The sequence below is a fragment of the Emydura macquarii genome, unplaced genomic scaffold, assembly GCF_026122565.2.
Source record: "Emydura macquarii macquarii isolate MOO-44397 ecotype Brisbane River unplaced genomic scaffold, CSIRO-AGI_Emac_v2 contig_1043, whole genome shotgun sequence".
Lineage (NCBI taxonomy): Eukaryota > Metazoa > Chordata > Testudines > Chelidae > Emydura > Emydura macquarii.
In genome coordinates this window covers 2,447,783-2,591,961 of record NW_027131180.1, presented here as the reverse complement: position 1 = coordinate 2,591,961, position 144,179 = coordinate 2,447,783, and the positions used below count along the sequence as shown (strand labels likewise).

The 144,179-nt window shown below is 39.9% G+C and overlaps 2 long non-coding RNA genes across 4 annotated transcripts; one reads left to right on the top strand and one right to left on the bottom strand.

The window, feature by feature from the left end:
• Positions 1–45,837: 45,837 nt before the first annotated feature.
• Positions 45,838–55,871, bottom strand: LOC137151058 (uncharacterized). Of its 2 annotated transcripts, none has more exons than XR_010919147.1 (4): positions 55,836–55,871; positions 51,956–52,036; positions 48,528–48,640; positions 45,838–46,171 (listed from the first exon to the last, which is right to left on the bottom strand). It is a non-coding gene; the product is annotated as an uncharacterized lncRNA (long non-coding RNA). The 2 variants fall into 2 exon arrangements; XR_010919148.1 differs by lacking the exon at positions 55,836–55,871 and adding an exon at positions 53,363–53,478.
• Positions 55,872–58,254: 2,383 nt separating this feature from the next.
• On the top strand, positions 58,255–107,595 carry LOC137151060 (uncharacterized). Of its 2 annotated transcripts, none has more exons than XR_010919149.1 (3): positions 58,255–58,436; positions 64,166–64,220; positions 107,383–107,595. It is a non-coding gene; the product is annotated as an uncharacterized lncRNA (long non-coding RNA). The 2 variants fall into 2 exon arrangements; XR_010919150.1 differs by lacking the exon at positions 107,383–107,595 and adding an exon at positions 64,504–65,259.
• The last annotated feature ends 36,584 nt before the right edge of the window (positions 107,596–144,179 follow it).

Genomic DNA, 144,179 nt, shown 5'->3' with positions numbered 1-144,179 from the left:
AGATATGTTTTTCAAGTGATTGTAATCTAAGGTTCAGTTAGAGAGCAACCCCACATTATGGCAAAGGAATGTGTGTGTCAATGGAGGGTTCAGTGTGCACTGAACTCTTTTAATCACCTTCTTTTATATATTTCACCCCTCTATTTTGCTATAGCAATGGCAGTGAATGTTGGTGACACATAGCATGATTCATCCACAGGCTGGCATTTATAGGGTTAGGTAATAAGTAGATTATTACTTGTGATTATTTTTATAGCCTGCTCAATTAGCTGCATCATGTGTATATTCATATGCACCCATCTCTAATCTTTAAAAGCGATTGTTCAGATGTCCTCTTATTTAATGTTGCTGGTGCAACGGATCACATAGGAATGACCTGGAATATGTCATGTGCAGCTAAGAAAATGATGCCACATCTCAGGTTCTGTGTAGGGAGGGTATCAAGTATTGTTTTCTGAGACAATCATTGTAGTCAGAGCCTCCTGTTTCTGTTCAATCTATCATTTATTTTATTTCTTTATTAAAGAGATGCATTTGCCTAATAAATGGCACCTTATGTGATTTACATCACTGATTTGACATGTGTCACAGAGAACTGGCTTACCTCAAATGAGTGGATGTTACTGAAATATTGTTTCCCCAAATTTTGACTCATCATCAGGCTGATGATACAGCAGATCACCCAGGAGTCACTGCAGTTGCCTTTCAGTCTTCTCTCAGCTGTCCATTAGTACATTACTATGTTTTATCAAATGAAACATTGAACTAACAAGGTGCTTTATAGCTTCGCTGTTGATGATGTAACTGAAGTACCTAGTTTGTGACACAGGACCTTAAATCAGAGCCCACTGTGTTCATAGTGCAGAATGACAAAGGATACTTGGTTGCCCTAAAAGTGATTCCCACAACTGGAGCTAGCAAGAAAACAGATCTTGTATAGCTTCATACTAAATACTAAATACTAAAGCTTAGCTCTTATATAGTGCTTTGCATTTATGGATTTCAAAGCTGTTGTGTGCAGCAGTTTGTGTCTCACATCAAGGTATCCTTGTCTGTTTATGTGATTTTTTTTTTTTCATTTTGCAAAGCAATATATTTTCTTTAGCCTGGACGGTATGCAACCAAATGATTTATTCTTTTTTTTTCCTACAAAAATTTTATCTTACGGAAATGTGATTTTATTATCCTTATAGTTATAGTATAATTAAAAAGAAAATTCCACTTAACTTTATAATAAAGATGGCAATAGCTGCTGGGTATGGTTTTCTAGCTCCGTCACTTGGAGCTGGATTGATTTTGTCCATGTTGTTGTCTGCTAACTGTCCTTGGGCCTCATTCTGTGAGCTGCTGAGCACCTGCAGCTTCCACTGACTTTAGCTGGACTTGTGGGTGTTCAACACATTTGAAAATCAAAGCTATTATGGCTTCTTTGTCTGTGTCCCGCTCACAGGGCACAAAGGAGTCAAGTTGAGAAATTTTATATATATAATCTTAATTCTTATGTTTACTTGGACCCTGCCAAGAAAGTTGCCTGGCTATCAAAGCTTCATCTCCCATTTGGTCCTGCGGCAATGGTCTGTCAAATCACTGTCCAATCTCCTTTCAGGCCTGGGTACTATGGTATGGAGATTAGTCATCCGTGCTTATTTTTTTCAGGTTTATCAGTTGGTGTGGATATAATTGATTACAATAATTTGCTGACTAAATTTTGACCCTAGGTAGGAGGTGTAGATACATTTTTCATTTTTGAGAGATCCCAGAAAATGGTGTTGTATAATTAAAGCATTCTAGGGTTGTGTATGGATTGGGTTCTAGGTACCTGAGAGTGCTTTTCCCCCATGCACCTCCGCAACAGTTGTGGGCATCTGATCTGATCCCACTTCGGGTCTCCAGATTTGAAAACTGGGGAGCTGCTGGCAAAGCCTTTTCAGTGCAGGGCCACTCATTCTCACGAGAACTCTCCTCCGCTGCTGGTTTGACAAAGCTGGGATTTTTTTAATCTTCAGGACAAAGCTTATCTATTCACTCAAGTTTTTGCCTGAGGTGTAGACTTGTTAATGCTTTAGATTGTCAGGAAGGAAGTATATTTTTCTATTTAATGTTGTATTTGTAATGTGTAAATACATACAGAGAACTGATGGATATATGTTAAAAGTGGAAAAATAAACAAAATTAAATTATCAAGAGGGCCAGCGGAGGGGAAGGATGGTCCAGTGGCTTGGGCACTAGTCTGGGACTTGGAAGACTTGGGTTAAATTCCCTGTGTGACCCTCGGCAAGTCACTAATCCTCTCTGTGACTCAGTTCCCCATCTGTAAAATGGGAATAAAAGCATTTCCCTATCTCAGAGGAATGTTGTGTGGATCAACGCATTAAAGATTGTGAGGCACTCAGATACTACACTAACAAGGGCCATATAAGTACCATAGAGAGATTGTTGTGCTGGAGATATTCACATTTATTGAGTGAATTGGTGTAGATGCTCTCATGCAGACATAGCTACTGCTGCTCATTGAGCTGGTTTTATTATATCAATGGGAAAGCTCTCTCCTGTCGGCATAATGTGGCTGCATGAGCGCTTATGCCAGCAAAACTTATGTCGCTTACAAGCTTACAGTGGCACAGCTGTATCAGTGGCTTTAGACATGGCTTTAAACTAAGGATGTAGGTTATGTCCACACTGCAGCACTTCAGAGAGATATGCTTGTTCACAGCATCGGCAAATGGCAAAACAAGGATGAAGGCTGAAACAAAACAACTCCCTCCAATAAGAGTAAACATTAGAAATATGCAGGATCTTTAGTGTGAAACCATGTGAAACTTGAAGCATTTTGGTGTTTGGTCCCAAAACAAAACTCAAAGTTCTATTGATGGACTGGCCTGTAGGCCTGCTTCCCCAAACCCATAGTATCCTGGGGCAGAGGGGAGGCTGGAAAGATGACCTGTTCTTCCCCACTCCTATAGCAGTAGTGGCCTAAATACTGGTGCTGTAGCTGAATTTGTCCACTATCTGTAAGTAATAAGCTATACTTGCTCTTTGGTCTGTGCCCTTTCTGAGCCCCAGCTAAACCCCAAACTGAATCCTAAAGGAGCCTGGATCCTTTATCGTTAAGAGAACAATCCTATTCAACCCAGTTAAAGCAAACAAAGGATGTGTTAAAGAACAGAAAAGGAAATATACGGATGGTTATGAGGAACCTATAGTAATATGAAATATCTTACTTAGGATCCTGCAGAAGTCTAATAAAGCTGATACTAAAACTTAGGGTCTGTGGATAAATTGTACAATAAATTGCATGACCACATTCTGCAATATATTCAAGAGGCTAATTAGCCGGTGTCAGGTTTATTGCTCTAAGCTAATAATAATTTACTACAAGAAAAATGATCTATATGATATCAGTCTCTGGGAATCTGTCTTTTACAGCGATGTTACGTACACCTTATGCAGAAGGTGTGCTCTCAAAGTTATACACTTCAGCTGGTATTATTTATATGAATATTTTACAAGTTACACATCTCTTTACATATCACAGAAATCCAACCCATCAGTTTATCCTAGTTCCCTAACTTCTTGTTCTGTTCCTTCCTTACCTTTGTTTTGGATACTAGCATTCCAGATAGTGGTCTGTGAAGGTACTGTAAAGGACCAGGGTATAGGTGGTCTGGCTTAGCAGTCACAGTTGGGCTGAGGTCTGCCAACCACTGGACAGGAGTTGGAGGAATCACAAGACCAGGTCCTGTAGACAAGAATCAGGGACAGGGTCAGGCTGGAGATCAGAGCCAGTACTGGGCTAGAATCGAGAGGTAGAAATTGAGGTTGAAGTCAGGTAGGAGTCAGAGATCAGGAGACAAGGCAAAGTCTGGCATTGTAGCAGTTCAAGGTCTGTGAAGTTGTCCAGACAACTTCCTGGGGTTTAGTAGGGGCACTTGGCCAATCAGAGGGCTTCAGGGTATTGTCAGTCTGGGTCTCGTGGGCAGTACTTCCTGTGGCTCCTACTCTCGAGAGTGCTGCCTGGCTGTATCTCTGCAGGGCCTTCCAGTGGCACTGTGGGATTATCAGTTGCCCCAGGCTCTGCAGACCTGCATTGTAGTCCCCAGGTTTAGTCCCCCTTCCGTAGCTTGTTCTAAGCCATCAAATGAACGTATTTTGGTTTTGACAAGTTTCCTATCAGCTCATGCCAGATGCTTACTTCAGCAAATGCAAGCAGTTAGCATAAATCTACAGGATTATGGAATTGGCCATTTTAGGCTATATTACTGTTACAATATTAATTAACGCATACTCATATATATATATATATATATAGAGAGAGAGAGAGAGAGAGAGAGAGAGAGAGAGAGAGGGGGGGGGTGGGTGGGTGGGTGGATAAATAATATAAATGCTAGCCAGCATATATTAGTCAACAAGGCAACTTGTTGCCTTGTTAATTGTTATAATTAAGGTGACACCTTGGATAAATTAATATATGGCACAGTGGTGAAGGCCTTTATAGGTGATTTAAAGAGTCTTACCAAAATGTGTAAGTAGCAATACATAATTAATACATCTAAAATTAATACACCTTGTAACAAAAGCAAAGTTTTAAATGCAACTTCTATCCAAGTGTGGGAAATCAATTTTTCAAGAGCCCCGTCATGGATAAAGTCATTCAAGGCTTGTTTTGCCTTGTGCATGTCATTGAATAATGTGTCTTTGTCTAGTAATGTTTTTAAATTTAAAGTGAATGGATCTAATATGTATGTTAAAATTGGTACTGTAGTACCTTTCAACCCCTGATATAGGGGTTCACTTTGGATAATAGATTTTGATAAACTGGGATAGTCATTATTATAGTGTGTCCCACAGTGCTACATATATGAGGAATAATACAGAAAATTGGAGTGCTGGCATTCCAAGTGAGGCCTCCATATATAAATTCCTTCTAATTAGTTACTACACAGTACTGTCCAGTTATATTATAGGTTACTCTTACTGCTGGCTTCTACCATCTTGTAAGTATCACCTGGCAGGAGACAGGAGCATGGTACTGTCCCATGGTACTGGTCTAAGTTGTGGTGGCAACATGCTGAAGTTGTGATGTTAAAAACATTCCTGGAACGACAAGCTGAGTGCAGTACTCTTCAGGCTTGTATTGATACACCAGTAGTTAAGGTAGATCCAGTTGTTCCTTGTAGAGGCTGTCTACCCGATACCCTACTGAATGGACAATAGCTAATTTGTCAAGTAGTACTGTGTCAGGATCCAATATTGGTAGTGATAACGTAAAAGAAATATACATGGAATTAGACACTGATCAAGATTGTTTTGAATAAGATGTGCCTCAATTAGGGTGTGGTGTCACTGACCCCAAATTGTGAATGGTACTAAAAAGGAATTGGTCTACATGATTCAACACACTGCCAGTCAGCCATAGTTTTTTGTTATATATTGAGGGCGATATCAGTTAGCTAACCGTTCATTTTAATAAATTCAGGCAATGTTCCTTTTTCAGTGTTGCCTAATGAGTTGGTTATGGTAGCTAACACAATTCCAATAAGCAATACAAATTATTTCTTTACCTTCCTGATTTTCCTTTACCTTTTTATAAAACACAAGCAAACTTAATAAATTAAACCACTTAGCAATATCAGGCATATTATAAACTGTGTACTGTTCCTCAGTAACTAGGCCTAAATGCTATGAATTATGGATTTTGACACTATTTCTGCTGCCTAGTGCTCAAAACAGTGAGTGGATTTTTAAAATTTATTTTTGTCATATATTTTCATGTGATCCCTGTTCCAAAGAGACATTCCAGATTCAAATAATCCTGAAATGTAACCAGTAATTCCATTTAGACATTGGAATTTCCTATTTTGAAAGATACCAGACTGCAGAATATATTTTTTTTCCCAGCCATTGAGTATTGTGCATGTTCCTTGTAAGATTTTTAGTCTAGTAATTAACAAAGACGTATACGGTAATGAGATATTTGCTTCTACACAGTAACCAAATTCCTCCATATTGCAACGAGAAAGGTTTTAAACCACAAGTCTATGCATGAACTCACTTTGCTTAATAATATACAATTTAAATAACTCTTAGATCTGGACTGCTAGTGTTTTTTATAATTTTTCTATAGTGAATTGCATACTCAGTTTTCCATATATGGTAGACTAAAATGTAGCTTACCAGTTTATTATTATTTATAAAACACTTTATCTTCCCTCTCCCCCCCGTCCCCGATGCCCAAGAGTTTCTTCACTGTGCACAGATATCTTCAGATATCTTTGGTCTGAGGGATGCACCCTGAAAGAGATCAAGTTGGTCAACATGGTAAAAAAAATTTGTTCTGTTTCTCTTGTTTTTAGTAACCCTAATTTATAAACAGATGATCTCCATTTGTAAAAATAATGTAAATGTAAATAAGGGCCAAATAATTGATAACACAAGCCATGCTTTTGTTTTGATTTTCCCAATTCTTTAGCACAAATATACATGTTTTAGATGCTTTTGCAGTTTTTACATAGACATTTCTTCATTTTGACTTCTTTAGCTTCTGCAGTGCTAGTTTTCTATAATAAATATAGTGCTTGACTGCTAAAATAGATGCTCACAATCTTCTGTGATAAACACTGTTTTTTCACTGAGCACTGTCTTAGCGTAGGAGTTAGCAACAAACAGACGTTTCATCCAAGCTTTTTAAAGTTACTTTGCTTGTGATAGCAATTAAACTTTTGGTAAATATTTGAAAGCACAAACTTTAATAACCATTACTTTTTGTAACATATCACCAAAAAAAATAGCATAATTAAAGCAAAATGAAGTTTAAATGTAGACTTATGCAAGCACTGTGAGGCTACTCTACTTTCGTAAGACTGGTTGTGCTTGGGAGACAAAGATAGAAGCCTGTTGAAATTGTTGGGTTAACTTTAACATTTTCTATTGTTGTCTTTTTAGACGTTTTGGCTATAACACACATAACTATATTTTAATATTTAATAAAGGCACAAGCAAATTTATAAAACCCTTTAAAAACTTATGATTTTATTACTATTACCTTTCATTAATGTTGAGATATTTCCCCTACAATTTCTTTTTTCTTTGCATAAAAAACCTTTGATTAATAAAGAAAAAATCATTTGTTTGCAATTGCATTAGTTATTGAGGCAGAAATATATGTGTATATATATTTATAAGTGAGGCTTCATTAAGCTTTGCAAAACAAATTAAATTGGTATTATGATGGTTATGACCCAAACATAGTATTAAAATAGTATGGAACCACTTATATTAAAAAAGTATTTATTAAAATTGTGAGTTTAGAATTGGCTTCTATTGCAATGAAATAAAAACAAAAAGTAGTCACGACATACAGCATACAGCATAAGACCACATGCATGACACATATGACAAACTTACAATTGAAGAATGGTGACAAAATTGTATTTATAACTATACAAAGGAAGACATTAAGTGGTTAACATTATTAAGGCAATGAATTGTGGAAAACGAAAAAAGTGAACAAAAGAATTAAACATTTAATTAGGCAAGTCATTATTTAAAACTTTTAATAAGAATTGATTAAAAATCCCTATTAAATTGTTTACCCACCTTGTTGTATTAATTTAGTTAACTTAAAGCAGTTTCTATTACTTTATATTACTTTTATCTTAATATACAACTATGCAGAAATAAGGAAAACCCATGTTTCATATGTTAAGATTAGAAGCAAAGTTAGTATTTCTGTTGCTTAGCAACCACATCTTCAAGAAAGTTACAAGTTTCTTTTGTTGTTGCACTTCTGAATGGTTAAAATAATTAATTTTTCAGGACTTATTTAAAAGTTTTTATCTTAAGCATTTTGATTATTTGTTTTTTTCAGTTGCTCCGTCTTTTTCTATGACAGGGGTTTCTGTAATAACTATAACCAGGGCCGGCCCTAGACCAAATGGTGCCCAAGGCAAAGAGGATCTTCGGTACCCTCTCCCCCTCCCATCCCGCTCCAGTTGTTAAACTTTTCCAGAAAGTCTGGAAGGTTTTACAATGTTCTACAAAAGTCCAGAACATTGTAGGAGGTTAGTGAAAAATGAATCCACATATAGAATACCTAAAACATTTTACTTCAAACATTCTATTTTCCCTTTTGGCACTAACAACAAAAACAGCACCTGAGTCTGGTGCCCTTCCCCCCAAAGCCGGGTGCCCCAGGCAGTCGCCTGGATTGCTTGCTCCTAAATCCAGCCCTGACTATAATTTTTAACTTTTAAAACAAAGAGAGGGCAGAAGCAAGGAGAATGCAATGTAGGAAGGTAGGGAGACATGAGCCAAGAAAGATTAATTAACTTTGTGAGGGCATTTGTGAGGCAGCAGTGAGAAAGGACATAAAGAAAAACTTGACCTATACATAAAAATATTAGACAAAGAAGGTTATATTATTAACTCTGAAAAGGGAATGGGATTCTGTGGATCAGAGCAGGGGGGCTGGTATTTATCCTGACTCTAGAAGGAGAGTGGGGGTTGCTACCTGTTCCTGCAAAATCTGAATTTGTTCCCCCAGTGTCTGTTGCTTTTGTCTGCACTTCAAACTGATTACAGGAGTGCTCTTATTAAGATTTTTAGCCTGTCTTTGCCAGCCTAATATTTCTCCCTCTTGCTGGCTGTATCTAATATGACAATCTCCTAGTCTTCCCTTAATTTCTTGTAAACTGTAGGCCAGAGGAGTATTACAGTTGCTTATGCCTTTCACTTGCTATTTTAATTTCCTATTTTGATCTTGTTCTAGTTTTAAGTTCTTTGTCAGCTCTCTAATGTTATTGTTCTATGCTAAACAAGTGAGGCAATACATTTCAATACTTTTTGCGCCTTATCTTTCCCTTTTTTACTTTCTCCCCTCCCTCCCTTTTCCAGTTTAAACAAGTTACACACATGACCACAAGATTTACAATATCAAGCCTGAACAACACACCAACTTGACTATTTGTAAATTGTACAATATAAGATTCTAATGTCTCCTGTCTCTCACTTTCATTTGTCATGGCTTTAAGTTTGTTATAACCTGTTTGCTGAGAGAATTCTTTTCCTCTCTTTTTTTATCCTATCTGGCACGTAACCAAGAAAAGCACTTTAATCATTAGACTTAAAATGTATTTTGTGTTTTTTTTTTGCCCAGGAATTCTTGAAGTATTGGCATTTTGCCTAAAGAGCTTTATCATGCATTATCTGTAAAAACCGGTTACTTTTGAAAAGCGCTTGACCTCAGTAGCGCTTATCATAAAATCCACCCCTTCACCTCTCCCCACCAGGGCTGGCCTGGCTGGCTCCACAAGTGTATGTAAGATAAACAAACACTAGTGTCGCACCCTTTTCTGACTATTATCCCCCCTCCAAACAGTTAGTTCATGACCCTGCACTCCTTGGTTTGATGGGTGTTTTGGCTAGATGGCTCCTGGCTAGGCTTGCCAATTTATTAAGGCTTGCAATATATAGGCTTGCCAATAAATTATTGCTTGACCACCCTTGGTTCATTAGGAGGTATATTCAACAGGTCAAATAACCAACCTTAGTCAGGTTTATTGCTCTAAGCCAATAATAACTTAGTACAGGATAAGATTCTATAAGATACCAGTCTCTGGGAAGCTGTCTCATGCAGCCATGTTACATTCACCTTATGCAGAAGGTGGCCTCCCAAAGTTACACATTTCTTCTGTGTCATTTATAGGATGATTTTACAAGTTACACATCACTTAACACGTGCCTAAAATCCAGCCCATCAGTTTGTCCCTGTTTCCTAACTTATTGTTCTGTTGCTTCCTGGTCTTTGTTTTGGATACTTGCATTCCAGGTAATGATCTGTGAAACTACTTCCCTAGCTTATACTAAGACATAGTATGAATGTACCTTGATTTTGATGAGTTTCCTATCTGTTTATGCTAATAACTTTAGCAAATGCAAATGTTTATGGGCTATTTAGTATAAGTGAACAGGATTATGGTACAGGCTCGTTTAGGCTATATCACAGTTACAATATTTGTGCTTAATGTTACTGGTGCTTAATTCATTCTAATGTATCTGCTCCATGCTGCGGCGTATGTACATATGCTATCCTGAATATAGTAGTCAACACACAGTTTAGTGCAACTGAAAATGTGGGCCCATGGGACCACTGCAGTTCTACTTTGAGAGGGAATTGCTACAGCCATTATGCTTCAGAGGGGTAGAGTGCTTTTCAAAGCTCCCAGCATATGGTGGGCAATGTGCTCAATGTGTAGCTTCTAAGTTGCAGAAGTTAGTAAAGAGTTTGGAGGTAGACCCTCTCCCCTTGCCTCTTGGTGTTGCTTATATCCCAGGTGAGTTAGCAAGGAGAAGTTACTGCAGTCAGAAGGTTTGACCTTTGTTTGGGGAACAAATGAGAGTGTGTGGGGAGGAGAGGATGGGGAACGCTTTTTGTGTCCTTCTTCCATCTACAGTTGGACATGTGTTAGTCAGTCTGGCTCTTATATCCAGTAGTAAAGGCGAAACATAAGCAAAACCATTTACCTCAACAGAACTTGTAAGAGAGGAGTCTTCATTTCTACAACTAGCATGATATGTGACACTATCCTGAGAGCCAACATGGATGAGGTAATATCTTTTATTGGACCAACTTCTGTTGGTGAGAGAGAAAAGCTTTCCAACTAAACAGAGCTCTTCTTCAGGTCTGGGAAAGGTACTGAGAGTGTCACAGCTGAATATAAGATCAAGCAGAGAGTTTAGCATAAGTAGTTAGTACATATTCTAAGGGACCATCAAGATGAAATGGTCTGTTAACACCCTAGTAGGCATAGGACAAAAAGGAGGGTTAGTAAGTTAGATTGTTGTAATAAGCCATAAATCCAATGTCTTTGTTCAGACCATGATTTTTAGTGTCTAGCAAAGTTATGAATTTAAGCTCCCAGGCTCATCTTTTGGAAGTGTAGTGCAGGTTTCCTTTGAAGATGAGGACTAAGGGGTCAGATACAGAATGATTACTTTGTGAAAAATATTAATAACATAAGATCGGCCATATTGGGTCAGACCAATAGTCCATCTAGCCCAGTATCCTGTCTTCCGACAGTGGCCAATGCCTAATGCTTCAGAGGGAAGGAATAGAATAGGTAATAATCTAGTGATCAATCACCTGTCGCCCATTCCCAGCTTCTGGTAAACAGAGGCTAGGGATACCTCAGAGAATGGTTTTACATCCTTGCCCATCCTCGCTAATAGTCATTGATGGGGACCTATCCTCTCTGAACTTATTTAGTTCTTATTTGAACCCTGTTATAGGCTTGGCCTTCACAACATCATCTGTTAAAGAGTTCCATAGGTAGACCATGTGTTGTGTGAAGAAATACTTCCTTTTGTTCATTTTAAACCTGCTGCCTATTAATTTCATTTGGTGATGCCTAATTCTTGTGTTATGAGAAGTAAATAAGACTTCCTTGTTTATTTTCTCCACAACAGCCATGATTTTATAGACCTCTATCATATCCCCCTTAGTCATTTCTTTTCCAAGCTGAAAACTTCTGGTTTTATTAATCTCTCCTCATATGGAAGCTGTTCCATACCCGCCGTCATTTTTGTTGCCTTTTTCTATACTTTTTCTAATTCCAATATATCTTTTTTGAGATGGGGCAGCTAGATCTGCAAGCAGTTTTCAAGATGTAGGCGTACCATGGATTTATAAAAAGACAATATATTTTCTGTCATAGTATCTATCCCTTTCCTAATGATTTCCAACATTCTGTTAGCTTTTTTGACTGCTGCTGCACATTGAGTGGGTGTTCTCAGATAATTATTCATAATAATCCAAGGTCTCTTTGAGTGGTAACAGCTAATTTAGACCCCATCATTTTTTATCTCTCCATCCATCTTATCCATTTTATCAACACTGGGATTATGTTTTCTAATGTGCATTACTTTGCATTTATCAATATTGAATTTCATCTGCCATTTTGTTGCCCAGTCACTCACTTTTGTGAGATCCCTTTGTAACTCTTAGCAATCTGCTTTGGACTTAACTACCTTGAGTAGTTTTTGTATCTGTACATATTGCCTCCTCACTGTTTACCCTTTTTGCCAGATCATTTATGAATACATTGAACAGTACTGGTCCCAGTACAGACCCCTGGGGGACACCGCTATTTACCTCTTTCCATTCTGAAGACTGACCTTTTATCCTATTCTTTGTTTCCTATCTTTTAACCAGTTTCTGATCCATGAGAGGACCTTCCCATATTCTTCCTGATAGCCCCTTTTGTTATACTTATAAGATAAACAGCAGGATCTTATTCAGGAAGACAAAGCAGTACAGCACGTTTATTGTGAATACAAAAATTTCAAAAAGCAATTGCCTACACACATAATTCTACAAAGATGGAGTATAGGTGCGCATTGACAGACCCCTGCTCCCTCCCTCGTGGCTTAGCCACCTGGCCAGTGTACTAACACAAGCAACTGAGGCTGGTAACTATACTCCATCTTTGTAGAACTTTGTGTATGTGTGTGTGTGTGTGTGTGTGTGTGTGTAATTGCTTTTTGAAATATTTGTATTCACAATAAATGTGGTGTACTGCCATGTCCTCCTGAATAAGATCCTGCTGTTTATTTTACAAGTATAACACTTTCCCAGTGTCCCAGCCATTCCATCCCCATCACCTGATTTTCTCCCCACCCCTTTCACCATACTCCTACCTGGTCTTCCTTCCATCCCTAGGAGTATTTGATTGGGTAGTTTATTTTCTTTTCAAAAATTAGTTTCTGCATCTTCTGAATAGTCTGCTGTACTTGGATTATGTTTTCCAAATATTAAAAAAATCCACCTTTTTGATAGAGTAGATTGGAGCAACATCCCAGTTTATTTTTTTTAACTTCAGGCTTCTACCTTAGAATGGATTGGACTTCTTAGCCCTGGTCTACACTTACCTGTAAATTCAGCGGCAGTCGACGGGAGTTACGCAAGCTACTCAGAGTAGCTTGCGTAACTCTTGTCGACTGCTGTGCGTCCCTTCTGCGCTCCATCTTCAATGAGCTGTGCCACTTGAAGGGGTGTATTTATTGTGTCAACTTCCTGATCGATTGAACGGGTCTACCCTGACTGCTCAATCAATCCAGAAAGATTGATCTGACGGCGGTGACTTTGCCACTGTCAGTATAGACATACCCTTAGTGTCTGGGGTGAAGATCAGATTTAAAGATCAGCCCCCATGATAGTGAGGGGTATAACATAAGAGTTTTCCTGATAATTAGCCCATCTCTCTACACATACTCAGTGCATTAGATGCCTAAATAGGTGTGTGAGCCTTAACATGCCTAACTGGAGAAACAAACTTTCTCAAATAACATTTTGATTTGATTTCCCCAAAGGGCTAGTGGGTGCCATGCACTCTGTTGGGATTACCTTCGAGCACTTGAGACTCTGGTGCTGTTATTTGAGCCCTGGTTTGATCTCTATCTGTGAGCAAAAATAAATTGCCAGAATGTGTCAATGTTAAGAAAAACTGCCACCCTAGGGGTGGGGGCTATATCTCAAGAACTCCTCGATCAAATGGCCCTAGATTTGGGTCACTGGCTATACCCCTGTGAACCTAGGAGGCACAACAAATTTCAAAACAATCTTATTAACCAAATAGATTTTAGATCACTTAGAACAGTCAAGCTTTAAACTGAAAGCTGGTCTTAAGGTTAACCACAGCAAAAATGTTGCTTTGTTATAATAAACAGTAAGTGATATAAGAAATTGAGTGTATAAAGAAAATATGAAGTAAGAAGGTTAGGAAAGATTAAATAAAACAATTCCTCTGTAGCTCCTGTTTTGAACAGGTGTTTGTGAAAGAGAGAGAGAGAGAAGATGGGAGGTGGAAGAGAAGGACAGGATGCTGTGTCATTCTATTTTTTGGATATAACATCCATTTACTCATCCAGAGCTATAGAAACCTGACTTTGGCAAATTACATTAGTGTAAGGGAACAATTAAAAATGTGCAATAGAAAATATCACATTTACAAAGTAAACATTCTTCTCTGTTCACCCAGTACTGGCCTTCTCTCTGTGCCTTTATGTAAGTATCACTACTGTGGGTAAAATAGCCACCGCCTCTAACTCATAGCCCTCTAACACAGCCCTCCTGTGTCTTTTAGTCAGACTGAGTATGAGTCAAATTTTCAAAACTTGTAGCACCTAAATTGCAAGCTCAATTTTTTATGGATAGTGAGGTGTGCAAATGGACAATGAGGTGTATTCCTTTGCAATCCCAAATAAGACTTATGGAAGCAAAAGTGTTGTTTACATGTGTAATGCAGAAAACTGTATAATCTTCTTTCATAGACTTCGGAAATATAAACAGGCCACTCGTATTCTGTGTAGATTAACCAAAACTTCAAAATATTCTAAAATTTAATTTGTTGCGTGATAAGCACCCCTATGTTTGGATTCTTAACCAAATCTTTTGAAGCTTTCTCCTTCCAAAACACTTACTTAAATCCAATAATTTTCTTTCCCTCCTAACCCAACCAAATCCTTTTTCTTCACTCCAAGAGAATTCCTGGCCTCATTCACCAGGTTAAATCAGCACTTTCACCTGGACACGACTCCCATGCTCCATTACCTTCCAATTGTTGTTTTTCTTCCTTGAACCCATCTTTCTTCTCTTTGATTACAAGATTCAATTCCCTCTTCATATTTTCTGGAGTTCCTGTCATGGTATCACATGAATGATTCTGCTGAGTTTAAGTCAGATGTTGTCTCTAAATCTTATTTGCTTCCTCATGTCTCAGCCACCTACAGTACACTGGGGAAGCCCTAATATCTGATGACAGCAGCCAGGTCTAAAGAAACTGGGAGACTGATTAAGACCCCGTCATGGACCATCCTGGAGTAGTAGGGGTGAGACCTCAGATTGGGTCGCATGTGGGGCAGGAACATAGAACATATTCGCCTTTGAAGAAAGGGTCAGTTTATATTTGGACAATTAATATATTTTTACCAAACCTATTCACCCTTCCCTAATCTTAGACCCTACATTTAGTTTCATTTTTCGTTGTTTAATCCATTCCCTCTTGAAACTTCTGCTTATCACTGACATGTAGTTTTGTATCTCACCATATTTGAACAAAGGATCTCTGTCTGAATAGGTTATCTATTAATCTTATTCCACTTCTTGACTTCATGGTGTGACCTTGTTTTTGAAGCAGTTACCATCTCAACCCACAGACACACAGGTATCAATCTACAGAATCCTTCACTTTATTTCATCCTACCATGAGATGCCCTTTTAGCCTCAATTTACTTACGCTGCTGTATATATTGTAGCCTTTAGACTAGGTCTCTTCAATCTGTCTTTGTAATTCATAGCCCCACAGCTCTAAACATTTATATTGCTCTCCACAGTCTCTTCAATCTTAACAGTGCTTTCAGTAATAGAGCAAATGGAATGGCACAAAATAGTTAGAGCTGTGTGAAACTTGTATTACAATACCTGCCTGATAACAAGTTTCATTACAAACTGAGAATACTTCATAAGTTTGAATGCTTCCTCTTTTTTTGTATAATCCTCTAGCCTTTAATCAAGATGAACCCAATAGGTTTCAGTAGAAAGTAACCTAGAACTCTGTACAATTTAGTACAGAACTACATTCTTTTGACTGAATGTTTAATCTGTCCTATAATTTATTACAAAATTCTATCACTGCTATAGAATTCAGTTAGATTGTGTTTAAAAGGTATTATGTGACTTCTCCATAAGAATTGCAAACCTTCCAAGTGGATTTGGACCTATTTTGTGCATACTTTGGCTGTCTTCAGTTTTCATGAAATCATGTAAATTGCAGACTTGTATTTTTCAATATGAAACCACTTGCTTCCAACTGAATTTTGACTTGGAGCTGTTCTAACAGTCTTTCCATATGAAAAGTAGATTCACATCAATCTTCAAGCAAATCAGCACCACTGAGTTTACCCACAGTTCCAACAATAGCAGTTTGCTATAGGGACAGAAACTGGGAAAATGTCTTTCTTTATATATCTTGGAGCAAAATAAACAGCGATCGTTACACTTGGGACAGAAAATGTGTATACATGGCAAAATACTGCAGCTTGCACTGATTTGGCATTCAATGAGTATGCAACATGAGTGCAATTTACACTGATTTGGGTTCTGCGGGGATCCAGTTCAGCTCTCATTGAAGTCTTGGGGAAGTTCCATTTACTTACACCAGAATTACTTTGTCTCCAGGATTTTTTGGGGCGGAAAGAGTGCAATTTGTAGGGTTCAAGACAGCTTACCCACGTCTCCCTCACAATTTCATGCTTGGTCACAGTTCTAGCAACCACTTCGCAATAATGAGGGTTCGAAACTTACAGGACAGGATCTCAGTGAATGATTTAACCCTAATAAGCCTACATGTTGACCAGCTATCTTTTTTTTGTCCATCCACTTGTTATACCTTGCTTTTTAGGCATGTTTACGCTACAGAGTTAAGTTGACTTAAATTATATCGGTGATCATAAGTTGCTTTCATAACATCGATTGAGCACGTCCACACACTGCTCCTTTTGTCAGCGGAATGTGTCCACAATCATTGCTCTTGCATTGACAGAGAGGACTGAATCCTGGGTAGCTATCCCATTGTGCAACTCGTCACCCTCTGCCACTGGGAACTATGGGAATGGATCACAGTGCCTCATGGGGATGTACTCACCATCCCATGATGCAGTTCTTTGCATCCCATCATTCCATGGGCTTCCAAATTCATTTTGCACCATTTTTCAACAGCCCTAGTAAACTCTATCTGACAGCATGCATCCTGAGCTGCTGACATTATGGTGATGAGTGTTATGAACACAACAGGAATGGTCCTTCAGTATTTCATGAGCTGTGAGACAGAGTGAATTGGTGTTGTCCGCCATGGAAACAAATAACTCAAGTTTACTGCTGGCATTCATGCAACAGCTTGCTACGGTGGACCATCAGTACTGGGCTCGGAAAATAAGTGCTGAGTGTTGTATTGCATCATGATGCATGTATGGGATGATAAGCAGTGGCTGCAGAATTTTGAGATGCACAGATCCACCTTCCTGGAACCTTGTATGAATTTCGCCCTGCACTTCATCTCAAGGACTCCAAAATGAGAGCTGCCCTCACTGTGGAAAAGTGCTGTGTGGAAGTTGACTACTCCAGACTGCTACCTGTTAATTGCGAATCAATTTTGGATTTGGGATGTCCACCATGGGACTTGCCACGATGCAAATGTGCAGGGCCATTAATCACCTCCTGCTACAAAGGACTCTTGGTAATGTGCAGGAAATAACTGATGGCTTTGAGCCAGTGGATTCCCTAACTGCGGCGGGCCAATAGAATGAATCCATATTCCAATTTTGGCCCCCGACCATCTTGCAATGAAGTGCATGAACTGAAAGGGCTTCTTCTCCATGGCCTTGTAGGCACTGGTGAATCACCAGAGCTGTTTCAATAACATAAATATGGGGTGATCAGCGAAAGTGCACGATGCACGCATCTTTCAGAACATTGGACTGTATAGAAAGGTGCACGCTGAGACTTCTTCCAGACCAGAAAATTCCAATGGGGGGGATGTGAAATGCCCATAGTGATCCTTGGTTACCCTGCCATCCCTTTGCTCCGATGGCTTATGAAGTCTTACACTGGGAAGCTGGACATCAGCAAGGAGCACTTCAACAGGTTTAGCAGGTGCCAAATGACCATTGAATATGCCTTTGTCTGATTAAAAGGTTGCTGGTGCTACCTTTTTGGCCAGTTAGACCTCAATAAGGAAAATATTCCCATGGTCATAGCGGCCTGCTGCACTCTTCATAATATTTGCGAATTGAAGGGGGAAAAGTTTCCCCAGGTGGACTGCTGACGCTGATCAACTGGCTGCTGATTTTGAGCAGCCAGACACAAGGGCAATTAGAGGGGCACAGCAGGAGGCTATTCAAATCAGGGAGACTTTGAAGGACCATTTTGACAATGATTCCCAGTGTTGTCTTTATGTGGTGCATTGGGCCAGGCAATGTTTACTTGCTGCCTTGAATTGCCCATGTAGTGCTTGCTTCCTGAGAGTTAATTGCAAAGAGCAAATATTCCTACCTATAGGCACTGTTTCAATGTTAGCACTGAGTGATGTATGTATGTATTTCACAAATAAAGACACATTTTACTTTCAAAGACTCAAGTATAATAACAGGATCAAACACAAACTTTTGGTCAAACAGGAAACATGACAAGAAAGAACAGTCTTGTGGTTAGGGCTCACAACTGGGTGTAACTCCAGCTTTCACTGTGAAATCAGTCCCTAGGCGTGGAGTGCATGGGGTACTGTGAGGAACTGGTAAAACACTAGGAATGCAGTGGGGGAGTTTGAGGAAGCATTGGACTAGAGTTCCGTAGTGGCTGGAGCAAGAGTCTGGCACAGATGTGCTCAGATTGAAGGTTAATGAGGGACTTTAGCATCTCTGTCTGGCCCTCCAGAAGCTTTATCATTTGTTCCTGCCCTGTGTCCTTTCCTGGCTATCTAGACTGAGTCTCTCATTGATTATCTCACTCCATGTTCTTGTTTCACTGCATGCTGCATCTGTTGACCGCAGCATTTTGTGAAACATATCCTCCTTATTCCTCCTGGGTCTGCACCTTATCTCACAGAGGCGCTCCAGTGTGGAGGAGTGGTCCTCATGGGCACATCTGCAGGAGGCAAAGTAAAACAATGAACAGAGACAGTATTGTGAGTGTGCTCACAGCTGTGAATCACAAGTTACACCCACCTATTTCTCACTGTTCCTTGGCTAGCACACAGGCCAGCACAAGTCCCAAATATGATGAGTTTGCAGGGAGGGAGGGATATGCAAAAGGGGAATGGGCAAGAAGAGACAAAGGGTGGTTTACAAAGGGGGTTACCATAAGTTGCTAGGGAGCCTATTCTGAATATTGGTACCCTTTTCCATAGGCTAGCCTAATCTAAGCTGGTATCTCACTCCTAAGGGTAACCCAGGTTGCAAGGCTGCCTCTCTTGCATGTGTGTGGCTTCAGACTGGCTCTGTATGCCTCTTGCCAGTGTGTGCCGTTCTGGTCCCTGCAGAAATAATTGCTGGGTGGTGGCCAAAGTTTCCTACAGCATGGGGGAGAAAGAAGGCAGCTCTGCCAAGAAACCTTTAGTACAGGATTGAAGGAAATTTTCCTGTAGGTATTCTAGAGATCTCCTTGGAGGATTCCTGGGACATCCCAGTGTACGTTAACAAACTTTTCCGCCGTGGCCCCACTGTATATATAGACAGACTCAATTCTTAATTTCTGTCCCTTATCCCTCCTGCACCATATAACAAAGTACATGAGAGCTCAATGTCCTCTCACTGTGCAGCATCAAAGCAAAATGAGCACTTACCTGAGCTCCCCGCTCCTGCATCCTGCACGCCAGAGCCATAACGCCAAGACTGGCTAGACCCCTCCAGAGTGGAAAAGAGGTCCTGACTTGCCACACTACCAGATGACCCTGCTGTGTGCTCCACACCGTCCTCCAGATCCACTTCCTTGTCTGGGTTGAATCTGCTGGCTGCTGCTGCTGCCTCCAGTCTCCCTGAAGTATCCATAGGGTTCTTGGCGGTGGAGGTGGAGTCGCTGCCAAGGATGGTGAGCAGCTCCTTATAGAAGCAGCATGTCTTTAGTGCCACACCAGAGCGAGGGGTGGCCTCCCTTGCCTTCTGGTTCACTTGCCTCAGCTCCTTGATTTTTAGCACAACACTGCTGAGTCCTTGTGCATGCCACTTGTAATCAGCCTGTTGGCATTGAAATTCCTATGGCTGGAGCGAAGCTGTGACTGCGCAGCCTCCTCTCCCCATAGACTCAGCAGATCCAACAGCTCTGGCGTGCTCCACGTGAGAGAGCGTCTGCTGCAGAAAGCTGGCAATGTTGGCTGGGAAGATGCTGTGTGAACTGTGCATGCTGAGCAAACAGGAAGAGGAATTTAAAAAACTCATGGGCCTTTAAACAGGGGAGGGGCGCATACCTGTGTACCTTCAGGGCAGCAAAATTCAAACTGCTGACTGGAGCGGGCATGATGGGCATTATGGGACACCTCCTAGAGGCTGATTATGGCAACATAACCAAGCAAGGTGTCTACACTGATGCTGCGTCACTCTAATTACATCGCAAAAAGCTCTATGCTGCTCATTGAGGTCGTTCTATTATGTCAGCATAACAGGGGAGTTTACATCAGTGGAAGGAGCCTTTTGGTGTGTACCTCTCCACTGTTTTGTCGATGAAAGCTGACTTTTGTAGACAAAACTGTGTAGTATAGACATGGCCATAAACTGTACACTCTTTCAGGCAGTGTTCTATGTGTTTAGTACTTAACACAATGCGTCCAACCTAGCTGCAACTTCAGGCACTACTGCAATATAAATGTTGTTTATTATTATGTACTATGCCCTGTGGCCTGAACTTTACAGTAAAGAGCTTTCTGTTGTTACTTGTTGGTGAAATGGGAGACGAGCATTCCAGAACAGCCTAAGTATTGCAGATGAGCGAGGGCTCCTTTGAGATGGGAGCTCTCTGTTGGCTGCTGTTGGAGAGCAAAGGGAATTGACTGAATGGGCCAGGTCCATTTGCATTTTTAGTTGTGACAATTTGGGGCATTTTGGTAAAGGACAATTACATTTTGAGTTTGAGGGCAATAAAATGCTGTTGACCTGGCTGGGAAATACAAGAACAAGACATTGAATGTGCCTTGCATCATCCCGATCGTGACTTCTATCTCACACAGTTGGTTAAGGGAGCCTACCCAGAACTAGGAGAAGGAAAGAGAGGCTCCCACTTTTTTGCTGGGAGTGCCTTTCTGGTGGTGAGGACTTTGCCAAGGGTCATAGACGCCACTGATCCCTGTCCAAGGACTGAGTTCAGACTATTGCATAGCACTGGATCAGAGTGGCAGCATCTTTAAGGCAATGGATGGTACAGAGCTAGAAGACTCATGCTGAAGCTACAGAGAGAGCGGCCTACTTATGGGACTCCGGTGTGGTCTACCTTACCTTACCTAGCAACTACAGCTGAAATGCTGTAGCAGAGTTCTTGAAGCAACACAGGCAGCACTGACCTGCTGGAATCCTCAGACTTCTCCAACCCAGGACAGCTAACTGTGAGTAGGGAGGAAGGAAGCGTCCAGAACACATCAGCTATTCACAACTGCCAGAGGAGGACTGAAGTTGGGACTACCATTAAGGCTCCCTGGAGTGGGGGTGAGAATCTTGCCTCATAGAATTGGTTAATTGCTGGCTTTCCCAAATGTATTCTGTTGACACGCCTCCCCCTTCAGACACCCACCCCCTCATAAAGTTTTCTTTGTTTCAATCCATGGACTCAGGGCTAGTGAATGGAGAAGCATTGCCCATCAAGGTTGCAAAGGTGGTGTACATAGTTTACCAGGATTCTGGGTAGGGGATTGAACCTGTAACAGTTAAGTCTTTAGAAGGAACCCCTAGAAAAATGAACCTGGCCTTTTTTGCTACCAACAACAGCTGGCAAAACTTACAATCATAATGTTAACCCCCCCCCCCTCCTCCGTCCTGCCCCATCAGCATATATGTTACATTCATTTCACATGTCTACTGAATGCCAAATTGTTGACGTTTCATAACTTTGCCACTTGCACCTAGCTATGCAACCAACGGCAATGGGTGTGTAGTTTACATCACCTCTGTAGGAGCTGGCAGAGGCGCCCAGCTGCTGTAAATCAATGGAGCTAGTCTGTCTTACTCCAACAGGAGATCTAGCCCTTCAGTACTTGCATTTTCCAGATGCAACCTGACCATGGGCTCAGATCTCCCGCCCTCCCTTTCTAGGAGGGCAGGAAAACAAAAGCAAGCACAGCTCAAGTGTGATGTCTGGAAGATAAACAAGGGCTTGAGAGCATGCTCTTCCCTCTCAAAAGTTCATGTCCTGATCACTTCACAAGCTTGGCTTTGTGCAGAAATCTAGGGGATGAACCAGGGAGCTCTCCTCATTGTGACCACTCGGATATTCATGTGGATGTCTGCTTGAGTGGAAGTTATATTGCAAGAGGGAAGGGGACATAATATAGTATGGGTGGGACAGCCAATGGCTCTATCAGGAATACTTTAGCTGGAAAGTTCCTAGAGCTACGAAGTTGTCCTTTGGTTTCCCTGTGGATTTTGTGGCTTTAGGGGGTTGCAATTGTCTACACTGCAGCTAGGAGGTGTGATTCCCAGCCTGGATAGACAGACTAGTGCTTTGCTTGAGCTAGCTGCTAAAAGTAGCAGTGAGGACATTGCGGCATTGGTGGCAGCTCAGGCACCACCTGAATGCAAGCCTGCCTGACCTGCTAGATGCAAGTTCAGGTGACTAGCCTGAACCACCATGCCACAACATCCACTGCTGTCTTCAGCACACTAGCTCATGCAGAGCTGGCATGAATCTGTCTGCTCACGCTTGGAATTACAACTGCCTGCTGCAGTGTAGACATAACCTTAGAGAGAAGGAGGCAGTGCAAATTCTATGAAGACAACTTTACAGGGTTTCCAGCAAATCTTTTCCAATCCAGCAGGTTTTTCTAAGGATGGGAACATCTGGTCTTGTGTTAGCAATAGATTTTACAAAATATGCTCTCCTGCTATAAATATTCATATTGTTTTATTCATGACAATTGGTGTTAGAAATAATACCAACTGTTATCTTTGGATCAAGCCTTTAGACTGCAATGGACTTTGGATTTGGTCCTAGTTAAGTAAAATATTGGGAGAGTAGAGAAGGAACTGAGATTTTCTGTCTGTTTCTTTAAGTCTCTACGGGTATGTCTACACTGCAATGTAAGCCCAGGGTTAGTGGGACTCAAGTCAGCTGACCCTGGGTTAAAGAACCCAGGGCTTGAGTGTCTAATTGATTGATTATCAACCCTACATTAAAATTTTTCTAACAGGAGCTCAAACCTGGGATTCTGGCATTCATATTGCAGCACACAGACCTGAGTCAAACCAACCATATCCCAGACTCCCTTGTACCCTCCCAAAATGTGGTTGCTCTGGCTCTTTGGCCATAGGGCATCCTGAATGTAACCAGAAATTTGAACAGCCTGCCAATATATCTTGCCAAACAGTCATTTTAGTCTGTGTACTTCTGGCTATTAGCACCATCAACATGGAGGAGGTGGCTTTTGGAGAACTGCTCTTGCTTGCACTTTCACTTCTGTGTCTCGAAATGGGCAGACCTTCCGTGAGACACTGGTGGATATTTCGGTTAGATTTTCTGATCCTCTAGAGACTCTTGACAGTGCTTCTTATGTAGCAGGAGAGGAGGACACCAACATTGGCAGACTCAAACTGGCTGCTACTGCTCATGAAACCTATACTCAGTCACTGTTGTTTTTTATGTATACTTGTGCTTCTGGAGCAGGGTCACAAGTACATCATCATGCAGACCTGGGAGGAGCAGTAGTGGGTCCAGAACTATTGCATGAAGAAAGCTGCATTTCTGGAACTTTGAGTAGCTTGCCCCAAACCTACAGCATGAGGGGCGGCCTTACTGGTCCAGAAGCTGGTTGCTATAGCTGTCTGGAAGCTGCCTACCCCAGACTAATTCAAGTCCATTCCTAACCAATTTGGCATTGAAAACCAAACTGAGCAAAGTTGTGGCAGAGATTTGAGGCAATCAGGTTTGTGGTTTATCCCAAGGTGGCTGGAACAAAAGGGATTCCTCAAATAATTGTTAATTTTGGAAGATAATCTCATATCCTAGTCTCCATGGGGTGTGCATTGTCTTCCTCTATGAATTATACAATGCCATGTATTCTATCCTCCACTGTAATTTAGACCTGTCTTTCCCATCAGGCTGAGCCTCCTTTTGAATTGGAATAATTCATATAAGGGGGAAAAATCCATTTGGTGTGAATAAGAACATGATTCAGATTGTTCCCTATTGAAATAGTGCAATAAGAAAACAGCAAGACACCAACATTATATCATACTGTTTCCTTTGCATAGGCAAAACAACCCCTCGCTGGAAAGTGGGGCTCACTGTCCTGATGTATAAATTGCTGTAGCTGAGAACACAATAATATTCATTCTCTGCTGTACAGAGAAGAGACAAATCAGATTATGCAGCTAAAATATCCTTTCTGTAAGTGAAGGCCTGATAGGCAGAGGTAGAATTGGCATAGATTGTCTTGCTGACAATCCAACACAAGCCGGGATCTCCTAAAAAGATAGATATAATTGCATTTTGGTTTCATAAGTACGCAGACCTTCTTGAAAACAAAGAACATTAAACAAGGGGTTCACTACAATGGATAGTTTTAGCATCTGCAGATGTATTTGCTGATGCTTGCAACTTTTGATGCATAGCAGGAATTTCTTAGACTATGTATTATCTATCACACTTGATCATGAGCAGCTGTAAGCACAAAATAACAAATTAAATACGTATCACAATTTTTGCACCCTAGGGAAGTGCAGAACAAAGTCATGCAGTGATTACATTTCCATCAGCATGCTATTAACAACTCCAGATGGCAGCACTTTAGCGCAAAAATTGCCAGGTGTAGTGAGGCTAAAAATAACTAAACAGCAAGGCATGACCTGATGACAATCTAATTCACAAAATGAGTGAGTATGAATAGACAACAGGGCTATTTAGCTAGCTGGAAAATGGGGGTTGAGGAGAGACCCCATGAACAAGTGCATGTAAATGTAATATTTTTAAAGATGAACATGCACAAAGTTTCTGTTCTGTTTTCTGCATTATCCATATGGAAAATGTGACTTTCCCCCACTTCATATGCAAAACATATATACATTATGAATAACTATAAGGTAGCAACAGCTTTGCTCCTTTCAGAAATGACTGTGATCCTTACTGGCATCTTCAGCATTTTGACTAATTGCCAGCCTGATAGGGTAGCAACAGGTGTTTGCACCAGCCTTTTAGTAGACAGGATTGATTTTTTTTTTTTAAATGTGAGGTATTGAAATTTCACTACTTGCAACAAAAACAAAGGAAGGAAATATCTTTGTTTTATTGTCTACAAAATGCCAAAGGACGCTCAGCATAATTGTCCATGTAACAGAATTTTACAAACGATTTTTATTCATTTTGTAAATGCTAATAATCCTAGCATCTATAGGCCTGATCCAAATCCCATTGATTTCAGTGGGCCATGGGTCGGGTCGCTACGCTGTGTTTCAGAATCAGAAAAAATACAAGGCCTGGTTCTTGCTCCCATTGAAACACATTCAAGTTCTACCATTGACTTCAGAGGGAGAGGGATTAAGCCTATAATTTATGAAGTTTCCCATTGTTAATGCGAGTGAATACAAAACCAAACCACAATAACGTTAGCTGAATCTATATCCAGCACCACCTTGGTTCGTACTCTGAAAGGTCCCTGTGATATCGTGAGCTTACAAATGGGGGAGTGAGTTTCAACTGAAAAACCTTTAGCACTGATTCTGGAGAGTTCAACTAAATCAACTAGCGGCAATAGCTTCTCAACTGATCTTACTTGGCGTGAGTAGATATATAGTGTGAGGGAAATACATATATAAAGTAAATATGTATATAACAATTAAACTATTCACTACCTTAGAAACATTACTGTTTTCCAAAGTGATCTGGAAGTGTGTAATCTATTTTAGCACCAGAATACACCCCTACTGATTTATGTTGGCAGATATTTTTTTACTGTACCCACTAAAATGTGAGTTATTTTTATTTAACTTTATTTCTACTTATTTTCCGATAGGTGGCCACACTTATAAGTTCTAACAGAAATGCAGAATTGAAGAGTTATAGATAACTAAACCACAGCAAGAAGCTAATTAATACAGAACTGTAAATGTACATCATGATGTGATTTCAGTGTCTGTATATTATTTGAGAGAAGGATGAGTGTCTCAGGTATGTTAGTAAACAGGATTGTACTGGATTGACATTCTAAATAGGTATAAGAGAATTAATGTGGCTAAGTTACATGCAGTCATTACCCATCATTCAATTCAATGTTCAAAATGTTATGTTAACAATTAATTCTCATTTCATTTCTGTGCACCTCTAAAGTTCCAGAAGAGGGTAAAAGCAAAAATGCTAAAATACCGCAAAAAACCCTCTTCATGTGGTTTTTCAGCCTGAACATTTGAAGAAAGTACCAGAGGTCTCCAGAGAGAGAGATTGACTAGCAGTCTTGTAAACAGTTTAGTAAAGAGTCCAGCCTTGCAAAATGCTATGCAACTCCATCAACTCTAACTGCTTTCTCTGGGAGTTGAGGACTCTCCAGAGGTTTTCTGCACCTCAGATAATTATATGTGCCGCCAACTGTAAACATATACATCTAGGAACAATGAGTGAAGGCCATAATTACAAGATGGGGGACTCTATATGGAAAGCAATGACTCTGAAAACACTTGGTGGATAATCAGCTGAACATGAACTCCTAGTGTGGTGCTGTGGCCAAAAGGATGCAATTCTTGGATGTATAAACACGGGATCACTAATAGGATTAGAAAAGTTTATATTAACTCTGTATTTGGCACTGGTGCAACTACTGCTGGAACACTGTATGAAGTTCTGATGCCCACAGTTCCACAGAAGGATGTTGATTAAATTGGACAGGGTTCAGAGAAGAGCCTTGAGAACGATTAAAGGACTGGAAAACATGCTGATAGTGGTAGACTTAATCTATTTAGCTTGAAAAAGAGAAGGTTAAGGGCTGATTTGATCACAGTCTAGAAGTATCTGCATGAGGAGCAAATATTTGATAATGGGTTCTTCAGTCTAGCAGAAAAGGAATAAATAACAAGATCAAATGTCTGGAAGCTAAAACTAGATGAATTCAGTTTGGAAATGAGGAATACTTTTTTTTTTCAGTAGTGAGGGTAATTAACCATTGGACCAATTTGCCAAATGTTATGGTGGATTCTCTATTACTAGCAACTCTTAAATCAAGATGTTGGATGTTTTTTAAAAATATGCTGTAGGAATTATTTTGGGAAAGTTCTTTGGCCAGTTATTCAGGAGGCCAGACTAGATCAATCATCTTTTCAGGTCTTAGAATACATGCATCTTGCCTCACTTTTATTGCAAGCTCAAGAGGCTTAGGTAGGTCAAATAAGCAGCCACAGTTTGGCAGCTCAACCAGATTAACCTTCAGACCCTTTGAAATTCACTTACAGCTAATTCTAAATTACTGACATTCTCCTAAATGGAAGAGAATAAATGAAAAAATATTCTGCCTTTACTGCAACACTAATTTTGCTTCCATTTTGACATATAGATAATATACTTTTTAACATATAGTAGTTTGAACAAAAAAGGCACATTTTTATTTAAATATCCTCTGCCTTTTGAGTTTTTTAATTTGCCTGAACATCCCAAGACACAAACAAATGTGATATCTTTTAAAAAGCTCTATCTCTGAGTCAGTTTCCTAGAAAATTTAGGTTTTATTGGCACAAAGTACTCACAACTTCACTGGATATAGCATATATTCTTCACTACTACAGTGTACAAAGGCATTTTTAAGTTCTATCCACCCCTCCTTTGCATCTTCAGGCTTAGATCTGGGAAGATTTGTATTGTTTCTCTTTTTGGAAGTCAATGCATCTTTTCTTCTGCAGTGTATAGAACCATAGACTTTAATGTAGAAGGGACCATTGTGGTCATCTAGTCTGACCTCCTGCACATCATAGGCCACAGAACCTCACCTGCCCCCACACACTCCTTTAATAGACCCATAACCTCTGGCTGAGTCACTGAAGTCCGGAAATCATGATTTAAAGACTTCAAATTACGGAGAATCCACCATTTATTCTAATTTAAATCAACAAGTGACCTGTGCCTCATGCTGCAGAAGAAGGCCAACTCCACCCCCTAGGATCTGTGCCAATCTGACCTCAGGGAAAATTCTTTCCTGACACCTAAATATGGTGACAATTAGACCCTGAGCATACTGGGAAGACCCACCAGCCAGACACCTTGGAAATAATTCACTATAGTATCTCAAAGCTTTCCCCCTCTAGTGTCCCATCTCCAGCCATTGGGGATATTTGTTACTAGCAGTTGCAGATAGGCCACATGCCATTGTAGGCAGTCTCATCAGACTGTCCCCTCCATACATTTATCAAGATCAGCCTTGAAACAAATTAGGTTTTTTGCCCCCACTGCTCCCCTTGGAAGGCTGTTCCAGAACTTCACTCTTCTAATGGGTAGAAACCTTCGTCTAATTTTAAGCCTAAACTTATTGATATCCATTTGTTCTTTTGTCCACACTGGCACTTAAATAACTCCTCCCCCTTTCTGGTATTTATCTCTCTGATGTATAGAGAGCAATCATATCTCCCCTCAGCCTTCATCTGGTTAGGCTACAAAAGCCAAGCTCCTTAAGTCTTCTCTCATAAGGTAGGTTTTCCATTCCTTGGATCATCCTACGAGCTCTTTTCTGCACCTATTCCAGATTGAAATCATCTTTCTTAAACAGGGATGACCAGAATTGCACATAGTATTCCAGATGAGGTCTCACCAGGGTTTGTATAATGGCAATAATGTTTCCCTGTCTCTACTGGAAATACCTCCCCTGATTGTATCCTAGGATTGCATTAGCCTTTTTCACAGAAGCATCACTTTGGTGGCTCAGTGATCAACCAATACACCCAAGTGTTCATCCTCCTCTGTTGCTTCCAACTGATATGTCCCCAGTTTATTGCAAAAATTCTTGTTGTTAGTCCTTAAGTGCATGACTTTCCACTATTAAATTTCATCCCATTTTTATTACTTTAGTTTTCAAGGTCCTCAAGTTCTTCTTTGTCATCTGCAAATTTTATTAGCACACTCCCATTTTTTGTGCCAAGGCCATTAATAAAAATGTAAAATAAGATTGGTCCCAAGACTGATCTGTGAGGGACTCCACTAGTAACCTCCCTCCAGCCTGACAGTTCACATGTCAGTATGGCCCTTAGTAGTCTCTTATCCAGTTTCTTATGCACCTTTCAGTTTTCATATTAATCCCCATCTTCTCCAATTTAACTAATTTCCCATGTGAAACTGTATCAAACACCTTTTTGCAATCCAATAGATTACATCTACTTTATTTCCTTTGTCTAAAAAAATCTGTTATCTTCTCAAAGAAAGCTTCTCAAAGAAAGGTATGATTTATCTTTTATATTTTATCCCAATTACTGTTTACCTCTATGTCCTTAACTACTTACTCTTTCAAAATTTGTTCTATGACCTTGCATACAACTGAGGTCAAATTAATTTCCCAGATTGTGTTTTTTCCCTTTTCTTAAAAATAGGTCCTATATTAACAATTCTGTGGTCCCAAATTCACCATTCATTGAAAATCCTTGCTATTGGGCTTGCAATTTCATGTTCCTTTCATATTTTTGCATGGAGCTTATCTGGCTCCCTGATTTGGTCCCATTAAGTTGTCTGAATTTGATTTCCACCTCAGATGTGGTAACTTCTACTTGCATATCCTTATTTCCATTAGCCACCCCCCCATAGCTCCTCCTTACCTTTATTTAAAAACTGAAACAAAGTACTTTTTTAGGTGTTTGGCCTAGATCTTTAATCTCTATCCCATCTTCAGTGTTTACCAGTCCCACTTCCTTTTTCCTTATTTTCTTTTATGTGATGATAGAACCTTTCATTGTTGGTTTTAATTTTCTTTGCAAGATCCAACTCTGCTTGGCTTTTGGCAGTTCTCCCTTTATCCCTACACTTTCTGACCTCCAAGAGGTAGTTTCCTTGCTGATCCAGCCTATCTTCCATTCCTTGTAGGCTTTCTGCTTTCTTTTAATCACTTGTTTGAGATGATTGCTCATCAGTTTGGTCTGCAACCCTTCCCTGTGACTTTTTCCCCCCTTTGCTTGGGATGCAGGCTTCAGAGAACTTCTGTAACTTTGACTTCAAGTAATTCCAAGCCTCCTCTGCATTCAGATCCTTCAGTTCTTCAGTCCAGAGTACTTCCCTTTAATTTTTTTAAAGCTTGCCCTTTCAAAATCAAGGACCTAATTGCAGACCTATTTTTATGTATCCTTCCATTTAGTTTAAACTGAATTAGCTCATGACCACTTGAACCAAGGCTGTTTTCTACAACCATCTCTCCTATGAGGTCTTCATTACTTACCAATACTAAATCTAAAATGGCATTGCCTCTTATTGATTCAGTGACTATTTGGTGAAGAAATCTGTCCATTATTGCATCCAAGAAAATCTGGGTCCCACCATTATTAGTAGCACTTGTTCTCCAATCTTTATTTCCCAATCTGGGAAATTAAAGTCTCCCATAATCACTCAGTTCCCAGAAGTTTTGATTTCATTACAAATATTAAAGAGGTCTCTAGCCATATCCAGATCAGATCCTGGGGGTCTGTGGTTGGGGTATGCTACAATCACCATGGATCCTCTGTTACTTTTCATCCCCGAAATGATTTTGACCCAAACAGGTTGTTTTATCCATTCCATCACTTTAATTCCTTTACAGTCTACCTTGTTATTAATATGCAATACTACTCTACCACCTTTACTTTTATTTCTGTCTTTCCTGAACAACACACATCCTTCAATAGCTGTGCTCCAGTCATGACTACTGTTTCACCATGTTTCTGTTATCACTCTAATATCTGATTTCACTTCCTGGACCAGTAATTTTGGTTCCTCAGCTTTTGTTACTCAGGCTCCTTGCATTGGTGTACAGACATGGTTAGTTGTTTCTGCTTGGCTTTGCTGAGATTCCTCGCCCAATTAGGTATGGTCATTTTACTTCCAGTATTGCCCACCTGATTGTTAGTGCCAATACCCATGACACTTTCTTTCCTCTTGCTGTCCATTCTCCTACCCTCTCTTGTTCCTTTTTCCATTGCTGTGTCTTCTTACTTGATTTTTCCTCCCATTCAATGCACCATCCTCCATCCCTGAAGTCTATTTCCCTCCCTGTTCTTCCCATGCGAACAGTCTTCTGTTCATGAATGCCCTCCTCATAGTTCCACTGCCTGAGCCATCTGTTGATTATCATAATCTTATCTCAAACTCATTCTTCTGCTCTTGGGACAAGCAGAACCCCCCGGAAAATTACCTAAACCTCCATTTCTTTAATAGTCTTCCCCAGCCTAGCATAGTCTCCTTTGTGTTTCAGCAAGAATCTAGCTATATCATTTGTTCCTATGTGAAGGATGATCAGTGGATTTTTTTCTAGCTCCCGTTAGGATCCTCTTCAGCCTCAGGTTCACATCCCATATCTTTACTCCCGGCATACAGTACACCCTTCTGATCTCTGGATCAGCTCTGATGGCAGGCCCATTTGTTTTTCTTAGTAGAGATCCCTCAGTCTCATAGGCCTGCTGTTTCCTGGTGCTGATGTAATTCTCTAGCTTTCCCCCTTCCGTTCTTTGTGGCTGCAAGTCGTCTTGTCTTCTGTTTTCACCTGCAATCTTCTGCCAGTCATCCTCTATCCTCCTGGGGCTCTGAACTCTGGCTATCTCAATTCATTCTTCCCCTTTTCTTATAGGATTAGCTGCTCTTTTTCTTTCCTGTCCTTCCATCTTCTGTTACTGCCTGCTGTGCCCATTTTTCATTTTCCAGCTCAGCACAGTTATTTGAGCTTTTTCTTCTTCGCTAGCTGGTCTTTTCCTCTGCCTGGTTCATGTAGTCACAAGTTTCCATTGATCACTTTCCTCATCCAGCAATCTACTCTCACAGTTCTCCAGTCCAGCTTGCATCTGTGAATCCTGAGTTTTCCCTGTAGCTTCTTTTCGTATTCCCTCCATCATCTGCTTGAATCCCCTTTGAAAGTCAACCATAGTTTTTACCTGTGTCTCCAAACCTCGGATCTTCTCTTCCATCAGCTCTGTCAGGCGGCACTTCAAACAAATGAAGCACTTTTCAGGTATCTGCTTCAGGATAATGTACATGCTGCAGTTCCACATCTGGTCATCTTCATTCTCTCTTTCATTCCTTGGGTCACTACCACTGCTGCCTTTATCTGTCATCGCTTTCCCACCTAAGCGCCTGTTGAGAAAAGAGCTGTCTGCCTCTTTTCCTCCCCCAAATTCCTCTGTTTGCTGGCTCCCGTGATGTCACTCATTATGTCACCGTGCCACTAAACTAGTAATTATTGTATTATTGGAAGAACTTTTCTTAGGTTAGGTTTTAGGTGCACATGAACCAGTGTAGATAGCATCATGTTCCTCTGGTACATTCTAATTAGTACACAGCCATTATTAATGTATTTTCAATTAGAACAGTGTGGTCTCCATGGGATACTGTTCAGTTTGGCAGCATTTGGACACAAACCATCCCCTGCAGTGTTACCTGTCAGCTCTGTGTTCCTGGGGAAGCTTGGCACAGTACCGAGCCTGTCTGACTCATGAAGGATTCCCCCCCCCCCCCACCTCTGCCTGAACCAGAACTGATCAGAAGAAAGACTTACAAAAAGCAATGAAAATGCAGTAGGAGGCACTCCTAAACCCCTCTGCAGGAAGGTGACAGGATTAAAACAACTCCCCTAGTCTCATTTGCATCAAAGATGGGACAGGGAGTCACCTCCATTAGCATTCAGAGCAGAGAACAGAGATTCAAAGGCAAGGACGGCACTGAACTCTGGTACCAGAGAATCAGGGAAGCACTGCATGATGGGGGATCTCTGCTCCAGATGTTAATGAACCCACTCCGGCACACACTCAGATTTGCAGTTATCAGACCAATTCTAGTAATGAACCCTCTATTGGTATCCAAATACTGAATCTGCCTGATTGCATTGTGAGCTCCCTTGGAGTAACATCACCCATAGCCAGGACTGATCAGTTCCTACTGTCCAGCCTAAACAAAACAACTCTGGTATACTCCCTACAGTCATTATTTACCCATAAACAAACCTAGTGTTCTCCCTTGAACCATTGTTGCTTCCCTACAAAATTCCCTACCCAAGTTCAGAATTCTGTTCTGCTGCTTGGATCCAAATGCTGCACCAGTTCCACTGTGACTTTTTCTGACTGAAATACCTTCACTGATCATGTTGGGAGCTCTGCCTGTCTCAAGCACTATGGACCCTAAGCTGAACAGCCTGTCTCCTGGGAACCTTCTACCAGATCAAGCTGCATTGAGTGGTGAGACTCCAACTCTCTCTCTCTCTCTTTCTGGTTAAACCCACTTTTCCTCCTCAGCCCTCATTTGATTTCTCTCTCTTTCTCTCTCTCTTATTCCAGGTATAACTTTCTAAACCTGACTTTTGTAATCAAACTTGGGCTAGATTTCCACAATACCCTAATTGAAACCTTATAATATTGTAACTGTTTGGTTTGTTTGTCTCTCCTTGTATGGCTACTAGTAACATAAGTTTTATGTACCTGGCAATAAAATAACTTTTATGGTCAAGTTGGTTGCCAAACTCTCTCCTAAATTCATTTGCTCTTTCGTGGTCTTGGCTTCACTATTTGCTCTGCAACAACGCTCCTCTTACCTAAGCCAAAGATTCCTGTAACACCCAAAAATCCTGTGGGATCTGCTCATCAGAGGAGTTTCTACTAGGGCAAGTGTGACATAGGACTGGGGGAAGGGTGCTGAGTCTGGGACACATGAGAGTGTCAGCTTGGAAGTGCTGATGGACCCTGCCTGCTCAGCTGCTCTGTTAATCTGCGTGCATGTGTCAGACTGCATTTTATTGTTGTCCTGCCCTATTGAACTAAGCCCTTCAGGGTAGCTCCATTGGGAGGCAGAGACTTGCAGAGGGAGAAATAGAGCTCCATATAGAAACACAAGTGACACAAGCAGCACATTGATAAAATTACAGAGACCCCAGAATGTAACCCTAATAAATGAGCACACTCCAAGGGGACGGCAAATCTGGTAACAGTAGGTTTGTACACACTGAAACTTCCAAGAAACACACTACCTCTTCTCTTCAGCAGTGCCTTGCTGTGACTTAGGGCTCCCTGTTTTCTTTCTCTGTCTTTAGAAATGTAGAAACATCCACTTTCCCCCCCGCTCCTGTGGCCTCTTAAGTCTTGGCTGACTGTGAACATTCTTTGTGGACCTTGCAGGCAGGTCTGCAATCTCCTATATTTCCCAGTTCTGAGGATTTCCTAGGAGGGCTATCAGGAGTGAGGAAGGATGGCTAGAGAACTGGACTGGAGCTCAGGAGCCCTGGATCTGAATATACCTCTTGGGACCTCAATTACCCATCATTAGAATGAGGATACTAATACTTCTTCTCATGCCATTTGTCTGTCTTCTCTAGTTCGACTGTAACTTTGGGGCAGAGACTCTCTCTTACTTTGTTTGTACAATGGCTTGCATGATTTTTGGACAGGGCCCCTGTGTGCTACTTTTTAATAAATAACCAGAAACAGTGAAGCAACTTTCTGTATTGTGCAATCTGCCTGTCTCCAGGAAAAGTGAAAGTGGATTCAAGATTCACTCTGGTATTTTACAGAGTTCTAATAACAGCTTGTGCTATCCATCTTTTAATCTATTATCCTCATTGATGAAGTGCATACTAAGGTGCCCTTTTCCATGCTCATAGGTTACCTAGTTTACAGATGATCTGCATTACATTTAAATTAGAGGGAAGCTATCAAGTTAATGCTGATTGTGCCCTGAAAATGTTTTGAATTCTTATGCTAGTGCAGAAGACAGAGGTTCTCTTTCTCTACCGTAGCTTAGGCAGTCTTGGTTGGCAGATTTGTTTCAAGTGGAGGACAGCTTGGTTTATCTGAGCTGCCCTCCTTGGGTGGTGGCTTTGAGTTCATCCTGTTAGGAAACATCTGATTACTTGTTAATAAAGTCAGTCAGATATGGGCCAGAGTCTCTCTCATTTTCTATAGATACTTGCACAATGCTTTGAAGCCTGCTATCTGTGCACATTCCTGCTAGTAAAATAGTGGTGTAAGTGTTCATGGAGAGTGAAACACAAGGTGTGCTAGCATGGCTTGAGAAATTATTTTTGGAATACTGCTTTGCAGTATTCACCCAGCTCTTTAGTAATACAATCCTTTTCTTAAAATAACTCCATATACTGGCCTTCTAGGCTATGACTACGCTGCAATAAAATGAGCTTTAAAACAGGCTGTGGGGCTTTACAATTGCAGTGGCTTTAAAATGTTCAGAGAAGGATTGGGAGTAAGGATTGGGATGGTCCAGGTAGTACTTATTTTGTCCTCCTCATACCCAGCAGGAACTTTACCAAAAAACTAATGCAATCCCAAATATTTACTAGCCCCGCTTATCTTCTGCTATGGTATCTCCCTGAACTGTTCTCTATCTTATCCTTGAGAGATTCTGACACTACTGATTTCTTCAGACTTGTTCACAAAAGATTAGGTCATCCATCCAAGGAGCAGAACCTTTTGTGATGGGGGTAGCTGGTTGCAGAGTTGGAGTGCCTACATTAAAACAGTGGATGCTTGAAGGAGTACTCACTATGAACAGTTTGTGAAAAGCCCATAGCCTCAAATATGTTTGTTAAAACAATTTGCCAAACAGTTATAAGTAAGGAAACTTTAGGGAAACCATATTAGTATGCAGACACTTCAGACAGTAAAAAAGGGCAAATCTACTGAATAAACTGTTTGCAATGAATAATTTAGCCAATTCTAGGCAATATGCCACTGTGACCTTCTCTGATGAAGAGAGAGAAATCTTTCCTTTAATTTGAACAAGAATAGCGTATTTTTCATGTTTGACACTTTTTCTGTGTCTTTGCTATGTGAATTTATGACTAAACTTCCTGATGTGTTTTTCTCTTCCATATGGATATATAGATGTGTATCAGGTTGTAATATCAATTTATAATATTAACATAGGCTTTCAGACTCTTTGAAAATATTCTTTCCACTTTCTTTTTAAAACAGCTTTTTTCCCTCACCTACTAAGATGAAGAACAATTTATGAGATAGTCTAGTTCCATTTAGCATAGCAAATTGTTTTCATTTCTCATTATCGGTAGGCAATTTAAGAAGCCTTATTTTGCTGTGCCTCTCACCTCAGTATTAATTCATTTTATATGGAGGGGAGGGGGCAGTACCACCAGAATTATTTTCAGTCATAATAGATTGCTAAATCTACACCGCATCCAGAACATTGGATGGTCTCTAATTGCCATGTATTTTTATAAATTAAAGGTAGGAGATCAGATTCTTATTTTTTATTTTGTTACAAGCACAGTAAAATGCATCCACTTTTCCAGAAACGTTATCCTAATATTGGATTAATCCCTTCTAAATATAAGCAGTATTAACACCAATTTGTATTTATATGGCTCCTTGAAATCCTTCAAGATAAAAAATACTTCAGTAACTTTTACAGGTACAGAAATCACTGCAAGCACATGCGGGGTATAATAGGAAAGATTTCCCCAAACAAAGCAAAATGACAATTTATTGAAAAATACACATCATACTGCAACCAGAGAGAGAGAGAATTTAGGTTGGCAGAATGTGATTGCTCAAAGTGGGATTTCTTAGAACATTTCACAGTCATACTTTTCTTAAGTGTAAGGCTCTCCAAAATGACCAGGAGTGGTCAGGACCTCAGTTTTATGACTTAAGGTATGTTTTAACTTCAGAGTTAACTCAGCTGATCAGCATGCAAGTTGGCCTACCTCTGGTGAAAGCAGCATACTGCAAAATTTTCAAGTTAACAGCTCACGTGTAAGCAGCCATCTGGCTTTAACCTACTGCCTCAGATAAACCAGCTCGGACTGGCGTAAAGCCCTACCACATGTTTTTTTGTATGTGGACAGTAGTTGTGTTGGGGCAAGACTCAAGTTATAACCAAGTTGCCTTTGCAGTGAAGACAAGACCTAAATGAGAAAACTCTCTCCATAATACCATGCTGATGCACTGTGATGCTGCTCTCTGTTATACCACCAGCACCAATTCTTGTTATGCTCTGGATGTCCTTTATTATAATTATTACATAAACTCATGCTCTAGATAGTGGTGGGTTAGCACAAGTAGGCACAGTCCCCAGAACAGTGATGAAGCATAAGCAACACACAATAGAACAATATCTGTTTATTCGGTAACTATCCCCTCGCTCTGGTCCACTTCAGGAGTTCCCAGTTAAGTGTCAGATCTTCAGTTGTCACCTGTGCCTGGGCAGGGACCTTTGTCCTACTTCCATCTGACCAGGGAGTTTTAAGTCTGCACAGATCCCTGCCTTACACTGTGATATCCCCAGGAAGCAGGCTGTCTAACAGCCAGTGCCTATGCAGTGCTGTCTCTCCATAGACTATGAACAGTGTATTGCTAGTAGTTACCAATTCCCACACAGCTTCTTCTAAGCAAGCACATTGATTCTTAAGGGAAAAGCATTAGAGAAAACATAAAAAGAACAAACAGATTTTAACTCCCACTAAACATAGCAGGAATCACCCATCAATCTTATGAGGCCCTAGTAGGACAAATCTTTCCAAACCTTCCACAAGGTTAGGGCCCCCCTGAATGAAAAAGAAGGCCATGAGTCAGTTCAGGCTCATTCTTTAATACCAAAAGCTCTTCTTTGGTTCCTAGGCTCCAAAAAATCCAGCCTGAACCAGGATATGCAAGCCTCTCCAGGGGTGGTACCTCATTTTAGAGTTGTTTAATCTCAGAGGGTATGCCTGCACTTCAATAAAAGACCTGCAACACATCCATGACTGGCTCAGCTTGGTCAGCTGTAGACCTTTTGGGCTCAGGCTGGAACCTGGGCTTTGAAATCCTCCCCCCATGAGGGTCTCAAAGCCGACTCCTTCACGAGCCTGCACGTCTACACTGAAATTTTATAGCCCTGCAGTCCAAGCCCCACGTGCCTGAGTTAGATGACCTGAGCTCTGAAAACCACTGCTGTGGGTTTTTTATCTCAGTGTAGACATACTCAATGACTCATTTTAATCATCTCCCCTCCTCCTTTTAGTTCTTGGAGAAACTGTGGTAACTTTCCCTGTGGTGTAGAACACAATGATTCATAAACCATTCATAAATTTAATACAATGGTCCCCAAAGATACTGCATAGGATTGCAATATCTATCAGAGAGGCCATTCTCCTGCTGTTTCTTTTACCAAATGGTTTGGCTTTGTCTCAGAGGCATAAAGAAAAGATGTACCCAAGAACTTTCAGGGGTACTTCCTGAGACTGTGGTCCTTCCTGTGCAGGAGGAACTGTATGCTTTGAGGACTGTATGATGGGATGCCGAGAACTCCCCACTCATCTAGCCAGCACAGTAACTCCATTGTGGAAAAACCAGGAAATAAACTCAGACCTCCTGAATGCCAGTCATCCTTCCTTGGAGGCCTCGTAGCCACGTACTGACCAGTTCCATCTTTGCTTAGGTATAGTTCAGGGTTATCAAATTCAACCTTGTGAAAAGTTCCAAATTATGTGCAGGGAAGGAAGGGGGTAGATAAATATTTCAAATGGCCTGAGTCCATGTTGCTGGCCAAATATTTGTCCCTTGTGATGCAGCAAGAGAACTAATACATACTAATGCTAATACTAAGCTGCAGCATAGCTATAGCTTAAAGCTTACTCATGAGCTGTCTCCAGCTGTGGAATTGTAACCGCATTGTTAAGCAGTGGAATTTTTTAGAGGCTATTCTGTAAGCTACCAGTCTAGAGAGTACTTCAAATGATGAAGTGTGTAGGATCAGTAAAAACTTTCTACATGGAATTTGTCAGTCAACCAACAAGCAAAGCGTCACTGTGTGTGGCCCTTTCTGAATTGTTATATGCTTACCTACCATCAGTCATTTTCTTCAGTTGATTTTTCTACTTTTCACAAAGACTGCAAATTAATTCGCTCTGGGTTCCTGGGACTTAATGAGAACTTCAAGTTCAATATCACTGGCTTGCAGCAGTTTGCTCATTTTGTTAAATCTTTCTACCATCTAATTCCATATGTCAGCGAGTGGGGATTATGAGGTTTCCAGCAGATCCATATAGGAAGAATTCGCCCTGGTGTACACTTAGCTAGTGATTTGGCGGCAGTCGACAGGAGTTACACAAGCTACGCAGAGTAGCTTGTGTAACTCCCGTCGACTGCTGTGCTTTCCTTCTGCGCGGCGTCTTCACTGCACTGCGCTGATGGGAACCACGTTCCCGTTGACGCAGCGCTACGCCACTTAAGTGGGTGGTTTTACAGAGTCGACTTCCGGATTGATTGAGCATCTTCACTGACCGCTCAATTGATTCAGAAAAGTTGATCTGATAGCAGTGACTTTGCCACCATCAATGTAGACATACCTTTAGTCACAGTCTCAAAATTAACGTTATCTACCTTATCTGGATCCCTCGCAGGTAACTTGACTGTTCCCTTGTACACTATGTAGTCAGCTTGCAATACTGTGTTTCTATAGTAAAAAGCAGACAGCCTGGAATTGTCTAGTCTCACATTCAGGCATGCTGGAAGTATTTCAGAACTGTGTGTGTACACATATAGCACAATCGGCACCTCTCCAGGTAGGAATGAAAAATTATTATTAAGGGAGACTTTCCCTGGGTACATTTTTATGTAAGTGGTACACTTTCAGAAGTAAATTAAATACAGACCATTCATGGTATCCAGGGGAGACATAAGTTATTGGGCTATATTTGGGTATTAAGCCTCCTTTAAAATAAAACAATAGAATATGACTTTTCTGGGTGTGGGTTGTTTTTTTTACTTTTATTGTAATCTTTAATTTAGTGTGAAATGGAGAACTGGACAACAGGAGATTGGGACTAAAAGAGTTAATCTTTTACTGTTCGCTATACAGCCTGGGCCAAATATTGATTTGAACTGAGTGACTTGGTTTGAAGTGAAGTGATAAGTCATTCATTATTTCAGAGCCTGAATCAATTGTGGACCAAAGAAGGTGCCATTTAAGACTTAAAGGATGAGAAATTGCCAATAAATCTAATAAAACTGCACATGGATTGAGGAGTTGAAATCAGCTTACCCTTCTGATGTTAAAGTAGGTGAGGTAATTAAAGGCCACTTTCTTTGGCCGTTACTAGCTGAGACAAACACTAAGGTTTAGATTACAGCCTCTGAGAAAAGAAAACCCTTGTCATAATGCCAAGCCAAGTCAGCAGATTTTAATACCTGTTTTATTCCGGGGGGCTTACTGAAAGTTTCAGGCAGCATCCTAAGGAGTGTTAGACTGTTGTAGACTTTTTGGCACAAGGACCATTTGTATGTGTGCAGCACCTAGCATAAGGGTAGCCCTGACTGGTGCCTCCGAAGTGCTAGTGTTACTACTGCTACTAATTACTGAATGAACACTCTGCTGACCGCCTCCCAGAGAATTGCTCCTTGTTTTATTTTCTCTTGTTTAGCTGAATTAAAAACATCCAGACCAGCTGATTTTGGGGGGCTCTTTGTTTTAAGATTTGCTTTCAAGGTCATGGCAAACCTGGCATGGAAGGGAAAAGATTCTGAGGCTAGAAGGAGAAAAGCAACAAATCTAAGGCCCAATCATATCATCCACTTCCATAAGCAGAGGACACAGGGAACTAAGATTAAGCACATCTCAGAGCACAGAACGCTAGCTCTGAGGCAATGTTCCATCTTCTCTTGATAACCTGGAACCTTCTGCAGGAGTGCTCTAGGGGGAGTGCTGTTTGTGCATTGGGAAGTGGTTAAAGGGAATGGGGTTTGGAGGGTAACTGATCCCCACAATATCCCAATGCCTGGAAGCGCATGAGATTTCCCAGCATAAAGATAACATTGAAATCATTAGCATCATCAACTGAAGAACCTGCATATGATGAATGAATTTGATACTTATGCAGAAGCAGCTGGCAAGAAGGTATTGGCAGCATGACCATAGAGGTCAATGGGGTTTTCAAGCAGTGCAGCGATCCTGGCCCTCCAGGGTGAACCAAGACATTTGGGATCATGGGACATCTACAGGCTTAGGGAATCAAACCTGTTACCCATTCCACTGTCCTTTCCCCACCATTAGAAAGATGAGGCAACTCAGCAGCTTTTGTGTTCTAAGCAAGACGTTCTTGTCTAGCAAATGATATGGCCCATAGTTTATTTCTTAATAGTGCGTTATGAAAGGGCATGCAAGCCTAAATAAATCAGGAGGCCTGCAAAACCTTTGTAACAGCAGTTGTTCATATTTATTGTGAGTGGTTTATCTTAAGGAATTTTTCATTTTTCTTAAATTATTTTTGGATTGTTTTGCAGTATTCAATCAGATAGCTGAAAAACATTTGGTGACTAGCCTTTTGATTTTTTTTTTCAGTTGTTGAATAATAGATTTACAGAAAAAGTTCCTTTTTAGTTTGAGAAAGAGCTGGTTGATTAAACTTATCTGCAAAAGGTCATATTTGCTTTGTTGCACCATTTTCACAGCTAAGTTTATGTTCCGTTTTGGAAGAGCACAGTTTGTTTTAACAGTTGTGATGTTTCCTAATATGTGTGTGTGTACGCATGTTGAAATCACCTTGAATAATTCAAACCTATATGTATAGTACATTGCCTTCACACACATGCACAGCTTTCTTAAGCTCTCATGAACTACAAGAACACGGATAAGTAAATTCAATAAAATGAAGCTCTCAGCCTAGCCTTCTTCAGATAATGGAATCACTATCTAATGTCCCTGAGTGTGACACTTCCAATTTTTCAACACTCTGGTGAATCATACTGTACATTACAGAGCAACAAGAATCTGATATGAGTAAAATCCCATACCAGTTCCAAATTTCATGTGCACTTCTTAGGCTTATACACTATCAGACAGCTGGTATATTTTTAGTAACATTTTTAAGAAGAGCAGGAATTAAGTAATAGTAACAATGCCAAGAGAGCTGAAGGTACTGTAAATCCAAGATTTACTTATATAAATGTGGATAAGGCTATCTGCAGCTGCTTGGTTTTGCTTCTTCATGATAAAAACAGACATAGAGATCAGTCATTTTGGCTTTAATGTTGTAAGCTGGGAGGATGGGAGAAAAAGAGAGGCAAAGTGTTGTTGTATTCAATAGGTAGCTTAAAATTTGTGTATTGTATGTTATAAAATTCCTCTTCTTTAGAAGTCCTGTAATATTATAGATGCTTTTTATTATAGCATAAGGCTTTCATGTGTTCTTCTGTCATAATTTCCCCTTTGCTGTGACATACACGTGATGCTGGAGTTTCCTTTGATTCCATGCGTCATTGCCATTGTTTCCACACTACTGCAGCATTGATAAATTTGGAAGTGCAATTTCCCTTGTCAAGAGCATGTTTCTTGTGTTTTTGGGAGTTCATTGGGGAAGGAATGGATGAGCTAACAGCAACCAAAGCATTCTAAAGTCACTTAATAATTCTCCTTGTTTCAGTATAATAATGGGTCTTTAACCATTTACCAGTCTAAAAGTATATCCATTGTACAAACCCATTTTCTTTTAGCAAAAACAAAACCCCCAGTTCCTTCAAAAGCAAAATATAAATAATCCGCAAGACAACTGCTTTGATGTTTCTTGAGGCACCAAGGGCTTGAGTCACCTTTTTTGCCACCTGCCTCCAAAGTGACGGAGTCTTACCTGCACCCACTAGGTGTTAGCTTCCTACTACCACCAGCCTGTCAGCCCCTCAAGCATTCTCCTCTGGCTACCCCTAACTGTGTTTGCCTTGCAGGTTGCAACAGATGTACCCAGGTCCCTTCAAAGTGTCCCCCTGTGGTATCCAGTCCCAGATCACTGGATCCCCACAGAAATCCCAGATCTCCTGATCCCACAGGAGCATTGTTTTACAGTTTACCAGTTTTAACATAGATCACAGCTCCTGATTTACACACAGATCTTGAGTTCAATTATAAAACAAAAAAAAAATGTACTTAAAGAATAGAGATGAGAAGAAATGGTTACATATAAAAACATAATTACATGCTTTCTAGAGGCTGAAGATGACCTCATTGTTTACCTCTTCCTGTTAGTTTTCTCTTCAGCTCTTCATTATCATTGGACTTAGAATGCTAGTAGACTCCTGTTGTATTACCTACAGTACACAATAGTGCCCTCTAGAAACAAGTGTCTCCCATCCCTGGTCTAGACGAGTTTGTCTCAAGACACTCAATCTTTGAGTGACTTGTTCTTAACAACAGACCTTGAGAACACAATTTTCAGCCTCTATACATAACTCCTCGTATATGTTCCACACATGCCTCCCACAACGATTATGATAACTAGAGTAACACATGCTTTCATTAGAGACCTTACATGACATTCTTTCAGTGAACCCCAGGGATCCCTGTGGTCCTATATACCCGTTGCCCTCTAGCGGTTGACATCCAGAAGCTCTTGGTCACTGCTGTCATGGTATGGGACATCATGAATGCCAACCAAAAGAATGTAATTAAACACCAGACAAGCTGCAAAATAGACCTCCTATGGCATGCTAATTAGAAAATATCAATGTAGCTTTACCATGTCATTATTACATGTCTCTGCATAATTTTGTGTTTGCTGTTCATTTTCTAACATACAACGGCAGAGTACCTAGAGCCTGGTTCTCATTTACACTAAAGTAGCTTAACGGGACCTTAAAGTGAATGTATATGTAAATTACACCCCTTTATGTCCACTTTACACTGCCAGAACTGTGTTAAGGTGCCTTAGCGTAAATGAGCATAAGATTCCCAGTATCTTGATATGTTTAAAGATCTGAAAATACCTGTCTCATAGAAAGACACAACATAATAGGCATGTAATTACATACTTTTTAAAAAGATAAGTTATTTTTAAAGATTAGGTTTTTTCCTGGTCTAACTTGCGCTAAAAAGCAAATAAAAGTATTCTGATTACATGACAAATAATTATACCTACTCTTCCGTATAGGGATGAATTAAGGCTAACACAGTGATCCTGAATGGAACCCTGAATTTGTAGTCAGTCAGTGAATGATGAGATTACCAGCAGAAGGTGACAGTGCTGATCTGCTGCACTGGAGAGTACCCAAGAGCAACCATTTTGTTTTCTGACTTTGTCATTGTCTATGCATTAGTGATCTATTTGTGAATTCATAGAATCACTCCATACAAACATCAATGGTTTACATATGTAATTGTCTTCACTGGGAGCCAGATTGAGGCTGTCTTCCAGATTTAACAATTTTGGATTGTTCATTCCTTTAGAGAAGCAACTGGAAGGTAGTACACAGGAGTGAACAAAAATGACAAATGAATGGTAATTGTTCATGGTGGGTAGCAGTTGCTAAATACATTACAGCACCTGACAGGTGTATTCTGATATCAGTTGTGAGCCATTAAGTTTCAGGTGTCTTCTCACCTGCCCCACTCTCCCTGGCAAAGTTCTGACCCTCTAGTGTAGAAAAATATCCCCATCTTTGCTAGAACATAGGATATACGTCATTTATATTTGTATTGCAGTGGTGACTAAGAGCCCTGTCATGGACCAAGACCCATTGTGCTAGGTGCTGTACAAACGTAGAACAAAGATACAGTTGCTTGCAATCCAAGTAATAAACAAATGTAGGTGCCTAAAGTTAGGCATCTAAATCTATATTAAAGGGTCCAAATAAAAGCAGCCTTACTGTCTGAGGTGACCAAAAGGCATTGCCATCTGTAGCCCTTGAGCTGTTAGTAGCTTTTCCCCTCAACACGACTTCTTTACCTCCACCCAGCTTCATTGGCACTAATGGCAGATGCTTGTTGGCAGTCTTGGCTGAAGAGCTAAGAACAGGAGGGACATAAAAAATGAATTGTTCTTTCACCCCTAGAAATGGTCTCCACATGTGAGAGCTGAGGCACCTTGAGAAGTTTGCACTGCCTCTGCCACACTGTACCTGTTCTGTGGATGAAAAATTATAAATGGGGTGTTCTGTCTCCTGGGCTGGTGGCTTAGCAGCTTTCATCAACTTTAAGGCCTATCTTTTCATATCTGAGTGGCCAAAGTTAGGTATCCAGGTCTGAAGATGTTGACCTCAGACTCTCACTTGTACCTCACAAATACCCGCAATTAATCTAAAATTAGATCTTTATGAAGACTGGAATGATGCCCAGTTTACTCTGGACACACTATTTAAACTGAAGTGAAATATGAAGGGATTGAGACATAAAGGAAAAATAGAAAAGAGAGAAACAAAAGAAGGCTATTGGACACAGGCATTATATTGTTACTCATGTGGCAAGGGAAGTGTGTACATAAACATTAGTGTTTATACTAAAGAATATGCCTAAATGTTCTGTAGCAGTCTCCCAAACCTCTGTCTCACATACACATCAAACCTACTATATGAATTTCTATTAATATAATTGGGTTGAATCCCTTCGTTTTGCCTCATCTTATCTGTCAATGGTTCAGACCGTTATTATAGGAAAACCTTACTTCTGTTAAAGATGGGGCTTAAACTGAAGTCTAGCTTTAAAGCAATCTTTGTTTTTCACACCCACACTAATAACTAAAAATATCCCTGAAAGTCTTCTGCATGTGAATTTCGCACACTGGAGCTTTCGCAAACGCATTTAGTTTGGCTTTCAGATTGATAAATCAGTTTTTTTCCCACTCTGTGGCATATTCAGTTAATGACTATTTGCTTTAATTTTCCATTTGTGGAATGTGATAAAAACATATCCTTTCAATCACACAATTTAATAATCAATGTAACTTGCAGTAACCTTATATTTTAGTGGCATTTTAACAATACAGAACTGAAACATAAGTCCTGTGGAACACATGAGGAATCAATAAAAAGATGATAATACCTGACTTATCAGCATAGTTATTTAAACATGTTAAATAAATGGGTCACGATGGGGCAAATATTGATCAAAATAAACTCCAATAGTACTCTCAAAGATGCATTTTAATACAGTATTAGAGCTTTGTTATGATTAATGAATATATGACAATTTTTCTCCTCTCCATTTTATTCTGAATACACAGACCTTTTTTCACAGAATAAAAAAGTTCAATGAAAAAGATCTTTAAAAGAAACAAAAAGCTACAGATACGGTATCAGCACATTTTTATTAAAAAAAAATAAATCCACACTCCTCCGCCTTAGAATTCTTTAGTCCTAGAATACTATTCCTAAGTGATGTGTGTAATGAATTTTGAAAAAGATTCTTTAAATAACTTTTTTTTTCCAACTATCCCTTTTGTGCTTTCTCCCATGTTGCCCCTTATAAATATCTGCAAAGCCATTGATTATTTTTCTTCAAATCCCTCCTTAAAACTCAGTTGTGTTGTGGTACCTGAAAGAAAACAAAACAAAAACAGGATGAGGCTTGGGCAGCTGGTATGCTACGATCATTGCTTTTCATGTTAATCAGTATCATTTTATTGTTACCTTGTTCTTTCCCTGTCTGTAATATCTACCTATTGTCTTTCATCTTTGGGCTTATCTACACATAGTCACTAGCGTGGACACATTGGTATAAAGGTGGTTATATCAGTATAATTTATTTCTATTAGGTAAATAATGGTGCTAATCACCAACAAAATTCATCAATTTTTTTTTTAGTGTGGATTTTTAAAAGCAATTTTTATGTTCAAAGCTGTAAATTTTCCCTATTTATAAATATAATGTGGAGCCTGTATAAATTTCTTGCTTGCTGAATAGATGCTAGGACCAAAATCTTCAAATGTAGGTAAATAGTCTGTAATTAGTAAAGCTGGGTGGGAAACAGTTTTCCTATCCTATGAGAATTTTTTATATTTTAAAAGTTTGTTCTGTTCTGAATGTGGGTGAAAAGTCAAAATCTCAAACTTCCATGAACCAATAATCTGAAATATTTTTTGATAGGGTCAGTCTAAATGTTTAATTTCAATAATTTTGAAATGTATATTGATTTCAAACTTTTTTATTTTTTGAATATCAAACTAAGATTGAGAAAACGTTGCAATGCAATGTTTCACCAACTTCCAAACAGCATTATCTGATGAAAAAACATGTAGCTGGAAAATTCCCAACCACTCCTAGTTCGTAGCCACCCAGTAAGTTACTTTGTGATGTGAGAGACACCCACATTTTTCATTGACTTCAGCTGGAGCTGGATGCTCTCAGCACCTCTATTTTTAAAATTCTACAGTAAACATAATAATTGATGATAATATCACTAACTTATTACTGTTTGCCAAAAAGATACCTAGGACTGGCAATAATATGTCATTTGAATTAAATCCACAAAAGCTTTGCTTATGGAGCTTTTAGGTCTTTAATATATTAAGCAGCATAAGACCAACTAACATTCCTTTAAGCAGGGTAAAGAAAGGAATCTGCTGAGGATGACATGATATTTAAAAGCAAAGCAAATGTCTCCTGTCCTTAGGAAGTTTATTTGCAAAATTAGAAGAGCTTTTATATGCTGGATGGAATATGCGGATTATTCTTGTTCTAGTGTAATGAAAAAGGTTCAGCATGCTGCTCTGGACACTGTGGTTTGGAAGTACTTGCAGCTGTGAGACACAAATGCTGAATCACTTTTCCTTTGTTCGGTAGGAGTGATTTTCTCTTTGGCTGTTTTGCAGTGGGATTTGGGGGCCCAAAATCCCATCCTTAGACCTTTTAAAGAACTCTGTTTAACTCCTTACTGATTCAAGTCTCCTCTCCCTGTGACAGATGCTGGGAATGAGCAACTGAACCAACACACTGGTGGCTGTTTAACCAATTAGGCTCCCAGGTAGAGCCTGATTAAGGAGAAGAGTTCCCGATTACCAGATCAGACTGGGGGGGAACTAATCAGCCCATTAACAAGGAGACTGGAGAAAAGAGCACAGAAAAGAAGTGCAGGTGGGGAAAAAGCAGGAGAGGGTTGGGCCAAAGTTGATTCTCTGGAAGGAGACTCCACTTCTCCCCTTGCCTTTAGAGAAGGGAAAATTTAATTAAAAAAAAAAAAAAAAAAAAAAAAAAAAAAAAAAAAAGGAGGACTTTGTAAATGCTGTGACTGCAATAACATGTAAAAGGCAGTGGAGTGAAACACTGTCAGGTGGTATCTATACAGGAGAAGGTTTCTGAGCAGTCTGTGCAAAGCAAAGAGGATGAGGGCAGAGGGTGTCCTGTCATGCTCCCCCATGTCCCACAAATCTGGTTTCCTTTACTGGGGATGAAAAGAGCCAGGTTGTCACTCATCCAGATGTGCTATAAAGAGGTTCAGAGAGGAAACTGGTTTGGACTATGAATATAAATATAGCTGTAGAACAATACGGGTGGAGTTATCAAAGGAGCCCAAAGAAGTTAGATGCCCAGCTTCTATTGTCATTTGAGTGGGGGCTGGGCATCTAACTTCTTTCAAAGCGTCCTTTTGAAAATCCCAGACATAGAAGTTAGGCATGGAGAAGAAACTTTACTGAGTGATCTAATCCATACCCATGTCAGTGCAGGAATGCTCCCTGCAGTATATCTGAGTGCTGTATCCTGAGTAATATAGTTTTAAATGTCTCAAGAAATAAGTTTTCTCTCCTAATAGCTTTTTACAATGATCCAAATCCTAAAATCACTGGGAGTTTGCCTGTTTAAAGAGTGCATGAAAAAAGGAGTATAGACAAAGGTTTTGGTCCAAACTATTTACATATACATGAGCCCTATCCCAGATCTACCCCCATACCAACCCTGAGTAGCTGAGTTTGGTACAGAATGGTTCCACAGTGGACTGAGAGAGGAATCTTCTCCCACAGGCTGTAGAGTGGCCGTAACCGCGTCCCCATCTCCATCTCCATTTCTTCTGAAACAAAGGCAAAAATGTTTTGATTTTGTTTTTTCTTTTGCTTGTTTTAATAGTAAAGGGAGTTTCTTTGCTCCCTCTTTCATCAGCCACCTCTGCCTCCATAACTGTTCCCCTTGAGGCTGTTCTTTGGATTTAACATATTTAAACACATAAATAACTTATTAATTATTATTATTATGTATTATTTATATTGTAGAAGCCCTAGTCATGGATCAGAATCACCTTGTGCTAGACTCTGTTCAAACACATAACAAAAAGATGGTGTCTGCCCCATTCAGAATTTAAGTGGCTGTGTGCACAGTACACATCAACAGAGCCCTAGCCTCTACATTTTTTGCAAAGATGACAAAGCTTATCATAGCAATCTCTGTGATGTTTTATTGGTTGGTCAGTTTTGTAAATGATGTGATTCTTCCTGATAAAACATTTATCTTAACTCAACTGTTGAAAATTTACAAGGCTGCCATGAGTATTTGGATGTAAGGGGAAAGATATCGGGCTGTGAATAATTCCTTTCATCCTTTACTGAATTCCAGTTGTATAAGACAGAGAGAAATAAAAATAGCCCTTAGTTAAAAACAGGCTTGCCTACACCTGTGTCAAATCAGAGGTGTTTCTAAAACACTCTCAAAGCCCAGGGAAAACCTCAAAGATACTTGATGAAATTACAGCTATTCTTTCTGCTGTTCTGTGGCTAGTGTACTGCTGCCATGAATAACAACAGCCATGTCAACCAGCACACCTAAATTAAAAGTGAAAGTGGTTATTCATTCATTCCAAACATCCATTTTAATGTGGGGAAGAGGGTGTTTTGTGTTTAGGCCTATTCCATACTATCTTGGTCTTTTTAAAGTTGTAGGAGATCTGTTACTGGTGATGTCATGGGTCACTGAAGCTTTACATTGTTTTGCTTAACTCATTTTTCATGCTTTGTTTTATGCTTAACTATCACAAGAGCTACGGAGAATTTCCTGTGTTGCAATCTGTGTCATATGATTCTTGAAGAGAAGTGGTAATTCTTATACTTATATGTACGGTGGTCATCTTTTGCCAACAATTTACCACATTGTGGTATGAGATTCCACAACTTTCCTCTGTGCTTAGAATAGGAAATAACTTTGGCATCTTAGATCTCAGTAAAGCAACTATTGGCAAATATTGAGTTTTAAAGGGAAATACTGTAGATTTTTCCAAACAAAGCATTCATTTTAATGTGCTAGCTGCGTGGGGTGGAGGTGAGTGGTGAGTTTACATCAAAGGCTTATGGGGGTACTGTAAATCTCCTTATCTTTAAATGTATTCATTATGTAAGGGAACATTGGAAAGTACCCCTGTGCTTTTTGTCATGGCTGGCATAATATTCAGTAATGTGCTGCTGTTTTTGGAGTCACCTTGTCCTCATCAATGGAGGGCATTTTAGAAACTGCTCCTCAGTTGTCTACTATCAAAATGTTCTCCACAGTTCTGTGTGTAATGTGTAATCTGTGGCACTGAAGCAGCAACCCAACATGGATTCTTCATTGTCAAAAGAGATTAAATTAAGAACAAACAGTGAATAAGGTTAAATGAAGGTCAATTTATTAAATTCTGAATTTCTCTTTCTTTTCTGAGTAGTCTGTCACCCCAATAAAAGAGGAGGGGCTGGTCCAGTGGTTTGGGCACTAGACTAAGGCTATGTCTACGCTGCAGCACTAATTCGAATTAGCTTAATTCGAATTACAGAAAGTGATTTATAGAAAGTGCTGCAGACTGTCCACACTACAGTGTTTGTGCTGGTTTCTTGCGTCCACACTGGCCAGCCTTAATTAGAATTAGAAAGCAGTGCAATGTGGGAAGCTATCCCACAGTGCAACTAACCATAGAGGCTGTTGTGATGAGTGTCATCATCCCAGGATGCAGCGCTGCTTCCCCCACTCTCTTGCTGTTTTTTTACTTCCTGATCGCCATTGCTGCAGGTACATGGAGCCAGCTGACCTATGCTCTCATTTTGACTGTGACAAATACATCGCAGCTTATCCTGGATTACTTTAGAACTGTATGCTGTTTGCCTTTTACGCTCCCCCCACTACCCCTTCTATATTGCTTGTCTTTGATTTTTCCCTTCACCAAATGAACCCACCCACTTGTATGCTGTTGGCCTTTTATGCTTACCCTACCCCCGGTATATTGCTTGCCTTTGATTTTGATTCTACAAGTGTCTGTAGAATGTAAGATAAATAACAACCGAGTCAGTTAGTATATTAATACAGTGATACAAATGTTTCCATTTCACTGATGGAAAGCATGATATAATGTATCCACATGTAGCACTGCGAATAAACTCTTAAGAAAGTATCAATTTCCATGATTGGCCATTGAAACAATGTAGCAAAGAATTTCCTCTCACTGCTGGCATTTAAAAGGCATTAATTACGTGGGGAGGGGGCTGGGTGGTGACATCATTCAAAGGGACAAACTTTAAAGGGCTAAACTTTCATAGGGACAAATCTTAAAGGGACAAACTGCAAAGAGCTTGCTGGGCAGTTAAAACGCATTCACCACTTGGGGAGGGGAGTGAGGGGTGAAATCTTTCAAACCCTTAAAGGGACAAACTGCAAAGGACTTGTTGTGTGTGGGTGTGTGTGTGTGTGTGGGGGGGGGGGGGGGGAGGGGTGATTGCAGCTTGGATTTTAAACCCATTCACCACAGGAAATGAAGATTTAAATCTTCCTGGGGCTGCTTTGGGGGAGGGTACTGAAATGGGGCATCATGGGATACAGTCTGGAGGCCAATTAATTCAAATTAAGTCCCAATGCGTCCACACTCATGCTAATGTGAATTAACTGATGCGCTTCAGGCACTAATCCACTTTGCAGAGGTGGTTTTATTAATTTGATTTTAAAGGCTCCTTAATTCGAATTAACAATGTGCAAGTGTAGACGCGGGAGTAATTAATTCGAATTAAGCCACCAGTGTAGACCAGGCCTAAGACTTGGGAGACCTAGGTTAAACTCCCTGTGCTAACAGACTTCCTGAGTGACCTTGGACAAGTTTGTCTCCATTTCCCATCTGTAAAGTGTGGATAATAGCACTTTTCTACCTCACAGGGGTGTTGTGAGGAGAAATATATTAAATATTGTAAGGGACTCATATACTTTTTTAATGGGGGATACCAGAAGTGCCTTAGCACTATTTATTTATGGCCAGAAGTAGAAGGACCAAAGTAACACAGACTATTCTTACTGGAATTTCTGATGTGTAGGGACTGTGTGTGTAAGGCATATGGCTGACAACATAAGCTAACTAGTCATGCAGCTTTTTCAGATCAAACACCTTATCTTTGTTGGGATCATGCTTCTCTTGTCCTGGGTGGGTGGCTGGTGCTGCTCTTAGCATTTTCCATCCCATGCGTCTCTGTCAACAAAAAGTTTGCAAAATAAACCATTTGGGCATTTTGTTTAGTGATTTTATTGTACACCTAAGTCATTTAAGACATTTTAAACAGGAAGGAAGAGATAGGAACCTGAATTATTTGTGTCTCTCTTTTAGCTAAGTACTTGGAAGCCTATGTTTCTGGAGCTGAAGGTAATGATTTCCGTGTCACATGAACTTTAGCTGTCAGTTGTGTATGTGTTTACACATATATAGCCATGGATAGTAAAGCTGTCAGAGTAACACAATAATCCAGTGACAGCTAGATGTCTGGAAATAAGAGTTTGGAAGATGAAGCTTTTGATAACAATGACAGAAAGATGTCATAAGAAAATTCTGAGTGGTCCCATAAGACTTGTCATACCTGCCACTTTAAAATTACAACTTAGGAAAGGATACAATTTTAATGTACCTTCAGTGCACTGACCTAGATAAAGTTATTTTTTTATTCATAACTGTGGGCACAGAAGTTCAATCTGCATTATAAAGAGATTTTTTCCATTTCTTGGAAAGCAAGATTTGTGTTTTTTAAAAACTGAGAATTTGATACAGAAGTCCTTGTGGTGAGAAATATTGGCATCAAACCCGCTTGAACTGAGCATAGAGTTCAAGGTACAATATGTTCTTGAACCTCAGCCTGTGTGAAACCTAGTCGTTGGTCTCTTTTGACCAAATTTTAGCACTGGTGTTAGTGGGTGCAACTATTTAAAGGCCATTAAATTAATGGGATTCTAGCCTGCTTACACCAAGATTCAGTTTGCCCCACCCCACTCCCTCTTTCCTTTCACTGGTCTGTTCTACGCTACAAATATAATCTTATCAGGAGGTCCACTTATATGATTGTCCCCTGACCCAGTTAAAAGTGTTCCAATTATAGTGGAGACTGGAATGGTGTTGCAACTAATTCAGGGGTTCAGCCGTGTTATAACCAGCCTCCTTAATTCTGCTGCATTGATAGGGTAGATGGGTGCAGAGGATCCCTCACAATGATGGGTTAAATTAAAAAAATTCAGGGATTTGGTTAAGGCAGTCATTGAAAAGTTCAGATGTTCAGCCAAAGCTTATCCAAATGATCTGAAACAGTTCTGAACAGTCAGGGTGGATATCTTAAAATGTCAAGCTCTTCTGCAAGCTTGAATGTATGTATTATTTCCATTTCACCATATTTTTACTTTAGTTTTCACCTGACATCATATATTTGACATTGATTGTCTCACAACCAAACTACAGTGGGTACAATTAAGACGCATCCAACGTTTTCTCATAAATGTTTGTACTGTGGTAATATACCTTACAAGTATCACTCACATGGTGTAATCCTTGTGTATTTGCCTTGGCCTTTGCTCCAGGAGGAAACACAGGCTTCCTTGCAATTTCTGCTTCCAGCTATTAGGGGTTGCTGAACCAAATTCACCTCTCTTCCTTCCTCCATCTCACTGCTGCTCCTGCTTGTTCTCACTGAGCTGCTTAGTGTATCACCAGAAGGTTGTTAGTGAGGAGGAGAGGGCAAGCAGGAAAGAAGACCACCACCAGTAACCCCATCAGTACCAGCACATCTCTCACCTGAGAAAGAATGATGGGGGGAATGTGTATGAGGGTTGGAGAGTGTTTCTCCACAGGTTGTCAATATATGAAGAGGAGAAACTGCTACAGACTGTGTCTTTGACACCTGATGGTGTACCACACAAGAAAATGCAACAGGCTATATCCAGGCATAGTGCATGCAGAGTGATGTCTGAGTAAGGTGTAATTAAGGTTTCTTTGGCAGACCCTTCAGTGTTACTTGATTGGCAGCCTCCATGTCCAATACCAAACCAGGGACATTACAGAGACAAGACACATATGTATGTGTATTCCCACAGACAACAAAAAGAAATGTCACTTATATATGGATATATGTGACATGCTATGTTTTGTGTACTGTTACCCTAAGTGAAGTCATATGCTGGCTGGAACACGTACCATCCAGCTATAGCATTCCACTGAGTGCCAGAGTCGGACTGATAGAAAGGTGGTTAGCCGGGCTAAAGAACAAGACTAATGGGGTTGCAGTTGTTAGACACCGACAGGGTTACATTGCCTTCTAGTGACAGGCTGCCTACTAAGATAAGTTCAGTGCTAACGCGCTTTTCAGGATGACGATGCTACATTAATGGGAGCTATCAACATTCCAAACAGAGGGGCTAGGAAACTTGATCCAGGAAGCTTTTAAAATGTGAGTTTAACCCTGAAAAGTGACTGAAAGTGCTATCATGGGGGTCTCATGTTGGTCTTTTAATGACTTCCAGATACAAAATACAATAAAAAATGTTTGTTTTTTTTCTAACTGCCAATACCACAAATTGAACTTAGTCTCTGAGAAGTCATGCTGAGTTTTTTCTTTGCAGATTTCACCACTGTTAATTAATACTTATTACTGGAGATGATGTATGAGAAGGAAAGAACTCTGACTCTCAGAACATAGGCTGAGTTTGACATACTGGGAAAAACTAGCCTCTTGTTACTTGAAAACTGAGCACAACAGGTTAGGACAATCTTGACAGACCAGAAGCATAGAATACCATAATGACATTTGTACAGTAACATTTTAGGTGAAATTGGCTCTTTAAAGTTGCCCCTGAAGCTAAGTTTTTCCAGTATCCATTAGATTATATCAAATTTGAGACTTGTATATTTTTTTCCTTACTCTGCTTAAGTCTCTGAAGTAGGACTCTTTTGTGGTAAGTTCACCTCTGCCATTTTCTTCTACTGCCTGATGTTAAATGGAGAATACATATGTTGGCTCAGTCAATAATAAAGCTGGCTGGAGAATGACACTTCCATTTTGTGAAAATTTTCAAGGTTTAGAAACTTTTCATTTTGTGTTTGGGGAAAAAACCTAAAACCTTTCGAACATTTCACAAAACTGAATAGTGTTGAAACATCCATTTTCAGATCAAAAGGGTCAGGTTTTAGATTTTTCTCTCCTTCTCCTTCCCAGAGAATCCACCCTGGACCTTAGAAACCTTCTCCTCAAAAAGTTAGTTCAAATTGGTAGGTCTCTGTGAAACATAGCTTTGAAATAATGTATCCAAAATTTTCTGACCAGATCTAAGCAATAAGGATACTTTTCCATTTGAAAATCCTGTTAATGGAAAGGCTAATTGTAGGTGCTATATTTTTAAAATCAATGTGTACGTTTACCAATATATGGCTACTTTTCTCTGGCACTTATTTCACATTCCCACTTCTCAAGTATCAAAAGTTAATCCCTTAACAGTTTGCTGATAATACAAACACATGGTGAAATTGTAGCCCCACTGAAGTCAATGGCAAACTCCCATTGACTTCAATGAGGCTAGATTTTTTTCCAAAAGGTCCTCAAATCTTAGTCCTGTAACTTGCTTTTGTCCCCTCTCTCCTCTCAGATTTATCTTGTGTATTATTTTATTTTAGTTTCCCTTCCATCATAACAGTTGGATATCACAGCATTTGTTTTTTTGTATTTGCACCCATTGGTTGACTCCTGCCTCACTGCATGCTGTGCAGTAATATCTGGCTTTCAAAAAACATACCTGAGGGAAAAACTTGTAAATAATTGTTAAAAATCTTGGTTTCCCCTCCTTGCATTATTATATGCAGAAAGGAATTCCTCCACTTACTCAGCTTTGTTATTGAGTCAGAAAGGAATGAAGATGGCAAAACCCTTAAGCAACAAACAAACAAGCAATGATTGCTGCAATCTAGCAAAACAAGAGAGGAAAAGAAATAACAATATCAATATGCCACCCGTGCATCTTACCTCAGGCTGTGTCTGTCCTTTTTAGTTCTATTCACTGCACAAAGGACTCTGGTATGCAGGCAAAGGTGACACTCAGTTGTTTCATATTTAGGTTATAAGAAGTCATTTGGTTTTTTATTTTAATTATGAAGACCCATACAATTTTAAAGCCATTTATATTGCTTATGTATGTTTGCTCAGTCATGATCTTCTTAGCTTCACACTAGTAAATTTAAATGGATGGGGTACCTGTTCTGCAAGTACAGATGTATATGTGACATACTTTTATTTGTGTGAGAAACTATAAAGATAAATATAAGTGTAATGCTACTGAGGAAATTCCTCCAACCAGACTGCATTTCCATTAGATTCTACTTTGTCTCAGAAATCCTTTTGGACATTCAAAATATTTGATATATGTCTAAAATCGCACTATTTCAGTTCAATCTAAAATATTGTTTAAAAAGCATGATGTTGTTATTTCAAACATTAGAAAAAGCAACTTATTTTCTGTGTCTAACCTTACCTGCCTTAAAACCTTACCTGCCTTAATGCCTGGGCATTATTGCAAAACTGAGTGTCCTTGATTTCCTGACCACCAGCCCAGAAAAGTTATGGAGCCTATTGCTCAGAACAGGTTGTGGTAAATTCCTCCTTTAACACGGAATGAAAAATCTGTTAAAGATACACAGAGATATGCATAAATTTGAAACAAACTGACCCCTTTGCAACACTCTCAGAAGAGAAGACAATAGCTGAGTAACTTAAGTATCTTTTCACTGGCAGAAATGCTCCATCCTAGTCAGAGTTTAAAGACCTATGTAGGACGATGTGGGAAGAGGTGCAATGTGAGTATCTATGCTGTATCTGTTCTGTGCAGACCAAATCCTCAAGTCATTGCTTTGTTGTTGCTTAGTCTTCACTCAGGTCTCACAGTTTTGCCTGAGTGTGAGGGCTGAGTAAAAACAGATTAAGGTCCCCTGTATCTGTACCAGGAAGAACAGAGAATGTCAGGTCCCCTGATTTTTTCAACCCAACACTTTTTAGCAACACTAAAACTTAGTTTTAAAAAAAGTACTTCTTGCTGCAAAATATCAAAATGGTGAAATTTGTGAGATTCTCCACAATCACAGGTGGAGAAGTTTATAGTAAACACGGGTCATGGTTGGATTTCTCACTTTAGCCCTATGATGCTGAGTGATTGAAACACGACCATTTATATAATTAAGGGCTGGTCTACACTAGAGAGTTTTGTCAACAAAAGCTGACTTTTGTGGACAAAAAAGTGGAGATGTACAGACTGAAAGGCGCCTCCCACCGATGTAACTCCCTTGCGATGCTGACATAATAAAACCACCTCAATGAGAGGTGTAGGGCTTATGTTGGCATAGATAGGGTGACAAGGTCAATGTAGACACTGCGTTCCCCTTACATAGGTAACTAGCTGGGCACAGGGCGAAAACCCCTGGGGCAGCTACACTCCGGCTTCTGGCTGGGAGCAGGGCAAAAAGCCCCAGGGTGGCTGGACCCCCCCAGCGGGATGGGAGAAGCTGTGGGTGGCTAGACCCCGGCTTGCAGTCGGGAGCCTGGCAGCCATGGCTGAGCCATGAAATTGACAAGGCTGCCTGGCTGCTCCTGGAGGAGACCAGGAGGGTGGTGGGGTGAGAAGCCAGGGCAGCTGGACCCCACTCATTAGGGGCAAAAAGCCTTGGGGGAGAGGAAATCCCCTGGAGGCTTCCCCCAGCTTCCGATGGGAAACTGGGATGGGAGAGGCCCAGCGTTGGCTCTTGGCAGGGAACAGGGAGTGGGGGGGATGGCAGCCCACTGGAAGCCAGCCTGTGGGGCTTGTGACAGAGAGCTGAAAGCCTGGTCTCTCAGCTCCCCACACTACCCCTCTTAGGTTGGTGGAAGTGCTCCTGTAATTGTGCAGCTGTAAATTGACCTATGTTATGGCTGCTTATTTTTTGAGGGTAGACAAGGTCAAATATTGCCACAGTTAGACAATTGCAACACATTTTATACAAAGTATGCCACGTAAGGTATCAATGGAAAAGTTACAATTAATTAAATATGATTACCTGTTTGTATGCATGTATAATCTTTGTACCTAAAGTTATGAATATTGACTATGTACATTTCAAACCTATTTGTCCTGGTGTAACACCTGTAAGGTAGTTTACATCCAGTTTAGCCAGCTCATTGTGAATAGACCATTCAAGTTGATGACCATTAAAGAACACAATAGGCCATAGAAGAAGCTTGTCCCCACCCTGTGAGCCTTCCTGTGGATGTTTTAGCTAGAATATGGGTAATGGCTGCTCCTGTGAGTCATCAAAGCATTCAAAGGCATGTGACTTGCTCATGTGACCCTGGAGTTCATCTTGTGCCTTAATTTTCCATAAACTAAGACAGAGCATTCCTTCCACATGGGAGAAGGTATAAAGGACCCTGGAGGCATCTCCATTTTGCCTCTTTCCTACTCTGATCTCTGGATTTACACAAAAAGGGGCGTATTGACTATGGACTGAGGACCTTCCAATCTTTTCAGTTACCAGAGACTTTACAAGCCAGCAGTCTGTAACATCACTGCTGCAAACCTGATTCAAGAACTTTGCAATAATTGTATGTATATGACTTCCTTAACCATTTTAACTCTCTCCTCTTATAAATAAACCTTTAAATGTTAGATACTAAAGGATTAGCAACAGTGTGATTATTGGGTAAAATTTGAGTTATATATTGCCCTGGCTCTGTGGCTGATTGCTTGGGATTAGAAGGATCCTTTCTTTATTTGATGAAATTGGTTTTAAATAACTACTCATCATAGAGTCTAGTGTCTGAGTGATGGAACAAGAGCTAGAATGCTTAAAGAGATTGCAGTTTGGACTTCTTGTTAACCAGTGTGGTGAGACAGACGTTTACTTTTGTTTCTGACTTGGTATAGCTAATAGAATAACCATTAGTTTGAGGGTGAGGCTGCCCTATTTCTCATCAGGTTGTCTTAGCATCCTCAGCTGTGACCCACTGAGGCATGGTGACAGGCCCCGAATTATGTTCTTCTATAAAAAGAGAGGGAGACTTACAGGAAGCAACAGAAGTAAAATCAGTAGCATCTGCAGCGTTTATAGCAAGATCACTTTCCATATACTATTTGATGTCTAAGCAACAGCAGCAGCTACCATTAGGAAAGTAGGTCCATGTACACTTCTGTGGCTTCGGTTGAGGTTACCTACTAATTCAGTAAAATGTGTCAAGTTAACAATATTTCACCTACTTGTGGAAGAGTGAGGCATGAGACTGTATTTTGGAGCAAATGTGACTAGAATGAAGCTTGTATTACCATCTATGTGGTAGTGATGAAAAATTGAACTTTTCAGAGTTTGACACTGTAAAATAATAAAGCAAGCTCTGCAGATCTGAAAACCCAGCAGTACACTTTAAAATAATCCAGAGGATTTATTAGACCTCCCTGAATCTTAAAAGAAGGAGCATTCAGAAACCTATTGGAAATGTAGTAATAAGGGAATGTTAATTGGCTTGTTATGGGGCTGCTCAACAATTCAGCTGTTTGGGTCAGGTGTCTTCTCCAGACTGGAACAGAATTTTGTGAAACTTTTAATTATAAAACATGGCTTACCTGCATTCATTAAAAACTCAAAGCAGCTGAGGTCTGTCAAAAAATGTATCACTGGTAACAACTTTTCAGTGAGCCATAGCCAAGTTTATAGTTTCAGATCAGCTTTGACACAAAACCAGATATAATTTGACCATTTTGACTGTGTTTTTATTAAGCTCATTCCAAACCTGTAAGAACCTGAAACTCAAAATAAAATTTAGGGGTGTGGATCCAGTCAAATCACATCCAAATAAAAGTTTCATGCAGTCCCCAATGAGAGTAAATCACTGGATTTTATACAGCTGTACTGATAATCCAGAATTTAGGAAAAATTAATATTGGATATATGTGGTGGTACCTCCCAATTTATTTTCCTACAATTCTATAAAACGCTAAAATTCTTGAGATGCTAACTACCAAGTAAATGGCTTATTCAAGAGCTGGAGAAAGAGAGAGAAAACACTTTCTTTCAAATATTCACTTCAATTTTTAACAAACTGACTTTGCCCCTTTTGTGTTCCAGTTTAGTCAAAATTGAGTAGGGCAAGGTAACATGAACAGCTTTCTTTGATGGTGGCCTTTTGGATGTAGGTCCAGTTCAGGCTTAATGTTCCACTGAGAATGAATGGTCATGGCAAGTGAATTTCAAAGTATGAGTATTCACAAACTGAATTTTGAATCTGCACATGTGACTATTATTGCAGAAGTGCTTGTGCACTCAACCAATCAAGGAACAGAAATAATCATGTGACTCATCTGACCAATAGAGCAAAAATAACTATTGAATACTTGCCAGAAAACAGTTTTGTGGTTAATCCAGAGTTAATCTCCCCCTTAGAATGTGTTAGATAACTTGAGTAATGAATGAATTTGAAGAAACTGTGATCTTCTCTTAAATATTTAATTATCAGAAAAAGGGGCTAATTTATCTAATATTCTATTGTTTGTTGATTATTCATTCAGTTATAGTAGATGGAAGAAGCCCCAATTTCCCCATCCCCTATTTTTTCCCCCTCTCAATGAATTATTGTAGCAGAATTTGTTGGGAATAGTTAAGTATGAAAAAAAATTACATTTAGTACAGGATTGAACAACCATTTCTGTTCAATATATGCATGAGTAGACTTATAAGAACCTATCCTACCTGATTTTCAGCTACTTTTACTTTTAGTTTTGTGTGGATGTATTAAAAATGAAGTTTCGGTAGTATCTTATGGTGATCTCCTGGTCTTCTGCAGTAATAGCTCATTTGGAGCTGCATGTGCTCATTAGCGCTGATTATCAAGTTACATGTCATTCACATTTTGTCTTGTACCACCTATGTATGTGGTTATGGGTGTTGGTGTAATGATTGGTGTGTGTGTTGCCTTCCTGCTCCTTGTTCCTGTTTTGTTTTCTGGTTCCTGCTCCCTGAACTCAACATTTCTGTTGCTGTTTAAGGCTATGCATATGTGCATAGTATTGGGTGTGTGCAGATACTCAAGGTCCACTAGTACATAACTACTTTTTGGACTGTTATCATGTTTTGTTCAGACAGTTGCTGACCTAATTGGTTCATGGTTATTACATGTTTCGATAGACAACCTACCTGCATCTCTTGTTTCCTTTTTTTTATGTTTTTGAATTGCTGTTCTGGGGTGCCGCAGAGCTTATCAGTTGGGTTGTGTTTTTTATTTTTGCGCTGATTGTTTGAAATTAGGTTGTACTATGTAGAGAGTCTGCACAGACTTCAGAATTTTGGACCATTTTGTATTTTCTTTCCCCCCACAAGAGTCCAGCTACACGTTCTTTCTTTTTTTGTTTTCATGTCCTTTGTTGAGGGCGAGTGAGGAGGAGATTTAGTGCTGCTGCCCGTTGCTATGATAGTGGCATCTCAGGAACACGGAGGTGGGAAAAGAAAACTAAGATGTGTCCCACAGCAAGGGTTTCTAAGGTCCCAATAGTTTTTGCTTAGCCCCCCTTACTCATTCAAACTCCTATCAACGTCTGTGGAAGTTTTAACTGAAGGCTTGTCTTCACTCAGAGATTCAGCAGCAGTTGACTGGAGTTACACAAGCTACGCAAAAAACTTGCATAACTCCTGTCAACTTCTCTGCTTCTGTTCTGCGTGCCGCCTTCACTGCACTGCGCCACTTGAGAAGCTGGTCTTAATATGTTGATTTCTGGATCGACTGAGCAGGTCTTCACTAACTGCTCAATCAATTCAGAGAAATTGATCTGACGGCGGAAAATTTGCTGCTGTCAGTGAAGATGTAGCCTGAGTGAGGGCTGAGAAATAACTAAAGGCAGAAAAATCTTAGGTATACAGACCAATGGACTTCCCTTGTGAATAAGGTTACTCACACACACAAATCTTTTGCAGGATGCAATCCTGCATGAAAACTGAGTGAAGACCTCAGCCTCTGCATTTAATTTTCCTTGGCCATGCAGGGATCAGCAAAAATTTAGGCATAGCCAGCTCTGGGCATAAAAATCTGCCTCATGACTCTTTGAAACTGGCTTTGGCACTTATATGAAAATAAAGCACCCAGTGTAAATGTTTAAAGAACAAGTGAGAGGGCTAATTGACCTTGAAAATTCTGATCTAAACAAATAAATGCACACTGAATATTTCCAGTTAAGGAATGGTAAATGGTAGCTCAGTTATATTTGTTAAGACTATTTGTAATTTAAAGGGTGTTTTCCCTATTTTTTCCTAAATGTGATTCAGCAGAAAATCTCTGTATGTGTCTTTGGGATGATGCTATAAAATATAATATGAAAGCTGTTAAGCAGCAGTCACAAGTTTTCCACAGCTCCAAAAACAGAGGATACCCAATTCCCTTATTCACCAGTGACGGTGAGAACTCTCCATGGTACAGTGAATGATACTGATTTGTTTTTTGGCTTTACAAATTCTGAGCGATGCTGGGGTGGACTGTTTCAGTAGGTCAGCCTAATAAGTACTGTTTGCTCTTGTTCACTTACAATAAGAAAAAGCAGCACTAAGTTACACCAGAAATATAACCTGTATAATTCTTTTGGTCTGAAGCTTTTCTGTGATTCTTTGAGGAGGTGGCTTTAATAAAGAAGGGACAGAGAGTCTCCACACCAGTAACAGCACTGGAACCAGACTTCTTGCATTAGTGTTGATGCAGACTCAGCACCTCCAGGTGTGATTTGAACTCACACTGGAGTAGCAATTCTGCTACATCCTTTGAAAGGATGCAATATGCATCCTCTTTATCCCCCCAATTATCTCCTGGCAACAGTCTGTACAAAAAAGAAGAGCGGGTTAAGACCTGCCTAACTCTTTTGGGTGAGTCTAGCACCATTGGCACTACTGAGTCAGCCTTTCCTTTTGCACTCTGAGGGGTCATGAAAGGTATGACAATTTACACCACCTGAGGACCTTCCTTACAGAGTACAAGGGCTTGGACTTTAGCTGTCCCTTGCTCAAGAGTGTGAAAGGGGAAGAGCTCCTGGCACTGTCTCCTCAGTTTGTGCTCCCACTCAGGGTCTTCCACACTCTGTCTCTGAAAAGAATGAACCTGAAGGAGCTTGAATATCTGTTACTGCTCTAGTAAAATGTTTATACAATTTCCCCATTTCATAAAAAAAGAAACTCAGTGACCACCACAGTTTTATTGTGTGTGTTTTCATGCTTATATAAGCACATTGTAATCTAACAGTATACATGAAGTCTCCCATCCTTAAAAAACATAATGATATTCTGTTTGCCATCCTTAGGTTACACAGTTAATATCAGTTAACTGTGTACATTGGTAGCCAATGTACATTAAAGATCTCTATTGGCAAATATAAATAATAGATTTTTTTGGTGCTATAGTTAGGAAAATAAGAAAGGTCATTCTTATTAAATGTGGTTTCTTGCACCAAAAACACTGTAATATGTAGAATTAATTTACACACTTGGGCAGTGATGTGGGGAACAAAATTACAACTTCTGCATGTTTATTTGCCATTCTTTATGCTCTCTGAGCAGTATAAATGTTACCAGAAATACGGAGTTCCACACAAAGTGGTAATATAAGCACTATGAGATGCTATTTATTCTGCAATATTATTGAAAAGCTAAGCAGGTTTCAATTATTTAGTTTTTGTTAAATTGTAATTTATTGGTGGTATTGATTCTCTTTTGCATAGGGCATACATTATAATGTTGGTGTCTTTAAACCTATTGAATACAAGTTCAATTGTTAAATAAAATCAAATCTACATTAGTGATTGCAGAACTTTATAATTAGAAACCCAACTGTAGTGCCAGGGCACTTGAGTGAGGTATAGAAATGGAATGATGAGCACCAGCAGGTACTCTGAGAATTTACTCATAACCCTGTTCTATGTGTTGGCCAAATGCCATCTTTAATGGAGCTCCTCTGTGTCCTGGAAATGAAGTACAGCGGTGAAGCAATGGGTGCTTGTTATTGGGTTGTGCCTCAACAGAGAAGCCTAGAGTAGAGAAGGGCTGTCACATGGTGAGAATGAGATTCAAGAGACTGGTAGCTCCTCTAAGACAGGCTGAGAAAGCAACTAAAGGTCAAAAGATGCAACAGAGTTGGCACACAACAGTGATAGTGGAAGCAAGAATAGCTGTTCATCTGAGACTTATTTTAGAAAACCTAACATTTAAATCCCAAGTGTACTATGTCAAATAATAATAGGTAGTGGAATCCAATCCAAAGGATAGTGCTCTATAGAATATTTAATTATATCTTTTTATATATTTTCACAGGAGTCATCTGGCCAAAGACTCAGTTCTCCGTGTTCGAAGAATCAGGGAATTTCAGGTAAGCAGCAGCACCCAGCTGGTTTCTTTCACAACTTCCTCCTCTCTGATCTACAGGGAAAATTGGTATTGCTTGAGGCTGAGGCTGAATTTTTTTTGCAGTTTCCTCGTTTGTGCTGTAGATACTCAGGAAGGTTAGCTACTGCATGTTCTTTAAGAAGGTGCAGTAGATGGTTTCCTGGAAGAACGGTTCCTGTAGAATCTATTCTCTATAAGGACCTGGGAAAACTGCTGGAGCTGGGAGTTATAGAGGAATCAACACAGATACTTCTTGTATTCTGCAGATCTGAAAGGATCCTTTTGTCAAGTGTCCCAGCTTCTTCTGCTAAGAGTGGCAAATCACTTGAACCATGCAAAAAAGGACAGAAAACTTCATTAGATGTAACTTGTGGTGTTGACTCTCCCCTATGTGGGTTAATTCCATGTAGAAGAGTCTGAAGGCTTCAGCAAGATTTTGATAGACTGTAATAAAGCTAACTCAATTGTCATTAAAATGTTGAAAGCCCCCATTAGGATGATAAAAGTAGCTGTGAAAATGATGGTGACCAGATTTATAATGGAGCATGGGGAGCTGGTGTTGAGATTGCTTGTTCTTCATGCAAACAATATTGTCTTTATTTTACTTCTTAGCTGCTTAGTACAAATATATTTGTAGTGTTTGCATTGAAACGAGTGGGGGAGAAAAAAGAAAAGGCATTAAAAATGTGTTCATTATCAGAAAGCTAATGCTGTGTATGCAGCTGTGTCCATCTTCAATCATTTATTAGTGCCTCATCAAAAGGTATTATATTCCATTTAGCTTAATTTCAGCTGCTGTGTGTTGTGCTGCCTGCATTGTTCCAGCTCACTGTATGCTTAGATGACTGATGGTGCATGTAGACATTGTAGTATTTAACATAATACAACTTTTCCTTTCTCCACAGTCTACAATGTAAAGTGCTGTTCACAACTGGCATGTTAGCCTTATTAAATTCGGCATGAAGTGTATTCATGGAAACAGCAATCGGCTTTATTTTTCAGATTTGACTAAGCAAAATAAATTGTCGTCAGCAAATAGTGGGCATGGTATGATGTGAACTGATGTCCTTTAGCATCCATTAATATTTAAGTGTTGCTGGGATATACACTATTGGCTGCCAAAGAACTCGGTCTTAGCTCTTTACTCATCCTGTGTTTATGCCTGTTTCTTTGATCATACGCCAAGAAGCAGGGCCACTTGGAGAATGTTGTGGTGTTTGAAAATGGTCATAACCTGCTTTGTCAGGGAACCTAAAGGAGGCAGAATAGCCTGAAAGTTGCTGTCAGAGTAGGGAGCATGGCTAGGGTGGCTGGCATGTGAAAGAATTCAGTTATTTTACTACAACCTCTGACAGCTTGGCTCCTAAAGCTGTCCTTCCTTGGCACCCAAAAGGATGGCAGGGCTGGAAACACCATCTGTGCTCTCTTGGAGGTGAGGCAATGAGGGGACTGCTGGCAGCAGATATAGCTGTTTTGAACTGTGGAAGACTACTCTGGGGGAATAAAAAGATGAAGGGAAGAAAGGGGGCGCAGATGGAACAGAAAGAAAAATTAAGAGAAATGGAGATGATGGAGGGGAGACAAGTCTAGGAGGGGAGAGAACAAAAGAGTACGGGCTTGATACTGCACCCGCTGAAGTCAGTAGCAAAGCTCCCTTTCATTTCAGTGGTGTAGGAACATCTTCTAAGAGAGAGTGGCAGATGAGAGAGGAAGAAGAAAGCAGAAATGATGGTTCATGTGGGGCAAAAGCTGTTGTGAAGGTTGAAGTCTGATTTATATCCCCCTCCTTTATTTCCTCCTTCATTTGCTCATGACTAAAAATCAAACAAATTCCTGTTGGGCTGAAATTGTTCCATGCTTGGTCTCGAGATATTGGTTTCAGAAGGGACTGGAAGATTTAGCTGCAGCTACCTCCCTACTTTCCCCAAACCTGAATTATGACTAGGCTTTGCAGAGCTCTGTCTTAGCTGGGACAGGTCTTGATTTTAAGGATCTTTACAATATTATGATGAATTTGCTTTTTGGCCTATTCATTATAGCAGGCTAGCCAAATATCTGCAACCAAGTAAACATACTGAAATTCAGTTCATTTAAAAGACTAATTTGGAGCAAGAATTCAATACCAACAGCAACACTGGAGTTACCAAAACAGTTAATGTGGAATTAAAACCCTATGGTGATTCAGACATAGTAATTTGAAAATCATTTACAGAAGGCTAAAAAAGAGGGAGGGGGAATCAGTTCACTCAGAAATGGAACAATAAATTAAAATTGATGTCACTGCTTGAAAGAGTTGTACACTCTGGTGTGTGTTTGTTGCAGGGACAAACAGAATGTTTTAAATCCGCTTTGTACAGTTCCAAATCAAAACATGCCAGAGGTCAGAAGAACTTTAGGGTACACATTTCCTACATACACGTGCATGCATACACACATAGTATCTGATTTTACTGCTGGGTCCAGTAACTTCACATGTTACTAGTGGAAAGTATAAATGTTTGTTGATGATAACTGGTCTCTGGTAGCCAGTTGCTATCTCTAGTTCATGTGGTGAGGCTGTCAGGGATCTGAGTGAGGAGAGAGTCATTATCCCACAATGCAACAGCAGAACTATTCCATATGTCTCAGAAATCTGGGGTGGGGAGGAGACCAATGGAGCCACATTGCCACTGCAGATATACAGGCTCATATTCCTCTTCCACTAATGTTTGGGAAATCCCCTTCCCTCCCACAACAGAGCTTTTGGTCCCTGCATACAGAGTCTGCTATTTCTTTGTTGGCATTGCCTCCTGACCCCACCTGCTGCATAGCAGAAGATGACCAATTTCTTTGACCCAGAGCTTTGTGCGTTCGTTCTCAAGTTATTTTGGAATCCAAAACTTAAGTGTTGCCTCTTTTCACTTTTAAAGGCTGTCAAATAATTAAACTATCACTATGCTGAAAAACTGAAGAAATTATCCCCACTATGCTACAGAAGTCTAAGGCTTCAGAATAACACAGACCATGTAAAACACGAATGAAAAGGCTAAAATATAAATTGTAGTCCCTCAGCTCTGAGAGTGCATTCATTTGGGGTATTAATTTTCCAGAATTATTTGAACTGATGGTTGCACTGTGATTTGCAAAATAGCTTTGTTATTACAGTATTTCCAGGGGAGAGAGACAATAGTCTGTTTTATAATCTGCATACTGTGTGTGTGAGCACAACAGAGCATGTACTTGAATAGGAATACCATTGTTTTCCTTTTACTTCAAATAGAAATTAAACTAATGAAAAATTGTTGCTGCAGAATGTAAGAACTTTAGCCACAAAGATTGGTTGTCTGGTTCTGTCATACTGAGTTGGAACTACTTATAAAGTCTGAGTTTCCTACTCACATATCTCTCTCCCTCTTAAATGAGAGTTTCTAAGTGACCAAGAAATAAAGGGCAAGTGTTTTATACCATTCATCCTTACATTTTCAGGCTATCTGGATTTTTCCTATGGTTTGTGGAAAAAATGTGATCATTGAGAATTCTTGGGAACTAAAAAAACCTATAATCCATTCTCCCTCATTTTCTCAGTGATGAACTTATTTATCATCTGTATTTGATAGTATTCATGTCATTATGCTCTTCTGGTTTGTCTTATCAATTAATCAGTAATTAATGGCCTATTTTATAATCTGCAAGTGATCTGTTGGTGGGTGTTCTGCTGGGTCTATTTTATGTCCAATTCCTTTTTTTCTATATCACATCTTATCAATATTTTATATGCAGATGCTACACAGGTCAAAATATATTTTCTGAAGTTGTTCATCTCCATATCTCTTGTTGTATGAGTGACATCCCCAACCATCTTTATCTAACATTTTATTATTTAACATAGTTTAAACAGATATCCATTATTTTTTACCCATTGCTTGACTCATACCTAGAGTTATTTTTTTCCCCCAGATCAGATGTTCATGTGATACATAGCTGGGTGTAATTTTGGACTCTAAGTGATCATTACATCTCCATGCTGACTCAAAGTTAAGACCTGACTACATCCTTTATTAAATATTTTTAAATGTTCCTATTTTGCCTGTGTGACTGCCACAACCAAAATCTTGATGCATGCCCTGGTTCTTTCCATAATGCATTACTGTAATAGCATCGCCTCCTAACTAATAGCATCTGCGCTGTTCATATTAAAACTTATTTGTAGTCATGCAAATTGTTGCTCTTTCATTGCTCCCACACTCTATTTCTTAAATGCATTCACTAGCTTCCTGTTTTTTATCTGTTTCATCTGAGTTGTAACCTTGGCAATTAAGACCCTTCTTCACTTTGTGATGCTATCCTATCCGCTTAACATGTTTCCAACATGTCCAGTGTACAGTGATTCATAACTTACACTTAATTTCTGTCTTGCTTATAGCAGCTACACTTTTTACCATCTGCCACCTGTAAATATTGGGCTTTTGACTATATTGTTTTGTTGTGATGGAATTGTCTACCTTGCAAGACTCACAAGAGAGATTGGTTCCAAAACTCACAATGTATTATTTTTCTAGGGCCATATTCTGTCCTCATGCGTAATAATTCAAAATGACAATGAATAATTATTAGGCCAAGGAAAGAAATTGAGATTGACTTTATACTCTGATAGTTAGGGCACTAATTTATGATGTAGGAGACCTGAGTTCATATCGCTGCTCCAATTACTTTACTAAGTTATGAAAGATGGAACAGTTTCAACAGGAGAGATAGGGAGAGACCCACCTCAGAGTATCCCATAGTCCAGTGATTAGGGCACTGTCATGCAATCTGGGGAACCCAAGTTCAAATTTCTTCTCCACATCAGGTCGAGAGGGAGAAATGAGCCTAGCTCTTCCATATCCTATGTAAGTGCTCAAAGAACTAGCTGAAGGTACTAGGAAGGCCTCTGCCACCCATTTCAGATCAAACAAAACATATTTCATTCAACTGGAAATGTTACTTTTTATTTGCCAATTTTTTTTTTTTTTTTTTTTTTTGGAACTGCCTGTGGATCGAAAAATCATGTATTTACCCAGATCTACCTAATAAGGCCATCATCCTACCCCACCTCCAATTTCTATTCCTATTGCTAATTATTTCAGTAAAGGTTGAAAGGCATTTGCACTAAACTTATTGCCATTCAAATCTGAAGTCTCAGAAGTAGTCCTGTAAAGTTTGATTCCTTGCAGTACTTTTTAGAAAATTATGTATTTTTTTCCCTTCTTCCTTGGACTAAAAATGTGGCTTGTGTGAAACAGTGGAATTCGCAGTTCAGTAGAATTAAAGTGTTAATTGTTTGGGGATTCATAATTAGGTAGGCAAACTAAATACCCTTATTATAGGCCATTTAGATATCTAAGGTTTTGTTTAAATTCATCCTTACAAAATATCATCTATCAAAATGAAGTCACTTAATCTCCAAAGGCTATTTCCCACTGTTTTAAGAGTGAATGATCTTAGATTGATGCCTGAAAATGAATGTGCAAACTGAAATAAGAATATTTATCTTCAGCCTCTGCATCTCCTTTTAATACATACCTCTGGAGGTGTCCTCCTTCAAGCAGGCTGGAGAAAAAAGCTGTTTGCCTCTTTCTTCTTGTCATTAAGATCTACAGTTAGGTGATTTTTGCATGCAATATGGAAAGTGGAAACCATTGTTCCATTGGAAACAAAGGCAACCAGATAACTCCAGAGACGTTGCAATGACATGGCTAGGCAATCTTCTGACTGATAGGAAAATAATGATAGCTAAAGGACAGTTTGGTCTTCCAAGAAAATTGTGTTTACTTAGATAATGACTATATTCAGAAGCAGGAGCAATCAAAACCCTTTCAGTTTGAAAATTTATTATGAGAGGGATTTTTTATTGTTGTTCCATTGTACGTTTTGCTAAACAGTTGGTGCTTTTAATAAACAGTATCTTTTTTTTTGCTATCTTACTTTCATGCCTAAATATTTAATAATGGAAGTGCATTATACATTTTTTAAAAATCCTCACTTGTTCTGACACAGATCATATTTTACAGGAAAAAAATCCCAGTGACTTGACTGCAAAGAGCATGTTTTTCAGTATTGTGCTCAGAGCAAAATATTGAAAAATAACTGCCTTCTCTTCAACCTGCATCATGATAACCAGTTCCTGGAAAGATCTTTACTATTACTTCACAAGTTTTTGCTTATGTTCCTTCCACAGTTAAGTGGTTTATCAGTTCTGTGAGATGATCTAGTTTATCTAGTACTTCTTGCTTCACTGGGTGCCACTTACAGCATTCTGCCATTAGGAAAGATGAAATAGCTGTTTTTCTTCTGATTATAAGCACCATAGCTTTTCTCCTCCTACCCTCAGGGCACTATTCATCAGGCATCCTCTCTATAACAGTTCTCCAAAGAGCACTCCATGTTCACCTGCGTGTCTCAACACCCCATCAAGACTGTCAGCCTTTACTGACTAATCCATTAGAGTAATATAATTTAAAAACTTGGTATTATTCATCAGTTTTTACCAGGCTGTTTCATTGTTTATCCACATTTATTGCCAAAAGTTGATTTTGAAATGTGGAATGCAACACACTTTAAAAAGATTTACAAAATTATCATTCTTAACTTGGTTATTTTTTTTCTCACTTTTAATCTATAGGAAGACAAAGGAGCTGAAGATGCTCCAATAGAGGGCTTAGAGAGCAGTCTAGAGAAGAACAAGCATCCTGGGTCAGGATTTTGGAAATTTGACATTACTCGTTACATTGATCATAATACTGCTCTGGGACTTTGTTTGGCAAACAGGTAACAAGAAAGTATAGTTACAGATACAGTACTAAAGGGAGTAATTGAACTGCCTGTTACAGGCAGAAGCAAAGAAAGCATAATGTAAGGAAATAAATCAGAAAGCATATGGAAAATTAGAGATTTTTAACTTTCAAGGAAGTGTTATTCAAAAATGTTGTTCTTGGTTGCAGATGCTGTTAGGGCATCAACTAACCCATAATAATGAATGGCAAACACCACTTGTAAATTGTGTGCAAAGGGGTATGAATCCTCTTCTCAGACACTTCACAGACTTTCATTTCACTGTGTGCAAAAGTCAGGTTTTTAGAACTAAAAATGGAAAAACCTTGAATGACACTTTAATGAAGAACAGATGTCTGTTGTCAACTTTCTCCTGGGCAGACCAAGGACCTGATCCTACGAGAAGCTGAAAACACTCAATTACTACTTAAGTAACTTAAAGGGCATATTAACATGACAATCTTAAATCAACCTATGTTAGGTATTTAGGTAATTACTGCAGTGGCTGATGTCCACACTGCCCTCCTTTTGTCTGTAGTATGCATCCTCACCAGGGAACACTTCCAGCAGCTGAGGAGGGGCAGTATGGGAGGTTGAGAGCCAGGATTCTTAGGCTTCTCACCTCCGGTGGAGATTTGTGCCTGAAGTCCAGCTGCTGGGCTCCCAGCAGGGAACCAGGAGCCAATCTTTTTAACTAATCTAAGATGTATTAAAAAAGAAAAGAGGTACTGTGGTTAAAAGATGTGTACACATGCAGATATGAATAAAGTTCTTAGGTCAGTTTCATAGCAGAGATGGTGAGGCTGTTGATTTGTAAAAGTCCTTCTAGAATGAGTGCAATAGGCTATTGTCCAATAGGCAGTCCATGTGCAGAGTTTGTTCAAACTCTTCCATGAGAATTTGCAGGGATAATCCAGGGTACAGCTGGGGACCTCAGTCTTGTGACTTGAACTTACCCTGACAAAGTTTAAGCAGATCTGAGATAAAAAAGGATCAGGCCTGACTTCCTTTATAGCTGAAGCTCAGATGATTAGCCTTTTGTCAGCAAATGAGTGATGAAGAATAGGTAATGTACATTGTTGCTTTGAATTAAATCTCTATTTTCTAGACATACACTGGTAACTAGTTGCATTCATTAACAAGGCAATTAACCATTCAAATGATTTATAGGTAGTTTACTCCAAACTTCAAAGAGAAATAAAGATAATTATATTATTACACCACAAGTTTCATCTAAATGTTAAAATCCCCTTTTGATCCCTGAATCAATAGAATATAGTAATGAAACATTACACACAGGCACCAAAGTTTAGCAGCTAAAAGCTAATGAAATCACACTGTTAGACTTCTAACAAGATATAGGTAAACACAGACAAATATAATTAGTATCTATTCTCAATTCTCTAACAATACAGGCCTGTATTTTAAGAACTCTAGTTTATTTATTTAACATGGCTTTCGTAACTATCTACAAGGAATGGTGCTGCTTAGCATTTCAATGCTTTTCTAACATGTCCTTAAAGGTTGATTTTTGGGTTACCCAGCCTGCTGGCTGCTTAATCCTCACTGGCTCAGCATCACACATAGCCTTACTCCACCGTGTAGACAAGCCCTGAGTCACACAGGCACTACACAGCCTGAGGATAGCATTAAACAGGAGAGAGTTCGTGTTTTGCCCTCTGAGTTTTAATATGTTCATTTTCTAGGCTTCAATTTAGCAGGACACTCAAGCACATGCTTAACTTTAAGCATAAGTGTAGTCCCATTGAAATCAATGGGGCTACTCATATGTATAATTGCCTTGCTGAATCTGGGCCGTAATAGGGTAGCTTGCCCCTGGAGCTAAGCCAACCTTGCATGAAGGATCAGGCAGTTCCCTATAAAGAGCAGAAGGTGGCTGCAGTGAAAAGGGGGGGAAGCCCAGCAGGCTGCAACTAGGCCAGTGAACACTGCAGGGAGGAAAAAAGACTTCTAGGGGTGGGAAATTCTGACTGTGTTTGGGACTGGATGTCACTGTCCCAGCGAGGGAGAGCTGGGAGGACTGGTTGGGAGATCAGACCAGGATGGAAGAAAAGCCAGGGAGAAAACATTGGTGTTAAATATACACCATTCCTTTGTGGTGTTGGAATGGAGTTTAGTTTGGGACTCTGGGTTGTAAACTGCTTCTGCTATTAAACTAACCCCAGAAGGTGGGGGGAGGGGGAAGAGGCCGATTAACCAAAGAGAGACTGAGAGTTATTAAAGGACCCTGAAGAGAGGGAAAAGAAGGGGGGGGGGGGTGGCTACAAAGACACCCACAATCAGGAGGGGGTGCTCAATAAGCAGTAGCCCTGTTACAAGATCCTGAGACATTATGGTGATTGACTTGCTTAGAAATACAAAGATAGCTCTGATTTAACTATCTTATCTAACAGCTTTCCCATCCCTGGGTTGCAGCAAGTTGTCTGGTAGAGCTACACAAGAAGTCTGAAAACTGCTTTAGTCAAAAAGGAATGGAAAGGTTTTGTTTGTTTGTTTGTTTGTTTGTTTTTAAACAATAGGCTTTTATTTCATAGGTCAAACAAAACCAACATTTAATCTTCTAAAGGAGAAATTTGGCCATTCTTTTCAAAACCACATTGTCTGAGGGTGAAAATTAAGTTTAGGCCTAATTTGGAAAACTGCCATTTTTTACTAAAACTGAAATTCATCCCATTTTTATAGCAAAAGTCTGGTTCAGAAATGCTAATTTTGCCATTGATTAAATTATTCACGCTAATACATGTAAAAAAACTCACATTGCACACTTGAACATTTGTGAAGTTAAACTGGATAGTTTTGTACTCCTTCACTATGGCCTTGAGTCATAGAGTTTAAGGCTGCAAGGGACCACCATGTCATCTAGACTGATTTCCTGTATGTCATAAACAATCAACACCACCCAGCAGCTGCACATTAAACCAAAATTAGACCAAACTATTACAGCCCACAGGAGACTAGACTAGCATGTGCTACAGGCAGAAAATAGGAGGGACTGAAGTATACCAGTGTCTGAGACCCCCTCGATGGCAGGGAAATGATTAAGTGAGATATATGCAGATAATTCTTGCATTTGAGCCACACCCACGCACTGCGGAGGAAGGCAAAAAACCTCCAAGGTCACTACCAATCTGAACTGGGGCAAAATTCCTTCCCAACCCCACCTATGGGGACCAGTTAGATCCTGAGCATGTGAGCAAGAACCAGCCAGCCAAGCACCTGAGAGGGAGAATGCTTGGTGCCAACTCAGAGCACAGGCCTTACCTGTCCAATGTCCCATCTCCAGCTATGGCCATCCATCCCTGATGTTTCAGATGGAGATAAATCAATACCTCCAAAATACATTAGAGGAGGGGTGAAATCCCTTTCTGACCCCTGCAAGTAGCCGGCTGAAATCCTTAAACATGAGCTTCTAGAACGGTAAGACACAAACTAGAAGTAAGCTCCAGGGCTGTTGAGCCCTGGCCTCTACCGTCACAAGCAACTCTGTCATACAATCACTCATAAATTTGTCCATCACTCTCTTAAAACTAATTAAACTATTTGCTCCCACAGCTTCTATTGTGAGGCTCTTCCAGAACCTCACCCCTCTGATGGTTAGAAACCTAATTTTCAGCCTGAATTTGTTCATGGCCAGTTTATGTTGGCTTGTTCTTGTGCCAACATTGTCCTTAGCTTAAGTAGCTCTTCACCATCTCTGGTACTTACTCCACTACTGTATTTATAGAAAGCAATTATATCCTTTCTCAGCCTTCTTTTTGCTAGACTAAACAAGCCAAGCTCTTCCAGCCTCCTCTCATAGGATAGGCTCTTCGTTCCCCTGATCATCCTAGTAGCTCTTTTCTGCACCTGTTGCAGTTTAAATTCATCATTCTTGAACTTGGATGACCAGAATTGTACACAGTATTCCAAATGAGGTGTTACCTGTGCCTTATATAATAACATTAATACTTTTCTAACTCTACTGGAAATGAATAATCCAATACATCCTAGGATTGCATTTGCTTTTTTCACAGCCACATCAAATTGATGGCTTATATCATCTGTGATCAACCCAAGACTGCTTCTTCCTCTATTGCTTATAGCTGATGAACCCCCATCTTGTAGGAGAAATTTTCATTATTTGACCCTAAGTGCCAGACCTTGCCCTTTGTACTATTGAATTTCATCCCATTTCTGTCACTCCAATCTTCAAGGTCATCCAGATCTTCCTGTATAATACTCTGATCCTCCTCTGTATTGATGGTCCCTCTCAATTTTGTATCCTCAGCAAATTTCATTAGTACAAACTTCATTAATACTTTTTGTGCCAAGACCATTAATAAAAATATTGAATAAAATTGGTCCCAAGACCAATCCTTGAGGAACTCCACTAGTAACCTCCCTAATTCACCTTTCAGCGCAACTCATTGCCTTCTCCTCATTATTGGGTTCCTTATAATGCTTGTACAGATCCCCATCTTCCCTAATTTAACTAATTATTTTCCATGTGCTATCGCATCAAATGCTTTACTAAAGTCCAAATATATTAGATCTACTGCACTTCCCTTATCTAAAAAAACCCAGTTATTTTCTCAGGTTAGTCTGCTATGATCAACCTTTGGAAAACCCATGTTGAATTATACCCTTATATTATTTACCTCTATTAATCTAATTATTTTTTCATTCACAATTTGTTCTAAAGCCTTGCATACTACTGAGTTCAGACTAACAGGTCTGGATCCCTTTCTTAAATGTAGGTATGACATTAGCTATTCTCCAGTCATACGATACTACCCATAAATAGATAGATTTATTAAAAATCTTTGCTACTGGACAAGCAATTTTGCATTCAGTTCTTTTAAGTTATGTCTACACTGCCCAGGCTGCACAGATCGATGCAGTAGGATCGATTGAGTGGGCAGTGGAGACCCGCTCAATTGATCCTGGAAATGCTGTCTGGTTGACGCAGTAAATCCACGCCCCTTCCGAAAAGAGTAAGTCTGCATCAACCGGAGGGTGTCTCCAGTCAACGCAGCACAATGGAGACACTGTGGTAAGGGAACGCAAGTAAATCAATGGGAGATACATAAGCTATAGTACATAGCTTGTGTATCCTCCATCGACGGCTACCAGGCTTGAGACCGTTGCTCCTTGTTCTGTCATCTGCCATCACTGAGAACAGCCTAGCTCCATCCTCCTGGAACCCCCTTTCAGGTAGTTAAGGCTGCTATCAAATCCCCCCTCATTCTTCTCTTCTGCAGACTAAACAAGCCCAGTTTCCTTAGCCTCTCCTCATAAGTCCTGTGCTTCAGCCCCCTAATCATCCACTGGACTCTCTCCAACTTGTCTGCATCCTTTTTGTAGTGGGGGGCCCAAAACTGGACACAATATTCCAAATGCGGTCTCACCAATGCCGAATAGAGGGAAATAATCACCTCCCGCGATCTGCTGGCAATGCTTCTATTAATGCAGCCCAATATGCCATTAGCCTTCTTGGCAACCAGGGCACACTGCTGACTCATATCCAGCTTTTTATCCACTGTTACCCCCATGTCCTTTTCTGCAGAACTGCTGCCTAGCTCATCGGTCCCCAGTCTGTAACTGTGCATGGGATTCTTCCATCCTAAATGCAGGACTCTACACTTGTCCTTGTTGAAAGTGCAATATGATTGTATATGAAAATGCAATTTGCCAGTCATCTGTGCTTCTGAAATACGTTGTTTTTTCTTAACTGTGCTATCTCATCTTTGCATAAAGACTGGGTGGATGTACAAAGGGAGGAACAGAGGGAAGGACACATACTTGCACAGCTGCCTAGAGTTGTACAGTTTCTAGATGGCATCACAGTTTTCAGTAGTTGTATTGCTTTTGCACAGCTTAAAATGCATACTTGTCAATAGATGTTATACTGCTGTAGTTTCCAGTGCTGTGTATGCCAGACACAAACACCATTTGTGAGAGTTTGTTCTTTTGGGGAAATCTTCTCTGAAATAGAAATCTTAGTCTGCAGCACTGAAATCAGGGAGCCTGATTATTAGAGCAGCTGCAATTCTTGACCCGACTAGTATCTCTGGGAATTGAGCTACCATCCTCAATAGCAGTTGCTGGAAACACAGTCACAAATCATTTCAGCTAAGATCTCAGACCTCTTACCAAAAACTGTGTTCTGAGAAATAGTTTGACTTTTTTGGGGTATGCTTGTTAGAAATGTTTCTTCCCCTCCCCAACAGACTTCCCCTCCTCCCCTCAAAACAAAGACAACTTGCTTCACTGAAAGTGTAGGAGTTCCACTATTAGAATGCAGAAGTGTGTATGCTCTAGACAACACAGCTATTGGACAAAGGATAATGAAATATTTATCTTATGCTTGGGAGAAGGAATTATAAGGTTAGTAATAGAGTTGCTGGGGGAGTGGGTTGTATAAAGAGCAGTAATATTTTACGGTACTATTGTAAAACATCTGAAACTTTGGGGATTAAGTCCTCAGTCCATCAAAGCATGGAACTACTCACATGTTTCCAGTTAAGTGCATGCTTAAGTGTTTTGTTGAGTCTAGGCCTCAAAGCATATCTTAAAGTATGTATTGTAGGACTCACCCTTCCACTAACAGATAATCAGATTTAGGGTGATTTTGCAAAGGCATTCCTGGCTGCAAATTTGAGGAATTTGACCTTGTAAAGGGACATTCATGAATCTGTCTAATAAATTACAACGAGAGAGAACATTTTCTATAAATAATGCATTAGGTAGATATTTTATCAGTGAATTCACATTTTTAATATTGTATCTGATTAAATGTTCTCAGCAAAATAAATCCTATTCCCCCCTGTGTGGTTGTGGAGATCCCTCTGGCAGAGGAATTGGTGTACTGTTGAACAAATGGGGTCTGGTTATATATGTGCATTGGGAGAGGAATGGGCCAGGGGAGCAGGGTACCCTTTGGAGCTCCTACACTGTACTGGACAGAAGAAGTGAGAAAACAGGAGGCACTTGCACCTCACTAGTTTATATTTTTAAAAATAAAGAAATTTAACTAACAACTTCGGTACTTTAAGTTAAGGGTGCTGCTATATCTGTATATCAAGGAACATTACAGTTTAAAAATAACAACAGTAAACCCTAAAATCTGAATTGGGGCTAGAAGGCCAGAGATAAAGTTGTTTTGGGGATATGCAATGCAATATTGTACATGAGTATATTTAAGAACTCTTCGTGTATTTGAATATTTATCTCCCTCATCTTCACGATTCACTTCCATACTTTTACAATGGCTGTTTATACATCCAGTAGTAACAACCTTAAGTTAAAGATAATTAAGTTTTTAAAATGTGTTTTTAATGTTTCAAAGTGCTGTAAATCTTCCAAAAAAGCATAAGTGTAAAACATTGCAGAATTGGGGTTCAGGAGGTTTTTCTAGAGTTGTTTGTTGTTTTAATATCCTTTTAATAGGTTTACAGTTATTGTTTTGTGGTTTTAAATTTTGTGCATGTCTAGAGATTCATAGGTACAAGTAAAAATATTAGAACATCATACTAATTCATTTCTCTAGGTGCAGTTAGTGGGGCTATGCTAAAATTACCCACTATTGGAATACAAATATACAGTATGCAGGAAAGTCCTATTATTTTATTATAATTATTAATATATTATTCTTTGTTTGGGAATGATTTCACAATCTCCCTAATAACAATGGAGAACCATGTTTATTTTTCATGAGTACTTCTGACCCAAACTCGAGAGATTGATAGTGCTATTGACAATGTTCTGTGATTAACATTTCACTATGAAGCAAAAAAGTTGGAAATGTGTGTTCTTTTGATTGTAAAGCAATTTGGATCAATATTTTTAAGGTCTCAACTTTCCCAAAAGCATTTTACTTTCATATAGCTCCCCAGGCAAGCAGCATATGCCATTACCCTTTAAACAGCTAGTTTACTTGTGTGTATAATGTAAAAGACTTTGCATAAAGACCTACGTCAATAAATTGTGTAGTGTATTACAAATCCCTCCTTATATTCAGTGTTGTTGTGACTTGAAGAGCTGTGTGTAAGCTTGAAAGCTTTTCTCTCTCGCCAACAGAAGTATGTACAGTAAAAAATATTACTTCACCTGCCTTGTCTCTCTAAATCTCACCTTGTCATTCTCACCCATTTTTATCTCTGTCATATAGTGCTTTTAAATCAGAAGTAGATATCACTGCTGAGTGTGGCAGACAGTAAGTTAAAGCTTCAACATCTGATCCTGTGAACACTTGAAGCCAATGGGATTTAAATCTCTTATATTCTACCAAAATGTTTATTTTCTCTTCCAAGCTGCTAGTGATCCCATTCTTCATCCATCTGTCAAATTTCCCACTGTGCACCCTTACACTGTTTCCTATGTTGCACTATCACAAGGTCAAAATTCCTTGTGCCAAAGTATTAAAATCCTCTCTCTCTAGGTAAAGGATGCTACATAAACTTACTGCTGATTCTGAACCAGAGACTTGCATGAAATAGGGACTTGGGCTACAATCCTTCAATGTACACAGGCACACATCTGTGCCCATACGCCATTGAAGTCAATGGGGCTCTCTGCAGGCATAGGAGGTTACTTGTCCAGAGTCCATTGCCTGCAGAAACAGAATGGCCCAAATTCACCTTACTATAGTTCTAACATGACACACTGGATCAGAAAATTTGATAAATTACCTTTTAATATATAGATTGCATATACCAACAATAGGCTGACTTTTGTTAATGCTTCTGGCTTCTTCTGGAAGGAGATATTACCAAAGTTAACCATGACAGCTTGAAAACAATATCCTATGGGACAGCACAATATTATTATTACAGTTATGTAAACGTGTTTGTGAACTAGAATGAATTCATTGGTTAGCAGAACCGAACTTAAAATGCTGAATGAAATATACAAATAAAGAATTGCCGTATAGAAAAATTGTGTGTGTTCTGCCATAAACTGAGCAAACATTTCATGCTGAAATATTATTTACTGTATGTGGAAAGCTTGGAACTCTTTTCATGTACTATATTTTGGAGGATGACTCATAATTCATATTTGCAGGCCCACTCCAAGCTAAGGATCTCAAGAAAAAAAAAGTGTATTAATCAGAGTTTCAGTTGCAACTGCGATGATGTTTTCACAAACTAAAATCTCAGCTTTGTACAGGTCGATCTTTCTACCCAACATGGATCACCAGTAGTGCTCTGTGAAGGCACACAGGTCTGCCCATGCTGATCCAGTTATAAGAGTGGGGGCAATTACAGATTTGATAGTAATACTGAACTACTGTTTTAAAAATCCCATTCTTTTAGAGAATTAAAAAAAAAAGAAAGAAAAAAGCAATATTGTGTTTTGACAACATTGAGTCTCCCACATAATGATTTTAATGCTGCCACTAATGTTCTATGTGTTCACCTGTTTTCCTCCACCTTCTCTGTAAGTACAGACAACTCCAAACTTAAAGGAATATTGCATTCCCAAAATCGCAGCCCTTCCAGAAGGAAAGCCACTGAAATGTTTGAAATTCAGAATCTCTTCCACCTCTCCTGCAAGTGTGTAAAGGTTCAAAGGTTTTCCTCTTTGAAAAGTACAGAGGTACCTCCAGTTAGTATTGGTGTTAGTTAATGAACTCACATATGCAGAAAGAGGAGAGCATTTCCCCTCAACCTGCAATTCAGTCACATTAACTTAAAAGTGGAGATGTAGGAGATGGTATAGTAAGATGATAACTTAAACTCTTACTAATGGGTAGAAAACCATAGGTTAAAAGCTGTGCATTCTAAATATCTAGGTAATATTTTTACTACAAGAAAACCATTGTTTCCTTGTATTCCCCTGTCTGTCTGTATCCATCTGTTGTCTTTTGTCTTATACTTAGATTGTAAGCCTTTTGGTTCAGGGACTGTCTTTTTGTTCTGTGTTTGTACAGCACCTAGTGCAATGGTCCATGACTAGGGTTTCTGGATGCTCCAGTGATGCAAAATATTTTTCCTTCTTAGACAATATAATATTTAACCTTTTCCTTCCTGGGACCATTGTAATACCTGCACTAACACAAAGTAGTATCTTACTCCAGGTAGAGGCCCATTGAAGTCAGAGACCATTCACAAGGAAAGACACCCTTAATCACTTTTAATAGTATTCCAGTCTAGCTTTCATTTTTCCCAGTGTGCTGTAGCCCCTTTTCCTTTTTAACACAGATTCCAGCTTTTCATTCTGTGCGGTAAGGCTAATTATTCTCAATTTATTTGTGCAGCCCTGCATTTGCTATCTATTATTCCAGGGATATAAATTGATCTAAACCCTTCTACATCTGGGTGCACTACCTAATTATTCCTCATTTGTTTTTTATTCTCTTCCAATTTAATATCATCTGCAAAGTTGGAAATCATGTTTTCGTATCATAATTAGAGTTCTAAGAACCTGAGGAAACTGCTTGGTGAATAAGCATGTGTGTGTTCCTTCCCCTCTCTCCCCCTCTCCCCCCCTCGCCCGCCACACACACACACACACACACACACTCTCTCTCTCTCTCTCTCTCTCTCTCTCTCATTTGAAAGGAGATTTAAAGTGAGACAATAAATTAGAGCTGTGTGAAATAGTATGAGTAAGAAACAACAATCTACGTGAGAGAGGCATGATGCCACAGCAACCAGCATTGACGTGAAGAACAGGATATGTGAAGGGGCTTGGTTAGAAATGACATGTGGGGACATAGGGCATGTCAGCTCAGCTGTTAACTTCCAAGCAAACACACTATGTCAGATGTACATTTATTTGGACAATATTTCTGCTGCATTGGTGTCAGTAATGTAAAAATATTCTTTCCATTCTGCCCCTCCTACTTTAAGGCAATAATGAGAAGGATGGTCCAGTGGTTAGGGCACTAGCCTAGGTACTGGGAGACCTTTGTTCAAGTCCTTGTCTGTCTCAGACTTCCTGTGTGACTGTTGGTAAATTGCTTAGTCCCAGTCTAAAACTGGAGTAATACTATTTCTCGACCTCACAGGGGTGTTGTGAGGATAAATGTATAAAAGATTGTAAATCACTAAGATAATGGAGGCTTCCTTGTATTATCAAATACAATGCCTGGATTGGCTATAGAGCTGCTTTTGCTAAAACTACTATTACCCTGCCTCATTGATATTACAAAATAAGTAATTCAGGATCCCATACCTCATTCACTCATGGGTCTTTTACAGCAGGTGGTCTCCACAGAATAAGAATGACTTTTTGCTTTCCTTTGGCTTAAAGTGTTTAAAATATTTTTTAACGTTGTACAGTGTTCTCAAGCATCAGTGATTCTATTTATTCAGTTCCTCAAACTTGTAAAATATGATAGGCACCTATTTCATGTAGGCTTCATGTACTTGAGGGGCCTCAGAACTTAATTGGGAGTTTTACAGTTGAGAAGATCCTGGGAGACTACAACTCCCATGATGCCTTGGGGAAAAGGGAGAGAGACTCTTTTCTCTTCCAGGGAGCTCAGGGAAAATAAGCATGTGTGGATTCCATTTTTCTTGGTGTGGGTGGAGCGCGGCTGATGCTGGAAGCTGCTGCTGACTGCTGCTGAGCCTGCTGGAGTTTTAATGGAGCCGCCGGCTTCGGAGGTTGGTGGCATTGCCCAAGCTAGGGCAGGGACTGAGCCTGGAGCTGGCTGAGGTGGGCCTGCAGTGAAGGTGGTGTGAGTGCCCCCCCCTTTGTTTTGGGGCAGGGCTTGTAAAGGAAGGGGCACAGCAGAGACTTTTTGACTGGGCCTGAGAAGAGGCAGAGAGGTATTCTCCTCGAGCCAGGGCCAGGATTGCTGACATTTGGTTGGGCCAACTCCAAATCTTCAGCTTGATACCTTGACTGAAAGGATACACTGAACCAACAGAGCGCTGTCTCCATCTTCAGATCTTCAAGTGCACCCACGCAAGCGAGGGGTTAGGGCTCTAAACTCTAGGGGAGTGTACACTGCGGAGGTGGGGTAAATAGTGGCAGTGTAGATGCCAGTTAGACAAGTTTCATTTATGACTGTATACTGAATTTATTAATTGATTTATTCAACTGCCCCTGTGGATTTAAAATAGTAGTGATGTTTAATTTCAGTCTGTTATGCCATATTTCCTTAATTTGTTAAGTAAAGCTGTGTTAACCCTAATTGAAGTATATTGGATGTTTAGTTGCATAATTGGTATTTTTGAGTTAGACCCTTGCCACAGATTAGTATTATTATTAGAATAGGTTTAGTGCTGGAAGCTCCTAAGGCACGCTATTGAGCGTGTGCAGCGTCCAGGCAGGTGGAGGGACTGGGATACTCAGGATCTCCCTTGTTGGCAGCAAGCTTAGGCACCTGTGCACACAGGTGAGTGTTGCCTGCTCCCAAGTAACCCAGGAAAAAAAAGGGGTTACACTTTCAAACCAAAAATCACAAAGCAAATAAACAAAGGACTGCCCTTACATGTATCTGCTTCCGCCCTGGCCTTCCTCATCAGCTTTAAAGCTGGGCTCTGCAGCGCGTCCAAAAGGTTAACAAATCTGGGATCTAGTGGACCAACATCTCTGCCAATACACTTACTACAATCATCATTCTTAAAAATATCCTTCTCTATCCAATGGAGGCAATGTTCAAAATAGCGCACCTATGTTAAATTGCCGCCTCATACTGGTTTTACAGCATTGGCTCCACTGTCAAGTGATCATAAAACCGGAGGACAGACAGACCATGGGAGGTCAGCTATGCTTTGATGTTGGCTGCTTTGTTGTCTTTGTAAACCAGGCATGAAAAGTGAAGCTTGTTTTCAAAAGTCACTGCCAGGGCTGAGAGTGAGACAGCTACTTTTGGAATGAGACTCAGTGAGCTGTAATACTTATGAAATCAATCAAATGTTTGAACATATATATCAATCGTTATAAGACTCTGGACCTGATTTCATTTGCACAGGTGTAAATCTGGGGATGCTCCCCTGAGTCAATGAAGTTACACTAGTCTAAAACCTGCATATAGCAAGAGAAATCCGAATCAGGCCTGTTTCATATTCTGCATGAAAGAACAGAGTTTTAAATTGCAGCCTCTGTTTTTGTGCGCACATTTTGCAGGCACGTGTAATTACTGGTGAAAGTTAGATTATTTAGATGTCTACCTGACCTAGCACATACATCGATTTATGACCTGTGTTGTGTCTGAAAAATTATGCTCACAACTATTTGCAGCTTCAGCCTTAACTCTACCTTGTAGGGACGCCAGGAGGGAGGGAAAAAAAAGGTGGGGGAGTGATTTTTAAAAAGAAATTAATCGGATCCTACTAAAATATCTTAAGTTTAATTGTATAGTGATTGCATAGCATCACTATAGGGCAGAGTTAGGGTTGTTTGACTACTTTAACTGTGTTTTTTTTTTTTTAACCTTAACAGGTTTGGGTTGCTTTTAATTGTAGCCATAACTCTGAATTTCCAAGGTTTCTAATGCTTTATCTTTGATTTTCTACAACATCCCTATAATGCTTTTAACCCTTAAAGTAGTGATATGTACTCTCAACCTTAACCCCATCTTAATGTAGGTTTGGTTTTTTTGTTTTTGGCTCAGAATTTATAAATATTTGTGATAGATTCAGTTAATACTTTTAAGTCTACTATTTCTTTCTGAACAGATCACATTAAATATTTGTTAATTGTTCTATGTGTTGCATTTCTGGCTATGCGGTATTGTTTCTGCACCCAAATGGGAAGAATGAACATTTTATTAAACAGGAAAATAACTAATGACAAATCTGTTTTCAGACAGGTGAGCAAGCAGTCGTGCTAAATGTAAAACTTCTGAGATTCTGGAAAGAATGCTTTCGAGCATACCCAGCATTTGTCCAGGTACTTTGAACAATGAATAATAAAACTCCATGAATCACACCAAATTGAACTTGGATTTTTACTGGAAATTATTTATTAATCATCTTGTAAATATCCAGACAGCTTTCAGAATGAAGTCCAAAAGAAAACAAAAAGTGTTGAAGATATATGTGCACATGGTACTCGGTTCTCATTCACTTTAGAGCATTATTTCTCAACCTACTTTTTCAAACTTAGCACAGCCTGCATCATCCGGCATTTATGGCTGTATACAAGGCAAGTTTGAAATGTGTGTGTGTGTGTGTGTGTGTGTGTGTGTGTGTGTATATATATAAATTATCCAAGCACACAAAAGCGCCTACACTATTTTTAAAGCATAAACATGCCATTATTTCTTCCAAGCTCTCTTAACTTAGAAGAGGATAAGAGATGCTTTATGCTCTCTCTGCACCAAAAAATATTCATCTTTGGGATGAGAACACAGAAAGAAATCTCAGTTCAGACAGTGATCTTAGTCAATATCCGCTCAGTCAATGGGATCTGCTCTTAGTCAATGATCCACTCAGTGAATGGGAGAACACTCGCCCATCGACTGAATTAGTCCACATCCCCGAAAGGTGGAAGGCAGCATCAATGGGAGATGCTCTCCCATCGATGTAGCATCATGAAGATGCCACACTATGTAGACATAAGTACATCGACGTGAGATACGCTAGTTATATTCTGTAACTAGCATATCTCACATCGACCCACTGTGGCAGACCAGGCCTAAGAGAATGGAATAAAGCATCACCTTAACAGTAACTGCAGTATATCTTGGCTACTGTGATACTACAATATTGGCTTGATCTGACTCACTCCTATATGGTTAAATCCCTTCCCTTCACTTCTGCACAACACCAAAGTAAAAGGACTTTGCATGAGGAGCTGGGGTTATGAAATCCACATCCTCCAACTCACCATACAACTTCTGCAGGCAATATTTCAGTCTTTGGGCTGGCCTGGAATAATAGCCTCAGCCTTTCCATGCCTGCTATTAGCATGTCTCTCTCCTCCAGACCATCTCTGGCCATATTCAAACATTTTCCTGCACAATGGCATATGAAAGGCTAAAATGGAGACACTCTCTATGGCAGGCAGTGGAGTCCAGAAGCCACAACTTAGTGGGCTCTGCTTCTTCACCCCACCTTATAAAGCAAAATCATAGGGTTTAAAGGCTACAGAGAGCCTTGTGTCAGTCCTCTGCACTTGGATGAGTTTCTGTCAAAGATAACATACAACACAATCAGCTAAGGGGTATAGAATCGCCACATTACATTTGCCAAAGACTGTGGGATTCTTCCTATGCGGGACCGATGACCTTTGGGTGCAGCTTTTCATCTTAGACTGAGAGTATAAATGCAGTGTATGGTTATACTGTAAAGCCTAGAGGGGGCCCACCATAGGTCCAGGGATCTGTGCACAGGGGAGAGATGGAAAGGGAATTTTACCATCACTCTATGCTTCCAGAAGACAACACAGCCAGAGGCCATATTAATTTTCCTGTCACTACCTCTCTATTCTGGGGAACCCTTTGAAACAGGGCAATGAACGTGCATTCCTTTGCAGCATAACTTCAGTGAAGCAGGGTAGAGCTATAGAGGGTCCAGAGACTCGTTTTAACTATTTTATTGTAATAAATCTTTTATTGTTATCCCTCATTGTATCATTCAGACTCCTCCACTAAATTCAATGATCTGATCTACTCTACTCTAGAGGCTCAAACCTTAAATAATTTAGTTTGGTTTTATTCTGTATTTTTAAACCACTAATTCGGAGCACACAAATCAAAGGTTACAGTGTTAAGCCATAGAACTCATCCTCATTTGAAATTAAAAGTGAAATGGTTTTAACTTTGCTGTTCTCTGTGTACAGTTACACAGTACTCATCTGTGACAGGATTCAGATTATTTATACTGCGGTTGCAGTAAATGTGAGTTGTACCAAATTTATCACTATAAATGTCAGTTTCTTGATGTTCTCAAGACTAGTTTTCAACCTGTTATGGATATTACCTTTTCTCAGATACTAGAAGTCTTTAAAAAGGAACACTGTATGGCGAGCAGCAAAGCATTTGACAGTGCCATGGACTATGGCAGGCTATGTATTTTTCTTGTAAAACAAACAAAGTGACCTGCAATATATTTTAGGATTTGGAGGGAGTTCAGTTCTTTCATAGTTGCGTAGGAAATGTGCCTTTTATTAGTATTAATGGAAGTGACCTGTACACATCCATTGTACAGTACAGCCTGATGATAGTCTCTTTCCTTGGACTGAACTAATGCCAATAATTTCAGAAGATGATCAATTTACAGATTAGCAAAGAACAAACCTCAGAAGACTTGCAGATTCAGTTCATGTAACCACCTAAATGAAAACTCTGAACTTTTAGCATCTGAAAATTGTGCTGTGAAAGAGAGAAAATACTTTCTTGCAAGATGCCAAGTATTTTGGGCTTAAGGGTGGGGGAAAATATAATAAATTCTTTGTTTACAGTATTTCAGCCCTTCTATTCTTGGCTAGAAATCACAGGGTCCATATGAAAAAATAAAAGAGGGGATAGAGGGGAAAGTTCTTTTTAGAACTTCAGAAAATGTGGAACTGGTTCATTTTGAGTTTTTTGTATAGATCAGATCTGTTATATTCAAACAAATAAAGGCTTAATTACATTGTCATATGAGATGATTATATTTTGCTTTCTGTATCTTAGAGGAATGAATGAAAATTCCTATTGTGATATTATGCAATGGAACAAAATGTTATGAGAATTTTTAAATAGGTAGAGGTAGATGAGCCAAATTTAGTGAAGATGGGGTCCTGAGAAAGCAGCTTTTGAGTTAGTAAGTAATTCTTAGGCAAGGATGTTCAGTGCTCAAGCACTCTGTCTCTGAGCAACTGTGTCAGGATTGTAGCTGATAGAATTTTTGCAAAATCTAAAGAAAAACCCTAAGCCCTTAAATATAGGGTTTTGCAAAAGTGTCTTGTGACCCATAATAGCTGTGCTACTGTGACTTAGGAGTAGTGGTGCGACACTGTGCTACAACACAGAGATATCACAGCTTATCTCATGGAATTTCCATTGCACTCATTTTTTGTGGGGTGGAGGGGAACCTGGGAAGCCCCGTGGATCTCCTGGCACCCCAGGTGATTTCATGAATCTTTGGACTCGCTGTGGCTCTACCCTGCTTCACTGAAGTTAAGTTGCCAAGGAATGCACATTCATTGCCTTGTTTAAGAGGGTTCCCCAGAATAGAGAGGTTGTGACAGGAAAGTTAATGTAGCCTCTGACTGTGTTTAACTTGTCCCAGGTTGTGTTCTGGATGCATAGGTAAAATTCCCTCTCCATCTCACCCCTATGCACGGATCCCTGGACCCATGGTGGGCCCCCTCTAGGGTCCAGAGGATGGTGTACATGCTTCCTGGAAGTGCTTCCCTCCACCCCACCAAATGGGGTGGGGGACTAGAGGTCCACTCATGTAGTATGTCCTGTGGGTCATGCCCTATACGTCCATCTGTGACCTTACAGTGCAATGTTTTAGGTCATTCCAAAATGTTAGTTTCGTAGGGTGAAATCGTGGCCTCACTGAAGTTGACGACAAAGCTCCCATTGAGAATGGAAGCTCAACGGTGCCAGATTTTCCTCCATAATTTCTAAGGGCTAAACTATGACCTGTGGTACATTAGTATGAATCTGGAATAACTTCACTGTGGCCAATGAAGCTACAATGTCACTAGTGTAACCTAGAGCAGAATTTGTCCTTTGATTAGGCCTTTGATTAGGTGTGAAGCGCACACTGCTAGCTTAAAAAAATATAATTAAAAAGATACCAATTCCTCTTTCTTCTGAATTAGGTGCAGATGAACAAATGTAAATGTGTGGCTTTGCTGGGGCTTGGAGCAGTGGAGAAACAGGATTGGATCCAGGGGGATGGGAGATATTGTCTCCAAACAGCCAAGGCAGTGCTCCATATGCTCCTTCTGGTTTCCCCTCCCCCTTTTGCTTGCCTTCAGCATGCGTGAGGGGGCTGCTTCTATCTCTTCTCACTTCTCCCGCACCCCAGTGCTGCAGGGCGTGGAGGCTTGTGGGGTTGCATCACAAGCTGTATCTAGGCTGGGGCTCCAGAGTCCTGCCTCCCACTGCTACCACTGGGCAATGGGGGTGGTGCAGGGGCCTGGTGATTATCTCCCATCTGGAAGTGCTAAAAGAGGGGGTTTGTCACCAGTTTTGGGCTCTGGAGGGGATTTTTCCTAGATGGCAAAATTGGCAAAGTGGTGTGTAGGGTTTTTCACATTACATCTGGCATCCAGGTGGCCTGGGTTTTGGTGTTTGGAGTACAACTGTGGCAACTTTGGAGCATTTCAGTGTGACAGATGGTCACCTCACTGCACAGTGAGGAGATTGCCTCTGCATTTCTCATAGCTTCTGGGTCCCCTCATCTAATCTCTCCTATATAGAGGAGGGGAGCAGGCTGGGACTCTGGCTTCCAGTCAGGGTTCCTGGGCAAACCTGAGGCTGTCGATGGGGCATAACCTTCACCACCACCCTCACATTTGTAGTAACCAGGGCCACTGGTGTCAGCTGAAGCCTTCACTGGAACAATCGAGCTGGGTAGTTTGGGGTGGTTACCCCAGTTAGGGTAATAGTTTTAAATAAAGTTGTGTCCTCCACATCTAGCCACAATATGGCATCTGTTCAAATAACCTCTGTGAATAAGAACAAGCATCTCACATATACTACTCCTTAAAAAAATAATTATATTTGGAAACATGGTTTTCTTTGTACGTGCGAGAAATAGAACTCCATTTGATTTTTACAGCATACTTTGAGATTTCATTTGGGACTCTAGGAAGCCTGCTTGGGGACTCTCCAATACAGGCCTAATTTACCTGTGTGGTCTTTAATATTACTGTGCCGGGTGCCATAGAAAGCCCTGAAGTAGGCAGGATGGATAGATGAAAGTAATCGATTCAGCTAAGACTCTCAGAGCCAAATTAATAGAAAAACTGAAAGAATATGCCTAGCTGTTTGGAACGCTTGTATAGGCTAATTGGACCTCTTCAGAATTAGAATCACATGAGAGAGTGAGAAAATTTAGCACTGGTCTGTACATTTATGCCATAAATCATTATGCTTTTTGTTACTAATACGGCATTTTTGCTTTCAGTAAAGGATGTTTCAGATTCAGCTGTAGCTTCCTGCCTGAACTTGCAAATCATGTTATGGGTAAAAGAGATAAGTTCCATTGCTGTGGAAACATAGTTTAATTTCTTCATCTGCAGTGTGTGTCATGTAAAGTAGATTTCCCAAGCATATTTCCTAGATCTGGTTATTCTGTTACTAGACTTCAGATATTAAGCTTTCTATTTATAACTTAACATTATACGCCAAAAATAATCAAAAGTCATGCACAGATGGCAGTGGAAAAAAATCCAGTTTATGTGATGTTTCTGGGTCACACTTTTGCAAATTTCACTGTGGGAGCCTGTTCTGGAAGCTCAAATACCATTTTAACAACAAATCAAATGCACAATCAGAAGTAAGCAGACAAGGAAGCATTATTAGGACAGGATTAAGGCATTTAGACCTAAGTGGACCCACCCAGGATTCTAAAATATTGGATTCCTAAATCTCAGAAAGACTGACTCCCTTGATCTTGGGTCAGGCTTCCATAGGCACTCAGTCACTCCTGTTTTCTCCCTTCAGTCTTGACTGAACATATGATTATCCCAAGAAGCCTGAGTATCCACTAGCAATGAGTTCCATATGTATACTATGCATTGTATGAACAAGTGTTTCCTTGTGTTTGTTTTAAACCTGTTGCCTATGAATTTCATTGGGTGACCACTAGTTCTTGTGTTATATGAAGGGGTAAATAACACTTTTTCTCCACATCATTCATTATTTTAAAGACCTTTATCATATCCCCCCTTAGACCTCTCTTTTTTAAGATGAAAAGTCCCAATCTTTATAATCTCTCCTCATATGGAAATTGTTCATTTTTGTTGCCCTTTTCTGTATCTTTTCCAATTCCAATATATCTTTTTTGAGATGGGGTGAGCAGAATGGCATGCAGTATTCAAGGTGTGGGCATATCACCGATTTATATAATGGCATTATGATATTTTCTGGTTTTTTTTTTTAATCTATCCCTTTCCTATTGGTTCCTAACCTTTTCTTAGTTTTGTAGACTGCTATTGCATGTTCAACAGATGTTTTCAAAGCATTATCCACATGACTCCAAGATCTCTTTCTTGAGTGGTAACAGTTAATTTAGACCACATCACTCCGTATGTACAGTTGGGATTATGTTTTCCAATGTGCATTACTTTGGATTTATCAGCATTGAATTTCATCTGTCATCTTCTTGCCCAGCTACCCAGTTTTGTGAGATCCCTTTGTAATGCTTTGCAGTCTGCTTTGGATTTAATTATCTTGAGTAATTTTATATCATCTGCAAGCTTTGCCACCTTACTGTTTATCTCTTTTTCCCAGATTATTTATGAATATGTTGAACAGTACTGGTCCCAGAAAAATCCTTGTGGAACCCTTCTATTTACCTCTCTCCACCATGAAGATTTTATTCCATTTATTCCTATCCTTTGTTTTCTATCTTTTAACCAGGTAATGATCCATGAGAGGACCTTCCCTCTTACCCCATGACAGCTTACTTTGCTTAAGAGCAGTGAGGGACCCAGTCAAAGGCTTTCTGAAAATCCAAGTACATTATATCCACTGGATCCTCCTTGTCCAAATATTTGTTGACCCCCTCAAAGAATTCTAACAGATTAGTGATGCATGCTTTCTCTTTACAAAAGCCATGTTGATTCTTCCCCAACATATTGTGTTTGCCTGGTATCGAAGTTCAGCTTCTCGGCTTGTAATTGCCTGGATCACTTTTTGGAGCCTTTTAAAAAAAAATTGGCATTCCATTAACTATCACTCATCTGATACAAAAGCTGATTGAAAATATAAGGTACATACCACAATTAGTAGTTCTTCAGTTTCCTGTTGGAGTTCCTTCAACTCTCTTGGGTGAATACCATCTGATCCTGGTGACATATTACTGTTTTAATTCATCCATTTGTTCCAAAAATCTCCTCTATTGACACTCAATCTGGGACAGTTCTCAGATTTGTCATCTAGAAAGAATAGCTCAGGTGTGGGAATCTCCCTCACATCCACTGCCGTGAAGATCAATGAAAAGAACTCATTTAGCTTCTCCTTAATGGCCTTGTCTTTCTTGACTACCCCTTTAGCATTGGCCAATGTGCTGTTAGTTTTTGTGTCTCTTGCTAGTTGCTCTTCAAATTCTTTTTTTGGCTGCTTTTATACTTTATGCTCCTGTCTATTTTCCTCAGTAGGATTAGACTTCCAGTTTTTAAAGGATGTCATTTTGTTTCTAACTGCCTCTTTTACTCTATTGTTTAAGCATGGTGGCATATTTTTGGTGCTCTTACTGTTTCTTTTTATTGTTGTGCTATTTGGGGCATACGTATAGTTTGAGCCTCGATTATGTTTTTTTTTTTTTAAAGTTTCCATGCAGCTTATAGGCATTCCACTCTTGTGGCTGTTTTTTATTTTTTTGTTTATCTAGCCTTGTGTAGTTCCCCTTCTGTAAGTTAAATGATACTGTAGTGGGCTTCTTTCGTATTAGTCCCCTCAAGGATGTTAAATTTGATTACATTATGCTCATTATTACCGAATAGTTGAGCTATATATATTCACCTCTTGGACCAGATCCTGTGTGCCACTTAAGACTAATTCCTGAATTGCCTCTCCCTTTGTAGGTTCCAGGATCAGCTGGACCAAGAAGCAGTCATTAATGGTGTCTAGAAATTTTATCTCTGCATCCCATCCTGAGGTGACATGTTCCCAGTCAATATAAGTTAGCTAAAACCCTCCATTATTATTGGATTTTCAGTTTTTGTAGTCTCTCTAATTTACCTGAGCATTTCACAATCACTGTTACCACCCTGGTCAGGAGGTCAGTAGTATATTACTACTGGTATACTGTTGTTATTCAAGCATGGAGATTTTGTGGTACTGTTTGATTCATTGAATATTTTTACTTTATTTGACTCTATCCTTTCTTTTACATATAGTGCCACTCACCCATCAGCACAACCTATTCTGTCATTCCTATATATTTTGTACTTTTCGTTACTATCAACTTCCCCTTTCTTCCATTTGTTATATATTCATTTTACATGTCAGCAATCTGTTTCCATTTTCATCTAGGTGGAGCCCATCCTTCCTGTGTAGGTGTCTCCTTTCCCAGAAGGTTCCCCAGTTCCTAATAAACCTAAATCCCTCCCTTGAACACCATTATCTCATCCACACATGGAGAGCTTGCAGTTCTGCCTGTCTAACTGGCCCTGTGCATGGAACTGGAAGCATTACAGAGAATGCTACAATGGAGGTCCTGGACTTTTAATCTCTTTTTTAGATGCCTAAATTTGACTTCCAGGACCGCTGTCCTACCTTTCCCTATGTCATTGATACCTACATGCATCACAATCACTGTCTCCACCTCAGCACTGAATATAAGTCTGTGAAGATGTTTCAAGAGGTCTGCATCCTTTGCACCTGGTAGGCAATTCATCATGCAGTTCTCTAGGTCATCAGGAACACAACTATCTATATTTCTAATAAATGAATCCCCCATTACGATTAGCTGTCTCTTCCGAATAACGGGGGTTCTCTGCCCCAGAGGATACCATGACATCATCTGGAAAAACAGTCCCAGCTATGGGATAGTTTCCCCTCACTCCCACTTCCTGTTCTCCTTCCCCTAGACTTTCATCCTCCTCAACAGCACAGAGGCTATCAGACTCGAGTGGGACCATTCTACTGTGTGCCGGAAAGTCTCCTCTGTGTAACCCTCCTCCAGTTCAACTGCTCTGGTGTACTTGGTCTCTGAGAGCCTTGAGTTGCTTGCACTGAATGCACGTATGCCATCTGCTCACAAATATACATGCTGTATTCAGTGCAGTATACTGGATAGTCCACACCCTGTTGCTGGACTTCTGCCTGCATTATTTTTATTCTCCCTACATTTGTTTCTTTGTTTGTTCTTTGTGTGTGTGTGGGTTTTTTTTTGTGGCTGGGGAGTGGGGTGGATTTTTGGTCCAAGTTTAGAGAAGGTTTATTAGGTATATCTGGCTTTTATGCTCCTTCTCTAAACAAATTAACCGACAACAAACTCCCTTCACATGGAGAACTCCTTCGCAAAACTCCTGTTTGCTGCTCCTGTTTGCTAGCTCATTGAAGATGAAATGAGAAAATAATGAGAGAAAATTATTCCTACCAGAAGAGGAATTTTTAGCTTGTGCTGACTCTCAGATGATAAACTTCCTCTTAAAGGAACATGCAGCATTTTTGCTACAGTACAAATGTAATAACTATCCTAGTAAAGACTTATAGAAACTCTTAATGTTTCTGTTATATTTGTTGTGTTTTGAAAGTATGCTACACAGAGTTGGTTTTATTTATTTATGTATTGGCAGTCTGTGCAAGTTTCTGCCATGTATCACATCACACGCTATTTGTAGATCAAACAGCTTTTGCTAGTGGAAAAGGAAAATAATTTGAACACAGAACCGTGTTACAGATCTTTGAAATGCAGCCCTTCACTAAGCCTTTACATATACACCATGTGTATGACATGACATGTGTCATCAAGAAAATGAAATAATCTGTATATCAGAAAGGCAATCAGTAGCCAGCGCTCTAACCTTGCCATAGGAAGATGCAATGTCAGAAATGTGTTCTGCATGTCCTTTGTGTTGCCTGTACTTGAAAATTCCCCCACAATGTGTGATTTGACCCAAAGTGGAAGTTTATAAACCTCTTCCCCATTTATCAGTAGTTCCCCATCTTGAATTGACTCATGAATAAGCTGTGTTTTAAGTGTACACTTATCATTTACAGTATGGAATAACCCTGAGATGTCTAAGGGCCTGATCCAGAGCCCCCTGAAGTCCATCTTTCTTTTCCACGGACTATATGGCCTTTAGATCAAGCCCACCATCAAAAGGAAGATGTGTAACTAACTACTGCACGTAACACCACTTTTGCATCATCTGTAACTTCACTGACTTTAATGCGGTTTCTCCTAATTAACCCCCATATCAACAACAAGCCTTTTGGCTCTATGTACCAGACAATGGACTACATTCAATTATATATTTCATTAATTAGTTATCATATGGATATTTACTGAATTCTTTTCTAAAGTAATCCAAATATAATCAAAACAAATTACAAAGAGAAGTTAAAATGTTAATTTTGTTGATCTGCTTCAGAATTTTGTATATACAATATATATAAAAGGAAGAAATGAATAGGCACTAAACTGGGGATTTTGTTAATAAGTAATACATTTTAGTTATATATGATAGTATCGAGACATGTTAGGAGCTTCAGAAAAACACAGATAAGAATACTGGCCCCAGTTCAGCAAATTACTTAAGCACATGTGGAAACTTCAGCATGTAAGTACTAATTGATTTTAATTAAATTAATTCCATACCATAAAGTTATATATGTGCTTTCCCTTGTTGAATTGGGACCATTAGTGTGTGCGTTTGTGTATTTCTGCAATAATATTTAATTCAACCATTGCAGAACACTTAGAACCTGACTGTGCTTGCCTTATTCACGTCAGTGAGCACTTACTCATACAAGTAACTCACTAACATGCTCCCTTACATGACAAAGTTTGCAAAACCGGCTCTTTTTCAATATGATAGAACACAAGAGTAAGAGTTATTTCCTAAAATATTATCCTTCTATTAGATATTCAGTATATAATACAGTGTGTATCAATGAACAAGTCAATTGAGGCGCTTTTTGTAGCAAGGTTTAAAATCTTTCCTCTTGTTGTCATAGGAGTCAGAAAATGAACTTTGGGATCTGGGTTAAAAACCTGTATCTTGTGACTCAGTTTCATTTCTAATGATCCTGCTGCATTCCTGCCCTTTGAAAACCTGTGAAGTGCATGAATCCAAATATTCACAAAACCTGTTCCTATGGTGTTCTTTTGCTTTTTCAAGGAAGTAAATGGCCAGTTCATAAAATACCTACAAGAAAACTAGGTTTTAGGCATAGGAAGTGGTTGGTGAAAAATCTGGAAAGCAGGAGATGAAAGGTAATCAGGACATCTTGGTCTATCGTTAAAAAGAGTTATAGAAGCCAACATATAAATCAGTGGTTCTCAACCAGGGGTATGTGTACTTCGGGAGGTATGCAAAGGTCTTCCAGGGGGTATATCAATTCAGCTAGGTATTTGCCTAATTTTACAACAGGCTGCATAAAAAGCACTAGCGAAGTCAGTAAAAACTAAAATTTCATACAGACGGTGGCTTGTTTATATTGCTTTATATACTGTACACTGAAATGTAAGTACAGTATTTATATTCCACTTGATTTATTTTATAATTAAATGATAAAAATGAGAAAGTAAGCAATTGTTCAGCAATAGTATGCTGTGACACTTTTGTATTTTTATGTCTGAATTTGTAAGCAAGTCTTTTTAAGCGAGGTGAAATGTGGGGTACACAAGACAAATCAGACTCCTGAAAGGGGTACAGCAATCTGGAAAGTTTGAGAACCACTGATATAAATGGTGGAAGCTGTGGACTTGCAAAGCAGAAGCAGTGAGGTGCAAGAATGGCATTTAAAAAAAAAAAAAGGAGTTACAACACACAAGTAAGATGAAATGTGACAGGGAAGTGCTCTGGGAAAGGAAAGCCACAATAATGGTAAAAGGCAAATTAGGAATCTGACAGCGTAAAGCTATGTCAGAATGCTAACGAGATCAGTGTAAAAAGAAGCAGAAAAATCATTGGCATGGAACCACTGAATGGCAAAGATGGGGAAGTCAAGTGTGAGAAGGGAAGCATCAAATGTATATAGCAGCAGTGATTTCAAGTAATGTCAAGTCTTAACAGGGATTTGCTTTTGCTCATATAATGGCACACTAAATATGAAAGAAGCCAAGTAGCAAGAGTTACCTAGAAACTGGATTTTTTTAAAATACTGAAATATTAGTCTGTATTATGGTGTAAACTATTCCAAGCAAACAATGTGTTTTCCTGTGTGTTTGGACAATACCTGGCTTTTGGTTGCTAATGTGATTTCCCTAACTGCTATGCATGGCAATTTTTTTTGGTCTGAGTGCTGATAGCAGTGTTATAAAACTAGAGTTTATAATGTCAGCATTTGGTCTTGGCAATCTTGAAACCTTTAACCAGGACTTGTGTGCTTCATTTCTTTAGGCTTTCTCCATGTCCACACCGGCCATATAGCCAATATCCTAGCAGCAGATTTAAGCTTAGTATAATAGAGAATTGCATCATTGCTACTTGCACCAATGTCAGTTGTAACTGTGTAGTTCATCTTCGCTCGTCATCCTTTTTCTGGTGTTCTCCATTCATAACAGCAGTCCAGAGAAGAGCTGTGGGTCATGTAGATTGTTGTGTCTGTCCCTTGTGTGCAGAAGCATTTAATGTGCATCATGTTTATGGTAATGTATCTTTAGACCTGTTCATATTTTGGCTTGTTGTAATGGATGCTTCAAATGCTTCTGTCCTGTGCAAGGATCCACTTAACTGGTGGAGGCAAGAGCTATGCACTTCTCTGTCCTCATACTTGCAAATGCCAGATAGACTCCGGACTAGGTGAACCTAGTAAAATTTACTTTGATTTCAGTTTGACAACTTATGGAGTAAGATAGTGCTCAACTTGAGCAAATGTGGCTGGCTGAAGCTCCAAGAGAGGCTGAAGATGACGACAAACAGCCTGTAAGCAAAAATTAGTCCATAATGCCGATAAGAAATGTTAATTTATAAAATGAAAATGGGGAAAAAAGGCAGCCAGATGGTCTTAGCTTTGGATATTTTCTGTGCTTTTTAACAGACAAATACAGTTTTGAGGCCATTAAGAGACATGAATGAGAAGTGATAGTGAAGGAGTAATATTTCAGACAACCCAACATGTTCTCTCTTCCATCATATGGTACAATATTTGTGAAAAAAATCTGAAGGTCACATCCAGAAGACGAATATATTTTTTTCTGCAGAAGATAGTAAAAGCTTTACGATTATGCCATTGTTAGGTATATGGAACTATTAAAGTTTGACAAGGCACTTGATCTAGATGAATTACATTCCAAAATTCTAAAGGAAGCACCAAAGTAAAACAAGAAAAGCATTTGGAAGTGATTTTTTTTCATATCATGTTAAGGGCAAGAGAAATATCAAAGAACTTAGGGTAGTGGGTGAAGTTCCCATATATTTAGAGAAGAATCAAGAATGTAAGAATGTCTGTACTGGGTGAGACCAATGGTCCATTTAGCCCAGTATCCTTTCTTCCAACAGTGACCAGTGCCAGATGCTTCATAGGGAATGAACAGAACAGGGCAATTTTTGAATGATCCATCCATCCTTGTCACAGCTTTTGGCAGTCAGAGGTTTTGGGACATCCAGGGCATGGGATTGCATCCCTAACCATCTTGGCTAATAACTATTGATGGACCTATCCTCCATGAATTTAACTAATTCTTTTTTGAACTAGGTTATACTTTTGGCCTTCACAATATCCACTAGCAATGAGTTCCACAGGCTGACTGTGTGTTGTGTGAAGAACTTCCCTATGTTTGTTTTAAACCTACCTATTAATTTCATTGGGTGACCGCTGGTTCTTGAGTTATGTGAAGAGATAAATAACACTTGCTCACTTTTCCCACACCATTCATGATTTTATATATCTCTATCATATCACTCTTTAGTCATCTCTTTTCTAAGAGGAACATTCCCAGTTTTTTTTTAATCTCTCCTCATATGGAAGTTGTCCCATACCCCTAATCATTTTTGTTGTCCTTGTCTGTACTTTTTCTAATTCTAATACATTTGTTTTGAGATGAGATGACCAGAATTACACACTGTATTCAAGGTTTGGGCGTACCATGGATTTATATAGTGGCATTATGATATTTTATGTTGTCTTATCTGTCCCTTTCCTAGTGTTTCCTAGTATCCTGTTAGCTTTTTAGACTGCTGCTGCACATTCAGCAGATGTTTTCAGAGAACTATCCTAAATGGCGCCAAGATCTCTTGAGTGATAACAGCTAATTGACATAATTTTGTATGTATAGTTGGGATTATGTTTTCCAGTGTGCGTTACTTTGGGCATAGCAGCAGTGAATTTCATCTGTTGTTTCCTTGGCCAGTCACCCAGTTATGTGAAAATCCTTTGTAACTCTTCACAGTCAGCTTTGGACTTAACTCTTTTGAGTAATTTTATGTTGTCTGCAAACTTTACCATCTCACTGTTTTACCCCCTTATCCAGATCATTTATGAATATGTTAAACAGTATTGGTCCCAGCACAGATCCTTGTAGGACCTTGCTATATACCTCTCTTCACTCTGAAAACTGACCATTTATTCCTACCCTTTGTTTTCTATACTTTAACCAGTTACTGATCCTCGAGAGGATCTTCCCTCTTATCACTGTGGCGTTCCCCTAGTGCAATCTGGACTGGTGAATGGCTGAGTCACCCCAATTCTCCTCTCATGGAGCCCGCTTTACCCTGCTCTGCTGTGAGAACTCCCCACTCCTGGGTTGTTCACACACAGCTTCCAGCAAGCAAGCCGCCCTTAACTGAGTGAATGACTGCTTCTAGCCAGCCACCCTTTGGCTTATAGAACAGAGTGACTCCAGTCAAACCTTCTGTCTCCAATGGAGCCCTAGGAACTTTTGTTTTACAATGTTCAGTGGTGCCCACTGAACAATGTAAGCTCATATAAGTTTGTCAATTTAACGAAGAAATTGATATGCACCAGCTTTGTTATTCCCAGTGAAGTCTCCCACACACTTCAAACCAAATGTGCTACTTTAGGTAAAACAAACAAACACATTTATTAACTGTAGAAGGATATTAAGTGATTAGAAGTCAAAGGATAACAGGTCCGATTTGGTCAAGAGAAAACAAGATCAAAATACATTCTAAACTAAGCTTAACATTTTCAGCAACCTTAGAAACTTAGGTGTTTCTTACCACAGGCTGGCTGGTTTCCCTCCAGTCAGAATCTCCCTTTTGGTCAGCACTTCAGTTGCTTGCTGATGTTTGTAGATGGAGATGGAAGAGAGAGAGCATGGCAAATGTCTCCCTTTTTTATAATGTTCCTTCTCCCCTGTGGACTTTGCCCATCCCCCCAAAATCAGGTAACAAACAATGTCCTTACATGGACTCAAGCTGCCCCAGGTTTTAACTAGTTACTGATCCATGAGAGCACCTTCCCTCTTATCCCATGACTGTTTACTTTTCTTAAGAGCCTTTGGTGAAGGACTTAGTCATAGCCTTTCTGAAAATCCAAGTATATTGTATCCACTGGATCTCCCTTGTCCACAAGCTTCTTGACTCCCTCAAAGAATTGTAATAGATTGGTGAGGCATGATTTCCCTTTACAAAAGCTATGTTGACTCTTTCCAACATATCAGACACATAGGTGAACATGATAATTCTGTCCTTTACTATACTTTGAACCAAGAACATTCAGATTTCAGATCTGTACAGTTGACTTAAGTTGTGTGAAGATATTGGAGACACTGCTCAGGGAAAGGATTATGAAGCATTTAGAAATGTATAATATGGGAAAGAACAATTGTTACTGACTTATGAAAGGACAGTCCAACCTGAGAAATGTGCTTGATTTATATATGGACATTTCTGACTAGTTAGATAAAAATGTTATATTTTATCTGGACTTAGGAGCTTTTAGATACTGTATGTGTGTGGGCGTGCAGCCCCTTCCCCACCATAATAGCCAGTGTGGCATAAATATGTAGAGCTAATTAAATGACTTGAAAATGGGTGTTGGGAAAGGAAATAAAGCAGATAAGTTAAAGGGAATGCTTTAAGATGATGGATGAAACAAATGAGGCACTACCAGTGGTCAAAGCTATATGCAAACCTTTCCGCATATTCAAAAGGTCTGTGAGAGGGCATTATCAGAAAAACAGCTGAATTCTTTAAAAGAAAAAAGAAGTGGTCAAAAAATATGGCTGTGTGAAGTTAAAATAATTATTTTAATACTATTAAGAGCCTGGATGGCTCATGTAATTTAATGTAGTGAAGCAGAGCAACTAAAACCCCTGAAAAAGCACAGCACTGAATGCTAGTCATTAAGGAGACCTGGGTATGAATGTAGCTAGAATACAAAATCTATTTTTATAATATTTAGCAATGTTAATAGCAGAGACCATGTCATTTTGGTTTGTATATATTACACACACACATGTAGTAGGGTTTATATTTTTACTACTTATAACACAGAAGGGAGAGATGGAAAGAGAGCATACACAGTATTGTGCTATGATTATAAAGATTTTATTATCAATTTGGAATGTCTGTTTATAACTACCTGCTGCCCATCAAGATAGTATGAGGGCCTTCCAGGTAAATTCAGGAGCAGTGCTGAAATCCTAAGTGGACTTCACGGAGTCACTGGTACCTCTTCATGTTCAGGTCTAAATCTCTGCTTTGACTAGAGTTTTATATTTGTTAATTACTTTTACTGGGGTTTCTATGGTGGTTTTGTTCCAGCATTGGAGTGCTTTTTTATTTGGCTTTTGGTTGGTTTGTTGTGGGGTTTGGGGTGGAAGGGTGTGTCAGTGTTGCTTGTTGGATATATGCATAATTTATCAATAGTGAGCCCATGAATGAATTATGCAGGCATATGCAGCCAATTAAAGGCCAATACAAGCTTTAGACTAGATGCTGCCCTCATGTATAGGCCACATACATGATAGATAAGCTACATCACAAATGCATTAAAGAGTTTTAAAAGTATTTTACTTTTAAAAAATCTTTTTGCTTAAAAAACTATGCGTTGAGCACTACAAGTTCAACTCTGTGTGGCTCAGAGAGCCATAAAAACCCACTAAAAGTTTACTAAAAAGGACCTTTTCTCTCTGAAAAATGTCACAATTTTAAGGTCTGATATCTGCAAGGTTCTCAGTAGATGCTGAGTCTTACTGTGGAGATGGGAATCTCCTCTTTCCAAAACTACTGTATAAAGCTACTTTCTTCTAACCCTGCGTGAGCACTGCATATTGAACTTTAAAAGTGTAACATTTTTATGTATAGAAAAGCTCTTAGTGGTGCAGGACTGAATAGTTTCTCCCACTGGCCTTGAGCAGGGTTAATTCTTGGGGAAAGAAGGAAACATTTGTTGTGGCTTTTTTTCCTCCCTCCCCAGAATAGGATGTTTGAAGCTGCTCAGAGGTTTGGAATATTATAAGTCCTGGAGATGTCTGAGTGGGGAGAGGACGAGTGAGACAATCGCAGGTGTGGTGAGATATCAATTTATCACATGATTTCACAGTTTTTATAAGAGTAAATAACATACATGGGCACACACTCTCCATTGCATATGTGGTATTGATATCTGCCTGTCAAATTTCTCTCTGATGGACCTTTTTCATGTCTCAAACCTCAGCTCAAACAATCTTAAAAAAATAACCTTCCACAAAAATGTCTCTTCCTTGCCCTCTGTTGTGGAAATTTCCTTTCAAAATTATATCTGCCCAAGCCCAGAACATGCAATATTCAGTCCTGGACCAGTGAAAGTACTAAAGTTTGATATTTTTTAACTCCAAATGACTACATATGGGAAGATCATCTCATACTATAAACATCTATATAGCTGGTTTTTGTTGTTGGGTTTTTTGGTGGGGTTTCTGTGTGTTTAAATGTATTTCTTGTTCAAACCCTTAAATTAGGAAGCAGCCACAAATGAACAGGATCTGTTTTCATTATGTTTCTCTTAGAAATAGACATAGTGGGACAGATTTTCCATTTTCCTGTATCTTGCATAGCGATTTACACCAGGGCAAAATGAATGTAACATATTGCACCTCTTTGCAGCGGTATAAATAATGACAAAGCTGCTGGGGAGCAGAGAATCAGATCCATGGTTTTATCCTATTAGTCATTCTATTTTGACTAAGAGACTTTGTTCTATTTTTGGAAGACTCGTGCGTCACAGAGGAGGGACCTCTACTTTCAACTCAAGTAACAGGACAGAAAATTGGGAAAAACTGACTGATACTGCAGAGCTGGAAAAGGACAGTATAGAACATTATTCTTACTAGTAGACGAGGTACACAATAGAACAGTTGATTTCACCCTTACAGTCTAAATTGCACTGTATTTCTGAGCACGCTCTATAAACACTGGAAATCCTCAAGCTGCTCATAAAATGCTAGAAACTGAAAGGGCTAATTTCCTCCTAGATAGCACAGCTCTTTCAGGTTTCCATTATGGCACTCTCTCTGATTTATGAAAGAATATTAAACCTACATACAGGTCAGAAACATAGAACCAAACAGACATCAAACTGGAAAGATGGAGAGATTACGATTTTAGCAAAGATCGTCTGGGAAAAAGATTTCAAAACTGCTAAGGCAATTTAAAAAAACCAAACAAATGACCCCTAAATCTATATGCCTTGCAATTGTTATGCATAAAAAGAAAACTATTGATTGAGAGAGACAAAAATAGCTGAGAACTGGACATATAAAGGAGTAATGATTATTTTTTCTGGCAGATGGACTGGTGGCTTTAAGCCAGAGCAAATGTCTCCCTCTGGGATTCCTTGCCATTGTCATATGGCTTGTAGAGTGCCTTGACTATTGCCAGATTGGAGCTTATTTGGATTCAGGAAACTCCTGCCCAGACGGAGTATCTGGAGGACTTTCTTTCTGAGGCCTAAGTGTGTGCACCAGCCCTCTCGCATTGGGTCAGCTGATCACTGAAATTTTTCTGGCAACAGGCTCAGAACGCTGGCACAATTTTGCATCCAAAGGGTCTTATTGGCTTCAAGGAGCATTTTGCCCACAATGATGAAAGTATATCTTTAAGAAAACATGTATGCCTTCTCTCCCTCTCTCTCTTTATATACAGAGAGAGAGGGAGAGAGAGAGAGAGAGAGAGAGTGGGGGGGGGGGGCACAAGCAATTTGTTTTTTAATTTTTTATTTCCTTACAGAGTCACTTAGAGGCCTCAGCAGGATTGGGGTCCCACAGTGCTACATGGAGTACAAATAGCAAGAGACAGTTGACAATCTAAACAGATAAGGCAGACAAAGGGTGGGAGGGAAAACAGGGCCTCAGAGAGGGGAAGTGATTTGTACAAAGTCACACAACAGGTCGATGACAAACCCAGAAACAAAATCCAGGTTTCCTAGCTCCCCAGGAAGTACCCTATCAATTCCACCATTTCTGACAGCCACTTTGGAGTACACTAGTCATTCAGTAGCTTGAAATTGTATTACCTCACTTTCTAGCCAAATGATAAACATTTGGATCCAAATATTCCCTGACAGTATTGAAAGTGGGTGTAGATCTATGAATGTATCAAATTCTCTTTGTTAATCACCACACAACTTGATAGTGGATGTGAACCAGTCATATGAATCTTCCCTTTCAGTTCTTACTGCAGTTTAAGACAGAACCAAACAGGATCCAAAGTATTTCCTACTCTTATTTTATAGACTACTATTTTTCATCACTTAAAGAATGAAGCTCCCTTCTTTCTAGATTGCTGTAGAGAACAGTTTATTTCAGGGATGTTAGACCTTCCCCATGGAGGCTTCATTTTTGCACACAGGAAATCTATGAAATATTTTTCCTGAACTAAACTGCTTATTTCTGTTGCATCGGTGGTGGCAAAAGGGGATTCTGATTTATGAATTTTGAACAAGAATGTCTCAGCGTTCAGATGCTTAAAATCTCTCTCTGATCCTGTTTCCCATTGAAGTTTGATTTATTATTTCAGAAGTTATGCGCTTGACGAATGCATGAATATACTTTTAAAATTGTGTATTACCAAGGTGTGTTTCATATCACAATTTTCCTTTCCTCTAGCTATGCCAATGTTTCTGTGAGGCTGAGAGACACATTTTATTAAAAAATAGATTCTTTTTTCATGTAACACCCTGCTAAGTAAAGCCCTTTAGCAAGGACAAAGAGCCTCTGAAGACCATTTTTTTAAAATATGGAATGTTTACAGACTGAAATGTGAAACCCATTGCTTTGCTTAAAAAAATCTTTTTTGCAAAAAGACTTCACTGCTAATCTGTCAATCCCTATAGATTTTTATCATGACTGAAAGTGCTGAAATGCCCTGTGTGTTTTTGTTTATTTCCCAAGAAAGCTTATTTTTTTTCACCTACCTATACTGGCCTTGTTGATAAATTTCAAACATTTGCTTTTGTATCTAACTTGCATTCTTAAAAGGATGTAAATTGTAATGTAAATGTAAATCTTGAGAGTGTAAATTCTATGTAAATTGTAGGAATGTTTATTAGGACATTGTTGTCCCAGCTGGTGTTGTATAAACAAGGCTCCCAAAGTAGCAGAACCATTGGATTTCAGGTGAATAGGGGTTGGGTAGCCCAACCATTGCTATTGTTGCCCTTCTTTTTTGACCCGAGTGACTAGCCAAAGTTTGGGGCTCTGGAGATGTTCCAGTTGGGTGTAGACATTGGTGATAGTCAGTGATTGGTGATTTCTTTGGTGCAGTTTTGTGTATTTACAGCGAATGTATATGTCCTGTGTCTCAGAATTCAGAAGGAATCACATAGCAGGAAACAACTTCTTTTGCTCACAGCACCAAGAACACTCTTTCCAGTCTGCACCCTGATCCCAGAGCCACACATGCAGTGGAATCCCTTGCCCACGTGGTGCTAGTTTCTGGACAAACTCTGTAGGTATGTCTACTCTGCAATAAAACACCTGCAGCTGGCCTAGGTCAACTGACACTGGCTCCTGGGGCTAGTGCTGAAGGGCTATAATGCAGTGTTGATGTTCGGGCTTGAGTTGGAACCTGGACACTGAGACACTTCCCTTTGCCAGGGTCTCAGAGCCCAGATTCTAGCCCAAGCCCAAATGTCTATGCTGCAATATTATAGTGCCACAGTCTGAGCCCGAGTGGATGTTTCATTGCAGTTTTAGATCTACCCTATTTGGTCCTGTTTTAGTTGCAGCTCCTTAAGTATTTCTTACAACTGTATTAAGTGAAGGATGCATTCACATCCCCTCTCAGAGATTTGTGACCACCGTGCCTCTCAGCATAGCACTGTGATGCAGCTCCCTCTGTGGCATGGGGCTGAGATCAGGGAGAAAGGTTTGTGTAGAAAGGAGAAAGGAAAGTATCTCTAGAGTATTGATATGCTAGATAAGTCACCTCCAAAGGGCGGTGGTTTTTGGCCAGTATTATGGTCTGCAGGCTGCCCAGTGGCTGTGTGGCCACTCTGTTTCCTGATTTGAAGTTTGTACATATGGATTAGCAGAGGGCAGTTGAGGCACTCAAAGAAATGTGGTATGTTCAATGTATCACAAGGCATCACAATTGTATACAATAGTATTATATATAACAGAAAACTACACGTGGCATTGACATCCATGAGATAAATATCTTCATAATGGACCTATTCTACATTCTACACCTAAGATTTGCTTCAAACACCTTTTTTTGTTTTCAACCCTCCAAAAAATGTTTCCTTCTTCCCTTTCTACCCTTAATTGCATTTCCTCTTTCGCCTCTGTAAGTATGTCATGAAAAGATTGTCATTGGGAATGGGACTTTGACTCAGAAAAAGTAGATGCAAATATTACTCAGGGTTGAACTTTTCATTATGGGGTAACTAATTTACTTAACTAGTAACATGGATAATACAGGGAGTATGTATTAATAATGTCAAATATAACCTATTTCTTTGTGGACTACAGGACTTATCCTGTATCCTGAGGTGAAAGAGAGTTTGCCACTGGCTTCAGTAGGAACAGACACTTACAAGTACAGAGTAACGTACATTCAGTCTCCACTCAGGTTTAGGAACAGCCTTGTACTTATTTCACATTCAGCAAATGCTGTACCTAGATTGAGTTCCTCCTTCAGTTCTAACTCTCATGGATTGTATAACTGGGTGCAGAATCTGATATTAATAAATCAGGAAGCTAAATATAAAAGCCTGTGTTTGGTATATTCTTGATCAGCAGCTGGACATAGGAGACAGCTATGTTCAGCTTCCTGATTCACTATTGAGTAGAGGGATGCATCCTGCTTTTCAATGGGTTTAGTAGGCACAGCTGTATCCCTTCTTACCACCAAGCAGGGAGGAATGGTCACTTGGCTCCAAGATGGAGTGGGAGTGTACTTCTTACCAAAGATATCAAAAGTGGGAGGTTGAGCTAAGATTTGTTGAAGGGTGACAGCGAATATTTGAGGGAGAGAAAGTGGCTGGAAGGAAGGACTTGTAGAAAACTTGATGACAACTTCAACCTATGTTTGTAAAACTTTCACGACTGTGAGCTGAGATTCTCAAATATGATAAACCTCAAACCCAGCCTGACTTTGAGCATGGTCCAAATTTGCTGTAAATATTTCACCCAGCTCTGTTTTTTTATGCTTTTTTTTAAAAGCCACCCCACAGCGTGACATGACACTGGTGAGGAATGGTTATTCTGCCCTGAAAGCCAGGTAAACATGCTTTGCATTTCTAATAAAGCCATTATGTGATATTGGTGTCCTTTAAAATCAGACAATTAGCATAAGCAAGCAAGAGACAGAAAATATCCTAGTGTGATAGATATGGCAATTTCTGCAATATCCTTGAAAGACCTTATCGTATTAATTTTATGTATTATTATGGGCTGGGATAGTGTGTAACTTTGCTAGGGGGGAGATGTGAGACCTGGGTGTTCAAAAGACTGTATTGAAAATGTGCCAAGCAGGTATGGACTTTTGGGACAGTGTGTTAATGGATTTCCTGGGAATCTCTAGGAAGCAGTCAGTGCAAATTCCCCAACTTCAGTTATGCAAAAACCCAGCCTTTTGAAGCTATGCCCTGAGGAGAGAGTGATTGTCTGCTGATTGATCACCTGTTACAGAACACCAAGATCAAAGGCCCAAGCTGTAAAAAGAAATGACTGATCAAGGTTGTGGTTCTGGGTCTAAGTCAGATGAACTTGTAACTACAGGGAAAACCCAGTTGAGGGTTTTGAAGCTTTAAAACCCATCAGAGTCCTAGGTTAGAGTTGTAAGTGACCTCTTGTAAGCCTTTTAGCAGGAGTGTAGTTTCCTTTATTGTTTTAATGTTTTCTCTGTAATGTTTTTACTTTAAGAATAAACGTGCTTGGTTAGAAGGAGCTGTGTGGTAACCTGTAGCTGCTCACAATACACTGGTCACAGCCCTCAGATAGAAAATAATGTGCAGGCACTGACCTTTTTAGGCAGTCTAGTTGACTGGGTGTACAGTGCAAATCAGGGAGCTGTGTAGCCATAAAATCTCCCGGCAGGAATGAGTGACATGAGAGAGGTAATGGCTAAGGAGCGGAAGCCTAAAGTGGGTGCCCTTGGTGGACAATGGAAGGGGAATATAGGTGCAGTCACCCTGAAACTGTGACAACTAGTAGAGAACAACAATCAGCTATAGCTAGCAGGTGTTCATTTTCAGCCCTGACTGTAAACTTTCCAGGCTAACTGTAATTTGCATTAGCTCCAAAGTCATCAGAAACAATGGACCAAATACAGCTCTGGAGTAAGCAGGAACATCTATTCTCTTCATAGTTTTCTCTAATTTCATTCTTTGTTTTTTAAAATACCTTGTTGTCTTAATTTCTGTATAGTCAGAGTATCTGGCCATATCTTAGAGGGGCAATAGATGCAATAAATTATATGACAAGACTTTAGAGTCGCTTAAAATAAAGAGATTGGCATAACCAAAGAGATCAATCAGACTCCAGCCTGCTCTACTGTGGAAGAGAATAGAGGTGTGTTTGGCACAGAAATGTGATCAGTGGAGTTGTTCCTGTCTTGTCTGCTCTGACCAAAGAATGTAGACTTCCAGCCTGTAGAGGAGTATGAGTCCTTCTGATGGACAGTCCGTAAGAGATCTGATAAGAATGGAGGTTTACAATCTTCCTGTTAAAAAAAATATAGCTAGGCATTGCATAATTTACTGCAAACGTTTAAACTGTGTTTATGTAAAATAATTGTTTTATCTAAGCATTTGTCTTATAGGCCATGCAACACACTTGTCTTACATGCTCTGCAATGTTTTATTTTGGAAATATCTTTTAATACTGATTGTCTAAAGAGATCACTTGTTTGATGCATGCTATCCAAAATAAAGCCTGGCTGTAATCTATCTCTTCTGGGATATACTGTGGGCGTAAAACCCTAGTCCACTAAGGCCTTTATGGCTGAAGCCCTGCTTCCACATTGAACAGGTATGTGGGCTAAGCACGCAACAGTGCTGCTGGTTATACACAGATTTTGGATCTGGGAAAGACTGAAATGCTGGCTTTGTGATACCCTTATTCTTAAAAAGTGTGGGGAGGCGGGGCATCAAGCTGCAGCCAAAGGAAAGCTTCGCAAATATCATCTCACTTGTCACAGGAGGTTTCACTGCCTACATACTTCTAATGATCTTGGAACAGCAGAAATATACTAATAAGGTGGGAAGTACAAAACAGGGGAGATAAATATTGCACCTACATACACATTCACAAATGTATTGAAATCTTAGTCATTTTGTTTAAAGTCCACCTACGATCACTGCAAGTATTGGTGGCCAAAGCATGGAAGCTCAAATTGCAATCTGAACCTCTTATTTAAACCAAATTGACCTAATTTGAGATTAAAACCTAGATCTTCTGAATGAAAAGTAGTAATGTTACAGATGGGCATGAACCAGAACATCAGACCCAATCCTCCTGCTTACTCTAATTTTAGAGAATCATGGGAGTGGTTAGATTCAGCTTCCTCTCCATATTTTGCTTGTGGGTCAGATCCAATACCAGAAAGGACTGTACATTCCAGCTCTAGTTTGGATATGTCCAAACATGGTAGAAATCCCTCAAGAAAGGCAAAATCTGATCTATCAAAATTTCTATCGTTTTGGTTCATAAAAATTAGAAATGGAAACGGCCTGTTGGATAATTTAGTTCATCTCCCCGCAAATGCAACAGTCAGGGAACAGCTTGTGAGATTTCAGCACCATCTGACAAGTACCAGAGCTCGGGTTCAGCCTGAGCCCAACCTCCAAATGCTAGGCTAAATCTGACCTCAACCAAACACTGTCTCCTTGACCCGTCGCTCTTTATTACATTCATGTGTTCACCAATCACACTCAAAGGAACAACTAATGAAAAAACCCACTCTTTTAAGAGGTATACTATAAATAATACCTTAGTGTAATTTGTACACTTTATCATAGGAGGTAGAACAAGTCACAATGAATTTGTGGTACAGTGTGAATGACTGTTGGGAGAAGCACTATGACTAAAAACTAGACACTTAAAGGAATTAAAAAAAAATCAGGCACTGGAAAAAGAAGTTCCATATGTGATTGCTTGGAATAGCCTGGCCTTTTCAAATCAAATGCTGATTTCACTTGCAGCACCGCTCTTAGGACATAAACAGTGGTCAGGCTAGCATGGAAGTGCAGGAGGGGAAGCAGGTACCACAGAGGTGCTATTTCCCCACTCCACACACAGGTGAGTGGCAGGGGTAGTGGAGAGGGCAGTGTCTTGCTGCTGCCTCCTCCACAAACCAAGTGACATAGCTAAATTGCCACATGGGGGAGCATATGCCCTGCTAGTTATAGATCAGTACAGTTCACTCCCTCGAGCAGTGGAGAGATCATTCATGAATCCTTGAATTACAATCTCCTTTTCAGGCTGCTCCAGGAGCAGTGCAACAACACACCACCTCTTACCGTGGGCAGATTATAATGTCCCAATTTTACCCCAATAAATTAAGTTATGGTTGTAAGTGTGTGTGTGTGTGTGTGTGTGTGTGTGTGTGTGTGTGTGTGTGTGTGTGTGTGTGTGTGTGTGTGTGTGTTAATATATAAAGATGGTAGAATTATGCTAAACTAAAAGAATGACAGTAACATTTCAAAGTATTTAGTGGCTTCTGTATATATTTAACATCTCGTACTGATGTTGATAATGTTGACTGTCTCTACTAGACTAAAAAAGATTTTTTTATTGAGTTACAATATTTGGTGGGAGACTGTATTCAAAATATGTAAGACCCAATGTTCCAATTATGTGATCTTGTTAAAAATGGTGTACCAATATCAACGAAAAAGATTTCTCACCACAAAAAAATAAAAAAATAAAAAATTGAATGCAAACAACTGAAGAAAGATCTGAGGGGATTGGCTTTGCATTGTAGCCCCTTTGCCACATCCTCTCTATTCCTATGTTGGTAGAAAATATGGCCATAATTCAATTCATTCAAATTTCCCTGCTTACTGAAGTGCTGTGGGTTTTTTTGTATGGCAAGATCGGTGATCAGCAACATTCAGATACCCACTTTGGCTCACTAATCTGGATTTGGTTATGTTTGGGAGTGGCTTGATGGCTCTGAGATGCCGCCAGCAGATGATCTAGGATGGCCCTGATTTACAATGTGGTCCATAGTTTGCAACTGGTGTCAGCATCTGGGGGAAAAACAACAACATTTATATGATGCTCCTTTTACATGTTGTTGACTAGCAGTGAATGTTGTCAGAACGCTACCAGACATCAATTTGTCAGTCTCCTGTTCTGATTAGCAACATGAAATTCTAGTGCTAAAACATCTGGATACCTTTGGATGTTCACATTGCAAATCTCTTGTAAACTTTTCTAATCTCTTTTAAAAGTAACTCTGCTAAAGTGGGGAATTAACTTTGTTGCATATAAATGGCAATAAATATAAATAACTTTGTCGCATATAAATGACTAGCAAAGGCAACTGTTTTTAGTTTAGCCTATTTGTTGTGTGCAATGTTATTTTCCCTCAGCAAAAAGTGGGTAAAATAGTGCTATTAAAAGAGCCTGTGTTTTTGTAAATATATTTTGGACTTTTATTGTATTCTCTTCCCAGCTGAGATTGTGAAGTTCTAATATTCGTGAAAGTGAGTCTCTTTGTTCTGCCTTGAACTAGACACACTGCAGATGGGTACGTCTAACAAACCTGCAGTGCACGCTCTGTCAGTATTCCTCAGCTTTCACCTGCAGAACTCCCTCCTATTCCAATCTTAAATTTCTCACGAGGAGTGTTGCCAACCAACTATGCAATGGTAAATGAGGTGAACAACTATTAACCAGAATGAGCAACTCAGCCACCATAGTTTCTGATTTATATTAGATTGGATCCTCAGCTACAGATGAAAAGTTGGTCAATTTAAACAACTTTATCACCTAGTCTCCATATTGATTGCAAGGCCAATATATTATTTTCATTAAGCCTGGCTCCAAAATTCGCATTTTTCATCATTTGCTTATTACTTGATAATTACATCAGATTGTCACCTTATGTGAGGTTATAGAGTTCTGCATACATTTTAAAAAGAATTAGGGCTAGATAGAGTCATGGCCCCCTAGAGCTATCATGGGGAAAAAGGGAATGTAAGGTGCTTCTCCATGCAGACCCTTGTATGGGCTACCTACATCACTATTCAAGGCACAGGAAGGGGTAGTCCCACGAAATTGCTACTTCCACTTGCTCATGGATGAAACTAGATAGATTGGGGGGAAAGAGGGGTAGAGAGTGAGTAGAGCATTGGCTCCACCCACCCACAAATGGGCCAGCATGAAATAAAGGGCACCAGCACCACATTGGGAGCAGGGAATGAACTGTAGTTTTCTGATCTATAAAGCGCCCAGTCAGAGTACTAAGACACACCCATCACATATATTGTCAACTGCCTAAAATGCATGGATGGATTACAAATTCCCAGCCTGTCCTGTAGAAGTAGTGATTTTTTTAAAATCATTTTCAATAAATATGAATTCAGAATGAATTATAATTAAAAATCATAAAAATACTAATCCATTCTTCCAATTCTTTATTAAAAATTGATATTCTTTTAAAAATATTATTTTACTTTCTTTTCAGACTATTATGGAAAATTAATAGACCATCTGACACTGCAGCATCATAAAGTCTGCATTCACTTTTATTTATATACCCGTAGGTTCAACTCCAGCAGCTCTCCATCTGTTTGCAGACTATTTTCTATACTGATGTAATGCCTCAGGTGCAGAGGAGAGAGACAATAATTAACAATGTATCCTACAGCATGATAGGGAGCAATTAATCTCTGTGTGTTCGTGCGTATGCACGTGAACACCTTTATACATAAATGCATATATTTAAATTTCTGCTACACAGATTATTTTTCAGTATTTGGGTTTTCATTCACTTGCAATGGCTGCCTCTCACAGAAAGTACTTGAAAAAGACATCACCGCCTGCATCAAGGAGACTAGGAGATGTAAAAGAAATGTTTTTCACTTTTCACATTCCTATCTCTCTACACCCTGTCCCTGGAAAAATACTAGCACAGTTTTAAAATTGGTCTCTCGTGCATAGAAACCTCTCAGACAGAACCATGGCAGTTGCATATAGTTTAAGGACTAAAGCTGAATGGAAAAAAAATCATACTGCTGATTTAAAACAAACAAACAAACAAAAACAGAACAATATATGTGCACACACCCACATGCAAACATAAATACATGTATAGAATGTTTTTATTTATTTACATATGTGTGTGTGTATATATATGTGTATACACAGTGTTATATTTATTGTATTATATATATTAAATACGGTGTTCATACATAATATTAGAACTGGTAGATTTGCACAGCTCCAGAGAGAATCTAAAATAAAAGCAGATGGTTTGAGACTGTTTTTTTTCCCCTCCCAGATACAGGTGTCTAAATTTAAGCACCTAAATTCATTCATAGGCACTAAAATAAAAAGGGCCTTATTTTCCGAGATGCCAAGCGTCCATGATTTCCACTGACTTCTATTATTAAGATTAGGTCTTTCTGTTTCTGATAAGCAGCTGTTGGGGAGGCTGAGAGTTTCCTAGCCAGAAAACAGTCAAATACAATTGAAACACCTGTGTGTCAGACAAGTACAGCTGTATTTGTGTGAATATGCTGTTGGTCTTCCTGATTTCCTATGCCGTTCTCTGACTGCACGGAGGAGGGGAGCCTGGTGAGGGCAGTGTGAGCGGCACCCCCACAGTACACTCACAAAGCATTTTTTTCTGTTTGTTCCTCATTTTTTTTTTTTATCGTCTTTTCTGTTTTTTCTCCTTCATGCAGTGCTGCTGAGTGCTGATGAGATAATATGTAATCCAGAGCAAGACTGTTGTTTTGAGAGTGGAGACATTGTAGCTCTGACTATATACTTGGTCAAGGATTTTGGCTGTGCATGGGCAAAGTGGAAATTTCAATGTGGTTCATCTCATATTTGCAGTGTTTGATGTGGTAGTAGGTTGTTTGACTGACATGTACTTTACTAAAACATTATGCAGCCAAAGAAGCATAAATGCCATAATCCTGGGCACAGAGAATCTGTTATGTTGCTAAACCTTGATTTTCACTCTGAAATTTCTTACACACACACATACACAAAAGCCAATAATGCATTCATCCATTAGGAGAACAAACTTGCTTGTCTTTTTGTTTTTATTCCTGCTTATTCAGACAATTAAATAGACAAACAGAAAATGCTCTACTCTGAGCCTCACTCAAATGTTTTCAGGCAGTAAAATGAAGGAGAAACAACAATCTAATGCAAAACTGATCTAAGAATGTTTACATGTCATTAGGAAATTAAAAGGTTTATTCATGCTATTGACTCGGAGTGAATGTAAAAATGAATATTAACTCCATAAACAACATGTAGAGGCTACTGTTTTCCAGCTGCTCTATACACAATAAAAGTACCCAGGTGTTTATATTTTTCCCCTCCAGTAGTCAGGTGCCAAAACATCAGGAAAGTCCAGAAACCACCTTTTAGAATATGAAAGCTATCATTTGTGCAGTAGAGGGCAGCATGCCAGGAACTGTGAACTTCAAGAGGGGTCGTTAAAAGTAATTTTTTATAAGGAAATAGTAAGCTGGTAGAGATTGTAGGGCTGTTCATAAAGCAATAAGCAGAAAAAATTAATGTCTGCATATCAGTTCTTCTCTGCCTCTGTAGCATGTGCTCTCTTGACTATGTTTGATCCTTACTGAATGGTCATCTGCAATATCTTTATTAGTCATGGTCAGGCTAAAATTTTCAAAAGTTAGAGACAGGTAAGCGTTTCAAAGTTTGGTTGTTTACTATTAAATCACTAGCCCAAAGGTAAGACTTTATCCATCACAGCTAGTCAGAAAATAAAATTTCCATTCTGCAGGAAATTCTGACATCATTGTTTTCATTCCAAATCAGAACAAAAAGTCAAAAAATGGACATTTCTCACAGAACAGAAATTCAAAAAAATTTCAATTCAGAAACAATGAACACTTGTTTCGATAATGTTGAAATATTAACGTAATACAAAATAAAACAAAGATGAAATGTTTTACCTTATTGAAATGAAATATGAGTGAAAACAATTTGTTTCAACACTTCCTATAGCAATGATGTTTGAAATCAATATATCCCCAGAAAACAGTTTCATTTTGATGAAACAGCATTTTCTGATGGAACACTGTTCTGTCAAATTTTTCTATCCGTGCTATCACTCATAATGTTCTATTGGGATTATTTACTTTAAAATTTTAGTTTAGTATTTCACATCATGGATGAAATATGATCAGAACAGGCTGGGTTCTATGCAGGTAGTTCACGTTTCAACAGATCATCAAAAAAGCTACAGCTTGGCAAAAACCCATCTTAATCAACTTTATTGACTTTAAGAAAGCATCGAATATTGTCCACAGAGAAACCTTGTGGAATATTGCTAGAATCTATGGGGTATCAGACAAGCTGATCAACATAATAAGGAGTTTATATGATAGAAGTAGATGCACAGTAAGATCAGATACAGGCTAGGTGAATGATTCAGTATTGTGATTGGAGTTAAATAAGGGTCGTATGTTATCACTAGTTCTCTTGACACTGGCGGTAGACTGGACAATGAAGTGGGCAACAAAAAGGCATAATGGATGATATACAAAGGGTTAGTGGAGATGAGTTATAAGAGCTTAATTTTACTGATGACATCGCTTTACTAAGCAGGTAGAACAGGAAGCAGCAAAAATTGGATTGAGAGTAAATGCAAAGAAAACAGATTATGAAAGTAGGAAACAGGACAACACATGCAAAGGTGTGTGGATGGAAAAGAAATGAAATAAGTAGAAGAGTTCTGCTGTCTGGGGAGAGTGATGATATTTTGAAGGTGACTGCAATAAAGATATTCATGTGAACTTCATGTGAGGATGAACAACATGGTTAAACAGAGGTCTCTACACCAAACTAAAGTTCAGACTATATTGTGCAATTATACTGAGCTCCCTAGTGTACAGAGCAGAGATTTGGCCAATGAACAGCTAACAAAAAGATACTGGAGACCTCCCATCACAGATGACTGTGGAAGGTGCTACACATTTCATAGAAAGACAGAATAACACATGTGGGAGCAAGAGCAGGGCATTTTAGAAAATATCATCATCAAAGAAAGAAGCTGAGGTGGTTGGGACACGTACACCATAGGAAGATGGGAGACATGCTAAGTTAGCACTGAATTGGGTACCAGTGGGAGGAAAGAGAAAAGCGAGGAAGACCAGGGAAGAACTGACAGAAGACAGTGACAGAGGACGTTGAATGTGCTGGCATCACTTGGGAAGAAATACCATAACAATGGTGACAGTATCAATGGAGAAACTGGACATTGCCCAGCATGTCGGTGGCACAGGAGGAACTAAGGTCCAAGGTAAGGTAATTTCACATCATAGCTTTTTGTGTTGTCACATTGCTTATATTGTGATCTGACCTGCTGTAATTCAACATGTGTTGCCTGAGATATTGAAAACCAGACTGGAAAAAAAAAAGAATATAATGTATAGTAGGGAACAATTGGCAGGGGAATGGACTGAATGACCTCAATAACTAGGTCTTTTCTAGCTGTAACTGCTATAATTCTGTGATGTGAGTTGAGAAAAGGCAGTATCTCAGTTTGCTCTGGTTAAAACTTTGCTACTGAAGTATTGTGGTCACAATTGTTACCACACCAGAAGAAGACCTAAAGAGTGAGCAGAAGGCCTTTCTTTTACATCCCATTTTTTTCTTTCTCTCTGTCCCTTTCCAGTTCATGACCAACTGGTCATCGAAAAGGAAAGATGGGGCAACTCTTTGCTCATGTTTTATATTCCTTGTTAACAAGATAGTTCTCACAGCAATGGAGGTTTATTTTCTGCTAACCGAGAATTGCAATCTTACAAGCTTTTTTGAAAAAAAACCAAACAAACGAAAAACACTCACTCCTGTTCTGATTGTTCACCTGGATGATTAAAAGTAACCTAGCTATTATCGCCCTGCCGCCCCACTTGCTAGAGATAACTCAGAAGGAATAATATCTATTACAAACAGACTAATAAGGGGTAAGAGGTGAGGAAAAGGTCTGCATTAAATAGATCCTTCAAAGAATTACTGGAAACAAATACGGGTTTATGGGTAAAAAGCTTACTAAACATCATTAGTAACCAATGAAGAATCTAACAGAGTGAAAACAGCATGAAGGCAACTGTGAAAAATCAGTACTGGAGTATAAGGCTGAATGGGAATGTACAAAAGAGCCTCAAATGTTGTGCTTCCAGAGAGCACAGTTGGAATCTCCTCCTTTCCTGATTGTTGCTAATCTAGTAAAGCAGTGACAGGATGCCAAGGCTATGCATACCTCCCTGAGAAGCAACGCTTCTTGTTTCTGTTATTAACCTAGACTGCACACCATCTGAGAGCTCATTAAAGAAATCAGAAAAAAGACTGTTTTGCTCAAAAGAAACAGAGTCCAAGGCAGGCTGATCATCAGGCACTACAGTGAGGGGGAGTGGAAGAAGGGGGAATCCACTGCAATATCTGAACACTTTATATGTTGTTTAAAATACATACATCAAAATGTTTTTGGTTTCAGACTAGAGAAGGGAATTCAGTGCTTACTCCAGTGTAATTATAGGCCTGATCTGTGGCTTGAAGATAGACTACTAACTAGAAGGCAATCAGACGTATTATAAACCTGTGAATTTAAAGTGTATTAATAAAAAAAAAAAAAAAAAAAAAAAAGAGCTTTCTGTCACTACTTGCACAATTAGTGCTGCTGGCACTCCACAATGACATAGTTAAAACTATGTTGGTACCACCCAAATCAGAATAATAGAATACTAATAAATAATTCTCCCTCCTTGTTTACATCCTTCTAATACTTGAAGGCAGGAATTGTATCGCCCACCTCCTGACCTATAGCTGTTGCTTAGCTAAGCTGTGAATATTTGGCTCATTTAATCTTTCATTTGAAATCATTCCCTTCTGCCCTTAATCATTTGTCTTGCTTTCTCTGAATTCCTTCCAGTTTGTTTACATCTTCCTCATACTGAGCGTGACCAGACCTGAATAATTTCAGTTGATGGGCATGCCTGAGAGCTATAGAGAGAGGCACCGTCCAACTCCCTCCACCATGACATGATGCTCTTCAAGCATCTTCTACTTTTAACAAACCTGAGCAAGTTCACAGCACATGGTACATAATAAAGCAACCCACAATTGTTCTGGCCTTTTTTGCTGTTATCTAACATTGCAAATTCATCTGAGATTTGCTGGTTGGGAACACCCCTAGGTCTCTTCCAGCATTCTTGCATTCCAAATTTCTCCCTCCTACTCAACATCTATGTTCCAGTTTGAGTCATATATATATATATATATTCTGCATTTTTCCAAGATGAATCTCATTGAATATTTTCTGGCCTTTCTAATATCCTTAGGTCCTCCTACATTATCTCTCAATCTCTCTCTAGGGATTTATATGTCCTTCATTTACTGAGCACCTCACAAACACTAATGAATCAATCTTTCCTACACCCATGTGAAGTCAATTAGTATTATCCCTATTTTACAGATGGGGACATGGGACACAAGAAATCCGGGGCAGGGCTGAAAGGAACCAAAATCTGCTGAGTCTGTCTAGTGCCTTAACCAAATGACCAGCTCTCTTCTTCTATTGACAATAGTTTTTACAGCACTTCCAAATCAGAATCATCTTCAAAATTCATGAATGTGCTCTTAGTCACCTTTGAGATGCTTAGTGAAGATCCCGGATGAGACTAAACCTCACACCTATCGTTATGGAACAACTTGGCTGTCATTCACTCTTTGCTGGTGTCCATCAGGCAGTTTTCAGTCCACGTGACAGAGACAGACTTTTCTAAACTCATATTTTTGGCCTGAGGCTTGGGCTTTCAGGGGAGTTCTCATCTCCTCAGAACTGTTTCCAGAATTCCGGGACTTTCAGGGGTGCTGCAGTAACAGGTTCCACAAGTGTGAAAGTGGCACTGAAAATAATAGAGATGGGTCCTCCCCCGTCAGGTTGTAAGAAAGAGTTTGAGGCCCTGCTGCCACTCAGATCAAGTGAAGGAGAGGAACGTTTTTCTGATTTATGAAACAAACACATTGCTGGTTCTTTTTCCAAATGGCAGAGAGAGCTCCTAGGGGAAAGTCAGCTGACCAGAATATCTCTGGCACTTCAATCACGTATTGTAGACAGGCAAAATATGGAACCCTGCTCACATCGAAGTCAATTAATGTTATAAGTAAGATTTTTGAAAGATGTATCAAATGCTTTATTAAAACTCAGATATTGCATTTACTCCAATCCCTTCAGCCATGACTTTTGTAATTCTATCATAAAAACAATCAAGATGTCTGGCATGATTGTTCTTTACAAGCTCCTGATATTCAGAGTTTGGTTTTCTAGTAGCTTACCCTTTTAAAAAAATAGTAGTTTTACTAACATGCTGTCGATAGATGTTTGATGTCATGCATAGTAATTCCTTTTTTTGCAGATTGTTACAATGTTCACTTATTTCCAATGTGCTAGTACCTCTCCCTTTCGCCACAGCTCTTTAAAAGAAGAATTAATTGGTTCATTAAATTTACTAGCTAGTTTTCTTAATACCCTGCTATCTGTGTTATATGAGCCTATTGGTTTTCTGAGAATATAGTGTAGGTGTGCGGGATTGTTCTCAGGGTATACATGACTGTGAGCTGCCTGGTTACCACTCTGCCTCATGCTAGAAGGAGACTTGCTTGTGCTTAATAGGCTGGCAGTGTCACGGAGTTGATACCCAATCAGCCACCCAAGCAATCTCCTCTGGGGCTATACTAGCCCTTACTTTGCCTTGTGGGTTAACAATAGGTGCACCCCAGTCCACGAGCCCCTTTGAAGCACTCCCCTGTAGTGTCTAGTTTCTTATCCACTGAACACTCACCAAAATACTAGGTCTGCTTTCCAAGGGAACAGTGTACACACCAGCTTGAATGACTCAACTCAGGATCAGAACCTCATGTAACACCACAGTACTGAGACATATTTATAGTGAAAACAATGATACATTTATTATCAAAGATTCGAGATTTGACAGATAGTGAATTATGGTAATGGAAACAAAAGGGTTACACATAACACAAAATCATAACATGATATCTAGAGACTAATCTTAACATAGGCTAACCTTCTGTCTAAACAAGTTTATTTCACTCCAGATGTCCTTCGCAGCATTTCAACCAAGTTTTCATTAATGGAATTGCACTGCCCGATTATTTCCTACGTGCAGGATCCAAGGGGCTGTCTTTTTGCCTTCTGCTTATACCCCTGAAGTTGATTACCTGTCTGTACTCAGTCAGTAAACCACTACCCCCCATTGCTATTTTTTCCTGAGTCATTCTTCTTCCCTGTTGATTTCACATCACCCTTAGTACTTCATATGTAGATAGGCACCTTTGTGTGGGCTTTCAATGTTTAATTTACATGCTGAGACAAGTGAATAAACATCTTTTGTCTGACAGAAAATTTGTTTGTCAGCTCTGTCTTGCTACAGACTTCAGAAACATATTTTCATCATGCATACATAACTCCTGACAGAGTATTTGTGCATGCATTTACAACAATATTAATGACCAGCATGACTCTGACTTTCCTTTAAGACCTCATATGACATTCCGTGGTGAACCAGAATGGATATACCACAATCAGGATATTCTTGTAACCTCCTTGCCAGTTAGCCTTGAGGAGCTTTTAGCGTCAGCAGAGTGGGCATTGAGAATAAAAACCATGGTGAGTGATAACATCTATGATGGTCAGAAGAAGGATGAGATTAGAGTTAAGAGTAGAGGACTATGAGCTAAAGAGCCATGGAGGGTTTGAGGAAGAGAGAAAAGATCTAGATAACAGAGAGAGATGATTTGGAGAAGAAAGATGGGGACCTGACTAAAGTAAAAACGAATATGTGACAAAGCAAGAAAGAGACCTCATAGACTTCAAAGCCAGATGCGACCAACATGATAATCTAATGTGACCACCTGCACATCACAGGCCACAGAATCTCATCCACCCACTCTGTAATAGGCCATAACCTCCGGCTGAGTTACTGAAGTCCTCAAATCAAGCTTTAAAGACTTCAAGTTAATCCTTTTGAAGCAGACAATAAGTCCAGGAGTAGAAAGAGAACATTTTGTAGATATAAGAGTGGGAAAGAAAACTTTAGAAGCAAGAAGAAAGGGAAAGGTCCTTGAATCACAAAGAAATTAATGCTAGGGATCAAATTCATCCTTCTTTTGCATGAATGAAGTTTACAACAGGATTGAATTAGTTCTGGAAAGAAAAAGAAAGATAGTAATCCAGAATCACAAAAAAAGGTAAACGGGTCTCTGAAACTACTCAGAGGGTCTCCAAAGGAGAACTAAAATCAAAGACCATTGTAGAAGAATCCAACCTGGGAAGATAATGTATGTTCAATAGCAATACCATCACATGGAAACCATTCAAGTTTGAAAATTGGCCAACAAGGTCTCTTATTGAGAGCATGTTTTTTAAAAACAACAGTTTTTCTGTCATGCAACAGTGTCCTTTTGATTCAGAGGAATTATTGTACCAGTCCAACCCATGGTCCATCATCTGGTATCTTGTCTCTGACAGCAGCCCAGATCAGATATTTCAGAGGAAATGCAAGAAATTCCATAGAGGAAATTCTTATATAAGCTCCCATCCCTCCTTAGTTATAGAGTGGCATATGTCATGGAGCATGAGTATGTCCCTTCTAATTTTTTGTAATACTACAAGGGGAAGAAGAAGGATGTGTAAGAGGAAGGATAGTCCTGTGGTTAGGGAACTAGCCCCGGACTTGGAAGACTGGGGTCAACTCTTTGCTCTGTTACAGATTTCCTGTGTGACCTTGAGTAGATCACTTAGTCTGTGCAGCAGTTAGCTGACTGTCAATGAGGATAATAGCACTTCCCTACCTCACAGGGGTGATGTGAGGATAAATACCGTGACGCTTGTTAGATGCTGAGATTTTATGGTGATGAGAGCCATATAAGTACCTGAAATAGATAAATTAACAAAGTAATCTATATAACCAGGCAGGATTGTTTTAACACTTTTCCTCTACTTCTGCACCTTTCAAATACCCAGTGCTTCCATCCTAATAAAAGAACTTCCGGAATGCACTTCTGGTAAGTGATAGTATTGACATGCCATTCCAGCTCCCCCAGGATGGCATTTCAGAATGTTCTGGCACGACTTAAACGCTGCAAATACCACAGTGATTCTGTTTCTTGGAAAAGTATATGGAACTGGAGGGAGTCACTAAAAGTAATATAGAGATTACCATTGGTTTCAGGATCTTATACATCATAGTTCTATGAAAGAAAACATTTTATAAAATGTTTTCTAACTTGAAGAAATTTTTTTTAAAACCCATAATTTCTTTGACTTTATAAAATCTGATAAAGGACCTCCATTATATGAAGCTGAAACTTGCTGGTGGTTTACAATTTACTTTCCAGAACATTATTTCCCCACACCTTATAGCAGATAGCTACATGACATACTCATGTAGAGAAGAGCTATAGTGAGAGATTTCCTGATAATCCCAAGGTTTGATGTTTAGTCTTTTTAGTTTGATGTTTAGTCTTTTGCTCTTTAAAATTATTATGTAATAATTGTTTAGCTTGCAAAAGGGTGAGAGAGATAAAATGTGTAACTACAGAAAATTAATTTTAAAATTAAATATCTTAAAATGAATTGTATTTCGGACAAATTTTATATTTAAATTTAATAATAAAATATTGTTAAGCATATGAAAATCAATAAAAATAGTCAAAAAAAAAAATAAGGTAATGCTAACATTGAGACAAGAGACATGTGTTCCCAGTTTCTCAAAACTGGGCTTATAAATCCTCCCTGAGCAAATTGCCAAATGAAGAGCACCATCCTCACTATGGGTCAGGCAGCTCTCGGAGTCTCAGAATCCCTCCTCCTTCCGTGTCTCCGCCTCCATAGGAAGCACCAAAAGCATGGATCCCATTCTCCTGGAAACTGGGGGTTCCTGGTGCTTCCTGTTCTGCTTCTCCATGGGGGTTGGGGGTTCCAGTAAACATGGATGCTGGAAAGACTGCAAAGGTGAGGGAGCCAAGCAGGTGCATTGCAAAACCACTCAAATCTGGCCCAGATACTCCTTTATCAGGACAGGCCAAATCTGAGTGAGTAGCATTGCAATCTGTTGCACAGAGTCAAATTAGGCCCGCCTGTCTCTCTATCCTAATGGGGGGATGGCTGGACCAAATGTGAGTGAGTTGTGTTGTGACCTGGTGCACAGGGTCTCAGTACCACTCAAATTTGGCCCAGCTGCTCCTCCATCCTTATGGAAGGGTGGCCAGGCCAAATTTCCAGTTCTGGTCAGGGGCCCCCTGCCCTTTGTTATGTCACTGTCATCTGATTCTTGCTTCTCTCTGGTTCCTGATCTTTCCCCTTGTTCCTGATCATCAGCTACCAATCCTGGCTCTGACCCCCAGCTTTGTCATTTGGTATCTGACCCCAGCTCTGATCCTCAGCTTCGATTCCTTGTCCTGACTGGCTTTACTCCCTGGCTCTGGTATTTGGCCTTTGATTCTGGCTCTGACCTCTGCCTTCGTTCACTGACCTGGATGCCTGCTCTGACCTCTAGACCAGACAGCCTACTTCCCAGTTCCTAACACCATGTATGAAGGATCGATTTAGCAAGGCATGATAGAAAGTTAGCTAAACTCTAATATTCACTCATTACTTTCTGCTGGGGTTGTATCACTTTGTGAAAAGTAGAGGTGTGGTTTTTTTTTTTTTTTTTATAATCACATCAGTGCAACTGATTAATACACCATCTAATCAGAGACTGGCTTATTCCTGTAGGGTCACCAGTCGCTTGGAAAGACTCTGTAGTTGGGAAGCCAAATGCAGAATGATTTCAATGTCTACAGACTCCTTCAGACTGAATACTTAGTCATGGCCAAACCTCAGGAGAGGTCTATGGTTTTCTGACTCTCCTAATCTATGGTGAAGTAACTGATCCTCCCCCCACCATCTGTAATCAATCCTTCTCAGGCATGACCATCTGTAATCAATCCTTCTCAGGCATGACCCCCTACATTGGCTTGGAGAGCATCATATCGCCAGTCTGTTCGTCTAGTTTTGCCATTAAAATCTTGCATCCAAGAGCATCAAAAGATTTTAAAGTATGAATTTCCTGGTGCCATCAGAGACTGGAGAACTGCTGACCCTGTAATTTAGGAAGGAAATCATAACAGTGATAAAAAGGGAGGATACATTTAAATGGATTAATGAAGACTTGTGATGTATGGAAATATTTGTTCTTCATCGAGTGGTGTCCCTGTGGGTGCTCCATTTCAGGTGTCTGGCATGCCCTTGCGTTGGGATCGGAGATCTTCGTCAGTAGTATCCACTAGGGTCGCGCATTCATGGCCTGTCTTGCGGCGCTGTTGGTGTCTCGAGCCGCATGACCCAGGTCCCTCAGTTCCTTATCAATCGTCCACAGTCCGAGATGGAGCCACAGCAGTTCCTTTGAACCGCTAATTCTGACAGAAAAGTTTGATTAGAAAATAAGTTGTTAGTTAGTTACTACTACTTTTCCTTATCCCATTAAAAAAAAAAAAAACAAAAAAAACAAACCCACAGCTTTTTTTTCAAATTCCTTTCCACTACCCTTTAGCGTAGATAGTAGTTATTCAGTTATCATGCCTGGTTCCCCATGCTTCAAGAGATGCACTTAGTGCAGAGATGCCATACTGGTGTCTGACAGACATGCCCAATGTATTAGATGCCTCGATGAGGGGCATTTCATGCAGAAATGCCCCCACTGTAAGAACCTCAAGGCAAGGGGCAGGAAGGACAGAGAACTCAGGTTAAAATTAATTCTAATGGAGAACTCCCTGAGACCTGCCTCAGACCCTGGGCGAGAGCCTTCACCGTTACCATCTGACAGACAAGGCAAGAAGAAAGAAGTCTTGAATGCCATCTAAAAGCCCGCCAAAAAAGAGACCGGCACCGACCAAAATAATGGTCATCCAGACCCCTTCGATGCCTGCAGCCTCAACGGCACTGCAGGAGCATCATAGCAATGGTATGGAGTCGAGAGTCAAAACAGTAAAGACCTCCTCTGATCCAGCACCAATGAAATCCCTGCAGGCACCAGCAGCCATGACGCCGAAAACTACTCTGAATGCTAAAGTGGCCCCAACCATAACCTCAGCACTGACTCACACAATAATGCGGACTGGAGCCTTGGCAGATGCAACTATGGCAATGAGACAGACAGCCACACACGCAACGACAATGGCCACTCCATTGGTACCGCCTCAGATGTTGGCATCGACCGACTTCACGGCATCTAGTCTGGCACTAGGTAGAAAACACAAACCTAAGATGAAACACCAGGAACAAGAGGATTCTCCAATATATGGCACGGACACATCACCACCAATGTCCCCAGTACTATCTTCCAGTAGAGAAGATGATGATATTGAGGAAGGAATCTTTTCTCCTCAACACTCCTCACCTTGTAGACCCACATCTTTTCCCCCTGATTATAGGGGATATGAAGGTTACTTAGGACAACCATGGTTTGTCCTACCCATGATATATCCCATGCAGTGGCGTAACAGGGAAGCATGGCCTCGCTATGCCAGGGACTACAGCAGACCCTCCACTTCCCATAGGGACAGAGACATGTCCCCACAGCAATCCATACAGTTGGCCATAAACCCCCCATCAGAAGCCACTGAACAGGTAGGTGATGCATTAGGACCACGAGCATCACCAACACCACATAACTCTTCCTCCTCACTGGATGATACCATAATGCCACCCCCCCCACCTACTAGTGAGGATGACTTCAGACAGTTTCAAGAGCTGTTTAAAGGAGTGGCACAGAGCTTGGAGATACCCCTGGAAGAGGTATCGGAGAAACATCATAAGCTCCTGAAGATCTTGCACACCACTGCACCACCTAAGATAGTTTTGCCAATGGATGAAGCACTAATGGAACTGGCAGATACCACGTGGCCAACTCCAGCCACCATCACACTCATGTGCAGAAGAGCTGATAAAAAATATTATGTCCACTCAAAGGGAGCTGAATTCCTTTGCACCCATCCCCTTCCCAATTCCCTGGTAGTGGAAGCAGCACAACAAAGGGGCAAGCAGACTCACCAAAAATCCACACCCCAAGACAAAAACTGGAAAAGAGACTATCTATTTGGATGGAAAGTCTACTCCCCCGCCATGCTACAATTATGTGTACACAACTATGCCACACTGCTTTTAAACTATGATCATGACACATTCAAAATTTATGGATTTTATTCATGTCATCCCACGGGAAACAAGAAATCAATTCCAGTCTCTTGTCACAGAGGGTCAGCTTATATCTAGAACAGTCCTGCAGGCCGCTTTTGACACAGCAGACACAGCTGCCAGAACCGTGATCATCATGAGGAGAGCTTCCTAGCTTCATTTGGTGGCCCTACCCAGGGATCTTCAATCCACCATCGAAGATCTCCCATTTGACACAGCCAAATTATTTGGCAAGAAAACAGATGAAGTCCTCCATACAATGAAGGATTCACGAGCAATGTTGCGGACCCTCGGTATATACACTCCTGCAAAGAGGAGACAAAATAGATATCAGCCTTATCAAAGGAGATACTCTCAATATCCATATCAACAGAGACAATATGACATGAACCGAGCAAGGCAAAGACCTCAGAGAAGACGGCAAAATAGCCAACAACAGAAGCAATCAAGTCGAAACAACAATTTTGTTACCATGTAATTGTTACAATTACCCACCATGATATTTGGCCACCATCTCCATCCATTCCAAACTATCTGGGCATCCATAACATTGGACAAATGGGTACTAGAAATTATGTGCTCGGGGTACTCTCATTGCCCACACATACCTCCAACTTCTAGACCACATGTCAGCCACGATCTAGGTAGTAAGGCAAATGCATCTGCACATGCGCTGCCTATAAGCATGACTGTCCACCATGTACAGACCTCGCAGGCACTGCCTACTCAAAGTGTTGTTAATGCTCAACCACGTCAAGGACTCACTACTGTGGTGGACTTACCCTTCCAACATGCTCCCATTCTACCAGGAACTACCCTCAATTATACTCACTACAGACACATCTCTTATTGGATGGGGAACACATCTATTACACCCCACTATACTGGACAGTCCCTACACATAAACCTGCTAGAACTTCAGGCAATATGCAACACATGCTTACACTTTCTCCCTCTTATAAAGAACAAAACAAACATGACGGACAACGTTGAATGCATGTAATATATAAACCATCAAGGGGGAGCCCAATCATACTCGTTATGCAGAGAGGCGATGAAACTATGGACATGGTGCATCCATCATGGCATCAGTATCTCAGCTTCATATCTCCCGGGGTGCCAGAATATAATGGCAGATGACCTCAGCAGAAACTTCACACATATACATGAATGGGAACTAAACGACACAGTGCTGCAAAACATTTTTCGGCAATGGGGCCATCCAACCACCAATGTCTTTGCAACCCCACAGAACCATAAATGCTCACTATTCTGTTCCAGAGGAGGTTTGGGGGCCAGATCCAGGGGCGACGCCTTCCTTATCAGCTGGAACAGAGGTCTACTCTATGCATTTCCCCCCATACTGATAATTCTAAAAGTCCTATACAAAGTATGCTTGGACAGAGCAAGGGTGATCCTCATAGCTCCTGCAAGGCTGAGACAAGTGTGATATCCTTACCTGCTCCAGATGTCGAAGTGCACACCAGTAGTCCTTCCAGCACTCAGAGACCTATTGCATCAGGACAACGGCCAAACTCTGCATCCGTGCTTAGACAAACTCCACCTCACAGCATGGCTTCTTCATGGTTCCAAGGGAAAGAGTTAGAATGTTCAACACAGGTCAAAAAAGTGTTATTGAACAGCAGAAAATCAACAACATGCAAAATTTACCTCCAAAAATGGACAAGATTCAATGAATGGTGTAAAAACAGACATTTCTTACCTGTATTGGCTTCAATCACAAATGTACTGGAGTACATGCTCGAACTCAAAAACTTAGGGCTGTCACTCAGCTCTCTCAAAGTTCACTTGGCCGCTATAGCTTTCAAGTCTTTCACTTGAAAACAGCAGACAAGACTGTTTTTACTCATCCATTAGAAAAACAAATCCTTAGCAACATACAAAACACATACCCGGAGATCCACAGGCCTACTATCCCATGGAACCTGAACTTAGTATTACACACTTTAACTGAACTTCCCTTTGAACCATTAGCGACATGCTCCCTCATATACATATCCATGAAAATATATTTTCTTGTGACTATAACATCTGCACAAAGTGTAGGGGAAATCGACACACCCACCCTACACAATCTTTTACAAAGACAAAGTCACACTACATCCCCACCTAAAATTTCTGCCAAAGGTCAATTCATTGTTCCACATTAACCAACAAATACACCTGCCTCCATGCTATCCGAAACCGCACAAGAACGCGCAGAATGCTTCACTGCTCACATTAGATGTCAGACAAGCATTAGTGTTCTCTTTGGACAGGACTAAATCCTTCAGGCAAACATTAAGACTCTTTGTGGCCATTGCAAAATGCTCTAAAGGGGGGACCATATCTAAACAGAGACTCTCTAAGTGGATAAAAGACTGCATCCACTTATGTTACACCCTGAAGAACGTGCAACCCCCTCAAGGGATCAGAGCATACTCCACCAGGGGAATGGCAGCATCCACAGCCTTCCTTAAGAACGTTCCCATAGCAGACATATGTAGAGGCTACATGGGCCTCAGTACACACGTTTACCAAACATTACACCCTTGAACAAGCTTCCAGGTCAGATGCAACTGTAGCTATCATCCATAGACCTCAATAACGCCGAAGTTCCCTCCGCCAAATGAGGGATACTGCTCCATACTCACCTGAAGTGGAGAACCCACAGGGACACCACTCGATGAAGAAGAGAAGGTTATTCACCTGTGCAGTAACTGAGGTTCTTCAAGATGTGATGGGCGCTCCCCTACCCTTCCTCCTCCCCTTTACTTCGGAGCTCCACGGTAGAGAAGGAATGGAGGGACTCGAGGCGCCAATGGCTCCGTGGGACAGGCCGCGCATGCGCAACCCAAGCAGACACTGCTGATGAAGATCTCCGATCCAGATGCAAGGGTGCGCCGGACACCTGAAGTGGAGCACCCACAGGGGGACACATCTCAAAAAACCTCGGTTACTGCACCGGTGAGTAACCTTTTCTTCCTCTCTAGCTACTGAAGGTAAAATTCACTCTTATGCAGAGGAACAGCACAAAATGTATACAACGCTTACATTCCACTTAAACCACATTTTGAGAATTTAAGTGGGGCCTCACTTTGAGCCGGCCCGCTGCACAGGGGGTAAATTTCACTCAGAGAGAGCAAGGGAGCCTAGCAATATATAAATCATGTCAGAAATAGTAAGCAGTCTGCTCCTAGGCAGGAACAGCTTCACCAACCCCCACTCATGGGAGGTTTTAAATTTAACATCTCTCCCCCTATGGAAATCCCAGTGTGTAGGGATAGCTTAGCCTCACCCACTCTTTGTTCATTTTTAAGGAGGGGGAAGTGGAGGACAGGGAGAAGCTATACAAAGCTCCCTGAACAGTTATTCTCGTGCACATTTACATATCCAGTTGAAATAAACACTATTATTTATTTAACATTTATATTGCAGTGGCACCTAAAAGCCAAACTAAGTTGGGTCCCATTGTGCTAGGCATTGTACCAACATGTAAAAAATGACAGTCCTCCCCCCTCCCTCCCAGGAGCTTACAATCTATGTCTAGTGCTGTGTGCAGGTGTCTGAGTATCATTTGCACAAGTCCCATTGAAGTGTACACACTTTCAAAAACTTAGTTCTTGATCATTTAGAGCTTATCATGGAAGAGTTCTGAAGGAGGTTCCACAAGAACATTTAACGACAGGAAAAAAGGAAATTCCCCAGCAGAAAAGATTAGTCAAAGGAAATTAAGGAGTAGCTTGACTCTTAAGCACACCTTAAGGCAACTTTGTAGCCACTTTATTCGAAGATCCTTTGCTGCTTCTTTTCAGTGTGGCCTCTGGCACAGATGCCACTGCTGAAAAGACAGATTTCAATTCCCAGCTTTGCAACTGACAATTTAATGCTAAACTTCCTTATGTGTATCCTCTCTTAACTCTGCTTGAAAGAAGAAAATAAATGGGAACATTAGTGATATCAGTAAGGGAGTAGACACACTGGTAGAAACAAGACAGTACTGTATTGGAATGTTATGTATGAGCCAATGATTTTATAATGGGCACATCTGTCCACTTCACAAAACCACTATAATAATTGGCAAGATTTGCGGAATCTGTTCAGGAGAGGTTCAGGGCTGAAATAGCAAAGGGTGTTGTGGATCAGGATTGAGGTGCATTGGCCAAGCTGTTTGGGAAAGCTGGCACAGTACCTGGCCATCTTAAAACTAGCTGTAACCAGTGCTACTAGTTCATCATTCTTGAGCAGAAAGTTGACCCAAAATGTAGGCACATCTTTAAAAAAAACATTCAGAGCTGCATGTTTAAGTGAATTGAATTGGCATGATTTTATATTTGAAAGGTTTTATGTAGAGATTTATCTGCATTGTCACTTAGAATAAAAATAAAATGTTCATTAAGGTCTACTCTAGTTTTGGAAAATTCAGGTCACAGTTTAAAAGAGAAGGAGAGGAAAGTGGAGATAATTGCTCAATCCTATTAGTTACAATGAGCAAATATAGGGGATATTTTTTGACTCAGAAGCCTGGGTCAAATAATAATTAACAATAAAAAAAAGCTGATTATTTACTTGGATGTACCTTTATATGTTATAGGCCTTAGACATATCTCCAGAGTTGTACCAGGATATAATGCATATGATATACTAGAAAGGCAATGAGTAGCAAACCATATGTAGCAAACATCTACTTTCAATGTCCCTAGAAGTGTGAAACTGAGTCTCTTTGAAATTAGCAAGACCTTTGCAATTGAACTATTTCTAGCTAATATGTGATGAGTTCAAAGTGTTTGTTACGGTGTTTGAAATTCCCTGTCCATTTGCTTTCTTGAAAATAGTCTAATTATCAATAAGGTTCCCGGCTGAGAAGTGAGGGGAAGCTCTGGCTTGCCATTGATGCTATTATATAATTCATCCACCTATCACTATTCTTGGGAACTTTTCCTTGTCTCAATTTATTGAAAAATGGATAGGGCCAGATTCCATCACCCTTGGTTATGTTATGTACCATACTCCCATTAACTTCACTGGGACTGCTCATGGAGTAAGGTTCTACTCAACACGCGTAAAGTGAGAGACATAATTTGGCCCTTTATGAGTAGGATCCTACCCTGGCAAGTCCCACCAAAGTCAATGGGACTCTGTACAGGTGCAAAGGTCAGCCTGTACAGATCTGATTGCAGCACCAGAGCCTATAATGTTTAGTTAAATGCATGTAGTTCATGCCTGGGTTTGTGGTTTAGAGTGAGAAAAATATTCTTTTAACGACTCTGTTTCTTTGACATTTATTTAAGTATATGCTGCTATATATTATTGCATTGAGGGCTTAAATGCAGCTGGCTGACAGTGTGAAGCACCCCAGCAATGCTGCATAACTTCACTTGAAAATAACATGGGACGCCAATTTTCAGACATGGACACCTTGAAGAATTGAGCTCTTAACTCTCATTGACTTCAATGAGTGTTCATGGCAATTATTATTTCATTTATTAATATTTATTTTATGGTAACCTCCAAAGATTCCAATCAGGATTGGAGCTTCATTGTTTTAATTTCTTTGCAACAACAGATAATGAGACAAATCCGCAAGCACTGTCGTTACCAGATGCAGGCTTTTTTGCTGATGAAAACTGCAATGGGGAGACGGGGCCACTGAAAATGTTGCACCTATTTTAGGTGCCCACATGTAAATGAGTGCACACACCCATTGTGTGTGCCTAAATATGAACTTTGGGCTCTTGGTGCACACACTTGCAAATTAAACCCACTATGTTACAACCAGACACATAAACACCCATGACCAGAATAATTAATAAGTTATATTTATGCTTTGCTGAACAATGAAAAAAAAAAGCACCCACCTTTTGGGCCCTGAGCTACAGTACAAAGTTTGGTTGCTTAACTCGATTTGTGATGACCTGTGATGCATCTGTCTATACCTAAATTTGTCTCTGATTGATGTACGTACCTCCTTACACCGATGCACACCTATCAGCTCCTGGTTCTTATGAGTATATGACCATGCTGAGTACATACACACAGACAACTTTTGTCAGGAGCAGGAAAGAAGTCATGGTCCTCCTCAGCATGTGGGAAGAAAAGATTGTGCAAGCACAGCCAAGAAACAGACAAAGAAATGTAGACATCTACATGCAGATTGTACAGGGGATGATGATGATGACTGATGATGAAACAGAGGTATGATGGGGGAGAGCAGCAGCGCCACATGAAAGCAAAGGAACTTCGGCAGGCATACCAGAAGGCATAGGAGGCCAACAACAAATTTGGGGCCACCCTGCAGATCTGCCCCTTCTACAACAAACTGCAAGCCATACTTAACATGGACCCCACCAACACCCTGATTATGACTGAGGAAACTTCACAGGAGCCCAAGGTCGAGACCCCAGGTACTAATAGCAAGATGCAGGTGACATAGAGGGGGACTCAAAACATGTGGCAATCCAGGTTTGAAACTCCACCAGAGTCAAGCTAGTTCTGCCAGAGGTGTGCAAATAAACCTGCTCATGAACATTTTTTAACTTTTCAGTGCCTGAAACCTCATTTCCCTCCCTCCCCCTTCTTCACTATTTAAAAATGGTGCTTATCTCATCCACAAGTTTAGAAAACAAAGATGCTGACTTCTGCTTACTTACTTTACTTGCATAATGCTAGAAAATAAAATGGTAGAGAATATTTTTTTTGAAGTAGTATGACAGTCCATTACACAGCTCACATCAGATCAGCGTCCTGTGCTTCGGCAGAGATAGAACACAGAGGCAGCATCTGCTCTACAATTCTTCAATTTGTTGGGCTAGGCATGCTGAGTACTTGGATTATCTGAATAGGGCTGTCCCGTTTGTCCTCTTGGGAGATCTCAATGAAACTTTTCTGGAAATACTGTGCAATCTTCTCCCATATATTTCTTGGGATGCTTTGCGTCTTCCCCCATGACAGGAGACATTACCACGCCATTCTGTAATGAGTTCTGTTGGCACTATTGAAGTAAACTGGCTAAAAGCATATGGGCCTAGGTGGCTTCAGGTTAACCGTAGCAGCTGGGTTCTCTCTGCTTTTGTCAGCCTCAGGAGTGAGATACTCCCCATACTCAGAGTGCCCAGAATCTAAACCTTCCATGCAACAGAACCACACTCATCCCCAACCTGCATCCCTGCTAATCTAGGCAGGACTCACCAGGGCTGGATGTGCAGAGTGGTGCTGTTATGAGGTGCTCCAAAACTAAAGTGGCAATTTTCATTAAAGATATTTATGGGAATAATGTAAGGGAGTTTTGAAAAGTAGTTTACCTTTCTGTTGTGACGGTAAGTCTAATCTAACATTGAGAGGTGCCCACTTCACAACTGTTGAATGCTTGAACCTGAGCAGGAGGAGAAAGATGGAGACTAGAGGGAGACTATGTTCTGTAAGATCTTCCAGTCCTCTACAGCCTCTGACCATGAACCATGGAGGGGCCATGTGACCATGGAGGAGGACTGAGAATGGAGAGAGCAGTTTCTGCAGGAGAGAGACAAGGATGGACAGGGGCATTGGGAAGTGAATCAGGACATCATGTGTTTGCAGCAAACCATGATTGACCGACATGCCCCAAGACCCTAGACTCAGCAAGCTTTCCAATTCATGGAAAGCTCCTTGGTTGCTACTTCCTACTCTTCTGCTCCCCACCTTCCCCCAGCATAACAGGTGGCAGCATGGCATGAACCTTTACCCCTAGCACTCCAGGCTGAAGGAAAACAAGAACCCTAACATCACATACCCCAACCTGTGACAACCACGGGATCAGCAACAGTGCACTATCAGTAGGGCTTCTGCTATGGAGTGCATGTGTTGGGCTTCTAGTTAAATGGCTGCTAAGGTTAAATATTGTGTATTTGCACACTCATCTGGTCAACAGCTTTAAAGAAAACTAGTAAGTGTCTTATTACCTCTCCTCCTCCCCCCCCAAAAAAAATTTGTTTTACTTTTGATTATTTTGGTCACTTAAGGAAACCTACCACAACCTGCTCTTTGATGGTGACATCATTTTAACATAGCTTTTGACTTACTGTAACTGAATTGTTTGGGGTTTTTTGCCTCAATTTTAAGTTAATTTAGAGGATTTCTAAAACCTTTCTTGCAGTTTGTATTAATCTATGTAAGGGCATGCCATAAAAACGATCATTAGCTGGAAATTACCTCTACTGAAAGCAGAGGAATAAAGCTCAGTTAGAGGTACTGAAAGTACAGCAGTCAAATGTAGTTCCAATTAAAAATTATAAATTAGAGCTATGAGAGCTTGGGACTACCTGCCTGGTGAGTTAATCTTGCTTTCATGTATATAGAAAAAGGTCACCAAATTCCTGAGCATATGGAGATTAAAGTAAATAGACTCTTTGTCTCACATACTCTCAAGAGAAAAACGACCCCATAAAGATACTGTCTTTGGGTCTTAATACATGCTCATCTTTCTCCCATTTCTTCTCCTCTCAGAGTTATTGTTGCAGGCTCTCTCTAGACTCAGGCAGACAGTGCCACATAGCTTCACAGGATGAATGTCATCTTCAGTAATAAGAGCTTGAGACTTAATTTTTTCAAAATAGAAGTTTCAATTCAGGGCCAAGACTAAAAGGCACCTTATTAAGGGGATAAAAATTGTGCAGCCATTTGCAAAGCCCCGTTGGCGCCTTATATCCTGGATATACTACTGAGGTCACCAGATTTTTGTAACACACAGGCTATGGCCCTGGACTGAATCATCTTTGTGCACATGCTTGCTAATATATAATTTCTTTACCTAGTGTATATATAATAATAATTATATAATATATATATTATATATAATAATATACCTAATATAACCTATAATCCCAGGTGATATCAAGAAGCTGGTTGTGAGAGAACTAGAGAGTGAAGAAGAAGTTAGGCAGGGGAAATGATGTTCTCTTAACTATATCTAGAAGATGGATTTGAGAGTGTAGCCAACATTGGCAGGAGAGTTCACATACTATTATAATAGATTAGTATCTTGAGAGGGAAGTGGGGCATAAGAGTGGGTGATGTGTCTGGCCCATATATCAAGGTTGGGCAGGGAGACGGGGTGCCCACATACCATGGTTGTGTGTGTCATAGTACCTGAGGTAATTGCATCTCTGATTCACTTTGTGGCCTCCTTGAGGGCACTCCACTTAGATCTCAGGCTCTAGCTATCACCTTACTCATGACGGAGTCTTGTTAGTCTGTCCTTCTAGACCAGGGATGGCCAACCCGCGGCTTGCGAGCCGCATGTGGCTCTTTGCTTATACAAATGCGGCTCGCAAGCCGCAAGCGGCTCTTTGCATGCGGCTCTTTGGTCTTTGCGGCTCTTTGAGACTGTCAGTGAAATTGACCAGCTGCTGCTGAAATTGACGCATGAGTGTGAATTTTCCCGGGAGGGTAAGAGAAGTGAAATTGACCTGAGACCTGTGGCTCTTTTCGATATCTACATCTATTTTTTGACTCTTCGTCTCTGACTGGTTGGCCACCTCTGTTCTAGACTGTGGATTTAGGCTGCAATTCCTCCTGCAGTTCATTGTGATTACTTTAGCAGATCTGACTTTTTAGTTCTGCTTTCTCGAAGGCAATGACAGGGTTAATTAGCAACCATGCCACCTTCATAAAACAAAGTGTTATTTATTCAGAGCAAAAGCATTACAAAGAACATCTCTTAAAAACAATTAACTTGAATTACATTCAATTACAAAAACATTGAATTACATTCAAATCTTAGCTTACCATGTATTCATGCATCTTCCATATGGAGGCCCTTACAGGAACAACATACTTCAAACCTTCCCACAGAGTCTGTCCCTTTTGGTCACTTGTCATGTCAGTTCCTGGATTGAGTGACAATGACTTCCCTCCCCTATATCAGGTTGGTCACATTATGCATTTTTCAGTTCTTTGTTTGGCAGCCTTCTTCAACCAGTTCAAGCAAGTCTATGCAACTTCCTCCAGGGAGATGAGGCTTCTCCAGACTTACGTAATTGCCTAGGGATTTGCATATCCCACAGTGATTTTCATTCCTGCACAAACTCCTGTAATTCCTGTAACTCCCCCATGAAGCTAAAATACAAACCTATACATACATAAAATACATACATATACATATAATTATGAAGCTGATACAATAGACGCAAAGATGTCCCATGTGTCTATAATACCTGTCACAGTGTGCAAAAAAAGAAAAAAAAAGAAAAAAGAAAAAAAGCTTAATAGATAGATAGGGCATAAAGTCATGATTGGTGATGGACCCTTAACTGAGAATTTCCTGATTTATAACAAGTACATTCTCAACTGCTGGATAATAGTCCAGTGAATGCTTTAGAATGAGGAAAGCATTCTCAACCCTAACTGTGTTAACAGTTGTTGTTTTGTGGGGGCAGATCTGTTCAGCTCGCTGAAAATTCTCATGCCCATGCTTCTTTTCTGAAATCAGATATCTGATGTGCTGGCTGCTGAAAGGTGCAATGATAATCTAAAATGTTCACTTTCAGGGAAGCAAGGTATGGTTGGTCTTCTGCACACACTGATCAGATGAGATGCTTTGCTGACAGTCCCACAATGCACCTCACTGAGGAGTGAAAACATGGTGGAGGGTTCTGGACTGTGGAACTTGAAATTTTGACTAAGATAATTGGCTTTTAAATGAGTGCAAGGCCTATTGCTTCAGCCAAACTTTTGTCAAATGTGTCTTGCCTTTTCCTATTTTCTGCTTTCGTACTTTCTTGATTTCTGAATGATGAACTTGGGTTTTTAGCTGTGACATGGCCTGATTCTGGTAGCTGTATTCATGTTGATTGGTGCCATATTCAGGATGTCGTTGTGCTGGTTTCAGTGGAACTGCTTGCAGGGGAAGACACTACTCGGGGATGAAACCTTCCTGCATTCCACAAGATGACTCCATAAGGTGTCCTATGTTTAGATATAGAATCCATAGCACGGTGTCACTATTAAAATAGAATGTGCTGGTGCCAAGCTTTGTTAATACCAACCCATATGGATGTCAGTAATCTCCAGCTGAGTAGTAGTAAAATAGCAAAGGAGTTTAAATCCTGAAATTTTGTGGTTTGCTGCTAACCTGCTGTTGCTGTTGAGTCATTAAAAATGTGACTGGAGGTTGGATGCACATTTATGTGAACACTGCTTTTATGCCTTCATATTAAATGCTTAACTGCCTCTAGGTAAGGATTTATGGTCTTAACACCAGACTGAACTGTCGGGTGAAAGTGATTTCATTTAAGGGTCACAGGCTTGCATAACATGGAGTTTAAAACACCTGAACCAGGATTAGAAAACAGAGATCATATTGCTGTTCTTGAGCTATGTCGTTTGCATTCCCTTATCTTTTTATTTTTCTTTAACAAAGGACAGAGGAGTGGAAGAAAAGTTTGTTTAACCTTATAAACCTTATTAACCTATTCTGAAGTGAAGACCTGAGTTAATTTCCTAAATTGCATCGTGATATTGTCAAAACAGCATATGGTATACGTATGTCACATAGAAACTCAGTGACAGCTAAGGGAATATCTGCTATTGTGACCGTATCAATTAACTTCCATGTTATCTTGCATCACCCACCCTGCAAATGAAAGGCTAAATTCCATTTTGTCACATCTGGGTAAATCTAGAATAGAACTCCAGTGATTTACTTGAAATTTACACTCATGAAGTTGAGATCAGAATCTGTCCATTGATCAGGATAAGAGAGCTGGCCATTAATTAACTGTGGTGTTGGCCATAAAACCAAGACCTAAAAACCTTGCCACAACTGCAAAATAATTTCTAAAGGCCTAACAATATCGAGATGAAAGGACTTCGGGTGACCTGTTGTTAATATTATTTATGTGTATTACAGTTGTGTTCAGGGGCCCTAATGAGAACTGGGACCCTATTGTGCTGGGCACTAAACAAGGACAAAATAGATATCCCTGCGTCAGAAAATATACAGTCTGAATAGGAATGAAACATGACTGAAGGATAGCTAGAAAGAGAGAGAGAAATAATAGGAATATAACATCGCATATAATAGCAGAGCTTAAAAGACCCTCAGCTGCCATTTAGGCACCAAAATAAATGGTTAGCTCCTGATGAGCTTTTTTGAAAATCTGGATCTTATTTAGGTACCTCCAGAAGAGGGAAGTGAGGTGTTTGGAAAAACTGGCCTCATTTCTGGGTTCTGAGTACTTGAAAACCTGGCTTATGTGACAATTTTATTTTAAATGAACAATTTGGAGGCTTTACAGATTTTTTAAGATAAATGCATGTGAGATGTTAATGAGGCACTAATGGATCGCTTCTTACTTTGTGAATACCAGAAACATCACCAGATGAATACAGTAGATACTATTAAAAAGTCAGTATTGATGAACTGCTGTAGTTACTGCAGTATTCCTGGAATTTCCAGCCTTCTGTACAGGGTATTCCCCAACTACCTGTAATAAACTTAACATTGATACACTACATAGTAGTGCAAAATCCTTTAAAGATTCTTCTGTGATGATTCATATTTTCAGCTTGTACAAAATATCCCATGGCTGTACTCCCTACCCCCCAGGTCATTGCTATAATTCTGATTATTAGGATTTTAGCCATCTTAATGCATGTTGGGTTTTTTTTTTTTTAGTTTTGACATGCTACATATTGTTACCATCTATCAGACTGTGTTTTGCTCAATTGGAACTTACACTGTACAAAATCATAACTGTGACCGCAACACATTTATTGTGCTCTGGGACAACTCTAGGATTGCACCCAGCAGAAGACTTTTAGGTATGCCTAGTATGACCACACAATAATGTAAGCTGGTAAAACCCATCTGATGAACTATCTGTTATTCTACTGGCTAGTTAGCTATCTCAGCTCGCCGTTTTCCATGCTATCCTTAATTGTATTAAATCATAATGTGATTATCCTAATAGGTCTCTTGAAAATTTATCTTTCCTAAGAATTGAAAAATCTATGGAACTCATTACAAAATTATAAAACTCATTTTAGGTTAGTCTACAGACTGATACAGTGGTTGTTATTACTTCTAAATTGTCTGATTATTTCCTATTCCTTTCATATACATTCATGTGTAATCAAGGCTGTGACTAATGTTCTGCCTGTCTAACCCTACAGGCCAGTAATTTTCCACAGCTTTGCTTAACTAAAGAAGTATATGTCTGTTGTTTTATTATATAAATAAAAAGTATTGCCTTTACAGACAGATATTAATACACTGTTTAAATAACATTAACACTGATAAAAAATCCAGAAATTTAAAACCATAGCTGACATTCTGTCTTTTAATCACATGGTGGTGCCTTTTGTCACGTATTTGGCAGGCATTTTAAGATTAGTGATTTAAGGTTTAGAATTTCATGGATTTCCGTGCTTTATCTGTAGCAAGAGTGGTAAAGTCTTCCATAAGTGTTGCTCTCAGGGATGATACTGTATTGTGATGAAACTGAAGACCGCACCAAATATATGTCTAAGGTCATATTTATGGTATAGTATATATATGACTCTAGCATAGGTAGAATGCTCAAATATTTCCAGACTGTAAATTCTTCAGGCCAGGAATTGTCTTTGCTGTATTTTTACAGCACCTTGAACAACAGGATCAAGATATTGACTCCTATCCAGAGTCTGGAATCAGTTCTCCTGGGTTCTACTGCAATATAAATAATGGTAATAACAACACATTGAACACATGAGAAATACTGAAGTGGCTAGGTGTCTAAACTAATTATCATCTGTCTTTTATGTTAGTGACATGAGCTGGGTTTTTGTGTTTGGGTTCTTCCGGAAATGGAATAGTACATATAAAAAGGATGTGGACAAGTTGGAGAGAATCCAGCGGAGGGCAACAAAAATGATTAGGGGGCTGGAGCACATGACTTATGAGGAGAGGCTGAGGGAACAAAGCTTGTTTACTCTGCAGAAGAGAAGAATGAGGGGGATTTGATAGCAGCCTTTAACTACCTGAAAGGGGGTTACAGGGAGGATGGAGCTAGGCTGTTTTCAATGGTAGTAGATGACAGAACAAGGAGCAATGGTCTCAAGTTGCAGTGGAGGAGGTCTAGGTTGGATATTAGGAAAAAGTTTTTCACTAGGGGGGTGGTGAAGCACTGGAATGGGTTACCTAGGAATCTCCATCTTCAGAGGTTTTTAAGCTGCAGCTTGACAAAGCCCTGACTGGGATGATTTAGCTGAGGCTAGTCCTGCTTTGAGCAGAAGGTTGGACTAGATGACTTCCTGAGGTCCCTTCCAACACTAATATTCTATGATTCTATGATCCAAAAGGGGTGGTATTTGGCTTCTCTAATAAGATGGCCTGGTCTACACTGATGGGCGAATTCGGTGGCAGTCGACGGGAGTTACGCAAGCTACGTAGAGTACGACTTCCTAAATTCCCTTCTGTGTACCGTCTCCACTATGCTGAACCAACGGGAAATGCGTACCCATTGATGCAACGCTACGCTTTTTGGGGTGGTGGTTTTATTAAATCGACTTCTGGATCGATTGAGTGGGTCTTCACTTCCGCTCAATCAATCTGGATAAATCAATCTGACGGCAGCGAATTTGCTATCATCAGTGAAGACATACCCATGAACAGAGGCAACCACAAGGAGGTGGACTTCTCCTCTATCGAAGGCAGAGCCCAGAGCCAGTACTCCAGCCTGCTGTACTACTTCCCTATTGTTGAGATTATTGTTTGTATAGCATCCAAGTGTGTAAGCACAGAGACAAACTTTTGAATTTTCTATTGCTTATTTTGTTAGCACTTTGCAGAAAAGTTTAAGCTTTGTGTGCATCTTTGGAAACACTATATACTAAAGGGGGACTTGAAGGAGGCAAGTGGGGAGGAGGAGGAATGGCTTAGATTATTTCTAGGCAGAGGTGGCTGCAGAGAAGAAAGCACATAGGTTGAATGTCAGAAGGACACAAGGGAATACTATTATCTCCCCATTCTTACGCTATATTCTCTGACCCTACCTTTCTCTCAAATTGCTGCCCTTTATTACCTTTTCCTTGCACCTCAGAACTGTGAGCTTGATTTTCCAGTCTTTTTCTCTTCTTTTTTAATGATGTGGGGCTTTGGCTATGCCACAAAGCTTCTTATAATATGCAGGTGAGGTGATATTAATAGGTGGTATTTATTTTGTACTGTTCTCCTGGTTGTAGCTGCATTCTGCTACTTTCATAGTGGGAGTGATGGCTGGGTAAATGGCACTGGTGCTGCTATTAGGGCAACCCCAACACACTCAGTATCTCCTGCCTAGACAAGACTGCACCCCCTCACATGGGCTGTGCTCTTATCGAGGGAATGGTAACCCCACATCCACTGCCAGCTACAATCAGGGGGTGGGGAGAGGGGACGCTTCAAATAATATTTTTTATATAAAAGTTAAAATGCAAATTTAAGAAACTTGAATTAGTGGGTTTTCAGGGCATTAATGAGAGACAAGTCAGAGACAGACAAGTTACATTGTTTTCTTTGTTTCAGGAGCTAAGGCAGTCAAAGAAAACCCTCCACAACTGCAAATTGCCCCCACCCCCCAAAAAAAAACACCCCGAAAATTGAAGTATGCCTAAGAATGGGAATGACAGGCAGAAATTTCTTTGTGTCCCATCATTGACAGTGACTTCTTCTGTAGCTTTAGTTTCCCCAGCTCTGAAATAGGGTTTATAATATTTAATAATAAAAACACTTTAGACAGAAATATTTTGATCTGCCCTAATTCTGAGGAATACATAGTCATTGTTTGAAAGTGAAAAGTACTGAGTATCACTCAGATTCTCAGCTTTTTCTAATCAGCTGTAAGAACAATTACATTGCAAACTCTTTGAGAGCAGGGAGTGTCATTTACCATATGTTTGTATATCACGTAGCACAGTGGTTCTCAACTAGGGATACATGCACCCCTGGGGTATGCAGAGATCTTCCAGAGGGTACATTAACTCATCTAGATATTGCCTTTGCAACAGGCTACATAAAAAGCACTAGTGAAGTACAAACTAAAATTTCATATAGACTTGTTTATACTGCTGTGTATACTATACACTGAAATGCAAGTACAATATTTATCTTCTAATTGATTTATTTTATAATTATATGGTATAAATGAGAAAGTAAGCAATTTTTCGGTAGTAGTGTGCTGTGACGCTTTTTTATTTTTGTGTCTGATTTTGTAAGCAAGTAGTTTTTAGTGAGATGAAACGTGGAGTACGCAAGACAAATCAGGTTCCTGAAAGGGGTACAGTAGTCTGGAAAGGTTGAAATCCACTGAGATAGCACAAAGGGAGCCCTGACCTGGTTAAAAGGCCTCTAGGTGCTAACCCAGTATAAATAATTTATTTAGTTTAATAATAGTAACTGGAGCCATAAATCTAAGCTTCAATCTATGCTTTATTATCTTGAGCTGTACATATAAGTACCTTTCTCTCTTTGCCCCATGACTCCAGTCATCCAGAAAGATGTGAAAATCTACTATCAAGATGAATTAACCTAAGAATTCTAAGCAGCAGCCATCCTGGTGTTATATGACCAGGGACAGGAGGTTGAGTAGCTGAAAGCTCAGCATGCATAGCAATCTATAAACTTTGGAAAGGAAAACGTTGCTGAAGAAAAGCTCTGTGAAACCCTATTCAAAATAGGTGAATTTAAGCGTAAGGGTGCATGAGTCCAGATCAGACTAATTTATTGACTTCAATGCATTTTTGATGCACCAGACCAACTGAATAGGTTGTTGTGCTGACTTTGGTTTGCCCAGATCACCTTTTCAAATATGTTCCTCCCTAAACATCTTACCCTAAATTTTGGCTTCCATCCTGCGCTCTGCACACCCCCACACTCTGGTGGAATCTGATTGTCCTCAGTGGATCCCTGTATGGGCACAGAGATTTGCCCACATGGCACTCTTTTTGCAGAATTGGGACCTTTGTTGTAACTCAAGAGTCTGATATTTATTAATCCAACTATAAAATTACAAGTTTTTGAAACAACCTCCTGAACCTGCATAATTCTGTGTCAGCAAATCTCTATCTATGGACTCTCACTTCTCTTAAAGATAGAACATTCATCCTTGTGCCTTGGAAGAGGCTCTCGCTGACATAGTTGACAGTTATACTATACTTCAAAGAACTTGACTGGGATGTTATCACTATCAGGGATTTTCACTAAGTATAGAAAATTGTATTTTTAGCCTAGAGCTGTAAAAGATTGGCTTGACCTAGAATAAGATTAGGATCACTGTACTGTAAGCACTGTGGGCTGTTAAATTTATGATGACTCTAGGAAAAAAAATAGTGTAGAATATTTAAAGTCAAAGGTACTACATGAGAAATGCATAATGCCGTCCCTCCTCCCCCTCCCCTAAAAATGTTGGATGAGCACTTGTTACAAGTAACGTTGATTATGTTTTCCATTTCATGGTGCGTTGGTCCTTCTGTTTCCCCGCACAGTTTAATTTGGGTTGTTGTCATTACAGAATTCCAACTTGCAGCCAAGATACACTATAAAACT